Raw genomic sequence first — 142,461 nt, 5'->3', positions numbered from 1 at the left:
CTCAAAGCCTGATTGGTTGCTATGGGCAACTTCTACACTAGTCCCTCTTCCCCACTCTTCTCTGTGCTTAATAAAAATCAATTGGGGGCATTTCCATTGGGTTCTGGCTGCAGTTTCTGAAAGATGGTAAACCTGGCAACATCGCATCCACCACTGAAACCCATGGGGTTGAGGCTGCTGATGGGAATGAAGGGAACCTCAACAATACTTTTGTTTCTACTAATACCCCTTTCACACCAGAAGCAAATTACCGGTATAAAGCTTTTCAACCTGGGTTTTTCTTTGGTGTGAAATGGTCAACATGGGTCTTAAATTCCGGCACTCCGACCCTGCTCTTGACCAGTGTCGGAGTGTCAGGATTTAAGACCTGTTATGAACCTTTAACACCACAGAAAAACACGTTTTTTTCAGGAAATTCCTGGGTTGAAATGCTTTAACCCGGTAATTTGCTGGTAGTGTGAATTGGGGTTAGACTGCAACCTGCAAAATGATCCGGCACTCAAGAATGCTGGGTAATTACCAGGTGACCGGTGTGAATATCTGCTAAAAAAGAAAAGTTTTTTTTTCCAGAAAATTTGCTGCATATATTTAGTGATAAATGGGCCCCAGTGTATCCTAATTCCCCATAACCCTAATTATGCATACCAACAGTGACTTTAATAAGGTGGTCTCCATTTCTGTCCACACTTCTTCCCACCCTCTGACATAGAAGGTTATTCTGATTCACTCGGAAAGGCACAATTACTCTCTAATGGACAAAACCATATGCACTGCAGGTGGGGCTGATGTAACATGTGCAGAGATAGTTAGATTTGGGTGCGGTTTGTACTTCAAACTGATATCTATATTGCGGTGTAAAAATAAGCAGCCAATATTTACCCTGCACAGAAACAAAATAACTCACCCAAATCTAATTCTCTCTGCACATTTTACATCTGCCCCCTGCAGTGCACATGGTTTTGTCTATCTAAAGGCCCATACACACTTGACGATTTTCACCTAAAAATCGGTCAAAACAGGCGTTTTGACCGATTTTCAGCTGAAAATCGATTAGTGTGTATGGGACAGCGACCCCCGACTAGCGATGATGCGCGCTCCCGCATCATCGCTAGGAAGGTCTTTCATCTGCTGGTTTTACCAGCAGATCCAGCGATGATGGATGGTTTTCCATCCATCATCGCTGTGTGTGTACGCTGCAGGGCTGAAAGTGATTAACCACTTTCAGCCCGGCGGTACGCCCCGCCGCCCTCCCCCCGCCCCCTCGCCTGTCATACTCACCCTCCTGGACTTGTCCTCGCTGCCCCGCTCACTCGTCCGGCTGGCTGCTGCGGCGGCTGGCTGGTGAAGAGCCCTGCTCCCCCGCCTGTCTCACCCTGCCTGCTGCCGCGCTGGTCCGCCCCGCCCCGCTCCACTCCACTGTTCACCCGTGCTATGTCCACACGGGTCTGTCTATGCTCTGCCGCCCGGTCCCGGCCGCCCACAGGTGCATGCAGCTGATGCACCCCCCCACCCCCCTGCATCCTGCTCCACATGGAGCAGCACTGGCCACCAATGTTTTCTCTTTTAAGCCAATAATATATACATTGCTGGCATGTGCCAGCAATGTATATGTTAGGCACCACTGGGCACCAATGACATTTATAAGCCAGTAATATATAGATTGCTGGCACATGCCAGCAATCTATATATTACTGGCACCACTGGGCACCAATGACAATTGTAAGCCAGTAATATATAGATTGCTGGCACATGCCAGCAATCTATATATTACTGGCACCACTGGGCACCAATGACAATTGTAAGCCAGTAATATATAGATTGCTGGCACATGCCAGCAATCTATATATTACTGGCACCACTGGGCTCCAATGACATCTGCAAGCCAGTAATATATAGATTGCAGGCACATGCCAGCAATCTATATTACTGGCACCACTGGGCACCAATGACAATTGTAAGCCAGTAATATATAGATTGCTGGCACTTGCCAGCAATCTATATATTACTGGCACCACTGGGCACCAATGACAATGGTAAGCCAGTAATATATACATTGGAGGCACATGCCAGCAATGTATATATTACTGCCCACTATGAGTTAAATTAAGCCAGAACTAGGCAGAACTGCGTTCTGTCAGTCCATTTTGGAGGCGGAACGTCCGCTCACTTTGCCCCACTGTCTGTCCCTGCCTGCATCGTTAAAAGAGACAGCTGGCAGAGTGGTGGTAAACCCGGCTGTCTCAGAGCAGGTCCAACCATCCGCTGTGCGGCTATTTGGAGTGACACGCCTGCTTGCAACTCGCGAGCCACCGTCGCCTGATTGGCTGCGAGTCGCAGACAGATGGACCTGCTCTGAGACAGTCGGATTTCCCCACCGCTCTGCCCGGCAGTCTCCTTTACTGATGCAGGCAGGGACAGACCACGGGGCAAGGTGAGCGTAAGGATGCAGTGCACATAGCATGTTACCCCTGGCACCGTGCATGAAAACCCTAGCAATGAGCATGTAGGTAAACGACACTTATGTGGCATTATATGTAATGGGCATTATGGTGTGTGGCATATGCGTAATGGGCATTACGGTGTGTGTCATAATGTGTAATGGGCATTACGGTATGTGGTATATGTGTAAAGGGCATTATGGAGTGCATAGTCCCCTGTCCCACAAAGCCGTGCCTTACATTTTTTGCAGGCCAGCAATGTATATTTTACCGCCGCCACTGCACCCCCAATGTATATTTTGAATGGATTTCTCCCTACGTGCACAGCTGCAAATTAAATTTTGCCATGCACATGGGTGGCATTTTGCCCGGTCAGGGTGGAGCAGGTGTAGTTTACCTGAACGCTGGGCTCCGAATATATGCAGCCCAGCAATCAGTTCTAAATCATGCACCAATAACAGGAATGCACTGAATAAAATGGCCGCTGCTCCCATCCTTGTAATTCAAACCCCGCCCATTATGTAAATCACCTTTTATATGAAAGATGTTCAGCAAAGACTTTCACCTCCTGAAAATCTCTTGCTCTTTGGGGAAACTAGCTCAGTGTGTACGCACTATTTTGGTAAAAGATATATCTTTCAGAGATTTTGGCAAAGTCTTTTGAAATGAAAATCTTCTAGTGTGTATGGGCCTTAAGAAGGATTTTTTCAGAAAGAGTGAACTAGAATAACCCCCTAGGCGACAACCTATTAAAAAATAAGGGCATGGCCTTGTGGAAGCTAGACCATGTTATACAAAGGGAAAGGGGGAAGATGGGAAGTTACTGCTGCACAGGTAGCTATTCAATAGTGTAGATATGTGATAAAGATATCGAGTATCCACTGTAAGAATAATTATGTACAGGTGTGTACAGGTCAGGATAGTGTAGATGCTCACCAGAGAGTATGGAATAACTGAAGAACAAAAGAAGAAGAAAAAGTACTCTCTCTTTTTGGGGGCACACTTAATTAGTTTATAATAAAACTTAACTTTTATTTTAGTTATTAAGTATAAAACTGTGAAGGTTCAAACCAAAGAAAAGAACACAAACAAACATACATAAATAAATACAGAAAATTCCTCTTTTTTTATTGGCTTAGTGTTAAATATGTCACTAAGAAAATATACAATATCAGCTCGTGGAAATATTTAAGATACCTATTATGTACAGATTGTAGCGGTTGCACAAATAGGAAAAAATATATATCCATGCGTATGTGGTATTCCCTCTTAAGAGGAGAACAGAGGGGAGTGTTGTATCAGAAACCACTGGAGGGTAAAAAGTAACAATCATATATGTAACTATCTGCTTGGTTACAATTGTATTAGAAATAACTTTGAATGAGATATTATGCAGTTAATCTGATATTTCTTCACATGAATCTTTAAAGTTATCAATAATTTGTACAATAAATATGGTATCAAGAATTAATGACTTGCAATTGTATCAATCTGATGATTTTCAGAGGGAGGGAATCAATAGAGGGTGGCAGAATATGCTCAAAAATGTTTGATACAAAATGCTAGTAGTGAACACTTTTGAGAGTTTTGGGTGTAAATCAGTCGAGTGAAAGGTGCAAGTTGGACTGCTGTTGCTGATGTTTAAACCTTGTAGCAATGGCAGCTTGCACCCTTCTGAGATTTTCCCCATACCTCATACCCCATACCTCATATGTGTTATGTTTCTAGTGGGTTTTTAATTGAACATCAATAGAAACTAGACCGTTAATGGACAAAGAGACAGAAAAGTTTTGTTTCATTTTTTATTGCAGGAATTAGTGAAAGTTACACTTCAAATTGATGCAAGCGACATTAATAACCCAAGTAACAAAGAATAATAAAGAACCAACAAAAATACAACTAAAATAAAGAATGTGGAAAGTAAAAGACAGATTGATCCAGTAGGCAAAATGGCATGATGGCAATGTAAGTGTCTAGAAGCTGTCAGTGGCAATCACTGACAGTTTTGGCTCAGGAAGTACTATTGAGAAGGGGTGATATTAGTGAGGTCAGGAACCTGTGTAGTGCACAATGTTCAGCTATGTAATACATCAAAAAAACAAAGACAGTTATCCATTTTAGATTACAAAATGGATACCTACAAAAAGGTACCACTGATCATTGGATTCCTACATACAGTCCTCAGGCAGTGACACTATTACAGCAGCAACAATGAGAACTTCTAGTGTACCAGTCTAATACTTATCTGCTGACATTGGAATCCGGAGGTAGGAGCCATAAAGCAAAAAAACTGAAAAAGTTTAATGGGAATGTCACATGAATGGTTAGATTGGTTAGTGTGGAATACAGTTATTGGTTAATCCCTGTTCGCTAGCGCAGTTTATTAACTATTTGGTATTAACAACTCGGGCCAAATGTAATGTTACAGGTGGGGAAGTGAGCCAGTGAAGAAGTTGCCAATGGCAACCAATCAACTGCTGTCTATATTTTATAGAATACACTTGACAAATGGTACCACAGATGAGTGGTTGCCATGGGCAACTTCTCTACTGGCCCACTTCTCTCCACTGCTTTATGTATCTCCCCCTTGAGCCTGTGGAAAAAGTGCATACAAAATCACTACTTTAGCAAAACCAGGCGCTATTTAATTTGTCCTATTCCATTTGACATTAGCGGTACATTTATCAATCAGTGAAAAGAATAAAGACCTGAACCAGCGGAGAAGTTGCCCATGGCAACCAATCGGCTCCAGGTAGCAATGATTAAGAACATTCCAAAAAATTATAGGTAGAAGTAGATTGATTGCTATGGGCAACTTAATCACTGGTTCACCTCTCCACTTCACTGCTTGATACATCAGCTCCTAAACCTCTTACAGGAATAGCTAACAACAAAGAGAAAAGCAGGTCATTTGGCAGTATTCCAGTCATCCCTTGTTGTTATAAGTCGTGACTAATGTACTTTACAACATACAATATATGACAGTGTGTATTCATTTTAGAAATACAACATGCTTTTAGCAGGTCAACTTAGCATGTGTTAAATGCTTTTGAGGTCCTGAACTGGAATATTTGTTCCCCCTACTAAAATAGATGTATCTCTTTTATTACAGTATTTCAACATTACATCCTGCAAGTACATTTTCTATATATTGTACACTGCTTTGGCTACTCCTGGGCTAACAAACTTACAAGCAACTTCTTACTAAGTAGACAGATACATATTAAAGAGAGCTCAAGGGAAGCCAATATCTACATTCACGGCTCAGATGAAGCGAATCTGTTTCCCATGGGTTTGTACTGATAGAAGGCTTCGCAGCAGCGTTTTGCTATTTGGGCTCTGAATAAACCTAACAAAGAAGTCAGTATGTAGGGAGGGAGCATTGCTGCATAATATAACGATATCAATAAATAAAAACTTGAAACATTTAGAATTTTCCCAACTAGCAAGAATGAGAATGTTTTCAGTTTGTACTTAAGGTCCATATACATTGGGTGATTTTAAGCTGAAAGCAGCTCACTTTTACCATGATCATTGCCGGCCGCTGTCGTTCATCTGCTGGTATTACCAGCCGAGTAGTGGACAGATTTCCATAGGGTCCTGCTATGGAAAGCCGTCTGCCCTGCGAAAAATGCTTGGATGGGTGAAAATCGCTCAGTTTGTTGCACGGAGCGATTTTTAGCCCAACGATTTTCGGCATCATCGTTTTTTCTTATGCAGGAAAAGAGGTAGGGATGGAAGGTTCAGGCATAGAAAGGGGCAGGCATGTAACTTAAGTCTCATCAGTCTTCTATATTATAGATGGAAACATGAAGAAATCAAATCATTAAATTTTGATGTCTACAGTTGAAAAGCAAGTATAAATCCTTCCATAGGCTATGGTTGCACCCATTGATGTTTTTCTAAGCGGTGTGGTTGGGAAACAGGTTTACAATTGAAAATAGTACAAGAAACAGAATAGATCATACTTGTATATATTAAAAACACCTGATACACAGAACCTCTTCAGAGAAAAACACTCACTCACACACAGATCTTAATAGGTTAACAAGAAACAACACAAGATGAGCTAACAAGGTTGAGCTTATTTCCCGTTCACAGAAAGGACCTATACGTTACGCTTAGAGGGTAGAATGCATTAAAGCGCTGTTAATTTGTCCCAAATTAATTTGTCAGGTTGCTATCTCTAATAGATGATGACATTGCCCAGCGCTTGATGTGTCAAGGTCTGTTCGGCGAAGGAGATCTAGTGGCTGCCAAGCTAACAGCAGGATAATGAAATGGCACAGTTCTACTACCGGACACAAACAGAAAGCCAGATCCTGCTGACCCCATTATAAATACAATGCTGCCGTGTCCATGGTAAGGGTTCCTAGAAATGATTGTGAATTTGTATGTACAGCCAATGAAGGGTGCCACAAAGAAAGCAGTAGAAATGCTAGTGGATGTCATTTGAATAGCCATACATAAAACCTTTGCCATAAAATAAAAATTGACATATAAGGCATTGGCTATAACTGTTTTACATTTTAACCAAAATGCACTGCACTTGGCCATCTAGCTGCATGCTAATGTATCCGTTCACAGAGTATTGGCTGAGTGTGACCATATACTGTAGGCCACCATACATACAGCAGTGCAGCTTGGTACATTCTATAAAAGAGCTCCTGATGTTTGTGTCACCATGGCCGGAATTGTGCTTTATAAGTATCAGCTGCTCAGATAAGTATTATCTGCAAGGCCATAAATATGTGCACCCAGTAAGACCTCTAGAAATACTTAATAAATTCCAGATTAAACCTTTTTGGTGGGTGGTATGTAATGTATCCATGTTAATGTACACTAACTAATGCCATTTATGGCATTTTTGTAATTTAGAGATGCTACTGTATATGTTGCTTACAGTACTATATATTGTTTTCTGTTGTAAGTGTAGATATCTAGTTATGTTTATTAACACACACTAACTCCAGCCAGCCTTCCACCGGGTTTTAGTAGATAGAGGACAACCATGATGTGTGCACATACTTCACATGAGAAAACTCAAAAGGTTAAACCCTGCTGGGCATATGTTTGCTCATCTACTCTGCTTCAAGGCTCATGATTATGTAAATATGTTTTATAGTGCACTGACTAATATTAGTTTAATACCGACATTTGTATCAGATCTATTGGTTTGGAATTCATCAAGTGCACTGTGCTGCTAAAGCAGTAACTCGGTAACTAGGTCTATGAGATCTGTCTTAGGTTACTTAGGCCATAGTGATGCGATCAGTACCTATTGTTTGTAGCATAATGACAATTACTGTTACAGATCATGTAAACTGACTAAAAACAACAGTGAAAACAGCTGCAAATACAACAATAAAACTTTTTTTGTCTTCAAAGTACTGGAAGAGAAAGTAGCCATTTTGTTTTCTTGACAGAAATACTGATGCTACTATAAGCAGATGACTAATATTCAGAAACTTTTTTCTTTCTCTTCTCCCGATAATTTTTTTGGTATTACCTGTATTATCAATCTTACTGTACATTCAGTTTTTATTTTTTCATGTTAATTGCTTAAGTTCTAACTTTAATCAGCCATTCAGCCTTCCAATTTTCTTTCAGATTCTCCTTTACCTGTAATACTGGTCACTGGATTAACATAGATCTATTAGCTTTATAGGTATTTATGTGAATACTTTTTGGGTATCGCTTTACTGTACCTGTGGTGTAGCTCCTGGATTCATCATTTGTAGTGGCTTTATTTATACTGTAACTGGAATTTTGGTTGACTGGATTCCATAAATTTCCAAGTAATGTCCATCAGGCTTGGTACCACTGGCATTTGTTTTTAAATACTAGTGAAACTAAATGAATTTTTATGAATTATTATTTTTATTTATCTGTAACATGGGGGGAAACCGATCCTATTAGATACGGATGATTTACGAGTGCGAATCATCACGACACTATGTGCACTTTACGGTGGATGGAATTCGACTGAAAGCGCTCGCACCTCTGCATGTTGGAACGGCACCTTGCACACTTCGCAGCTAATAGGATCGTCCCATAGGTTTATTTATTGAGCTAATAAATGATAACATTATTATAACAAAATGAAAGAGCTTGCTCACTTTCTAAAAACCTCTATATTTGCAAATGATGCAGCTACTTGCACTGGGAGATGCTCTTTTACATGGATAACATTGTGAGTAGGTAGGTCAGTCCTGATCCATTTTTTCAATATCAAGATTCGGATTGATACACTGTCAATCCCAGGATTGGCCTCCTGATGCCGCAAACTGCTTAAAAGCAGCCCTTCAGCCGGATGTGATGAAGCGGGTAAACTGAGGCAGCAGACAAAGGCAGGAGGCAGCAGAGGGGGCACATGGTGGAAAGACGGCCCAGCTTAGAAGGCCCAGCTTAGTGTGTATGCTTACCTGAACTGGTCACATTGTGGGTGCACCAGAAGTTCTGCTGTTCATTTATACCATGTATACCCCAGCTTTACCATGTGCACAGACATAAATAGGAGTGATGGTACACTGGATATGATACGCAATAAGCAGGAAGATTGCATCAACATTGTTACATTGCTTTATTATTTTCTGGGAATGATTATAAACAGTGCTGGATAACATTCTTAAATTCAGGCTTCACATTTTGCCATTGGCTTCTTAAGAGGGCTGCACTTGAACTTTTTATATAATTTGTATATTGTCACATAGCTGAAACCACTGGTTAATACTTGACAGATTGGTAAAAAAAACCACCATGAATGTATTGACAGTTCTGGAGCTTTGGTGTCAGAATTACAACACAGACCAATGGTATACCTTCCAACCTGAGGGTTCAGTCCTAATAGTCGGAAATTACCCCAATCAGTGCAGCGCTGCTTTACGCACATTGGGGGAAATGCATCAAAAAATCTAGAGGACAAATGAAGAAGTTATCCAGAGCAACCCAACAGCTTTTAGCTCATTCTTTAGAACATCTACTAGATTCTTGATAGTTAGAAGCCGATTGGCTGCTATAGGTAACTTTTCCACCTGTCCTTTTTAGAAGGTTTGACACGTCCCCCTTTTGTCCCAAGTCATTCAGTACAAAAGATGAGAGGTATGCCAATAAAGAGAGACTACTAATGCTGCTGCTACTTACAAAGGCCATTGGGTAACCTCATCATAAAATACAATTATTATTACCCACCACTGGTATAACACCACACTTCCAGTAAACATGCTGGTGCAAATAGAACCCTGTGGTCCTCACTCAGAGCTGAAGGTAAAATGCAATACGTGGCTTCCCCCCGCAGCATGCTCTGCTTTTTTGCACATATATATATTTTGGGACGTGGCTCTTGCCAGATTTTATGCTTACGGCTCCCGACAACAAAAGGACCTGGGACAAGAGTTGGAGGAAATATGTAGACAGTGTCAAAATTCAATATGGGCAAGTCAATATATAAAATCCTTCCAAGAAGGCCATGACTGGTGGTTCCTCATACTTTGGTGTTGTGAGCCAGGGATGGCAGCCACTTCTGATTTGCCAAACGTGTCTAATGGTGTGTACACACAGTGCGATTTGGGCAATTGATCTGGACTATATAGTTAAAATCAAAAGCAAGTAAGTGCAAATCGCACCATGTTTTCCCGCACCCAATCCTGATTCAATCGTGATGTGTGGTCCTGCCGCATCGGAATCAAAAGTAGAAATAGACTGTGCTGTACAGTCTATTTCTACTATGTCCGAACGAGTGCCATGCTGCTCAATGCAGCATGGCCCCCATTCCCCCTCCCCCGTTCCTCCCTCCCAGCAGATGCCAGCACCCCACCCCACAAGAACCAGGCGGCTGCTGATATCAATCAAAATCGTCAGGCACCAGATTGCACCATGTGTACACACCTTAAGACACCCCTAATTGTGCAAATGTAGTGTAACTGCTGAGATCTAAGGGTATGTTCATTTTGAATTTGCTATTTGTGTCTTGTTTGATTTGCATTTAACATGTACCATCTTTCCTGCCATTTACTGAAATGTGTATGAATTGTGTGCAGCTTTTGTACTCGTGGTGCAGCCACACCACCTGACCTAATCCTGTAACATCCGTTTCAGTTATGTGTAGGGTGGTGGGAGACACATAGCGAGCAAAATTCTTATGTTTCCCAGGGCGCAGTTTAAATTTAGAGGTAAATTGCCTTCAGCTCTGAATAAGTTCCCGTGGTAGTCATTGTGTATCAGATAATGGCGTTTTCAAGGGTTGAAACATTATACCAGTGATAATTAATTGCCAAAAGATAAGCAAAACAACTGTATTCTGGTACAAGGCTATATAACACTAATAATATCGAACATATCATAACTTTCCATAGTGATCTGTTACATGAACACAACAGTAAGAGGAACAGGGAAAAAAATATATATTTTAGAAGACTGATTTCAGCAAAATGATAGCATTACATCTTCATTGAGTTACAAGATAATGTACATTTCAGGCAAAGTGCTTTTCTACAACTGAATGACAATAAATTCTAGAAACAAACCTACATTTGTAACAAATAATGATGTTCCATAAACATAATGATAATATATGCATGCTGACATAATATAAATGGCCATTAGCAAACAGAGGTGGCATCCCCTTGTGACACAGGGCAGCTCCTCAGAGAATTCGGTTAGCAGTTAATGTAGCAGCATTAGAAGGCCAAACAAACAGCATGCTATAAATCTGCTGAATGCACTTCTAATAGGTATTAAATGTACGTATCTATTTTAAAATAAGGCAGGCTTCTCATTAAAAAGAAATGTGAGCACCTTTCTACTCTGGGCGGATGCTCCCACGCACACTGCTAGCACCATGGTTACAGTAAACATTACAAGAGTGCTTTGTTGCAAAGATTCATGGGAGACACCATCAGCAGCATTGGATCTAATACTAATTTAGTAAACACTCATTATTAATTAAGGTACAATGTTCAGAGAATAAAGATACAAACATTTTTCAGCTAACCCCCCAACTCTTTGTCAATGGATTACCAAGTCCCTTTGGAGCACTGTATATCAAAACCACATGGTAAAAGCCATTTAGGGCAGTATATCTAAATGGATCTTAAGTACATCATAACAGCTCACCCCATATATAAATCAGACAAAATCGGTTTTACACAAATGTAGGATTTAAAAATGTAACAAAAATAGTAAAAAGTTATGTATATACTTCGGTTCAGACCAGTGTGTGCCTGCTAACAGGGATCTGTGTGTAAACATTCCACTGTGAGATCAGGGTAACTGGCTACTGGCATCATTACTCCCAATAAGGCTGCATTTCTGAAAGCAACCCTACACTATAGACATTCACTCTGGTGATGGGTTGCTACAGTGCTTTCCCCCCATAAGGAGCAGCAGCTAGTGGCTGTGCTGGTTGCACTAACACACAATTACACATCAAGGAATATTTGCGGTCAGTGACATTATATAGCGATAACGCAAATTATCAGTCAAGAGGACTCCTATCTTGGTTTGTTTCTACAACTATAGTAAAGCGTGGAGTATTTCATTATCTTCTGCAATCCGTATAGTATTTCTATGGTCTGCAAGGTTGTCATCTTTTTTGTTGTAAGCAAAAAAACGACAACAACGTAACCAATATGGTGTATTTAATTTGAAAAGCAACTAAAAGGACAAATTGTAAATGACAAGGGTACACCATATAAAAACACAAATCTGTTGGCAGTGCGCTGTTATACAGGTAACAAAGATATGGGGTTGGAAAATTGAGAGTAGGGGACCCATTTTGCCTTACAATACTCATTTCCTAATGGCCGCCCAATTGATGGTTTCAGAACTCACTGTTTATAAACATAATAGTTACAGAACTTCATACATACGACATTACTCCTATATTATAATAACTAAACTTAAATGACGTCATAATATTCTGCTTTTTTTTGTAGGAAAATATAGTAACTTTTAGGACATCACTTTTATGTGCAGTTCCATTTTAGGTATGGAGAAATTAAGACAGTGATACATGTGTCCAGTTAACCAATAAACAAGAAATCCACTTGTGGCTTTACTAGCAGCTAAATGAATAAATAATATGAGACTCACACATACAATTGCCATTATTAAAATATTCTTGGATTATTTTTTTTTAGAAAGCGAATATAATGTAAATCTAAAAAGCAGCTACGTGTAAATGAAATACTGTGAAAAATACACATATGAACAATTGGATTACATATAAATATTAATGCCCACTCTGTCCAATCAATGGCTCCTTGTGTCATATGTATAATGTGTTACCACTATATTACTATATTTTTCCCTGGCTAATCCTCTCCATGCTTGGTAATAAGCCAGTGACCTCTACAATCTACATAAAGTACCCTAATCAAAGAAAGTATATTATAACAAAACAATAAATATAATACAAATATTATTTTTAATTAAATATATTGCAAGGTTATTTAGATTTGTTGTTAAAAAGCAGATTTCAAACTATATTTTCATTGGAGTTTTTATTTGAGTGGCTTGATGAAATTATGGCTTACACTGTGCAGTCTGTTATAAATGACTGGCTGCTTTTATGAAGACTGTGCCCTTTACATACAGACATATCTTTGTAATGTACAAAGCTATGAAGGAGCTTACGGGAACAAAGGATGTTTTAGCAAAAGATGTAACCATGGGATAAGAATCAAGAAGTATGGGGACCATTACATATGTATTTGTATGTGTTACTAGTTACCAGCCCATCCAAATGACAGAACAACCGTAACATCAGTGCCGGTGGCTCTGCACTCTAGAACGGAGCAATACTTGAATTGCTCCATTGGGCTCCATCTACATTATGTAAATTCCCCCCATAGAGGGGAGGATCAGTGCTAGCCTTTAATTATATAGGATTAGTAGCTCTTTTATATAAAATATCAATTATTTTAAAGCTCATTCATATGTATGCACTGAGAAAATGGATAAATAAAGCTAGTGTGCACTTCAAACATGTTTTAGTGATGCATGCATTGTGCTTTCACCAATACAATCTATTGTACTGGTAACGTGATCATTCTTCGAGAAATAGGGCTGGCTGTTTATATCATATTGAATAAGCATTTATATTTGAGAAGCAACAAACCCATAGGAGACCATTCATTTTAATGCACTTATCAAGTGATGATAAACTCATTAACTGCTGATGGGTACTAAATAGTCCTTAATTATGTGTGTGTTCTATGTCCGAATACCATGCTTTCACCATTAGGCCAGTAACAAGATCTAGCTCCAAACAATAAAATAATGTAACAAAATCATATATAGTTCCATGTTTTAAGAATTTGGATTGCATTTGTAGGTATACTGTAAGTGTGAATTTAAAATAAAAAAAATTTGTAGGAAAATGTTGCTGGTTAGAAACCAGATGGGCCCCTGCTATAACTATATTACACAATGTTCTTAGCTTTTTTTTACTAAAGTGTTTGGCTCACCTCACTTGGCGCAAGTAAACCTCCGCTAGTCTAAGCAGTTGCAATGAACAAGGCTAAAATACTTTCTCACAGAAGGTAATATTTAAGCAAGCCTCTGAACTACTGTAGTTCAATTACAGAATGTACATTAGCGTTCTTGTGTGTCCGGTAATGGATGGTCTACTAAGAGAAATACACACAGAGAGATCCATTACTTGTTTAGAAAATAGTGACAAAATAAATCATTCATACCACTTTTTAACATAGGCACTTTGTAAGTATTGTTTTCCTTCATATACCACATTGGGTCATCTGATGTTTTAGAGGAGCGTAGAACTATTTTAACAAATTAAATTCATGAATATTGGACTTTATTTATTTTTTAGCAGTTCATAATTATACATGGTAAATATACCAATAATGGGCAAATAGTCAAAGCAGAATAATTAGACTATGTGTCAAAATCTAGGGCTCATCCCTCCCAATATTAGTGTGGCATTAGCAATAAAAGTAATAAACTTAACTGGGCTTAAGTGCGCTCTGTGCAAGCCACACCCTCTAAGCCCAAAGTCCCTTCCATGGGTCCTATGGTTATTGCCTGGGGCATGTAGAGCTACAGATGTAGCACCTCTCAGCCAGCCCAGGGAATCACCAGATTCCCTGAGCTGACGATCGCTGGCGGAGAGGCGCTGCATCTGACGGGGACACGCACGCGCGTTCCCTTCACTCGGCGGCAGAATCCCTGCCCGTCTCGGCTTCAGAGGTTAATACTGTTGAGATAAGTACATTGTGTGGTAGAGAATTTAGAATACATTACATCTTCCATTTGGACAGTGCCTGAAGTGAATAATTAAACTTAATTGTGCTAAAAAGACTAAAAATCTTACTACTACAAATAATATTAATAATAATAATTATAATAATAACGTATTAAGTACTTTAAAACAATAGTGATATTTTTTCTTTTTTTTGACGTAGTTAGTGCTCAAATTGCTTCTGGCAGACTTGGTCATGTACAACTCAGTCAGTTGTAAGTTTCATCAAGCAAGCAGGGCTAATTTAACACTTGTCTCAATGCAGCGGATCATCTCTTGGCTACTGAAAAAGTTGCCCTGCTGATTCCCACAATGCCCGGCAACCCTAGGGAAACCTGTTGGCTCTCACATATGAAAAAGGTATATTACAAACTGTGTCTTGCCATTCTTCAGACTTAAACATATATACTGTAGAATAACACACTTTTGTCATGTTTTGTGATGATTTTTTTATACAAACCAAATGAACCTATGTTATCAATTTGTTTTATGCAGCTTTACGCAGGTAATAAAATGAAAAATATAATTTGGGTCTAGATTTATAAAGTAGAGTGCAATAAGCTGTGTGCTGAAACATGCGGAAAGGCTGCGTTGGAACTATAGCCCTTGCTGCTCATATTATCAGTAATTCATATGGAATGACATTGTAAGCGTGAGGTGGAACAGACCATATAGTACGTATGTGTATATAAGGTTTCTGCTTGTGTAGAACCTTTCCTTAAAATCTGTGGGACATAGCCACACTGCACAGGGATAATCCCTTGCCGAGAAAGGGAACGGATCATTGTTTGCAGTCTGCAACTCTGGAATATACAAACATTAAAAGGGAAGTATTCTATATAGGAAATGTTGTGTAGTTCTGCAACAGCACTCCATAAATCACATGATGTCACTAATGCCTAGTTATGTGAATGTATACATTATAACCTACCTATATCATGATAAACACATAGCAGCAAAGGTTAATATTAAAATATACACACTTATTTTATTACAGCCTAAAATAGTATGATGCGTTACTGAAATATATCTGTAAACAGTGCTCTGTCACCAAAAAAGCCATTAATACATCTCTTATAAAAATAAAGCTTTTACTGTTATTCTTTAATAGTAAAAAATAAATGTACCATTACTCCTGGAGTAAGAGGGGGGGATTGACTAAGATGTAAATTCTACTTCACATGTGATGTTGCTATGGGCAACCAATCAGAATCTACTTCTTTTTTATTTAGCACCCTCTAGAAGATAGTAGACATGATCTGATTGGTTGCCATAGCAACATCACATGTGAAGTAGAATTCCCACAGAGTCTTTATCACCAGTCATATGTGAGGCACCCTAGTAGTAACGTACCGATCATGAAGACATTCTTGCATATGTGGAGGAAATGACATAACAGCTTACCGATAAGATCAGATTTATTTTATTATCATGCTTGTTACCCTCTTGTATTATGTAGACTGTGGAGGCTTTTTTAATTGGATGGGGTAATTTACTAATATAAAAGTCAAGTACACAGTAGACCATCACACACATCCATTATCTTCATATGAGAAAGTGTTATAATTGAAGCAGATGACTAATGAATATAAATATACAAAAATATTATTGGTTACTGAACTTTTGTATGTTTTAGAAAATAAAACCCACTTAGTAATCACAATGCAGGTATTTCTTACCATACACTGCTGATCGCATGACTTTGTTTGAGGTGTATTTAGCTGAGCATCCATGAGGCTAAATGCTCTGTGAGCCAATGAGGCTGGATTTAACTTTTACCTTGGTATCCTATTTCTGCCATTAGGATCACAGATGCCACGCAAGAGTCTAGGAATGTAGACTAGAAATTGCAAATATTAAATGCTTCTATATAAATCATGAATTTCTGAAGTACCATCTAAATCAGGGGTGTCCAAACTTTTTGCGACGAGGGCCAGATTTGGTTAAGTGTAAATGTGTGGGGGCCGGCCATTCAGCCTGACATTCTTTGAATCATTAATCACATCAGAATGGTCCCCCACTCTGTCCCCCAGCCTGCCCCTTCAACGTATTTCCCCCAGCCTGCCCCCATTTACTGTATGTCCCCCAGCCTGCCCCTCCTTCACTGTATGTATGTTCCCCACTCTGCACCCATTCACTATGTCCCCCAGCCTGCCCCCCTTCTCTTAATGTCCATCAGTGCCTCCATTCATTGAAAATCCCCAAGCCTGACCCTCCTTCACTGTATGACTCCCATTCACTATGTACCCCACTCTGCTCCCATTCACTGTATGTCCCCCAGCCTGCCCCTGCTCCCCCTTCTCTGAATGGCCATCACTGCCTCCATTCACTGTATGTCCCCCAGCCTGACCCTCCTTCACTGTATGTCCCCCACTCTGCCCCCTCCCTTCTCTGTATGTTTCCCAGCCCCTTGTGTGAGCCAGAGGAAGGAGAGGCAAAGCAGGCACTGCAAGGACAGGAGATGCTTAGGCTCCCGCTGCTGCCCTCCTCCGCTCTGCATGTTATGGGAGCAAGCTTCCCCCTTGCTGCCCCCCTCCCCAAACACTGCTGTCACTGTGATTGTGGAGTAGGGTGATATACGATTGCAGCAGCAGCAGGGGTAGGACGCCAAACACATCTGACTGTGGCGGCCGGCACCTCCTCACTGCAGCAGACAGCAAGGTAAAGGCACGCTTGCTGGGCCCCCACCTTTAGTGTCCTGTGCTTCCGACATCTGATGCTCTGCCCGCTTCCAGCTGGAGGCTGCAGGTCGCTTGAAATGACAGCACGGGCCGCAATTGGCCCCCGGGCCTGGCTTTGGACATGCCAGATCTAAATACAAATAAAACAAAATAGTTCCCACTGCTGGCTATACAAAGCTCCATGGGAAACAGTTTGCCACTACCAGGCAGCCCATCGACAAAATACTCATTCTATGAATACAGCCACATATGATCAGTTAGTGTGGTCATATTCCCAAAAGCAAACAGCTTGTCTTCAGCCACCTTCTGACACCTGGTAATAAGTCTTGAGTTTGGACAGAACAGAACAAATATTGAGAGTCTGCAAATAAAGCAAAAAGCTGTGCAAATGTACTCCGTAATTGTGGCCTATAATATATTTGAATATTATGTGAAAAAATAGTGTCTGAAATGTACTGTACTGGATGGAGTGTAGCAGGCATACAGCATATGCAGAATATAATGCACTGCCTTTGACTGGGTGACCAAGGTTAGAATACAGGTGATAGATTTGAACAAAAAAATAAGAGGTTGTCACTATGTACTACAGTAACATTCAGCCATACATAGGCGTTTGTTTTCCACAACCCAAAGCAAGGGTGGGGTTTTCCATGACATAAATAGATCACAGGGAGGTATAAGGCTTTCCCTTAGATGACCTACATTTTGAACTCTTTCTATAGATACATAAGAACAGACTTCCAACTGGATGTGACCCAAAACTGTTATAATACATACCACAAATTTGAAATTGCTATATAAGAATGACCACTGCAATTAAAATATGTGGCCCTCTTCAGGAACTTAACAGAAATGGTTAGAAAACTATAAATATTGGAATCATCATCAGTGTCGGCTGCATTCCATAAAAGTGATTGTGTGAGATTTCATAGTCCACAATGATGCCTTGGGAAGCTTTTCGGTCTGAAATGGCTGAATACTGGTAAAATAGCTTGCACTCCACTGCATAGCAAATACAAACAAGCACTGGGATGATAATGAGATTTGTATATAAAATGGAACAGAAAGGTAGATTATATAAACAAGCTTTCAGTTCTGCTGCAGGAGTAAGAAAACCAAAGCAAATGTGGGATCAGGTGCTATGGATTTAAGCACCCGTGTTCATTAGATCCTCAATAGTCATATATATTACAATATTTTTTTTTTTTATATTGTTTAGTGGTTTCAACAATCTGGTATAAAAAAAGGTTAATCTGCTTCATCTGCTGATTGTAGGCCTCATGTAATACTGTATGGGCCAATCCTGAATAGTCAGATTTGCAACATTAGTAGAGAGTATTGACATTTTGTAATTAGCTAATTCTGGTATTTATAGACATACTCTCGCCAGGATCAATTTCATACTTGTGTAACCCAGCTCTTCTTACATATCACCCAACACTCTGATGGCACCCATCAGTCCCAGAGTGAGCCATCAGCAAACCATAACCAGAACTGAGGCCATATGACCAATACAGAGCTCAATCAATACTGCTCCAATGCTAGCCTATCAATGGGGTGCTATTGGCTGAGCTTTGTGCCTGTCACATAATTACAGCAGTGGTTCCAGGGGAATTAGGGGTCAGCCTCTTAATAGGTTTCCACCTACACATTATTTGCTTTTTTTTATAAGTTTGAATATTTTCTATCCACTGATCATTCACTGGTTTCCGTATTCCACTAAAAAATTTATAAATTAATGAGTGTATGGCTAAAATTACTCATTATGCAGCTTGAGGTCTATGTTTTTAACAGGGATTTCTTTTCTGCATGTGCGTTCTTCATTTTTGTGCTATTAAACTACTATAAAGTGCTACAAACAAGCAAATATTTGCTTCAATTTTCTAAACAGCATTTGAAAAATATAGAATTCCTGAACTATTTTCTATGTGCACATTTCCATTCCATTATATTTTAGGCAGAGTAAGGCGCTATAGATAATTTACAGTTTTTCGTGCAGCACTAACCACATGATCATCATTTGTAATCCAATTTTAGCGTTGGTGCCATATGCAATGCCTCCTTATCTACAGCTATGACAATGAACATGTTCTACCGTAATTGTTATTGTGTCAACTGTACTAAGGAATATAAACTACTGTTAAATACTGTAGTATTTGATTTTGTTTTCTATATATGTTCCATGATGCACATATTATGATCACAGAGATTGAATGCCCCCCATTGTCTCTAAAAAATTATTCTCTGAAATGATCTCCAGACTTGGAGGAGTATGATAAAACTACATGAAATTATTGGGGCAGAGGCCAATTAACAATGCTCTGTCTTCATAAAAATGCATAAGTATAGGGAAATGCAAAACAAATATGTTTATATACTGTGCGCACGTTTAAAGGACACTATAAAACAGCCAAAGCACATCTACTTAAACATGTGGGCAGAAATAGAATGACACAACAAAAACACCAACATCCTTGGAGATTAAATCCAAATATACAACCTTATTGAAGATCTAGGTCAGTACAGCAAAGGTTTTGATAGGATATAAGGATTAAGGAGTGCACAAGCTATTAATGCCCAAAGTTTGCAAAAACTGCAACCTTTATAAGGAGAACCAAGACACAAAGAGGAACGCTCTGGCAGTCCAACACTACTCATACTTAGTTACTGTGTATAAAATAGTGCAGTAGCATAAATTACAGGGGCATATTGCACTAATATGTTAGAACATAAAAATACCTAACATTCTAAATCCATGTCTCTATTGTTATGTTTGTGTATAGAGGCTTTCAGAATGTATGGCATAAGGCAATCATCTAACCCTGGGACACGTTCCACCGCAATCAACAATCTGCTGCTGAATTTTTGGTCTACTGCCATAAATACTGTTCTGTGTAATACAGAAAATAGTGCATGTGTGATACTGCTCATGTCTGATATTAGCCAAGATGTTTTGCATCATCCTTGCTATCTAGCAAACTGCAGGCTTGTCATCATTCGCCTAACACATGAGGCAGGAGTTTCAGTTGAGAGTGGGGCTCTGATTATTATCAGAAATGATGGCACTGCCAATGGGTGCCAGATGACTGCCCAACAATGGGGATCCCAACAGTCAGTATTACAAACATCAACATCCCGACTTTCAGTGCTCCAACAGGGGGGATCCCGACGGACAGGGGCTATTCTCCGTTGTGGAGGTCCAAGACCCCCATTGAGGGAGCATAGAACCTGTGGCGAGTGAAGCGAGCCACCGAGCCTGCAGTGTGCCGAGCACGGCGAACCCACAAGGGGCTTCTTTGCGCTAGCCCCCCTGTCGGAGCACTGGCAGTCAGGATTCCGATGTTGGTATATGGACTGTCAGGATCCCCATTGTCGGGCCGTCATACCACACCCACTGCCAATAATAACATATGTTTGTTCTAATCACATAGCATACTATGGGAATATGTTGCATGAGACTCCTTGGGGTCTACTGCATAACAGAATCTCCCCCAAAAAATATAGGACACATAAAATAAATAATGCCCTATAACAGTGTTTTTCAACCACTGTGCCGTGGCACACTAGTGTGCCTTGAGCTGTTCTCAAGTGTGCCCCCAGATCTAGAGATGTCCAAACCAGTTTACAGTCACCACCAGTTCAACTGTTATTTACTGGTCTCTCCTTTAATGTAAAGGGCCAATGAATTTTATTTGTGTTACCTGTGGGGACCAGTGTGATTGTTTTTTTTATATGGGGGCCAATAGGTTTGGTTTTTTTTCCTGTGGGGGCTAATGTGTTTTGCCCTGTGGGGATCTCATGGTGTGCCTTGGCAATTTTAAAATCTTATTTAGTGTGCCGCAAGGTAAAAAGGTTGAAAATCACTGCCCTATAAAGTAAACTTATCTGAAACAGCTAGTTTGCATTACTATACGAACATTACCAGTAATACTCAGCTGTAGTGTTGTACTGTATCTAGTATAAATCTGAACTGGTACCACAGACAGACTAAAGGGATACTATATTTTTTTTTACCTTAACTCAAAGAAACATTATTATATTAGTAAAGACATAAAAAAATAGTCTACATATGTAAGTACTTGTTACAAATGTACAAATATACTCCAAGGTGGTAGCATTTAAAGATTTATAGACATAGGTATACTTCTTCCTTTCAGATTCCTAAAGCTGGACAGAGAACCGATTCACAACATTAACTTAACATTTAACTTCACGTACCAAAGGCAACAGTTTGGGGCAGAGCTTCTGCCAATAGCCCATTACAGCAGCTGGTTCCTGCTCACACCTCCGAAGCTGCCAGCAGAAGATAGCTACTGAGAAGTGAGAGGCTGGAAGCCATACTGACATTATATTATGAGATAAGGTTATCCTATTTGACAGAAACTAACTGCGCATGTTATTAAAAGCATGCTTTGGAAACAACTCGGAAGGTAAGTGGGAAAAGCAGGTATTAACCCTGGTAACATTTGTACTTCCAATCTGTAAAGCATAAAGCTCAAAACATATATAAAAGTACCAGTTTGCCACATCGCTTCTTGGCATTACTACTGTTATATGCACAGGCTGCAGTAACAAGGACAAGAGAAATAGATAGGAACATTGCAAAAACAGGATTATATGTTCCAATGAAAGAGAGGAACATAAATATCTGTGAATGCATTAGCTTCTATAGGTGTCTACAATCCATCACAACAAAACTGCCAATCTAGTGGGTCTCTAGGCTCAAGAAGAAAGGCAATAACAGGTTATTGACAAAAGAAAAAGACCAGCACAGCAATGCTTGTTCTCATTTATGAAGTCTGAGTTTGATTTGTACAATAGGAAAATAGACAAATTGTAGTCAATGGTTTGGTGTAAAGACTCCACAGCTCTGGGATAAATGATCACTTGCACAAAAAAAATAAATAAAAATCAATAGATCTAATATGAAGAAGGCATTGTGTAAAATGTACAAATATGTATGTAATGTTCCCACATAAGGTTCAATGTAAAGATATTACATTAGATGTTTAACTCACTAACCAGCCATTGTAAACAGCCATTGTAAACAGCCATTACAGTATCAGATATGCTGCTAAAACATATGGATCATATTAGTGGCACTTCTGTACAAAACAAATTGCATATCAAGTTTAGTGGTCCTTTCACTGTGAGGAATTTCTGATCTATCACACTTTATTATACCTGCATATTTAGGAGATTTTCAATATGTATTTCCCGTGAGATCATGAATGCTTATGGAACTTATTAATGAAGAAAATATACCATATATACTCGAGTATAAGCCTACTTTTTCAGAACATTTTTTATGCTGAAAATGCCCCCCTCGGCTTATACTCGAGTGAGGGTCCCACTTGAGTCAATACGTTTTCCCAGTTTTTTATTGTAAAATTAGGTGCCTCGGCTTATATTCGGGTCGACTTATACTCGAGTATATACGGGTAGTTTCATTTACTGAACGGCAGAAATGTAAATGCACAATGTTATTGATAGCAAAACATGGGGTGCATTATTATTAAGACATTGCCCTTTTAAATCTCAAGCTTAAACATAGCGGGAAGCATGAGCTTGCTTAGTAAATAAACCCTTTATTCCAGGGATCCTCAAACTATTTTGCTTCGGGACCCCATCAGACAATAAAAATAATGACAGGACCCCAGCAAGTTATTGCAGAAGGTCATCACATCACATGTGTAGTCAGCAGACAGCACATACATGGCAGCATTGTGGAGGCACAACATGATGGGAGGAGTCTAAAATAACAACAGATTTTTCAGACTCCTTGAATCCATGACTGAGATTAGAAAAGTCACCAGTCCGATGGCCAGCAACATGGGGTCGCGACCCCATGATGAGAAGGTCGGGACCCACAGTTTGAGAACCACTGCTTTATTCTGTCTACATATCTGTCCTCTCGCTTAGGGCAATTAATCTAATCTATACATTTTCTGATATCATCCTTTACACTGAAAAACAAGTTGATATTGCAGTGTAAATGATTGCCGCTTTAAAAAATGGGAAAACTCGCCCAACATCTCTCACTTTCTGATTCTCACACCCAATAATCTGAAAGGGCTGCTACAAGAAACCTCTGTTGTAAGCAGAGCTGTAAGATTTAAAGATTGCCATCTCTATAATACTATAAATGGCACAATAGGCTTTATAGTAAGGGTTTGCCATATCTATAATAGAGATACACTAGGCACAACCATTATATTGGGTACCAGTGCCAGTTTGGAGAAAAGGAGTCTTCCACTTTAAATACAGAAAGTGATACAATGTCAAAGAATTTATTTTATTTTTGGTCTCCTCAGCGATTTCAAATAAATATGTATTGCTTGGGTTTTATTTTGTACCCATAACTCTATTAAGAAAACAATTTTGGGACAAAAAAGCTGCCAACAGAGTGGGAGATTTATCAAAGCTAGGAGAGAGGTAAAGTACCAGCCAAACTGCTTTTATCATGGCTGTGTTTGAGAAATGACAGGAGTTTATTGGTTGCCACTTTCTCTCTCTCCAAGAGTTGATAAATCTCACACTGGATGTCCAGTGCCACAGCGTTTCCATTTAAAGATGCCTATCACTTCAGAAATGAAGAAAATACCATAACAAAAGTGGTAAATGTTGTCACTAAGGGGGGGGGGGGGGTATTCAATCTGGGGGTCACGGCTGTCGAGCCGTGATCCAGTCTCGTTCTTGGTCAGCTTGACTGAGAACAAGCAGGCGGGATTCAATGTCCCGCCTGCCGGGGAGTGAGAAGAGGGTGTGGCTGCGAGAAGTGGCCGGGAATCGGTGCGCTCCGGCCGGGAGCGCGTCAATTCCCGGCAGAACGAGCCTGACTGCTTGTAAAGTGGGGCTCGTTCTGCGAGATCCCCTGCTCAATGCTGTCGAGGAAGACAGCATTGAATAGGGCCCGGCTGACATCTTCCCCGACGGGAGATGCTCAACGGTGATAGAATATCCCCCTTAAACTATGAAGTAAAACCAAATAATTGTTTTTAGGGTTTTGGCTTAAATTGACCAGTACAAAGTATTTCAGCAACAGAATCATGATTGACTGTGTGTTTCCATTTGCACCAAACTAGGAGAGGCTACCCTTGCCTAGCATTGGCTAGATTTGTCAGTGCTTTTGGAATCAATGTTACGTAGAATGATTTCTAGCTGTTGCTTATGCCCAGACACTAAAGTAACTTGAATAATTTTGACAAAGTGTAATAAAGAAATCGTATTGGTCCATACAGGAGAATGAAACCTTTGATGTAGGCATGTAAAGCCTAAGTACCAACCATTGCACAAATCACTGATGAGAACCCATTTCTGGGGAGAAACAACAAGTTTCAGCATTCTAAAGTTTACCATTTGGACACTTTGCTTTCATAATTAAGGCTTTTTTTCTAGGTTACACACCAAAGTTGACAGAGGGACCAGCAATGTCCAGCAGGCCCCTTCAAAGTTTTGCTTCTAGCATTAAAATGAAAATAAAAACCTAAAACGGTCAGTCACAAAGACCACAAAAAATGGTTGCAGAGAAAATTTTCAGAAATAATTAAATTAGTGTCATTATTCTAATAAATATAAAAAAATAAAGTACTAGAAAAGCTTAACATTCCCACAAACAACCATGAAAATGTATATATTACATAGATCAAAAAAAGAAGCCAATTCCCCCATTCCTACTTTGTATGAAGGGTGCAATGTTGTATTAGGAGCTCTGCCTAAAGCAGAGAGGGGAACCCTTGGCACTCCAGCTGTTGTTGAACTAAATATCCTAGCATGCCCTGCTGCAGGTTTGTTATTGAGCCATGCTAAAACCATTGCAGGGCATGCTGGGATATGTAGTTCAACAACAGCTGGATGCCAAAGGTTATCCATCCCTAGCCTAGAGTATTGCAATGGAGACACATTTGCTAGCATACAGAATAAGGTGATTAAATCTAGTACAGAACTGCCTGTAAAGAAGCCTTAATGTGAGGACATTACCATGGATATGTCTTCATTTTCAAATACAGAGCAAGGTAGGCAGACTGATCATTATAACATAGACTTTCCATCAAGACTCCAGAACAAAACATTCGTTAGCATTACCTACTCCAATGCCAACAAGGGTGTTACTGCAGTGCAAGGAATAGGCACCTGATTCCCTATGTAAGAGGACTGGATTTAAGTATCTAGTCATCACTGGGCATGTGCATTACTCGCTTGGGTTTTGCTAACAAGGGGAATGAAGGGGAAGCACTGAGTGATGTGATTTGTGCACATGGATATGACAGAAATGAAAGAAAAAAAAAAAGATGAAAGAGAACAGACCATGAACAGCTGTGCCAAAGATCTAAATCCTCTTCCTTTGAACATCCATCAGCTTCATATCCAATATTCACATACACACGCACATAAATATACATATACACATGTATGTATTCCAAAGTTACACACATATGTGTGTATACATATATACATATCAGGACACACACACGAGATAGGCTGTTTATGAACTTCGACCCCTGTGCAGCTGGAGTTTGACAAATCACTCCAATTTCACCACAAGGGCTTAAGAGGTGAAAGGTAAAATAGATCAGTTTAGTCTTTCTCATGTTCATTTGTTGCTACAAGAATAAGCATTACATTAACTACATTTTAAAAATAGCTACAGCAGGTTTGGTCATACTGCTGTATCACAAGTATATGATAGATTATGTCCTTTGCCAGCCAAGCCCCAGTGTGTACAGATATGCTAACATTCTCACATACATCCCTATATTTTGCTTTTCTTGTTTTTTAGTTTTTTTTTGCAAAGACAGCTTATGCTGCAGAGCAATTTGAGGTAAAGGCATAAAAGGGTTAAAATATTGGAAAGTAAAAGAAAGACAAAAAACATAAGCAGTGCTTCCAAGTGGAGGCTCCATTACAACGATCTAGCAGTTGGCTGGTTTCATATTGCATAATAGTGCTGTATTCCTTAATCATCTTCTATTCCCAGGACTAGCTCTACCCTCAATCACTGCGCCTGGGCTTCAGTGCAAGCCAGGAGAGAAGGCTAGGGAGAGATGGGAAGTCAGGAGAAAGTGAATCACCCTACTGGGCCCTGAAACCCACATGAGATCCTCCAGGTTCCTTGTAGTAAGTCAAACCTGTGCATGTATGTGGGCAACAGTTGCTCTCATGCGAAGTACATGGTACGTAAGGTATCCTGGTGAATTTGCACAGCCTTGGCAAGGGCTTGTGGGTCCCGACCATTGCTCTGACCAGATACGTGGCTTCCTTCAGCACTATAAAAAGAAATGTAAAGAAAGTTTGGTTAATACACTTTTGCATGGGTCTCCTGCAGAACATGTCACTGACACAGCCTCAGGTAGCCTTCAATCATATTCATACATGTAACACAAGTTAGTGCATGGCAGGTTGACACTCCCCTGTGGTCTACCAAGTCTGCTGTCTATGTGTGATCCCTGACTCCACCCTCTCATTCACCACCACACTCAATCCCTCTATCTTGCAACTTCAACCTTCATAATATGTCTAGTGTTAGGCTCTTTATCGCTAAAACTACCATCACTACATCTTGCCTTGATGATTATAACATACTCATCTTCTGGCCTACCATACTCTCACTTCCTACCGGTTCACTTAATCCCCAATACTGCTGCCTGCTTCAATATTGTCTCTCAACACTTCAGCTCTACTGCCCTCTCCTCTGCCAGTCTCTCTACTGGCTCTCTGCCCTATAAATGCAGTCAAGTTCTACTTCCCTACACTCTTGTTCCCCTATTGCTATGTATGTCCACCATCATTCTTGTTGGATTTAAAACCAAACCAAATTATTTAATCTGCTGACATAGATGTGTGTCACTGCATCTGGCATATGCATACAGGTATGTGCCTGCATACATCTCACCTAGATAAGCCACACAGTATGAGATGCTTGGTGTAGTGAGCTGACAGGTCTGTGAAACTCTGTTAGTGTCAGACAATCTTGCTTTGACGAAAATACATCTTATTCACATTACTATGCACAAGCGTACTCTGCTGATTAAAATGATATGTGGCATGCCTATATTTTGTGGACAACTGTGCCTATATCTGCATACACATTACAGCAGTGATTTTCAACCTTTTTACCTTGCGGCACACTAAATAATATTTAAAAATTACCAAGGCAGCGGATGTCAGACGCCCACTTCCCATACAGGGACCCGTAGATCTAAGACACCAAAGAGGTGTCTTAGATCTGCGAGCGCTGTACAAATCATTCAAAGGTCAGCGGACCATCAAATGATTTCACCCCCCCCCCCCACCCCCCCGCGCACAAGGCTGTAAATGGATGTTTAAGCTAAACATCCATTCGCACGTGCAGGGAAATCAGCGTGCGGGGGGGATGCTCGTGCGGGCGGCATTTAGATGATCAGCAAAGCTGCAAATTTTGCAGCTTTGCGGGTCAACTAGAATAACCTCCAATGTGTGTACCCAGCAAACCCATTAGCATCAGGGAACTAGTCAAAGACGGAGTAGACTGTGGGGGGAGCGTGGCCATGCGGTGTTCTGCCAATTGAGCTGCATGTACAGATGACATTGGATGTCACTAACGACCAGCGCATTTATCATTGGGTATTATCGGTAAATTTGTTTTAAAAAAACAGTCTAATATGTACCTCACATTAACTTTGATGGAAAAAATAGGATTTATGGTCTTACCTTGATAAATCCCTTTCTTTGAGTCCATAGGGGGCACAGGAGTTCACGCTGGGTATGAGAGGTGAGGTAGCAGAGCGTGCACCAAAGGGTTACAAAAATGTACCCAGCATGCTCCCTGCCTCCCTTCTCCCTCATAACCCGCCCCCTGACCCTGGGTCACCAGTTTCGTTAGCAAGCCCAAGGTAGGAGCAGAGCCAGAGAAGAAGGAAGAGCAAACGCACACCCACATAGCATACAGGCCCTAAAGCCATGGAACTTTCCTACATAGGAAGCCCCGCTACCAGGTGCGTCTGGGAGGGCGTCCTGTGCCCCCTATGGACTCAAAGAAAGGGATTTATCAAGGTAAGACCATAAATCCTATTTTCTTTATCGTCCACTAGGGGGCACAGGAGTTCACGCTGGGACGTCCTAAAGCTGTCCCCTCACGGGTGGGGGACGCTCCTGGACTGCGGAAAGCACATGTCTACCAAACTGTGCATTAGCCGATGCAAAGGTATCAAATGCATAAAACTTGATAAAGGTCTGGGAAGAGGACCAAGTAGCCGCCTTACAGAGCCTGTTCAGCTGAGGCGCCTCGATTAGCGGCCCAGGATGTACCCACAGACCTGGTAGAATGTGCAGTAATCCCCTCCGGGGGAGTAATCAGTGTGGAAAGATACGCTTGGCGAACCACTGATCTGAGCCATCTCGCCAAGGACTGTTTGGAAGCGGGCTAGCCCCTCTTATTGGCCCCATAAAGCACAAACAGTGAACCCGACTTACAAGTTGACTTAGTCCTGCGAAGATAAATCTGCAACGCACGGACTACATCAAGAGAAGCTTCAGCTTCAGAAGAACCTGGAAAAGAAGGCACCACTATTTCCTGGTTAAGGTGAAACTCAGACACCACCTTTGGATGAAAATCCAGTTTGGTACAAAGAACCGCCCTGTCCGGGTGAAATACCAGAAAAAACGGTTTCCATGATAATGCACTCATGTCAGACCCCCTTCGTGCTGAGGAAATAGCCAACAAGAAGCCACCTTCCAGGATAGCCATTTCAGATCCACCTCCTCCAGAGGCTCGAAAGGAGATGATTAAAGTGCCCGGAAAACCTCTAAAGAGGGACACCTCAACAGCCAGCCCGTCAAAGCCAGGCCACTAAAGTCCGGGTGTCGGAATGGCCCCTGTGAAATCAGGTCTGGACGCAGAGATAGACTCAGAGGAGAGGCTACCAACAGGTTCCATAGATCCGCGTACCAACCTCACGGGGCCAATCTGGGGCCACTAGGATCATCATTCCTCCCTCCTTCCTGAACTTCCACAGAAGGCGAAGTAGGAGTTGAAACAGGGGGAATGCGTACACTATCTTGCCGACTTAAAAAGTCTGCCTCAAAATTGAGAACCCCTGGGATGAAGACTGCAGAGATTGCAGAAATCTGCTTCTCCGCCCACCTGAATATCTAGGAGACTTCTTTTATCGCTCCTTTGCTGCATGTCCCGCCCTGCCTGTTGATAAAGGCCACAGGCGTGGTGCTGTCGGACCGGATCTTTACAGGGCACCCTCGGATGAGGGACCCCAACCTCTGAAGAGCCAGAAGGATTGCTCTCAATTCCAGGAGATTGATCGGAAGGCAACACTCCTGAGCCGTCCAGCGACCATGAAAAGATTGAGAATTGCAAACCGCTCCCCAGCCCCGTAGGCTGGCATCCGTGGTAAGCAAGACTCAGGTTGGAATCCAAAACGGGCGGCCCTGAGACAAGTTGTCTGTCTTTAACCACCATGTGAGAGACAGGCGAACCTTCGGGGGCAGTGTGATCAATTGACTCCTTAGACGAGTATGATCTCCTGTCCACTGGCTGAGAGTGTAAAGCCGAAGTGGGCGCGAGTGAAACTGTGTATACTCTACCATGTCGAAGACACCACCATACACTTGTGTACTGAGACCCTTCTGTGACCTATAAGGGAATGAATCTTCCTCTGAAGGGAGTGGATCTTATCCTCTGGAAGATATACTCTCTACAACCGAGTGCCCAGCCGAGCTCCCAAGTGAAGTGTCCTTTGGGAAGGAGTAAGAAACGATTTCTTCCAGGTTATCCTCCAACCGTGAGATAACAGAAGTGTAATCACGACCTGCAAATGACTCCGTAGTAGGTCTGGGGACTTTCCAAAATCAGTGGGCCGTCCAGGTATGGAATCATCCGAACCCCCAGCCGGTGCAGGTGTGCAGCCCTGACCGCCATCACCTTGGTGAACACCCTGGGAGCCGTAGATAGACCAAAAGGTAGCGCCCTGAACTGGAAGTGTTCGACCCGAAGGGCGAACCTCAAAGTGCTGATGTTCCTGTCGGATGGGGATGTGAAGTATATCTAGTGAGGCCATGAAGTCCCCTGGCTCCAGTGAGAGAATGATCGAACGCAGGGACTCCATGCGAAACTTCGGCACTCGCAGAAAAATAGTGAGCGACTTCAGATTCAGGGTAGGACGGTGAGAACCATCCAGTTTGTGAATCAAGAATAGGGTGGAGAAGAACCCCTGACCCCTCTGCTCCTGAGGAACTGGAACAATGACGTTCGAGTCCAAAAGAGAGCAGATGGAAAGCTGTAGCACTTGTCGTTTCGCTGGGTCCTTTGGAAGACCCGTGCAAAAATAACACTGAGGAGGGGGGAACCGGAATGTCAGGGCATAGCCCCTGGAGACCACCTCCCTGACCTGTTTAGCCACTGGACGTCTGGTAGCCCAGGGCTGCTTGGTGCAGGGCTTGGCTCCCTTAGTGGATGAGGAAAATCTAGAGGAAGGACTAGTGCCGTCGGACAAACCTCTCTCCACCTTGCCCGCCCACTCAGACACTGCCTTGGCCACCCATGACGCGGCAAGCGTGGTACACCTAATGGCCCCTGCCTGTGAAAAGCAGTCCTGAGGAAATTCTCAGAAGGGTCCTTCAAAGATAAAGAATCCGAAATGGGCAGTACTGAAGCGCGAGCTAATCGCGCAACATGATCATCCGCCAGGGGAGGATTTTCCCACTTAGCCCTCTCTGTGGGAGGAACAGGTTAAAAAGTAGTAAGTTGCTTGGAAAGCTGGAACCTTCTAAACGGTTGAGACCACGCAGTCTCCAATAAATCCTCCATGAGGGCCGAAGGCGGGAGCTGGGCCAATACTTTCTTAAGACGCTTAAAAAGCAGGTCTTTACTTTTAGGGGCAGGAGCCTCATCCTCCCTCTGGAGGACTGCCTTAACCTCATGCATCAGAGACTCTACCTCCACTGAGGACAAAGTGTCATCGGCCCCTGCGGATTCCGCCACTGAGCTGGAATCCGAATCGGAACGCGGAGAACCCGCATCGGGACTCTGCTGCCTACCCTGCCTCCTGGAATCCCTGCCCGCCCGAGTAGCCGTCAACCCCTGCACAGATTGTGCAAAGGATTGCCACCAAGGGGGCTCTACATAAGCAGGAGCTGCCCCAACACTGGTGCTGGCCACTGCCACAGGGGGCATGGGCACAGGGGGCAGGGGCGCAGGAGGTAAGGAGTTGACAAGCGGTCAATATGTCAATACCTGAGTCAAGGTCGAAGCCCAGGCCGGTTCCTGCTGTGAAGGCAGCAGAAGATCTGCTTCAAGGGCCAAACACCTGGAACAGATATCCTCCTCCTGCTGAGAGAGTATGTCCACACATACCCTACAGGTACGCTGCATCGGAGATGGAGTCTCCTTGCCAGGTTTCGCCTTAGGCATACTGTCCATGATAAAAGACAAAAAACACCAGCAGTTACAACACTGACACCCAAGCAACACACTTGTAGCCTTACCCACAAAGCTTTAGCAAAGCCATTTGGTATGGGCAGATAAACTCAACAATTCAGCAAGCTGAAAAGGAGACACCGTATATGCAAAGCCAATACTATGAATGGTGACAGTGTTTCAAACTTTCATCTCTTCCAATGATATTGGAAGGAAGACAGCATCAGAGTACCAGCCGCAGGAGAGGATAAATACCACAAACACCAGGCTCCAGAAGCAGGGTGTGGGGGAGAATCCCAGCAGCCTCCATCTCTAAACCCAGCAAGTGCCAGAATGGCTGCTGATTAGGACCTTAATGAGGAGCTGGGACACCTGGGGCAAAAATGTTTTTTTTTTTTTTTTGGATTGTGGGAGGAAACCGGAGTACCCGGAGGAAACCCACTCAAGTACGGGGAGAATATACAAACTCCGCACAGTTAGGACCATGGTGGGAATCGAACCCAGGACCTCAGTGCTGTGAGGCAGTAATGCTAACCATTACACCCTCCGTACTCCTACAGCACCTGGCGTTCCTATGTGGTCACCCACTCAAGTACTAACCAGGCCCAATATATAGCATTAGCTGTAGATCCCAGGCTGTCTTCAAGCTTCCAATGATATTGGAAAGAAGACATCAGCAAAGCTCAACAATCCAGCCAGCAGCAGGAGAGGAGAAATACCACACACACACCAGGCTCCAGGAGCAGGGTGTGGGGGAGAATCCCAGCAGCCTCCGTCTCTAAACCCAGCAAGTGCCAGAATGGCTGCTGATTAGGACCTTAATGAGGAGCTGGGACACCTGGGGCAATCCTACATCACCTGGTGTTCCTATGTGGTCACCCACTCAAGTACTAACCAGGCCCAATTATACAGCATTAGCTGTAGATCCCAGGCTGTCTTCAAGCTTCCAATGATATTGGAAAGAAGACATCAGCAGAGCTCAACAATCCAGCCAGCAGCAGGAGAGGAGAAATACTACACACACACCAGGCTTCCAGGAGCAGGGTGTGGGGGAGAATCCCAGCAGCCTCTGTCTCTAAACCCAGCAAGTGCCAGAATGGCTGCTGATTAGGACCTTAACGAGGAGCTGGGACACCTGGGGCAATCAGAGAGCAAGCCTCAGCACTTCCTCAGGGGTGGGGGAGGGACTAACCTACAGCACCTGGTGTTCCTATGTGGTCTCCCACTCAAGTACTAACCAGGCCCAATATACAACATTTCCAATGTGTATGGCTGTAGGTTCCCAGGCTGTCTAACCTCCCCCTCAGGCATCAACCCCCGGGACATAGCCTGACTAATTGTCCCTGGTGATCTAGTGGAAAGGTGGAGCAGTCCAGACCCCCACTGCCTGCCCCCCCGCTGACTCCCATACAAATGGGGGGGGGGGATCGCTGCTAGACGCGGCTCCCTGCAAGCAGGGAACCGCCGCTTACCTGCCCGGGGACGGAGTGCAGCATGCGGGAGCCTCCGAGAGAGGGTCCCGCGACGGAAGTCCCCAGCCCAGTCGCCAGCGCTGCCTTCGCCGCCGCCGAGTGATGGAGCTGCGCTGCCGGTGATTCACTAAAAGAGCACCCGCCGCAGCAGCTCTAACCCATGGCTGTTCTAACAGCCGCGATAATGGTGCTGCTCTCTCCTTGGCACCAAAGAAAAAACTGGTGACCCAGGGTCAGGGGGCGGGTTATGAGGGAGAAGGGAGGCAGGGAGCATGCTGGGTACATTTTTGTAACCCTTTGGTGCACGCTCTGCTACCTCACCTCTCATACCCAGCGTGAACTCCTGTGCCCCCTAGTGGACGATAAAGAAACACAGATCAATAATTGACTTATATTTATCCAGCGTTTTTGCTTATAAACAAATGTAATTTTTTTTGCAGTTTTACTAAATTCTGTTAACGTTTTTCTTATTTAATGATCAAGGTCACTGTTGGCAGTCCAGACAACTACGGAAAAATACATGTGGTGTTCCCATAGTTACCAGCTATTGTTTAAGAACAATACCTCTAAAATGACAGTGGTATTTTGTTACTGAGAATGACCAGTAATTGCAACATAGTATGTCCTTGTCCGAGAACAGAAAAACTGTAAATGCTTGACTGTGTTAAGCTCTCCCCTGTAAAGAGCATAGAAGGGGAAATAATCGGAAGGTGAAAATATGGGGAGAGAAGAAATGAGTTATAAATTAGATGATATAACTAAAAGTTTAACCCCATCAGGTAAAAGGTTAGTTTGCATGACAGATCAACAGTTTACCTGTCATGCTCCTTGTCCACGAGATGGTACCTAGCCCTGAATGCCACAAGGTGGGCATAATAGGCAGGTGCTGGGATGGAGACTGATCTCGTGCATCGCACGTATGTGTGGCACAGCTGGTAGGTCAGCAGCTGGAGTTCATCAGCAGTGAAACAGTTATCATCCCACAAGACATGATAGTGAGAAGGCCTGCTAGTACCCTGTGGGAGAAAAATGGGTCAGATCACATGTTACACTTCATGAAGAACAATTTTTCAAATCAGTTGCAATTAAAACTACAGGTAAATGAAATGCTAAAACATGATCACATACCACTACATACAATTGTAATAATTTGTAATAATTTTTCAAATCAGTTGCAATTAAAACTACAGGTAAATGAAATGCTAAAACATGATCACATACCACTACATACAATTGTAATAATTTGTAATAATTTATATTTTTAAAACAGGTCCACATACAGAAGAAATGCCAGGTCCATCAAGACCTTTTTTTGTGGCCGAAAATGCATTTTAGCCTAAATATGATGCAGCTAGAATGCACTAGGAGACTGTGCTGATTAATCTGATATAGGAAATGTCTATATCTTTGTGTGACTGAGTCTCTGAATATGCATATGATTTGCTACGATGTAGAGCAGGGCTGGGCAACACCGGCCCTCCAGATGTTAATGGACTACACATCCCAGGATGCTTTGCATTAGTTTTGCTATGTGGCCATGCTGAAACTGATGCAAGGCATGCTGGGATTTGTAGTTTATCAACATCTGGAGGGCCGGTGTTGCCCAGCCCTGATGTAGAGGATGCTACTAAATTATTTAGGTACTTATATGTTAGTTGGGCGCCCGTTAGCTTAGTGGTGTAAGTATTTTGAGCTACGTTAATGCATAATGCCCCCACTATCCACGTGGGCGTGGAGTTAATTTAATTAATAAAGTGTGGGTGGCGCAGTGAGACACCGAGCCCGAAGCCTGGTGAGCGCAGTGAGCCTCGCGAGGGAACGCTTATCCCCTCGCGGACGTATCCGCGTCCACTCGCCACGCTTCGAGCTCGGTAGCTCGCAGCGCACGCCACACTTTATTAAATTAACTCCACGCCCAGGTGGATAGTGGGGGTATGACGTGGATAGTGGGGGTATGACGTGGATAGTGGGGATATGTTCTCCGTGGGTCCGCCATGACAGTCCCAGCGCCATGGACCATCGATGTTTAAAAAAAAAATAATCCCTGGATGACCATCAATGTGTGAAAACATCGATGGTCATCCATTGCATACTTATACACCATCGATGGTCAGTTGCACTTTTACCATCGATGGCAAAAGCAATGATGGCCATCCCTGGATGACCATCGATGGTTTAAAAACATCTAAGGTCATCCATTGCATACTTATAACCGATCAATGGTCAGTTGCACTTTTGCCATCGATGGCAAAGGTGGCTGGGGGACAATCGATGGCAAAGGTGGCTGGCTAGTGCCGCTGGGGGAGCCGGGAAAAGATGTGATGCTCCCCCAGCGGCCGCATCGCGTCACCGCCGCCCGCCTACCCTCCCGCGTCACTGCCGCCTGCCCACCCTCCCGCTGCTTAGCCGGCCGCCGCGGCCCTCCCGCCCACTGCCCGCTGTTAGCCGGCTGCCCGGCAATGTCTACGCTGACAACGTAGCCGCAGCTACGTTGTCAGCGTAGCATAGCCGGGCGCCCGGCTAACATAGAAGTACCATTATTTACAACACAAGTTCTGTTTTGCTCCTTGTACCGTTTCATGAACTCCGTTGCACACAGATATACAAGTGTTGCATATCCAATTAATCAGCAAAGCCTCCTGGTGCATCCCAGTTGCATCATTTTGTGACTAAAGCATACATCAGCAATCTGCAATCCATGATTTGAAGATTTTTACATTTCTTCCTTAATTGCACAATTTCCAATATTTACAGGATGTGTTTATACACTACAGATATTTACCAGATTTTTGATCTTCAGTTGAATCACTATAGCAGTGATTGTCAGCAGTGTAAGGCACCCATACACCAGAACGCGATTGTACCCAAGCCTACAATCTTGTGTGCACATCATCGTACGAGTGGTTAGTCCTCTAATCAGAAGTCTGATCAGTTGTGATTGGGAGCAGATCGTGAGTGATTTTAAGCACATGCCACCGGTCATTCGACAGTTCACATGACCAGAGTTTTCAGGCAGTTTAGGTGCACACAATGGATCGGTCGTACGTACGCAGCAGCTGTACAGGTGTATGTTTGGGAAATTACACTGATAACAATAATTACTTCGTTAAATATTATGTCAGTGGTAGTTATTTACAAACAGTGTGCAACCAGGTTTCTCAGTAGTTTCTTAAAACGGCTGACAGATTAGTTTGATAAAGTAACCAGCGTCACTGTTACAAGGTAGCTACAGCATTGAATGCTAGAGGAGATGGAGAAATACATGTGACTATAATGATGCATGCGGGTGATGACTAGGACAAACCTTGTAGTACAGCTAAGCTAATAATGTGAATGCTTTTTTAATTCATGTTAATTTGGAAAAGACATATGTACGAATGAAAAGATACTGATACTGTAAATTATATATATATATATATAATATTTATTAATATTGTATTGCATTGTATTGATGTGGTTTTCTTTTTTTTATATAATTTAATGAATTTATTTGTTTATTTTTAATTATTTATTTATCTATTTATTTATTATTTTTTCTACTTCATCTTCTCAAAATTTCAGTCGATAAATTTGGTTGTCTGCTATGTTAATCTGTGTATCAGAAAATTTAATAAAAATCACTCAATTTAAAAAAAGAATTCTATAGACTACTTGTGTATATATATATATATATATATATATATATATATATATATATATATATATATATATATATATATATATATATATATATATATATATATATAGTGCTGCTGGAAATGCCACCAAAGATAATAAGATAAATGGTTACAGGTGCATGTAAGTTGGGTGCAAAGGTAGAAGAAGCATCTAGCCTTTGCAAGGTTATGTCTAGCTAGATCAGCCCAAAAAGGTATACAGTAAATCACTATCATACTAAGATACTAAGGCCTGGAGCAAGTTACTAGGCCCTTGATGGCTAACCTTGACACTCCAGCTGTTGTTGAACTACACATCCCAGCATGCTCTGCATCAGATTTAGCATGGCCAAAATAGCAAAACTGAAGCAGAGCATGCTGGGATGTGTAGTTTAAAAACATCTGGAGTGTCAAGGTTAGCCATCAAGGTACTAGGGCAGTGGTTCCCAAACTGTGTGCCGTGGCTCCCTGGGGTGCCTCAGGACACTTGCAGGGGTGCCCTGGGTTGGTGATCCAGGACCAATTCAAATTATTAATGGCTAATTATTTATGAGCAAAACAAATGCTGGTGGCTGCCAATTATAAAATGTGTTTAAACAGAAGCAAATCCTGGCCTTTAACAAATAACTGACCCTAAGAATCACATATAAACCCAATCTAATAAATAAAAATTTGGCCTGGGGGTGCCGTGAAAATGTTTTTGATACTCTAGGGTGCCGTGAATCAAAAAAGATTGGGAACCCCTGTACTAGGGAGTACATGCTGTGGGGAAAATAGGTTCACACTCAGTTTCGTCTACCTTTGGCAAAGGAAAAAAAGTTAAACAAATATCTAATTATTAGGGCAACAGATTATGAAATAGTACATCATTTAGTACTGGCTTTGAGCAACTAAATTACTAAACTAAGAAACCTATGATGAATTCCCAGACAGATCATCTGGATGTAATGCTATAGGTCAATCCTATTAAAAAACACAAAAAACTAACAGAAATTTTTATTAGACCTAAAAGACTAAACCTGCTAAATGTAATCAGCGGTGCAAGCAAAGCATGATGGCCTGCTGAAAACAATTTTAATCTGAGAAATGTGATTGAAAAATACCCCTTGTGGCCTGGACTTGCACCCCTGTGATCAAAACTCTGCGAGTCCAGAGTGATGGTAAGTGCAGCATATACAGTAGATGCGCTTACATCTGGGAGTGAGAGGATCTCGCTTAATTGAATCAACCCATAAACTTGTGTTTGTCTATATTCTATACAACAAGGGAGGAGTACTGCAAAATCTAAGATTTATTGTACACAAACATTGTGATCAAGACATAATGTAAACTAGCAAACTTTAATGAGTCAGGTGCCTTTTAAACACTTCCAAATCATACATTTAAAACCCAAACAAAAAACATGAGGCTTTAGAAATGTGTACTGAATTATTATTAAATGATTTTTGGATTTGGAGAAACAAACAATAGTTGGCACATCACAAAAACAACTATAAAATTGTACTATTGTAACCACTAGCTGTGCAGTAATAGGCAGACTGCTCTACTAACCATGATTAGTTAGGTACATAGATTGATAAGCTAAAAAAGGTAACATCCAACTTACCTGTATTCCAGCATGGCTGCAGAGGTAAAAATCAAACTCGTATGGATGTGTTATGTCTGTATCCACAGTCGTTCCAGCTGGGATGTTTCCACTCCTTCCAACCTGATGCCAAGAAAGAACAGAAGCAGTATAAATGGCAGCAGCAATTGATTTTCAAACTTGCAGTATGGATAATATATTCGCTTATAATACACAAATTGACCAACTACTATATTATATTATGTGCATACAAATATGTATATACAGTTCACACAATGGGGCTGATTCAGACCTGATTATGGGTCCGCCTGAGACAGTTGCAAATGGCTTGCAGCCGCGAAAAGATGGAGGAATTCAGTGCTACAATGGCAGTGGGAGTTTGGGGCAGTTGATGCCATCAGCGTCCCTCCCTCCCAACAGCCAGGCCTGCTTGCATTTTTGTGCGGCACTTCCAGAAAACGCTGGGGTGCTGGCCACAAACACCGGCTGTTTGTCAGTCAGCCAGCGTATGGCCTGCGATATTCGCCAGGGCTGCATTGGGACCAATATACATTTACATACACACACACATACGCATCAGTGCGGCACTCCCAAATAAAAAAAGACAATGTAGCCGTTGGTAGAATACATCATTTCAGTTATATAAAATATATATATATATATATATATATATATATATATATATATATATATATATATATATAAAAATCTATAAATAATAGAGGTGCTGGTAAGTGTCTGTTTGTTCGTTAGATGTGGCATTCAGCATTTTATACCGCATTTGGAAAGTGTAGACCTACATAAGAAAGTGTAGATGTTAGCAGTGACTATTTTAGTAAAAGTGACAATTTCAGTAAGGGAATGACAGTGCTCTGCACTGGCCACAATGGGCAAAAGTGGTATTGCAATAGCCATGTTCTCATAGGTGACTTCAGGAAACATCACCGCTCCTTCTTCACTTATGTCTCTGCCCCATCTCTCATTAATGCTGTCCTCCCCTTATGTACTACTGTTCCCTCTTCACCAATCATGCCTCTGACCCCCCATGCATTCTGCCCCTTTGCCTCCCCATGTGCACCCTTCATCTCCCCTATTCATTGTACCACTGCCTCATAACTGACCAAGAATGCCTCTGCCCCTCCCCTTGAATATCTCTACCTCCCTAAAAACACCTATCATATCCGCTTCCATATGTACTTCTGCCCCTATACCAAAAGAATACCCGTGACCACTGACCCATGTATATTTTGTTCCTCATGTGTTCCTCTGACCCCAATCTCCCTACAGCTATATACCTACTGTCCGTCCCCAAGGCTGGTGGCTGTAGATCAGTCTATGACAAAAGGTAATTGAGCAGTGATGATTTTAGTGAAGCAAGTAAAAGGCAATAGGGCAGGGAGGTGCGAGCGTATACATGGGTCTTGCCCATAGTAAATGTATTTTTTTGTTGAATCAACAAGTCTCTTTTTGAGGAGTTATTTAATTAAAATGTAAATATTGTATTATCATTATGCAGAGATGGAAAGCAAATAGTAAATGTAAATTCAAAACTGTTCCCATAAACTCTAAGCATTATGAACAGATAAAAGTGGGTGACGTTATACATGATCTGGAACTATAAATGACTAGCTATCCTTAAAATCTATGGGATTTAAAGGAACAGTGATGGCCTTACTGCTAGTAATGCTACTTAATAATTGTCCTATATACATGTATGGTGCTTAAAGATGTATATTTAAGTACCTGTAAATGACATCAAATACCACACTGCTGTCCATTAGACTATGATAACCATGGAGGTCACTTAGGAGACCCAAAGTCTGTAGAAAAGCAGGTACACAGCAATGCAAAAGATTTCTAAGCCACTAACATTACAACTCAGCTGGCATATCTAATAACATTAACCCCTTGGGTGGTATGCCCGGTGGCTGCCGCAGTGGGCTGTCCCGGAAAATTTCCGGGCATACCACTAATGTGAAATAGGTGTGTACCAATGGTGTCCAGGTGTGCACCACTGGCGCAGCACCTCTAGAGCCCCTCACCGTCACTACCCCCAAACCCCCCCCCCCCCCCATTACCTTTGCTCCGGCGATCGTACACCAGAGCACCCCTGACCCCCTCTTTCCCAGCCGCCATGCAGTTTCCTGCAGTGACGTAGGCGGCAGGCTCGAGATGTTCGGGGTGGCTTGGGGGGGGGGGGGCTCGGGAGAGTTCAGATGCCCGAGTCCTCCCGAGACGCAGCAAAACATCCCCAAGCCTGCCGCCTGTGTGGTCAGTGATGACTGACAGGCGGCAGGGAAACTCAGGCGTACTAACACCAGAGCAGAGGTGAGGGGGGAGGCTCCTGTGATCTGTGGTGGGTTTTGCTGGGGCAGGATAAACCTTCCCTGGTAGGTTTGTCCTGCCCCAGCAAAACCCACCACTCAAGGGGTTAATAGAGCTGGTATATCCACAGGCAAATATAACCCTTTATCTTTATTAATACTATGGATTGGAATCGGCAAGGTATGATAATTCCTTCAACATGACAAATTTTCAATAAATCAATTCCATATACAGTATACCTAACCTTCAACAGAATAATACATATAAAGTAAGGGTGTGTTTTACAGTTTGTTCTGCAACATACTGTATACTTTATATTGTGTGTTCTTTGGTTCTCAACCTTTAAGTCCTTGTATATGACATTACAAACTTTTGAAATTGTATAAATATATGTCCTATGTACCCTTTCAGTTCGATCTGCACAGAACAGCCTTGTGTGATGTCTTTTCTGTACTACGATGTAGGTGATTCCAGGCTGGTAGTCTTTCTCCAGACTAATACAGGCTTCTCTGATTGCTAGCAGCTCGTAATATAACACCTGCTTAAACACACAAAACAATCAAGTTTATAATTAATGTTTCACAAAGGAATGAACCAGCAAATAAACTGAGTGAGCAGTACAGATGGTTTAATAGTCAGCATTACTACCCCACAACACTGTGGTCATAGGTTTGATTCCCACCATGGACTTAACCGTGTGGAGTGTGTATATACTACCTGGCCATGTGTGGGTTTCCTCCAGGTACTCTGGTTTCCTTCCACACCTACTGGTAAGTTAACTGTCTCCCAACAAAAAAAATTAACCCAAATATGTTATTGTGTGCACTTGTCAAATGCGACAGGATGAGCCAAATAGTTCTCATCTGTCATCAATTTCAAAGTCTGCATGAAGAGAGAGAAGCCAGAAAGCACAATGTTTGGTGGAACCAATTCTTGAGAAAACTGAAGCCTTTATTCAGCATGCAATTACTGTAAAACCGCTGCCCTCAATATTTGGGTGGATCCTCATAACGGTGAAAAAGTATGTATAATCTGTCTTGAAAAATCAAGGAAACAGAGTCTGTGTTTATATGGGTGTAGGTGCATTAGATGTATATATAGAAGTTTCCCACCCTAATCAAAAATAAAAAAATAGTGCTTGCAAACAGGTGCTGCATTGCAAAGAATTGTGCTGCCATCAATACCAACAGAGGAAACAAAAAGTTCACTAGACCAACCTGTCTAAACTGTCCTTCTGAGACTCCATCTCGATAAAAGATGATTCGAGTGGGTTTGAAGCGCGTTGATTTGTAGAACTGGATGAGAAGCTCCCGAACCATGGAAGCTAGGTCATGAATAATCTCCTGCCGAGGACGCTGCACCCTTACTGTTGCACAGTACCGGCTAGGGTGGGCATCCATACTGCCTACAACCTAATGAACATACCAAGAGTCAAATATCTAACAAAAAGGTTATACATTTACAAATCAAGTCAACAGATCCAGCCTATGGAGTGTGTGAGATCTGTGCTGGTGAACAGGATGTCTTCCAGTCGTCACAGGGACACCAGATTCCATATCCTCCAATGTGAACAGTACTCGCTCACACCTGGCAAGATTTTAATACACATATACAATTCAATGAATCACACAGATATTTCACGTTGTTATAGAACCTTGGTTTGTATGAGAGCAGTTAATGTAGAAGAAAAATCACTTTTCTCTGCAGTATCTGCAAACATCTGATGATGTCAGTGGATAATATTTAAGATGTCATAAAAAGAACCAGTATGGGCACTGCCATTAGGTGTACTAACCAGTGGTGGCTTCTGTGGGTGTGTGGGCTGTGCTTGAGATCTTGCAAGGTTTTGTTATCTCGTGCATACACAGTGTGGCTGGCCAGGGGCTTAGGACACCGCACTTGCACAGTGGGGCTGGCCAGGGGCTTAGGACACTGCACTTGAACAGTTGGGCTGGCCAGGGGCTTAGGACACCGCGCTTGAACAGTGGGGCTAGCCAGGGGCTTAGGACACCTCACATGCACAATGCGGCTGGCCAGGGGATTAGGACACCATGCATGCAGAGTGGGGCTGGTCAGGGGTTTAGGACACCACGCATGCACAGTGGGGCTGGCCAGGGGGTTAGGGTAACACGCATGCACAGTGAGGCTGGCCAGGGGGTTAGGACACCGCACTTACACAGTGGGGCTGGCCAGGGGCTTAGGACACCGTGCTTGCACAGTGGGGCTGGCGAGGGGCTTAGGACACCGCACTTGCACAGTGGGGCTGGCCAAGGGCTTAGGACACCGCACATGCACAGTGGGGCTGGCCAAGGGCTTAGGACACCGCACATGCACAGTGGGGCTGGCCAAGGGCTTAGGACACCGCACATGCACAGTGGGGCTGGCCAGGGGGTTAGGGTACAGCGCATGCACAATGGGGCTGGCCGTGGGGGTTAGGACACTGCACATAAGCACTAGCCTGATGCACGGATCACAGTAGGGTGTTCTTTTCTCTCCCTCACTCTAGCGGCTGCTATGCCTTCATATCAAGTGAAGCAAGAAAAACTATAGTGGCTAAATAATTGCTCATATAGTAAGTACATCTCTACCACTTATCAGTACTGTGAATATGACATATGAACTCAGTACAGTAACAAATTAAGCCTAATTTGATAAATCAGAGAATTTTGCACAAATTTGTACTAAAGCTCTAAAAATATAGCCACTTACAGCAGCAATTGAAGGCTTTTTGCCATCTCCAGCAGGAGGGTGAGTAACATCTGCTCCCAAGAAGATAACAGGCTGTTGGAACACAGACGGTCTACAAAAAAATATACATATTAAAGAATTGAAAAACAATCAATTTCACATAAATTGGCAACTGAAAAAAGAAATCGTAAATTGTGTTAGGTTACATTATTAGAGAATTGTGTATGTACAAAGTGGCTGATGCAAAGTTGATAGGAAAAATGGGTGGAAATAACTTAAAAGCACTAGCAAAACCAGCATTTGTACACACATGCATTTAGAGAAGCCAATCATGTGCAAGAGAGATGGGGGGTTGATGTATCAAGCAATGAAATGAATGGAGATAGAAGACTGGGTGACATTCCATGTTTTAGTGTGAACTAAACTTATTATTAATCAGCAAGTGTATTTCTCATGTGTCCTGGGGTATACATGACAAATATACTTGCTTATTAATTCAAATATACCATCAACTACCTCATGCAACCTTGCGTCTCCGAAATGTCTTCTATGGTTTCAGACTTTTACGCTGGGTACACAATAGATGACTTCCACAGCCGCCAATATAGTTAACTATAACGGCTGTGCCATCAGAGAATGCTATTGATCATACGCACTGTTCATCTCTGTCAGTGACATCATCAGCCCCCCACTCCGTACGTGCAGTCCCAGACGATATTGCCAGACTAGCTGCATGTACAATGGGGGGGCGTTAATGACCCACTGGTGTGCGCATCTAGACAGATATTGATAGTACTAGACCAGTGGGTACCAAACATTTTTGAATCACGGCACCCTAGAGTATCAGAATTTTTTTTCACAGCACCCCTAGGTCAAAAGATTCTTCTTGAGAAATGTATAAAAAAAATATTAAATTGGGTAAATTGTGTTTGTATGCCTTTCTAATGGGCGATACATACGGGGCGATTACAGCGCCATTTCTATGCAATCTGTCTAGATCGCTTAGAAATGAAGCATGGATCGCTCTGTGTGTATCATCCTGAGCGTTGCTATTGCCTCACTAGAATTACACTGCATACAGTATAAATATAGTCATAGCCAGTGTTCTCTCAATTGAGAACAGTGGCCCTGACAGATCACTCAGCACACAGCGCTGGGGCATTAGGTTCAGTTATGTGGTAAGGGACAGGACTTGCTTATTTTTGTCCACATATTTAATGACTGTTTTTTGCCTGTTACATTGACAATAGATCCTTTGAATTTGTCCTGGACAGCCAGTTTGTAAAGAGATGAAAAATAGCATCATTGGACCACTCACTGACACACACACACACACACACACACACCTGTAAGTAAGGGGGAAATTTGTAAAAAAATAGGTGTATTTGTATTTAGAAATATACTTATTTTTGACATTTACAATTCCGAAAATACGGCAATTCGTATTCGTATTGATAGCACATCAATACGAATACGAATTGCCGTATTTTCAGGATTGTAAATGTCAAAAATAAGTGTATTTCTAAATACAAATACACCTATTTTTTACAAATTTCCTTTAGTAAATTTCCCCCTAAATTTCCATTTTTATTTCAAACAACAGTTTAATATACTGTTTATATAGAATACTAGAGAGACCTTTAGATTATGCAGTAAAAGTAATCATATGGACACTTATCTCTCCAGCAATGTAAAGGAACAATGAAATATGAACAAGTGAATTTATCAAAGCAGACATTTTTATCCATCTTAATGACCTGTGATGTTTACTTTATATGGAAAATATAATATTTTTTTACTTGCATTTATATAACAAATGTGAGTGACGTTGACATTTTTAGTGGATATTTTCAACATCGCTCAAAGGTATTTTGTGTGCGGTTTGTAAACAATGTCGTTTTAGTGAACACAAAACTGCTATCATATCATATAAAACAAAACAGCTACTGTAGGTCTCAGACCGCTTTATAGATTTTTGTATCAAGTGTTGGCTTGTCAAAAAAAAAAAAAAAGGCATTGTTCTGATAGGTAAGATAGCTAAAACAGCATGCTCTCAGAGTTCTCACTTGTCACAAAAATACAGAAATACTAATACAGGTTGAGTAGCTCTTATCTGAAATGCTTGGGACCATGAGAGTTTTGGATAAGGGATTTTTGCTGATTTTGGAATAGTTTTTTTCTTCATACTTACCTGGTCTCGCGGCGGTGCCTTGATGGTCCCCCGATGTCCCCTGCCGACCATTCGGCCTTCAGAATCCTCTTCAGTGGCATCTCTGATCTCAGGGGTGGATCACGCTAGTGTGACGGTGATGTCACCGGCACACCCGTGCAATGCATCCTTGGGACCGAGGATGCTGCTGAAGAGGATTTTGATGGCCACCGTGGGAAGAGGTAAGTATGCTAGTCAGCACTGTGCTATTAAGCTCTTGGTGCAGTTAATCCAGAGGGCCAGACCAATACTGAGTATGTTGGGCTGTTAGACAATAAAATGGAGGTTTCACATTTTCTTATTTTAGTTTTAACTATAATTAATAAGTGAACCTGTTGTAAAAGTAAATTAATAAGTGAACCTGTTGGTGTTGCACCAGCCCAGAGAACAACATGCCAGGTCCTCCACACCGAAAAAGTAAAAGCAGATGTTCTGCAGGGGTTTTACCTATTGCCATACATAAGCTGCACACTAAACTGAATTTATACTAAATTCAAAACTTTTTTGTGGTTTACAAAAATAATTTAAGTGAAATAAAGCATTTAAATGAACTCCTCTGCCGTCCCATTCCCAGAAGAAGAAAGGAGTACAAATATTTTCTTACCGTTGATGTGGGACTAGGATATTGTTAATCCCTCCCAGTTTGACATTAATTTTTAGGCACAGATTTGAGAGAGTTTGAGGAGATGTTTTTATTACATTCTTCACTTGGACGCACTGTGTAGCCATCCCTAGCAACGTGTCTCCAACTCGTTTGACCTCCGCTGAGAAAACCAAAAATAACAGAGAGCAGTGAGCAACTATATGGAACACAATGTAATGGCCACTGCTAGCATAAGTACCGGGGTGGTATCCTATCAGCAGCGGTAATTTACTGCTGCTAAAAGGTTCTCTGGGGGCTATCCAATCAGCGAATAATAACGCTATCCAATAACGAACACTTCTCGGGGGGTTCATCATTGTGCTGCAACCCTTGGAGCTGTGATAACATACATCAAACTATGGCCCTCCAGCTGTTGTGAAACTACAAGTCCCATCATGTCTTGCCACAGTTTTACTATTAGGGAATACTAAAACTATGGCAAGGCATTTTCATGGCCACGCCCCCTTTGTGCCGAGCGGCAGGCGGGACACTGAATCCCGCCTGTCATTCTGCGGTCGATCAGACCGCAAACGGGCCAGGATAATGGCTGTCGGTGGGGATCGACAGCCGTGGTCCCGGATTGCATGCCCCCCTAAATTGGATATCCCCAGCCCCTAGCTCTCTCCCCAGTGGTCCTTATGTCTAACATGTACACACTGGGCGATATTTAAGGAGTTGAGCTCTTTATAGGTTGAGCATGTGCCACAACTGCCTAGATATATTTACAAAAGTATTTATGGTGAATGTGGAGTCAGACACAATTTGGGGGCGGCAACTAGGAGTGGCATGAAAAACGTAGACATGTCACAACCGGAATTTCTGGGTTCTCCTCAGCCTAAAGCTGTAATTCCAAATGCAAAAAACATGGGTCCAGCGCATCAGTTTTAGTTCCCATGCCAATTCTACACGGCCAAAGGTTTAATCAGGGAGTCTATTATCAAAGGATATGCAACTATTTCTTCATATTTGTGCAGTTCCTTGGATCTGAGAAGCTGCTAGTGGGAGTCTTAATACATTACCAAGTGGCTGCAGCGTTAGCACATTTTCACACATTGGGATCACATATGCCTTAGCTATAAATCTTTAAATCAGACCCTGGGGAGGATGTACCAAGCTTTAAAAAGTGATAAAATGGAGATTGATAAACCACCAACCATCAGCTACTACCTGTCATTTTCCAAACTCAAATGGAAACATGACAGTTAGGAGCTGATCCGGTTTTAGTTTTTCACTCTCCATTTTATTTTATTATTTTCAAGCTTAGTACATCTGTCCCCTTATGTTGAATAAAACTCACTCTATAGTTAAAATAAAAATGTATGTTAAAAAAAATCACCGTAGACTGGCGTTTTTCCTGGCAATATGACGATAATGAGCTGCAGTCCAGAATATGTATTTTTGAGGTGTCTGAACATTGGCTCCACACTGTCCGCGCCCTGCGCGTATTTACAGAAGCATGGCTGACCCTGGATGGGCATCCCGGCATCCTTAGAGATCTTCCTCAGCTGGTCAGTGAATCCTCTGTAAAGTATACCAGAAAAGTCACTAAAACATATTTTTAGTTAGATTAACTTGTACTAAAATAAGCAAGAAAGAGGGAGGATCTAAAATAGTTTTGGGAATATTTTTGAAACTATTGGAATAGTTTCTCTAAAGATAAGAGATTCTAAATGGTAAATGTACTAAAGCTTCTAAAATGAAAAGAGGTGATGTTACCCATAGCAACATATCAAATGCTATCATTTCTCATTTGCATCCTAGAAAATAAGACAGGATCATAGTAATATACATAGAGTAACATGCATATTAACAAAGTAAGGCTGAAAATAGAGGTTGGTCCATAGAGTTCAACCTATTTGACTTGCATCTGCGATTTTGAATAAGTCATATCTATATGATTCCCTTAGTGGCCAAAAATGAGTTACTATGGGCAACATAACCTTATAATTTTTAGAAGCTTTAGTAAATTTACCCCAAAACATCTATAGTCTTATTAATTCTTAATGATACTTTTTTCAGTAATGAAAATGTAAAATGCATGTCAGTCATGAAGGAGACACTCTTTTGCAAAATCCTTAACTTTTTAGGTGAAGTACCGCCAGTGACCACTAAAGGCCACTTGATAGACCAAATTACTCCGTAACAGAAAATGAAACTAAAAAGGATATGTTTCAAATTTCTTGGATATGGTAAGGATGGCCAGCGTTGCCTTTGCCATCATGGCAAAAAGGGCAACTGGCCGTTGCAATATGCAATGGATGACCATAAATGTTTTTACCTATTGCCGGTCATCCATTTTCTTTGACTAAAGGGCCAATCAAAACATGGGGACTGGGCTTCACGAGTGTCGAGTGTGGAGCTATGCTCCATGTCCCAGCCCCTTGGGGAAAAAAGAAAAACTAAAAGTTTATGCTTGACATTGATGATGGGAAACCATCTGGTTCTTCCCCATCAATGGCAAAACTTTTCTACATCGGCCATAAACCATTGATGATTTTCAATATCTGTAGGATATGGACAGAGAGCTGTGAAGGAAGAGATTGGAGTTCGGAGCAGATAGGCACTAAGCCATCATTTTGAAGGGCTTTTAACTAGTTATAACTAATATAACAGACCCAAAATACTGCATGGGGTAACTGCACTCTTTGTTATACCTAAATGTCTCTATTTTGGAGGAAAAATGAATATGTACAGCTCATGTAATTCCAGCCAATGAAATGCCTTACTTTAAAATTTCTTCTCTGCACTGCCTCTGCGTTGCAAAGCATGCAATGGCCCACATTTTTATCTCCACACCAGTGTGGAACTGTTTCCCCCGCATGTCCCAAACCCCATGGCTGGGAGTTGCTACTGTGCGGTTCTTCAGAAGAAAGGAAGACGTTCATGTGGAACAGAGAAAAAAGAAAATAAAAATCAGATGCATACTGTATTAAAATCATTTATTTACCAGGACATCAATCGTTATGAAGCCACAGTAACTGCTCTGTAATTGGGACCACGCACTTTCAGTACATTCTATTTTTCTCAATATGTAAACCAGATACACAAATACAGAATATATTACAATAAATTAATATTTAAACTATTAAAATAGAAATATATAATTAAATGTATGGCAAATAATGAAAAAAATTATACAATCTGATTTTACAGAATTTATGGAGGATCAAATCTCCAAAATCTAAATTTTTGTGCGAAAACAGGGCAGTGGCCATTTATAAACAGGTCTCACTGAAACTGCATGGAACAAAAATGTATATCATTTGTGTGCATCTTAATAGGATTGGCCATAAAAAAGGAAGATCATCCTTAATTGGATACCCTTTGTGTTCTGTATTACTACTATTGTTCACTATATAGAACCAATGTCTGAGAAATCGCCATTGCTCATTTCTTTGATGCTCAGTCATTCATTTTGTTTAGGCTATACCATGTTTTTAAACTTAACTTCCAATAACTTAAACAGTCTACACCAGGGGTCTTCAACCCATGGCCCGCGGAGCTGATCTCAGTGGCCCCCTGCCCGCCATGCACAGGATTTTTTTTTAAAGTAAAAGAAAATGCTGCTGAGGGAGGCAGCGTAATGGAGTCCCCCCGGGTGCCGCCTACCCGATTTTCATTGGCTGCAGGCAGGGCAGAGGAGTGGATCCAGCGTGGCTGAGGGAGGAGGAGGCACGTCTGGTGGGAGCTGGGACCCGGCAAAGCTGCGGGAGGAGGCAACGCAGCTGGCGGGAGCAGGGGACCTGGCGCAGGAACTGCAGGAGGAGGAGGCACAGCTGGCGGAGGGGACCCGGCGAAACTGCAGGAGGAGGCATGGATGGTGGAAGCAGGTGACCCGGCAAAGCTGCAGGTTGAGAAGGTACAGCTGGCGGGAGCAGGGGACCTGGCAAAGCTGCAGGCCTTACTGGGGGCATTGTGTGTGGGGCATTACTGGGGGCATTGTGTGTGAGGGGCACTGCTGGGGCATTGTGTGTGAGGGGCACTGCTGGGGCATTGTGTGAGGGGCACTTCTGGGGCATTGTGTGGGGGCACTGCTGGGGCATTGGGTGAGGGGCACTGCTGGGGCATCATATGTATAAGCAGGAGTACTGCTGGCATTATGGTCTGTGGCATAATGGGCATTAGTGTGGGGCATAATGTGCAATGGGCATAATTTATAGAATAATAGAAAACAGTATAAAAGCTTTAAATCTGAGCTTGAATATGCTGGTTTACTAGTGTTTATGGTGGGCTCACATGGGCATTCATTCAGTGCTCTTCCTGAATTTAAAGATCACAGTTCTTTCAAAAGTATCCATTGTCATGACAACTATGGCAACCTTTATGAAACGTGCCATGACAACATACTGAGCTGGTGATGGCATACAGAGCAGTATTAGAGATCAAAGAAGAAGCTTCATACCCAACATTAAACAAAACAAGAAAACCATTAATAAACAAATGTTAACTATACATGGACAGTAAACACGTAAAAAAATAAAAAAAGACACCTTACTCAAACCATCATTTAAAAAAATAATACAAAAACAATATTACACTATACATTACATACAATACTGTAAAATATTGACAGTGCAGGTGCGGGTGTCACATACTCTCCCTCCATATTGTAACATTGGTGCCGGAAGTACTCTCCCCGTCACATGAGCCATTTCGTCCCGCACCTTAAATTGGAATTCTTGAACAAATGGGTCTGCATCATAATTTGCACTTCTAACCTGAGTAATGAAAAGTCATTATTACACACTAGTTAACAAATAACTGCAGCTTCATAGAACAGAGATGCGTACACAATGATCACTTTTACAAATAAGAAAAGAGTGTTTCTTTAATTATGCTGTCTTTGTGAACAAGTCTGCACCAGTATTAAAGTGTTTAGAGTAGACTATCCATGGCTGCTCTCACTAGTCTAATGCCCCCCATACACGGTCCGTTTTTTCGGTCCGTTCTGTACTTTTAAAGTACACATCGGATCGCGTCCCTAGTGCATGCAGTGTGCATGCACTGCGATCCATTCCGATGTGTACCTAGTACAAAAAGTATGTGCAGCACATACTTTTTGTACCGTACTATGTGATGCGCGGGAGCGCGCATCGCATAGTACAGAACGGAGCCCTACACAATGGACCATGTATGGGCTCCTTATGGATGTCCACCATAAAGGTAAGTATGTTTACAAAACGTTTAGGGCAGGCATGTCCACACTGCAGCCCTCCAGCTGTCAAACTATACCTTGCAGCATGCATTGCCATAGATTTGCTATTAGGGAATGCTAAAACTATTGCAAGGCATGCTGGGATGTGTAGTTTCACAACAGCTGGACGGCTGCAGGTTGGACATGTCTGGTTTAGGGCAAAGTGGAGTCCACCTTTATATCTTCTGGCTCATTCCAGTTTTGACATTTTACAAAGCCTAAAGGAATTGTAATTTGCCAAACTAAAGATCATCATTGGGCAACCATCTTTACAATACAACGCAAGCATCATGCTCTACCCTATGTACAGTATTACAGAAACTAATATTCACTGCCATTGGAAGAAGGGATGCAGTGATCACTAAGGTCAACAAAATTGCCAGTGACCTGGAAAGCATAAATAAGAGTAATTACAGTATTCAGGGAAGAGCAATTACTTTTCAATACCGCACAAAAGGAACAACTCACCAGCCTGCTGATCTCCTCCTGCCTGTCTGGAGCAGACCGGGCTGTTGCTTTGATCATAGTGGAGGTCTGATTGTCAGTCAGTTTCTTGATGCATCGCTGGCCAGCTACAATATTACAGACCTTTCCACAAAGAACAGAAAACACAATAGAACAGACAGATAATCTTTATATTGTAATGTCACTGACAAACAGGATGATCAGCTACTAGAAGCCTGCAACCCGACAGTCTTAACAAATTAAAAATATATCTTAAACACTGGTGAGTGTAATGAATATATAAATACCTTAAGTTCCCAATATAACTAATGCTGCTCATACTCTAGGGCGATATTGCATACAATCCTTCGATTTCAACCCCATCTGTGCGATAAATCGAAGGATTGTATACATGTTGAATGGGTCCCAGACGCAATGCACAGTCCCACCGGTCACATGCCGCGTCAAAAATTATGTGCTGCACATATTTCTCAAACTGTAAGAGCGATCGCAAGGGGTTTTTAACCACATGCGATTGCTAACAATGCGATCGGCAACAATGCAATCGCATAGAGTTCGGGATGCGGGGGCCAGAGCGCTGGCAGCAGGTTCAGGGAGCGGGGGCCGGAGTGCTGTTGTAGGTTCGGGAAATGGAGGGCCAGAGCACTGGCGGAGGCGGAGCAAAGCTCTCTGTAGGAGGGCCAGTGGAGGTGGAGCACAGCGCAGTTAAGGGGCACTAGCGGCGGCGGGGCACAGCAGCAGCAGAATTTGAAAAAAGTATTTAAAACACTGGGCGGCCCTCTAATTGGCTGAGAAAAAGCTCTCAGCCAATCAGAGGCTGCCTGAATGTGAGGCCTCTCGCATCTGATCTCATATGTGTAAGAGCCCACAAGGATAGATTTAATGTACAATCCAATCTCTTATACAATTCCCTTGTATATACAGAACACTCCTTGCCAAACAATATCATGGATGGGTCGTTTAACGACTGCAAATTACATACCACATCATTTCTCATGCCTAAACACTGAACGGTGTGTGCCAAATCGTGTAAGATACTGTAGGTCAATGAAAAATCGGTGGGTGCGCGCATTTGATCGCGATAATGCCCACATGAAAGTTTTTGAAAAATTGGTTGCTCTGATTGGTCGAACACTGCCATATCAATTTAAAAAAAAAAATCTTACTGTGTGTGTGGGCAGCTTAAGAGCATTTAAAAAAGCAGGTATTCCTTACTTCTAGAGGCAGGTATGTGTGTTTCTGTTCCTGTCCAACTTGCAGACAGGGCAAATGAGGATATTTCAGCTGGAGACTATACTTTTCCCTAAAGTACTGAGCGACTGTTCTTTCTACGGTCTGCCCATTCTCCAGCTGTAAAGGGAAGCTAGGAAAGGAAAAAAGAAAGGAAATGATTATTTCATGTACAGCAAGATAATAAAGGTTTTATACAATCTATAGAAAAAAGGAGGATTGTAGTTCCCGCACCAAACCTCTCTGAAGTCAATTATTTAATTAATGTTATGAGTGGTTATAGGGGTTCCCCAAAAATCTATCTAGTCTAAAGACCCAGAACTAGTATTTCTAACTAATGTATAGAGTGACACTAATGACTCCATATTTGTATATTACTTAATTATACAAAAATAATAATAATTGGATATTGTATGTTGCTAACCTCTCCGTCCCCCCTCCACCACTACAAAGTATTATACAGCCCAAGCTTTGTTAACATAATTCCGAATATCTGTATATTTTTATAATTCTATAAGGTATATTTATGACGGGACCCATGTGTGAACACATCAAACACATGAAATACACACAAATCAGTGGTGGAACAATAGCCCCGCAGAGCCCACAGTGGGTGACGGGGGCCTGCGGGGCTATCGCTGCGCTGACCTGCTTTACCCCTCCACTTGCCGTTGCCGCTGGGTCTGTGGCGGGGACCTGCATTTCTACTTGTTTGTGGTCCCGGCACTCCTCTAGCATCCTTAAAAATGGTAAGGTGTAAGGTGCAGCCATTTTGTGAGAGTCATTTTCATTAGCAGCAGGAGTCAGGAGGAGCATGGGACCGGCCACTGACACAAATATATTTTATTTTTGCATGAATCAAGGTTTCAAAGTATGAAACAAATATTGTATACTATCTCAGGCACTAAATTTGAAAGCTAAGGGTGGTATTCGATGCTGAACGATATTTCTAATACTTTGAAATATCTTTGAAATGCTGAATTTGCATTTGCAGCAATGGCCACTAAATATAAGAATTAGCAGCCGTTGCCGCAGAAAAAATTAGTGAATAGATCGAATGTGAATTTGATCTATTCTACGTAAAAAAAAATGGTAGCTATTTCCGAGGATCGGAAACATCTGCCAGGATTGAATATCCCACTAAGCCAGGGTTCAGGGAACTTTTTAACCTTTTACCCCAAAATATATTTAGGTACGTTGACGTTACGCCCTTGTTTTGAAAGGAAGGAAATCATATAATTGTAATACACACTGTACCCCCAGAAATTGATAATATATCCTGCTAGTATGGTACACAGCCTGACAGCAATTGCTGTGTGTAGTACAAAATTTGTACCACACACAGCCATTCTTGGTAATCATCATCATCAATGGCTGCCAAGCTGAGTGTGGTGTAGCCATTGGTAAAGTGACGTCCAGGCAACTATTAGTGTCAGTATTTCATGATATACAGTCTGTGCAATTTTTTTTGCCTAGACTAGAGATGGGTATACCTTGACAGGAGCCTATAACCAGGAAAAGAAACAGATTGTGTGCTGCTGAGATGGTGCAGCAACTAGTCAACTCTACTAAAGAAGTGGGCGGACTTGGAGGTGATGCACAGGGCATCACACAGGGAAGCGTGTTATACACAAGGGCCTGAAGCCTGCATCCGGTCCTTGTACACTACAGTACTCTAACACACACAGCCGGGCATGCATATAGAATATATATATATATAGATTCTACATGCAATGAATGGACGATCACGCTGCATAGACACAGCCGGCATGCATATAGATTTACATGCATGAACAGCTGTGTCTCGGCAGCGCGACTGTCCATTACCCCCCCAGGAATTTTATTTTTACCCCATTTGGGGTAATTTACCCCTGTTCCCTGACCAATGCCCTAAGCAATCATTTTCTTGCACATATTTAGATCCAGTTACTGTACATATCATGCCCTTAGTAGTGCAAGTTACACCAGTTACAGTTGTCTCCAAAAGTACATTTCGGAAACTATGGTTTTCGGAATAATTTGGATAACCAATACCCAAATAAGGGTATTGGTTATGTACTACCTGTACTTTAAAAAAGTACAGAATAGTCAAACCATATACGTTTTAATGTGACTTTTTTTTTTTTAGTACAAAACAAATCAACATCAGCAAATGTGACTTTTTTTTTATAACTAGGTAACTAAAATACAAATGTGTCCATGTAAATTAAACAAAATTTAGGGGTTTGCCCATTACTGCTACATTAATCAAGTTACACTGGGTTTCTGACTGCTATTCACTACCGCCAAGATATTCTTCAACAAAAAAAAAGGTGTTTTTTTTATAAAAGAAAAAAAATCTCTCAAACAAGAATATTCTTAAACAGAGGGTCAACATTATAATGTTGTTTTAAAATGGAATAGTCTTTTGCATCCAAAGATTGTGTAATTCACTACAAAATTGCCCTCTGCTGGAGAAGAACACATTATCATCATTTTATATAAATGAATACAAACACAAAAGCCTATTTTAGGCTTACGTTTGATGGCTGGCAGGCCTTCTTGTCACATTGCAAACACGGTATTTCCGTCTCATTGTTCCACAATGAGTCACTTCAACCTTCAGACCTGTACCAAGCAGATATTTTGATAAGCACATTAATGAGTTATTTCTGCAAATAGCTGCATAAAGTATGTGCATACCCAATACTATTAGTTTTCCCCTTTGCCATGGTGACTGACTACTCAGTGCACATTGCTAAAAATTATGGGAAAACTAGATTTCACCACTGTGGGTTATGGAGGAAAATATTTGTCTTTGTGAGTTGCCAGAAATATGGTCCTAATGTTGGTAAATCCGGTGAGTTCTTTTATTTCAGAAGCCCCTTAAGCATGGGATTTAGTAAAACCTTCCTTCCCTATAATGGGTTCCCCGCCAAATGCATTTAGCAGAGTCTCCGATTCTATCAGGACTGCTGGTAGGCCCACTCTAGCCAGGACATTGGGGCAGATGTATTAAGCCTTAACAAGAGATAAATGCAAGGGTGATAAGGAGAGATAAACATCCAGCCAATCACCTGCTAACTGCCATGTTACAGGCTGTGTTTGAAAAAAATCAGTTTGGTGGTGATTGGCTGGACGTTTACCTCTCCTTATCACCCTTGAATTTATCTCTTGTTAAGGCTTAATACATCTGCCCCAATCTCTGCTAGCCACATTGCCAGCCTCATATCTTCTTACATACCCCTTCCTGCCCTCTCCGCTCAGTCAAAGACTGTCGCTTCTCCTCTACCCTGGTTACTGCGTCTCACACTGAAATCCATTGGAACATACTCATTTGTTCTGTTGGACTCCCCCCGACAGAGCTTCTAACACGCACTGAAAACTCACCCTGTTAATCATAGCATACCCTTCCAAGGTACTTGTTTCCTAGCACGGCGCCTATCGCATCGCAGACCATAAGGCATACGATGGTGTGCGATGCGATGTTACCCGATGTTACACAATTTTAAATTGTATACCATCGCATTGTATGCCATTGTATGCCATATACAATGGTATAAGATTTAAAATTGTATAAGCACCCTAATGGGTGTTTTCAATGTTAAATGTGCCCCCTTATAAGATAATTAACATTAATGGGTGCTTAGTATGTTAAAAGCACCCCCAACGCCACCCCCACTATCAACGCCAACCCGAAGCGTGGCAAGGGAACCGAGCCCGCGAGGGGCGGCTGTACGCGTCCTCCGACCTTTTCATACCCTCACTATCCACGTCGGTGTGGAGTTGATTTTATATAGTGTGGCGAGCACAGTGAGCCACCAAGCCCGAAGCATGGCGAGCCCCGCGAGGGGACGCAGTATACATGTAAAGTAATATGCGGCAGCTCGCCACGATTCGGGCTCGGTGGCTCGCCACACTATATAACAACAACTCCACGCAGACGTGGATAGTGGAGGTATCAAAAGGTCGGAGGACACGTACCGCCGCCCCTCGCGGGCTCGCTGTGCTTGACAAGCTTCGGGTTTGGTGTTGATAGTGGGGGTGGCATGAGGGTGCATTTAACATTGTAAGCACCCATTAGGGTGCTTATACAATTAAAAATCGTATAGGGGCTTATACAATTTAAAATCGCATCGGGTACATGGCATGCGATGCGATTCGATGTTGTACGACTTAATATCGTGGGCGTCGTGCTAGGAAACAAGTACCCCTTCCAACACATCAGGTCAGTCAACCCACCGCTTGCACCTCAATGACAGCCTTCACCTACTTAGTGGCCACTTAGCCCAGAATTCCTCTCTCCCACAAATTTTTGTCCCTCCTGCTATCGCTATTGGAGACAGGTTCTACCCTTCGCTAATTACTGATTCTACCCTTCGCTAATTACTGAGAAATGCGGTGCTAGTTACCTGTGCTTGGTTTATGTCTTGCTTACTGTAATGTTATGCAGTGTTCTGTGGACCGAGTACTGTCTTACTGTTGCTGTATGTATAGCTCTGCAGACCACTTGTGGCGCCTTATAAATAAAACATAACAATAATAATAGGATCTCTTTTACTCCAGAGGCATGCAGTGTCGCAGCTAAGCGGGGGAGGTTCCAGCTATAAGGACGTTTTGGGACCCTGATAAACGGGGGAGGTAATCAAAATGAAATTTAAAAAGTAAAACTCGTAATAATAAAATAACTATGTAGGTGTTTAGTGTCCATTCTAGCACCCTTCAAAATCTGAGCAGTTCCCTTTTCTAGCCTAGGGTGTCGTTGTCTGATTGGCACTTATTAAGTATTAAGATACAGACTACAATGTGATATAGACACCACAGCAGAGAGCTACAGCCCAGGCAGGAAATGGGAACTGTACAGATTTTGAAAAGTGCAGGGTGTTCAACTAGTGTGTAGCATCTGTCCCAAAACAAACCAAACAAATACAAAATAATCCCTAACATACAGTATATGTATAGCCTATGTGTATGGCGGAATCACTCATAGCACAAAGCATGGAATTCTACTGTTAGGATGGATATAATCCAGGTGCCTTATCCCAAAACAATTTCCATCTAGTTTTTCCTGTAGAGGACGATAGAGTACGTCTATGCAATGCACCTAAGCTACTGGCACTTACCCTTTATCTCTTTGGTGAATTTTACCCGGTGAGAATCAGTCAGAGGTCGCGGTTGTTCATCAATGTTATGAATATCTAAAACTTCACACATGAACTGGATAACGGGTTGTGCTTTGTAGAAGGCAGTGGCAGAGACTGTATGGAAGGAAACAATGCACATGAAAATTTATTTAGTTAAAACAGATTATTCTTTAAATATGTAAAGTATCTCCATACAGTGAATATCTCGAGTATAATAATCTTAGTGATTAATAAATAGAACAGGAAATCTAAAATGTCAGCCATGCAAATACAAGTTCTGCTGCTTGCCCACCACATTTTAGCTATACAATGTGGCACTCCGGGGGAGCAGACAGATCCAATTCACACTTCCCTGTAGTGTGGTTGGATCCTAGAACTCACCACCTAAACTCTAAATCTGCCACTCTAAGGGCCCCCAGACACTTTGAGGGGAGACATTGCATCAATTTCCCCCCCTGAGCTGGCCGGGAGGCTCAAATGTGATTTGGCACTTGATGCGATTTCTTTCCACTACATGACGCCTCATTCTCCTTCAAACTCCCCTCTGCTAAAGACCGCCCATACTTCCTGTTCTCCTCTTCAGAATTTCTCCCATGTCTTATCTTTCCAATGCGTCCCTCCCCCCCATATCTAATCAGATTTACTTTCAAATGGGTCAAATGGATAGACAGTGGCTAGGTCAACTGTCAAAACCAAAAGGTTGACATGAACAAGGTCAACATTGGCAAAACGTCAACATGGAAAAAGGTCAACACGCTTTTTTCCTTTTTTGTGTGAAATGTCAACACCTGAGCATGTGGGCCCCCAATAAGTGTAGTGTGTACCCTCGTATGATTAGCTTCACTCGCCATGTTTCGGGCCAGGAGCTACGCTGCGCATGGCACACTTTACCATTCCCAATCGGAGTCCACATGGATGTTAAAGTAGGAGAAAGTTGAAAAAAAAAAAAAAATAACTGAAAAACTCATGTTGACCCTTTTGTCAATTTCGACCTGTCTCAAACTTTTGTTGTCGAACTATTGACTGTTGACCTATACATTGTCGACCTATAATCCAGATAGTTTTACAATCTCCCTGCCTTTAAACGCACCCCGAAGTTATCTTTTTACTTAAGTCTATACTATAGCCATCTCTACTCACCATCCTTTGTACTATCGAAGCAGTTATAGAAACAATGTAAAATGTGTTATGTAAAGTACTAGTAACTATTGTACCTATGCAATTGCTGTAGGATTTAGAACTATATACAATGCCCTTGTTGCAATATATGGTACTTGTGAGTTATCCGGGCGTCCGATTTTGAAATCGGGTCGGATCGGGACATCGCATCGCATCGCATGCGACCATCGGATGCGATGCGATGCGATGACCCGATTTTTCCATAGGAATCAATGTTAAAATGGACTGAGTCCATTTTAACATGGAATTCAATAGGAAAAAGGGTCCTTTTCATACCCCTACTATCCAAGTGGGCATGGAGTTGGATATAAACCTGTGGCGAGCGTAGCGAGCCACCGAGCCCGAAGCGTGGCGAGCGTAGCGAGCCCCGCGAGGGGACACGGAATACCGTCCCCTCGCGGGGCTCGCTTCGCTCGCCACGCTTCGGGCTCGGTGGCTCGCTACGCTCGCCACAGGTTTATATCCAACTCCATGCCCACTTGGATAGTAGGGGTATGAAAAGGACCCCTTTTTCCATAGGAATCATTTTAACATTGATTCCTATGGAAAAATCGGGTCATCGCATCCGATGATCGCATGCGATGCGATGCGATGCGATATCGCATCGCATCGCATCTGATTGTATGCCTTAACTTAAGGCATACAATCAAAAAATCGGACGCCCGGATAACTCACAAGTACCCAATATATTAATAGAACTTATTATATGTGAAAGACCCAAAAGTTACACAACACAACTATCTGGTCCAATTGTAAAATGAATGACTGATTCTATAGAAATTAGAACATTTTGTAGCATTTAATAGGTTTATTTAATCATTCATCATGGATAAGAGACAAGATATTTGTCAAAAGACACAGGGGGTTATTCTAGTTCACTCTTTCTGATAAATTCCTTCTTAGATGGACAAAACCATGTTCACTGCAGGTGGGGTAGAAGTAAGATGTTCAGAGAGAATTAGATTTGGGTGGGGTTTTACTTTAAAGTCAGATCTTTATTGCAGTGTAAAAATAAAGCAGTCAGTATTTACCCTGCACAGAAAAAAAATAACTCCCCCAAATCTAATTCTCTCTGCACATTTTACATCTGCCCCCCTGCAGTGCACATGGTTTTGTCCATCTAAGAAGGAATTTGTCAGAAAGAGTGAACTAGAATAAGGCCACAGTTACAGTAAGTAGGCTTCGCTACTTCCTCTCCTGCTTTCCTTGCCCCCTCTTACCCTTCCTCACACCTAGGTCTATGGCATAATCGTTTTTGTCTTAATCAGATATTTTTGCACATTCCACGACTACCTTATGTATATTTCCAGTTTGTCTACCACTGCATTGTTTTTTACCTATTTTGTACTACTCTGCAAAATGACAAAGATTATAAAGACAATTATATTGTTTTGCAAAGCTGTAGTTCCTGATACAGTGGATGATTGTAATTCGTATCTAGAAAAAGCACATATGACTGCTGGTAGTTGATACAGAGGGAGGCATCTTAAAAGACAACGGGGGATATCCCAATTAATTGTAATCTGTTTTCTGACGATAAAATTGTCCTGATATCATGATTTATGACAGGGGTCATTTTTCTTTTACCTTGTAAGCTTCAATTTCAATATTAGAAAAACAAAGGAAAAAATAGGGAGAATGTACACCCTTGTACCTTACACACTGGCTATTGATTTGAGTTAGTCATACTGGGTTACCCCTGTTGATTATGTATTTATGTGATGTAAAAGCCTATTGGTAACCTTCAAACATTCAATGTTGAATCACGACTGTCAGGCTGGCCCCACAGCCGTGACCCTGTCCAGTTCTCGGTCTGCTCGACCGAGATTTTGTAGGAGGGATTCAATGCCCCACCTGCCGCAGGCCGAGAAGGGGGCGTGGCCTCGAGAAGCGGCCCGGGAATCGGTGAGCTGCGGCCAGGAGCTTGTCAATTCCAGGCCGTTCTTGGCAGAATGAGCCCGACTGCTTGTGAAGTCGGAATCATTCTGCCCAGATTAGGGATGCCAATCCCGGGGCATTTTTTTCAATCCCGGGATTCCGGGATTGAAAAATGCTCAATTCCGGGATTGAAAAATGCTCAATCCCGGGATTCCCAGGATTGGCATCCTTAGTTCACAGGCATGTGCCTCATGGTCGGCCGGTGCCGACCCGCACATTTATTTACATTGGCAGGCGGGCGGCCGGGAGTTGGTTCCGAGGTGCACGGTGCCTCCGGGCTCGTGCACCTCCTCATCAGCACTGCAGCTGGATAAGAAGCAGGGAGGAAGGCGCAGGTGAAGGCGTGGGCGGGCCGGCGTCGGTGAAGGGGCGGGCAGGCAGGAGAAGAGGTGGGGGGTTGGCCGTACGCTGCGCAGGCCGCACGCAGGGGTCAGGAACAGCCGGGCAGCGTCTGAGCGAGTGCTCAGACGCTGCCCGGCATTAGACTGTGCATGCGCAGTCTAATCCCGGGATTGGATACTCCAATCCCGGGATTGAAATCCCGGACTTTATAGGGCCAAATCCCAGGATCCCGCCGATCCCGGGATTGGCCACCCTAGCCCAGATCCCGTTAAATGCTGTCGAGGTAGACAGCATTGAATAGGGCCACGCAGCCATCTCCGCTGGCAGAAATGGCTCTGGGAGATTGAATACCCCCTTTAATAGTATACACCTTACTCATCAATGGATAAATATGATTTATAATAATAAAATCCATTTTATGGTCAGCACCTCTCCATTGCACAAAACTACTGGTGTCTGGAAAATCCAACAGACGATCTTAAATCCCCGATCCTCAACCCAGGTAAAAAGAAGGGTCGGAGACCTGGGTTTTAACACCCGGGCTGACCCTTTCAGACATACCAAAATCCTGGGTTGATGCGCGTTCATGTGTAAAAACCTGGGATTTTGCCGTATGTCTGAAACACAGCTCAGAACTGGGATATGCCTGTAAGCCATAGATTTCTTATACAGTGCTGGAATCTATGGGTTTTCCGTGGGTGTAGCAACAGCAATTATTTCCCTGTAGCACCTGAGGCTGCAAGCAAAAATTCTAAATTGAGATAAGACCAAGCAAAACATTGCATACCCTTGGTTTTTATTTAACTGTTCTTTTGTCGTAAGTGCATTACTGCACATTAAAATAGACATTTTTTTCTCTAAATGCATAAAAGACCAAAGGCTGGTATTGTACATACAATTTATAAGCAGATATCTGCAGTTAATTAATATCATCAAAGTCTGGGGGTAAGTGCTTTGCTGCAAACCATCTGCTTCTTAAAATTTGTATTGTGCTGAAAATGTACATGTCGGACAAGTTTTAGTAAACAGTCGCTTTGCCATTTGGGATCCGCCACTGATTGAAGGGAAGTTTCAGCTGACTGTAAAGCTGCCCACACACAAATAGATTTTTTAAACGATATGCCCGTTTTTCACCAATTGGAACAACCTATCTTTTAAAAACCAGTCCATGTGTGAGCATGATAACAATGCAATGAGTGTACCTGCTGGCTATTCATCTTGCTTGCTGATTCCTTCAGCATGCAGAAGGATAACCACCTGTCTTGCAAGATTTGGCACACATTGTTCCGTAAATGATGTAGCAATGATGTGTTAATGATTTGCAGTCATTAAACGACTCATCAAATCCTCTGATTGTTTACATCGCTAGTTCACAAAGTCGGTCATCAAAACCAGACACAGTGCAGGTATTCCAGGTCTCCTCACAGAATCAAGTGAAATAATTAGCTTCACCTGTGGATCTTTTGTGTCAGTGAGTAATGTCCGGTGACCTGGAAAACGTGGGGTCCTGAGAACAGAGTTTGAGAACCACTGGTTTATATAATCGTTGTGTGTGTTTGCATGACATTGTAAGGCCAGGTGTGTTTTGAATTTCAAGGGAAATAGGGTGACAGATTGCATTGTTCATAAAATCGTGCCGTGTGTGGGCAGTTATTTTGATCTAAGCTAAGCCATTTGCCACAACTAGGAGTTTGTGGACTCAGTCGTGACCTTGGTGGTCTGGTGGCTGGTGCAAACTGTCACACCGGATGGTCGCAGGCTGCGGTCCCAGGACAAGCTGTGCTTGGGGAGCTAGAAGCGTGGTGGCTCGGATATAGGACCTGCGCATAAACCCCTTGGATGTGAGACTTGGCTGAACTCCTTGACGAGGGTGCGGAGTATAACTGCCCAGCTGTCCCCCGCAAAGAGGTTTGGGTTTTGCTGCGTCTGGACAGCAGGTCGAGGCCCTTTGCTAGAAGTGCTCACTGATGGTGAGAGGCTGTGCAGTTGAGGACTTGACAACTAGGACAACTGAAAGACGGACCGGCTGCAACAGACTGGAGTATAGCTGAAATGACCGGGTAGGCCTCAGAGGGATAAACTGAACTTGCCGACTTGGTGTTGACACTCCAATTGTATAATAGAGACTAAAGGCTGACTTGGCTTTAACACGGGAACAGGTGACAGAGATAACAGAACTGAAATGGCCGACTTCGCGTTGACACAGGAACGGGTGACGGGGATAACAGGACTGAAGTGGCCGACTTGGCGTATAACAGATAACTGAAGAAAACCGCAACTCAGGATGGGCCACTTGGCATATAGCGGGTAACTGAAGAATACTGAGGATAAACACAGGAGCAGGAATAGGACTATTTGTAGACTGGACCGGGAACGCTGGACCAGACGGACAAGCAGAGCCTCTGGGAGCTGAATGATGAAGACTCACGCAGGGACTCCAGGAAGCAAGCTTGAACAGTGAAGAGCATCTGGAACATGCAGCAGGAAGACAAGTTGCTGAAGGCAGTTTCTGGGTCTGTGAGCAGGATATTTAATCCCCCTTACTTGCATTGATTGATGGAAAGGCAGGGTTGCCTACCCTCCTGGAATGGCTGAGAGGGTCCCGGAAATCGGTTCCCCCTCCCGGCCCCCCCGGAAAGGGGGGCAACCCTCCCGCATAAACCCCAATCTCCTGCGAACCACCCCTCGGCGGGGTGGTCTGTGGGTAAAATGATGCGATTGCGTCATTTTAACCCCGCCTCCGCAGTGCAAAGCCTGAAATACCGGCATTGCGCGGGAGGCGGGGCTAAAATGACGCGATCACTGTAGGCACGGCCCTCAACAAGAAAGCCCGTCTGTGGCTCCACCCCCAATCCGCCTCTTTTTAACTCCTGGCAATGGCCCCGCCCCCCTGCATAACAGAGCTGGCTGCCATCTCCCGGAAGGCAGCCAGCAAAAGTCGGCAAGTATGAGGAAAGGACAGAGGGGAATCTGCAATCTGAAGGTGCCCATACACGTTCAGATATGGGGCTGTGCGTTTTGTACTTTATAATGTGCCGTGCGATTTTGGCACTTGTAGGGGGATGCGATCCCCCTACATGTGTGGGTGCGGTGCGATGCAATGCGATGCGATTTTAGTCATTTTATTTTAAGTTGATAGCTACTAATAAACATTGCATCACATCGCATGTACTCCTGTACTGATGCGATGCGATGCAATGAAGCACAAAAAGTACTGCATGCAGATACTTTTTGTGCTTTACAATATTGTACCTGCAGGGACGCGCAACGCACATGAGATGCGTTTTGTACTTTAAAAGTACAAAACGCATGTGATAATCGGAACGTGTATGGGCACCTTGAGGCCTGAATCCAGAAGATCTCAGTCTGGATTTCCAACAGGTGCACAATCAATGAGCAAGCAATGCACAGACTGACTGGCAACATGAATGGAGATAGAACTGAGTCAGACTGAGACACAGAGCAGAATCACCAGTCAGGTAAGCTTGAATAAGCAGATCTGTGACACCCTTCTTCGATCTGCATCATTTTTGAAAACCACTGCAATGAATTTATGTTTAACATGGTTCTAAAATGTATAATTAAGCTGGTATGGGTCCAAAGAGTGTGGGATCCCCCTTAAATTTCTGCAAACCAAGTATTCTACCCCCACACTATCCACCAGGCCTGCTGGCTACACATTTGTCAGGCAAGTCACAGGTTTGCAAAAAAAATAAAAAATTTACAAAGAACAGTGCTTAATTATCCATGCAGCTTTTTAGACAAAACACACCTAACAGAGTTTTGGGAGTTTCCAGCGGTTTTCCAATCAGTCCCTTTTTAAAATGTGCTTATAATAAAAAAAAAAAATTGGGATGGCAGGTACTTGCTACTAAACTGTGGTTTAGTGACTTATTACATCTTAACCCCTTCCCGACAATTGACGTACATTTACGTCATGGTCGGGAAGTACTTCCCGACACATGGCGTAAATGTACGTCATGGCATTTAACTGTCACCGCGTCTATAGACGCGGTGACAGTTTCAACATGTCTGCTGTCCCTGACAGCAGACATGTCCGTGCATGCCCAGGGGGGGCTGCGATGCCGCCCCCCCGTCGGCGATCGCTGTGATTGGCTGTTCAGTGTGAACAGCCAATTACAGCGTTTTCTGTGTCACCGGCGAATAACGTTCGCCGGTGACACGCGATCGGAGGTGATTGGTGCTGTAAAGTACAGCACCAATCACCGCGGGGTGTAAGGGTGACACTGGTGTCACCCCACCTCACCCCGCCCGCCCCCAAAGGCCGTGATTGGTCCGTCGGACCGACGGACCAATCACAGCCATGGAGGGGGGTTTAAACTAACGGTGACTGCACTGCAGACGCCATTCCGGTCTGGAATTGCGTGCAGTGCGGTCACCGTGCCTAGCTGCCGCGATATACTGACCAGAACCTTGCAAAATACTTACCTGATCCTTGCAAATATCTTGCCTGCTTCATCACTGCTTGTAGTGTGCTGGATGCTTCCTGGATCCTGTTACTTGTGACTTCCTGTGTTGTGAACTTGTGCTGCTGCAGTGTAATAGCGTTAGTTAGATAGAGAGAGATAGAGAGAGATAGTGTCAGAGAGTGCTATATTTTGTGCTGCTGCAGTGTGATATAGTTATAGAGAGAGAGAGAGAGAGAGATAGAGAGAGATAGAGAGATATAGAGAGAGAGATATAGAGAGAGAGAGAGAGAGAGAGAGATAGAGAGGCCTAGTGACAGAGAGTGCTATATTTTGTGCTGCTGCAGTGTGATAGTTATAGATAGAGAGATAGAGAGAGATAGAGAGAGATAGAGAGAGAGAGAGATAGAGATAGTGACAGATTGTGCTATATATTTTTTATATAACTGACTGCTGCCCCCCCTTTTGTGCTGATCAGTATAAATTAACTGATCAGCAACTTTTTGGGGGCGCAGGTTTTTTTTATATATATATATATATACCTGTCACTGCTGCTGCTGCAGTGTCATAGAGTGTTAGATAGTGAGAGATAGAGAGATAGTGACAGAGAGTGATAGAGAGTGCTAAATTTTGTGTCTGCTGCCCCCGCCTTTTGTGCTGATCACTATATCTGAGGTGATCAGCAACTTTTTGGGGGTGCAGAGGTTTTTTTTTTTTATATATACCTGCCAGTTGCACTGTCAGTTGCACCAAAGGTTGTGCACCTGCTGCCCCTCACTGGTAATCAGTGTCGCATCACTGATCACCTTTTTTTTTTTTTGTGTGTGCTGTGGGGTCTTTTTTTAATTTTTTTTTTACACACACTGTGATTTTGTGGGTGTCCTGTGGCCGCTGTGCGCTGATCAGTGACGTACATCACTGATCATCTTTTTCGGCACAGGGTTGATCTATTTTTTTTTTTTTTTTTTTATCAAATTCCTGTTGCCTTTGAGCGCTGTTCAGTGACGGACGTTACTGACCAACATCTGTGCTCAATTTTTGGCGCAGGACCTTTTTTTTTTTTTTTTTAACCCCTTCAATTTTTTTTTTTTTGTATAAAGTATTTTTTTTTTCTGCACTACATACACACTACACACTACATACCCCCCGGGTTGAAATAAAGTTTGTACCCTCCCCTACACTATACACGTGTTGAAACATTTCACTACCAGTAACACAAAAATAAAAATGGCATCCCAAATGTCATCCCAAATGTCATCCCAGTCATCCAGAAGAATGTATTCAGCGGAGGAGGCATATGCCATGATTGCTTCTGACTCTGACACAGCCAGTGATGCAAGCGGGGAATTTGAAGGATTCGCCTTAAGCTCCTCTTCCTCCTCTGGTGATAAGGGACCCCCTCAAAGACGCCCCCGTAGAGCAGCTGAGACCCCCCCCCCCAATAATTGATCTCGTATGGACCCCACCACCAGACAATTTTGAGCCCCAGGTTCCTGAGTTTTTGGCCATGCCAGGAATCCAATTTGATTCCACAGGTCTCAGAGAAATTGACTTTTTCAAATTATTTTTCTCTGATGATTTTATAAATTTAATGGTGGACCAAACTAATTTATATGCCCAGCAGTTTATTGCTCAAAACCCCACGTCATCATTTGCTAGGTGGACCCTTGTAGATGCAGTAGAGATGATGACGTTTTGGGGTCTGGTGTTTCATATGGGCATAGTAAAAAAGCCAGAAATTAGGCAATATTGGAGTACAGATGTTCTGTACAGCACCCCATTTTACCGTATGGCCATGCCCCGGGCTCGATTTGAGACGATCCTTAAATTTTTGCATTACAATGATAATGCACAGTGCCCACCCAGAGATGATCCCACCTTTGACCGGCTATTCAAAGTCAGGCCGGTCATTGATCATTTCAGTGCCAAATTTGAAGACATGTACATCCCAGATAAATTCATTTGCATAGACGAGTCCCTTATACATTTTAAAGGAAGGGTTAAATTCCGCCAGTACCTTCCCAGTAAGAGGGCAAGGTATGGCATAAAAATGTATAAGCTGTGTGAAAGCACCTCAGGGTACACTCACAGGTTTAGGGTATATGAAGGGAAGGATTCAAGAATTGAACCGCCAGAATGCCCCCCCTCCCTCGTAGGTGTTAGTGGAAAAATTGTCTGGGATTTAGTGCACCCCTTCCTGGATAAAGGTTATCACCTCTATGTGGATAACTTTTACACCAGCATCCCCCTGTTTAAGGCCCTTGGTTCAAAAGGGTACAGCAGCTTGCGGTACTGTGCGCAAGAACCAAAGAGGCCTCCCAAAAACGCACATTGCCCAAGTAATGAGAAGGGGTGAAAGCAGGGGAATATGCACCGAAAATATGTTGTTGGTCAAATATAAGGACAAGAGGGATGTCCTTATACTGACAACAATTCACGGAGACAGTACCACCTCCGTCCCTGTACGAGGTACCAGTACCCACACCTCAAAACCTAATTGTATCCTGGATTACAATAGGTACATGGGCGGAGTGGATCTTTCAGATCAGGTACTGAAGCCGTACAGTGCCCTGCGGAAAACAAAAATCTGGTACAAGAAGCTGGCCGTGTATATCATCCAGATGGCACTGTATAACGCTTACGTGCTATTCCGTTCTACCGGCCAGAGGGGGACATTTATGCACTTTCAAGAGGAAGTCATAAAGGGCCTAATATTTGGGAACCAGCAGGCAGAGGGCCCCAGTACTTCTAGTACTGGCCCCCGTATTGTACCAGGGCAGCATTTTCCTGATGAAATCCCCTCCACTGGAAAAAAGGGCAGGACACAAAAAAGGTGCAAAGTTTGCTATAAAAAGGGAATAAGAAAGCAAACTATTTTCCAGTGTGACACTTGCCCCGACAAACCCGGCCTATGTATAAAGGAGTGTTTTAAAATATACCACACATCTATGGATTATTAGGTTCATAATTTCACCGTGCTTCGGGGGTCTTGCTAATGCCACATAGCACCCACCATTCATTCCACCAGAATCTGAGCCGCAAAATCCAAAAATCACTCCTTCCCTTCTGAGTCCTGCCATGCACCCAACTGGTATTTTTTGGTCACATGTGAGGCATTGCCGTACTCGGGAGAAATTGGGGCACAGATTTTGGGGTGCTTTTTCTCCTTCATACCTTCTGAAAATGAAAAATTGAGCCAGAACTGCATTTTTGTGTAAAAAAATGTAATTTTTCATTTTCACTGCCCACTTGTATCAAAATTGGTGAAACCCCTGGGGGTTTGAAATGTACACTATACCCCTAGATGAATTCCCTGAGGGGTGTAGTTTGCAAAATGGGGTCACTTGTGGGGGGGTTCCACTGTATTGGTGCTTTGGGGGTCTTGCTAATGCGACATAGCACCCACCATCATTCCACCAGAATTTGTGCTGCAAAATCCAAATATCACTCCTTCCCTTCTGAGTCCTGCCACTTTTTGGTCACACATGAGGCATTGCCGTACTCGGGAGAAATTGGGGCACAGATTTTGGGGTGCTTTTTCTCCTTCATACCTTCTGAAAATGAAAAATTTTGAGCCAGAACTGCATTTTTGTGTAAAAAAATGTAATTTTTCATTTTCACTGCCCACTTGTATCAAAATTGGTGAAACCCCTGGGGGTTTGAAATGTACACTATACCCCTAGATGAATTCCCTGAGGGGTGTAGTTTGCAAAATGGGGTCACTTGTGGGGGGGTTCCACTGTATTGGTGCTTTGGGGGTCTTGCTAATGCGACATAGCACCCACCATCATTCCACCAGAATTTGTGCTGCAAAATCCAAATATCACTCCTTCCCTTCTGAGTCCTGCCACTTTTTGGTCACACATGAGGCATTGCCGTACTCGGGAGAAATTGGGGCACAGATTTTGGGGTGCTTTGTCTCCTTCATTCCTTCTGAAAATGAAAAATTTTGAGCCAGAACTGCATTTTTGTGTAAAAAAATGTAATTTTTCATTTTCACTGCCCACTTGTATCAAAATTGGTGAAACCCCTGGGGGTTTGAAATGTACACTATACCCCTAGATGAATTCCCTGAGGGGTGTACTTTGCAAAATGGGGTGACTTGTGGGGGGGTTCCACTGTATTGGTGCAACATAGCACCCACCATTCATTCCACCAAAATCTGTGCTGCAAAATCCAAAAATCACTCCTTCCCTTCTGAGTCCTGCCATGCACCCAACTGGTATTTGTTGGTCACATGTGAGGCATTGCCGTACTCGGGAGAAATTGGGGCACAGATTTTGGGGTGCTTTTTCTCCTTCATACCTTCTGAAAATGAAAAATTTTGAGCCAGAACTGCATTTTTGTGTAAAAAAATGTAATTTTTCATTTTCACTGCCCAGTTGTATCAAAATTGGTGAAACCCCTGGGGGTTTGAAATGTACACTATACCCCTAGATGAATTCCCTGAGGGGTGTAGTTTGCAAAATGGGGTCACTTGTGGGGGGGTTCCACTGTATTGGTGCTTGGGGGGTCTTGCTAATGCGACATAGCACCCACCAAAATTCCACCAGAATCTGAGCTGCAAAATCCAAAAATCACTCCTTCCCTTCTGAGTCCTGCCATGCACCCAAATGGTATTTTTTGGTCACATGTGAGGCATTGCCGTACTCGGGAGAAATTGGGGCACAGATTTTGGGGTGCTTTTTCTCCTTCATACCTTCTGAAAATGAAAAATTTTGAGCCAGAACTGCATTTTTGTGTAAAAAATGTAATTTTTCATTTTCACTGCCCACTTGTATCAAAATTGGTGAAACCCCTGGGGGTTTGAAATGTACACTATACCCCTAGATGAATTCCCTGAGGGGTGTAGTTTGCAAAATGGGGTCACTTGTGGGGGGGTTCCACTGTATTGGTGCTTGGGGGGTCTTGCTAATGCGACATAGCACCCACCAAAATTCCACCAGAATCTGAGCTGCAAAATCCAAAAATCACTCCTTCCCTTCTGAGTCCTGCCATGCACCCAACTGGTATTTTTTGGTCACATGTGAGGCATTGCCGTACTCAGGAGAAATTGGGGCACATATTTTGGGGTGCTTTTTCTCCTTCATACCTTCTGAAAATGAAAAATTTTGAGCCAGAACTGCATTTTTGTGTAAAAAAATGTAATTTTTCATTTTCACTGCCCACTTGTATCAAAATTGGTGAAACCCCTGGGGGTTTGAAATGTACACTATACCCCTAGATGAATTCCCTGAGGGGTGTACTTTGCAAAATGGGGTGACTTGTGGGGGGGTTCCACTGTATTGGTGCAACATAGCACCCACCATTCATTCCACCAAAATCTGTGCTGCAAAATCCAAAAATCACTCCTTCCCTTCTGAGTCCTGCCATGCACCCAACTGGTATTTTTTGGTCACATGTGAGGCATTGCCGTACTCGGGAGAAATTGGGGCACAGATTTTGGGGTGCTTTTTCTCCTTCATACCTTCTGAAAATGAAAAATTTTGAGCCAGAACTGCATTTTTGTGTAAAAAAATGTAATTTTTCATTTTCACTGCCCAGTTGTATCAAAATTGGTGAAACCCCTGGGGGTTTGAAATGTACACTATACCCCTAGATGAATTCCCTGAGGGGTGTAGTTTGCAAAATGGGGTCACTTGTGGGGGGGTTCCACTGTATTGGTGCTTGGGGGGTCTTGCTAATGCGACATAGCACCCACCAAAATTCCACCAGAATCTGAGCTGCAAAATCCAAAAATCACTCCTTCCCTTCTGAGTCCTGCCATGCACCCAAATGGTATTTTTTGGTCACATGTGAGGCATTGCCGTACTCGGGAGAAATTGGGGCACAGATTTTGGGGTGCTTTTTCTCCTTCATACCTTCTGAAAATGAAAAATTTTGAGCCAGAACTGCATTTTTGTGTAAAAAATGTAATTTTTCATTTTCACTGCCCACTTGTATCAAAATTGGTGAAACCCCTGGGGGTTTGAAATGTACACTATACCCCTAGATGAATTCCCTGAGGGGTGTAGTTTGCAAAATGGGGTCACTTGTGGGGGGGTTCCACTGTATTGGTGCTTGGGGGGTCTTGCTAATGCGACATAGCACCCACCAAAATTCCACCAGAATCTGAGCTGCAAAATCCAAAAATCACTCCTTCCCTTCTGAGTCCTGCCATGCACCCAACTGGTATTTTTTGGTCACATGTGAGGCATTGCCGTACTCGGGAGAAATTGGGGCACATATTTTGGGGTGCTTTTTCTCCTTCATACCTTCTGAAAATGAAAAATTTTGAGCCAGAACTGCATTTTTGTGTAAAAAAATGTAATTTTTCATTTTCACTGCCCACTTGTATCAAAATTGGTGAAACCCCTGGGGGTTTGAAATGTACACTATACCCCTAGATGAATTCCCTGAGGGGTGTACTTTGCAAAATGGGGTGACTTGTGGGGGGGTTCCACTGTATTGGTGCAACATAGCACCCACCATTCATTCCACCAAAATCTGTGCTGCAAAATCCAAAAATCACTCCTTCCCTTCTGAGTCCTGCCATGCACCCAACTGGTATTTTTTGGTCACATGTGAGGCATTGCCGTACTCGGGAGAAATTGGGGCACAGATTTTGGGGTGCTTTGTCTCCTTCATACCTTCTGAAAATGACAAATTTGGAGCCAGAACTGCATTTTTGTGTAAAAAAATGTAATTTTTCATTTTCACTGCCCACTTGTATCAAAATTGGTGAAACCCCTGGGGGTTTGAAATGTACACTATACCCCTAGATGAATTCCCTGAGGGGTGTAGTTTGCAAAATGGGGTCACTTGTGGGGGGGTTCCTAACTTTTAGCATCTTATGGTGCCTAGAAACCTACATGGTGCCTAAAAAATAATCTCATAAAAAGGAGGCTCCAAAATCAAGTAGGTGCTCCTTCTATTATGAAGCCTGTGGTTTGGTCAACGTGCACACTAGGGCCACATATAGGATATTTATGAAAACAAAAGAATTGGGGGAATCAATTTTTAGTCACATTTCTCTAGTAAAATGTACTGTGTTCCTTAGAAAAATGTATAAAAATTGCAAATCTGCAAAAAAAATGAAATTTTGAAATTTCACCTACACTTTGTTTTAATTCCTGTGAAACACCTAAAGGGTTAACAAACTTCCAAAATGCTGTTTTGAATACTGTGAGGGGTGCAGTTTTTGAAATGGTATCATTTATGGGGGTGTCTCACATACAAGTCCCTCAAAGTCACATCAGAACTGAACTGGTCCCTAAAAAAATCAGTGTTTGAAATTTTCTTGAAAATTTGAGAATTTGCTATTCATATTTTAAGCCTCCTAGTGTCCAAAAAAATGAAAATGAGGTTGAAATAATGATGGCAACATAAAGTATACATATGGTCTATGTTAGTTATTAACTATTTTGAGTGGTAAGATTATTTGTCTCACAAGCAGAAAATTTAACATTTTGCAAATCGCAAAATTTTCCATTTTTTTCCGACATTTTGGTATTTTTCACAAAAAAACACAGACTGTATCGACGAAAATTTACCACTAACTTGAAGTACAATGTGTCACGAAAAAACAATCTCAAAATCACTGGGATAAGTAAAAGCAAAAAAAAGTTATCCCCACTTAAGTGAGACATGTCAGATTTGAAAAAAAGGGCTCTGTCAGGAACGCAAAAACTGGCTCTGTCAGGAAGGGGTTAATAAGTCATATTGAAACCACTAAAATCTCTGTGGCTTTAGAATCCTATGACTTAATAGAAATAATTGCTGAAATCTAGCAAAATAAATGTAAAACACTGTCAAATAAAAAGCTATTTCCTTATTTTATTTACTACCAGTTATTTATACAGTGCACACATACAGTATCCCACAGTACTTTACAGAGAATATCTGAACATTCACATCAATCCAGTGAAGCTTACAATCTATATTTCCTACAACATTCAAGGGATAATTTTAAGGGTGATTCACATTTGATCAGACGGGGTCAAATTTGGCCCTGTTATGATGGTGGGGGGTTTGCACATGTGTGTATTTGCACATGTGCAGACCCTAGGAGCAAACAGCTTCGGCAAGTTTCACACTCACAGAGCCGTTCGCTCCGCAGGGGCGGGCGGGGACACGCCGGAGTAGGAGAATGCCCAGCGTTTTGTGGGCATCCCAATTAAAATCCAAGGTGTTCCCCTGGAACCAATGCATGCTCAGGGGAGGCGGCTGCCGTCACCCGCCCCCTTTTCGACAACAGCGGAAATAAAAGTAAATTTTCACTGACTTTTCTTAAAGCGGAGAGATTTGTCTCGAGGCACAAATCTTAGGAAGGGTACAGAAAAATATCTGCTGCTTTGAAGGTCCCAATGAACGCAGTGGCCTCCATCATCCGTAAATGGAAGAAGTTCGGAACCACCAGGACTCTTCCATGAGCTGGCCGGTCGTCTAAACTATCCCACAAGCTCGTTGCCTAGGGGTCATCCTCGACTCTGAACTGTCCTTTGTTCCCCACAGCCTATCTGTCTCCAAATCATGTTACATGCATTAAAAAACATATCCAAAATACAACCCTATCTTACAAACCACATTACTAAATCTCTTATCTATGCAATCATTATATCCCGCATTGACAATTGCAATAGTCTTCTAATGGATCTTCCCAAGAACAGACTCTCGCAATTGCAATCAATTTTAAATGCTGCTGCTATGCTGATCTTCCTAGCAAGATGCTCATCGTCTGCCAGTCACTCCATTGGTTGCCTGTATTTTACCTTATTCATTATAATAATTATAACAATTTTTCTTCTTGCATACAAAAGCTATTAACCATACTGCACCAGCATACATCTCTTTACTTTTCACAAAATATCTCCCATCTCGGCCACTCCGCTCTGCAAATTCTAATAAAACAATTGCTTCAGCGAAGTATGTGAAAATAAGTAAGAATGATGTAAAAAAGGAAATCACTTTTGTTTCGTTTCTGTGCTCACGCCTCTTTGTTTTGGTATGCACTTAACCCAGCCCATTATGATAATTTTTGTTAATATATATTGTGTCAATAGCCCAAATCGAGAGAGTGTGTACGGTGGTACAATCTTTTTCTTGCGACTATTTGAACGGGAGTACATCGAACGTCACAAGTAAAATTGTACAGGTGTGTACGCGCGTATCGGCTGGTGTTTCTGGACGGTCGGTCGCGTCTATGGTCGGTCGGACGCAAGAAAGCAAGGATTATACTCACGATAATACCTTTTTTTCGGAATACTTCATGGCAGCCATTACATTGGGTTCATCCCTCTCTCCTCTCCAATTAGACAGGTAGTTTTTTCCCCAGGATCCAGCCCCTCCTCTATATAATCTGGCACCTCCCCATTGACCATAGTCTTTGACTGTCTCCGCCCTGATCCTAGGGAAAAAACACAAACAGGGAGGGCAACAAATTTTTGGGCTGCCATGAAGTATTCCGAAGAAAAGGTATTATCGTGAGTATAATCCTTGCTTTCTCCTTCATACTTCATGGCAGCCATTACATTGGGATGTACCAAAGCAGTAGGGTGGGTTTTCATACTATACCTCAAGCCAAGACTTGCTTAAGAATCTCACTCCCGAAATTAGGGCTTGCGACATCCAACGCATAATGCCTGGAGAAGGTATGCAAGGAAGACCAGGTGGCTGCTTGACAAATTTCCTTAGCCGAAACTTTGGCCTCTCTCGCCCACGAAACCGCCATTGCCCTTGTTGAGTGAGCCTTAATACTTCCTGGAACTTCACGACCAACTTTCTTGTAAGTAAATGCAATTACTTCTCTCAGCCACCTTGACATTGATTGCTTTGATGGAGCCAAACCTTTCTTCGCCCCCTGGGGAATCACGAATAACGCCTCTGACTTTCTGAACCCAGCCGTTCTGTGCAGATATGTCTTGATAGCCCTCAAAACATCTAACGTATGCAATTTTTCCTCTTTCTTAGTCAGAGGATTTTGGAAAAAACAAGGCAAAATAATTTCTTGACTTAAATCAAATGAGGAAACCACCTTGGGTAAGTAGGACGGTCTGGTCCTCAGTACCACCCGATCCGGAAAAATCTTCAAATACTGTTCTTTAATACACAGTGCATGAATCTCTCCCACTCTCTTTGCTGACGTTATTGCTACTAAAAATAACATTTTTCACGTCAGGAATTTTAACTTAGCTCTGTCCAATGGCTCAAACGGAGCCTCCATAAGCCCATTTAGGACTAAATTAAGATCCCACTGGGGGACTATTGACCTAACCCTAGGTCGAATTTTCTTAATAGCTTGACAAAATCTTTTGATCAAGCTATGTTCTGCCAGTTTCTTGTCCAGTAGAACACTTAGCGCCGAGATCTGAACCTTGAGTGTAGACCCCGAAAGCCCCTTGTTAAGACCATCACAAAGAAACTGTAAAACTTGGGGTATACTTGCTTTAGGGAAATCGAATTTGCCTCCTTACCATGTTGCGAACACCCGCCATATTCTATAGTAAACCTCTGATGATACCTTCTTCCTTGCTTGGAGAAGTACCTCGATAACCTCTGGAGATAAATTTTTGCTTCTCAACTGTCGCCTCTCAATTTCCAGGCCGCTAAATTCAATTTGTGAGGTTCCTGACAATTGACTGGGCCCTGCTTGAGCAAATCCTGAGTCACCGGAAGAAAAACTGGGCCTGCAATCGCCATGCTCTCCAACATGGGGAACCAAGCCCTCCTTGGCCAGTAGGGTAGCACGGTTATGACTTGGACCCCCTCTGTTCTGATCTTCCATAATGTCCTGTGAATGAGAGAAATTGGGGGAAATACATACCCCAGGTGAAACTCCCATCTCTGAGACAGGGCGTCCACTCCACTTGACCCCCAAGTCGGGTACCGAGAGTAAAATCGTGGAAGCTTCTTGTTGACTGCTGAAGCCATGAGATCCACCTCTGGCTGGCCGAACTGCTCCACTATCTTCCGGAAAACTGATTCCTTCAGTTCCCACTCGCCTGGAACTATGCTTGTGCGGCTCAGATAATCCGCAAGTTGATTGTTCTCCCCCAGCACATGCAACGCTGACACTGACTGCAGGTTTTCCTCGGCCCAACACATGATATTTTGCACTTCTTCTAAGAGCACATGACTCCGTGTACCTCCTTGTCTGTTGATGTAAGAGACGGTTGTAGCGTTGTCCGAAAAAATGCGCAGGTGCGCACCCTTGATATCTTCGCTGAAGAATCTCATTGCTTTCCACACGGCTCTTAGTTCCTTGTGATTGGAGGAAAACTCTGACTCGCGAGGAGACCATAGACCTTGACACGTTTTGCCCAGACCGTGAGCCCCCCAACCCACGGCACTGGCGTCTGTGGTGATCACCCTGTATTGGGGACTTGCTAGTGAAGATTTTCTTGGCGTTAGTGGATTGGCTTCCCACCATACCAGAGAATCTTTCACTGAATCTGAAATTCTTATTCTTCTTTCCAGAGGCACTAGCCTTTTTGTGTAACTCAGAAGAAACCACTGCAGAGGCCTCATCCTCCATCTGGCCCATGGGACTATGTCCACCGTAGAGGCCATCATACCCAAAAGGCTCATTGCTGACCTTAACGGTATGCGATCTCCCTCGTATATCATAGAGATTAATTGTTGGATCTTTTCGCACCTCTTTACGGAAAGGGACATTTGAAACTGAACGGTGTCCACTAGTACACCCAAAAACTGAAGATTTTGTGTTGGTTTCAGACAGCTTTTCTCCCAATTCACTAGCCACCCGTGTTCCTGTAGAAACTGAATGGTGTAATCTCTTGCTGTTATGACTTCTCCCTCTGATTGTGCCACAATCAATAGATCGTCGAGATATGCCCATATCATGATCTTCTTCTTTCTCAGCTCCTCTATCAATACCACTAACACCTTGGTAAAGACTCGCGGTGATGAGGTGAGGCCGAAGGGCAGACAAGTGAACTGGTAATGCTCGTGACCTATGCAGAATCTCAGATATTTTCTGTCGTCTGGAAAAATGGGAATATGGAAGTAGGCGTCTCTTAAGTCGATGGAGACCATATAATCGTTCTTTCTTATTCCCATCAGAATAGACCTTGTGGTCTCCATATGAAATTTTCTCTTTTTTATGCGCAAATTTAATTTTCTTAAATCTAATATAGTTCTGTAACCTCCAGAACTTTTGCTGACGATGAAGAGACGGGAATAAAAACCGGACCCTCTCTCTCCGTCTGGGACTTTCACCACTGCTCCTGATGTGATGAGTCCTTTTAAATTAAAGTCAGAGCCTCCCTTTCTATCTTCGAAACTGGGAGCTCTGAAACACAAAATTTTGCTACTCTTGGCTTTGACATGAATTCTAGATGATAGCCAGTCTTGACCACCTCCAGAACCCATCTGTCTCGGACGGTCTGTTCCCAGATGTGAGCAAATCCCAATAGCCTTCCTGCTACCGGGACTTGCTCCACCACGGGACCACCATCACTGCTTCTGTGCGGCTCCAGAATTTTCACCTTTTTTCTTAATGTATTGTCGAAAAAATGCTCTGGATGTCCCTTGAGCGTATCTATCCGGGACCGACCTGCCTGGTCTATATGACCTAGCTTGTCTATAAGCTTGTCTCGTAGAAAAAGAGGAAAACCTCCCCCTTCTATCCTGTGGTAATCTTACCGATTTACCACCTGACATTCTTTGAATCATCTGATCCAAGCGACTGCCGAAAAGGAAAGCACCCTCATAAGGCAACGTTGCCAGTTTGTTCTTTGAATGGGAATCTGCCGCCCATGATTTAAGCCATAAGGCCCTACGGGCCACCACCCCTGAAGATAAAGATTTTGCCGCAAAATCTAAACCATCTAAAGAGGCTTCGCACATATAGTCCACCGCAAGCTGAATCTGGGCAAGACTCTTGCAGATTTGATCACGGGAAACCTTTTCTTGTAGGTCTTCCTGTAAGGCGGAACACCAGATCCTGAGTGCCCGGGAGAGTGAAGCCATGGCCACTCCTGATTTCAGCGAGACTTAGGAGGAAATATGCAATCTCTTTAAAGCACTTTCCATCTTTTTATCCATTGCGTCCTTCAGCGACGCTCCATCCTCAAGGGGAATCGTAGTACGGGTCGTCACTTCCGACACTGCCGCATCAACTTTAGGGATGTTACACCATTTAATAAATTCTTCGTCCTCAATAGGAAACATTTTCTGAATTCTCTTTGTTGAACCTACTCTCTTATCCACACCCAGCCATTCTTTAGTTAGGATGTCCTTCACCACCTTATGCACCGGAAACGACCTTCCCTTTCTCGACCGATCTTCAAATAATGCATCAAATTCAGACTTTACGGGTTGTTTATAATTAAGTGTTCTATAAAGATTTTTCAGAACTGACTCTACTAGTTCCACATTAAACAGGCGTTCGTCCTCCAACACCTCGCCTGACTCTGCTGATGATCCACCGGACGCCTCCTTGTCCACATAATCATGCACAGATACATCCCCGTCATCTTTATCAAGGCTAGTCTGTGACCTGGACCTCTTATTCCCCGTATATTCCTCTTTAGAAATAAAATTCTTTTTCATCCAGTCTCTCATTTCTGCTAACTGTGCTGATATATTCATTCCAACATCTTTCTTTGTCAGACATTCCAAGCAAAGAACTGTCTCTCCAACAAAAGCTCTATCACATCCTGGACAGACTTTGGTATTCTTAGTTTTAGCCACTTTTTTCCTGGGCACTGGAGGCACACTACAAAGAAAAGAGAGAATACTAACTATCTGACTAGAAAAGTAAAATAACCTGTCCTCAAAAAGAGGACTTACCTGGGCAGCGGTGTAAAATTTTTTGGAGAGGCATCCTCCATGTTCAACTCCTGGCAAGTAAGCAACCAGCGCCTGTAACACCGACCAGGCGCTTTTTAAATGATGCCGCACGAGCAGCCGGCGTTCCCTCCTCCCTGCCGGAAGTAACAATACCCGGCGCGTACTTCCGGCTATCTGGAACGCACGCGGTCGTGACCCGCACGCCACGTGCATCCGCCGGAAGTGACGCCCGCCAACATGCGCGACCTGAGTACCGGAGCCGCCGGGAAGCCTGAAGCAGCGTGACGCTAAAGGTACACGCCAACGCCACCTGCGACCAACACCGGACCGCCGGCCTGCAGTAACATGACGCTCAGGTAGACATACCCAACGCCACCCGCGAGCCGAGTACCGGATGCGATACCATAGCGGGAGGGGAGGGGGAAAAAACACCGTGGGCTACCAGGTCCCGAGTCCTTGTAACCGGCCCTGGACACACATAGGCTTGAGGCACCGCCAGCCTTACCACCCAGGTCCCCCGGCAGCATAACCAGCCTACCGGGCCTTGTTTAAAAATAAAGATAAAAACTGACTAACTACCTGTCACAGACAGAAGGAGACAGGAAAAAGACTATGGTCAATGGGGAGGTGCCAGATTATATAGAGGAGGGGCTGGATCCTGGGGAAAAAACTACCTGTCTAATTGGAGAGGAGAGAAGGATGAACCCAATGTAATGGCTGCCATGAAGTATGAAGGATTGTATAGATGTGTATCTAGCTTTAGTCATTTGCAGCACAGTGAGCAGATCTACATGCTTGTAGCTTTAGTTGTGAAACATAATTAAAATGTGTTAATTTAACACTGTGCAAACAAATGTACACTGAACAGGCCCTATCCATTGTCTCAAGGCATACATGTAATTTAATCATGTTTCCTATACATATGTGTGGGAAATCAAACTCTGTTTAGTGGATTAAAATGTCACATCAGTATTTCTCAGATCCAGTCCTCACTGTACAACAACGCATGTCCCAGTATTATATAATATATTCAGAAGCCTGGATTACCACAAGACAATAATAGTTTTGATACTAGATATGCTTACTTTAAAAAAAAAAAATGATAATGCTACATGTAGGTAGTTGCTTGATTACAGTTTTGTTGGGGAATTAAACAGCTATTTTAGCCTACCCTTCCCCCACAACAAAAAAAAAACGGTTAGCAACACAAAGATTTGGTGATTTGTGAACACGTATGGTAACATAACATGGCAGGATAGCCAGCATACTGACCCATCACTCAGACACAGTGCCAGCTGGTGTATTATAATGCAGTGTCATTGTGCACCTTCCTGACAATTCCGGTTAGAGTTTCCCTGCCACTTGCAATGTACTGTATACTGTATTTTGGAAAAGACTACATATCCTCAGGGCCGGTGCCACCACTAGGCAAGTCTAGGCATTTGCCTAGGGTGCCGGCCACTGGAGGGCGGTAGTGAGCCACAGGAGGAAGAAGCAGCAGCAGGAAGCTATGCTACCGCAGAGGAGAGCCCGGGGTAACTTTGAACTAGAAGCTGCAGCAACAACAAGCAACTATTAGGTGAGTTATATTCGGATCCCCCCCTCCTCCCCCCCCCCCCCCACGCCGGAGCCAGCGCATGTACCTTGCTGCCGCTGACAGACTGTCAGTCTGAGTCCCCATCCCTGGCTGCCACCCGCCGCCCGGTCATCAGCTACAGCAGCCTGTAGCTGATGACCGGGCTACAGGCTGCTGTAGCGGCCGCCGCCCCAGCCCCCGCTGGCCAGTCAGCCTCAATCCAATCCCCCCCCCCCCCCCCCGGTGCGCTGGACTGACACAATGCTTCCTTGTAAATCCCCCCACCCGCCCACCCAGCTACTCAGTCAGTGACAGTCTGTGCTGGCTGTACTTAATTCATAATAAATTAAATAATCACTGTCTGTAGTAGGCAGCTGCTGATGTGGGGACTAGCTGTGTGCCCACTGCCCAGTACAGTATAATCATGCACCCACCCTGCACATAGAAATGAATGGACAGCCAGTGACTGGCTGAGAGCTCTCTGACTGAGAGAGCTCTCAGCCAATCACTGACTGTCCATACATTTGTATGTGTGCCCGCTGCTAATCGGATTCCCTTGCACCAGTGGCGTAACTCCCAATGGGGGGGGGGGGGGGGGCGTATCCTGTAGGTTTGCCTAGGGCGCCTAGATGCCTTGCACCGGCCCTGCATACCCTCCAACATGACCCATTCCATTAGGTACAAATGCGCTGTTCCTGGACTTCCCTGCCAGTGGCAGTTACAGACGCTGGATTCCAGCACAGTCCATAATTCACATCAACTGCCAGTGAGTCCAGGACAGTGTCTGGAGTGGCTCCCCTATTTGAATATTGGTCTGTGCTGCAGCCCCGCCTCTGCAAGTCCAGGAACAGAGCATTTTGTACCAAATGGAATTGGTCATGTTGGAGGGTATGGGACTGGTACTGGTACCAGGTACTACCTCCTTCTGGGAGCAGTACTATAACACCACTATCTGCTATTGCAACCAAAGCCTCACTGTAGTGAAAGCACACTTGCGAGGATTTCAGTGAATGCAGGAATACACTTCCGGCAACAGTAACAGCACGTCACAACATTGTGCCTTGGAGCTGGAAACCTTTTCTAATGGTTCTCATTAAAACGCACTTGAGAAGAGGCTATAAGAGCTAGTTTCTAGTGCAGAGGGGAAGAAGGACATGCTTTGGTTGCCAGGGAGCACTGCTATGTCACCATGGCAACCAAGATTTGTCTAGCCTTACGCTACAGACATATTTTTTGGATACTGCACAAAAACATGAAAAAATGCATTAGTATTTAGCATTAATTGCAAAAATTGCCTCCCATAGTTTATAATGCACTGTTCAACAGCAATATTGCTACTTCTTACCGTCTATATTAAGCATCATTTTCCACATGGCAGGTCGGACAGACTGGTGAAATCCAAACCAGACTTCTCTCCCCCCTCCAAGAGGGTGGTCATACCCTTCTGGAGCAGAGAAGAAGGAACGTCCCACAGGGGTGTACCTTTAAAATATTAAAGAAAATAAACAAGCAATTATAAAAATAATAATACAAAAAAATGATTACCAAAAAACTACATTTCAAACAAATGGCAAAAATCTACGTTTCTAAATAATCTCTGCTCATTGGCTATCTGGTATTACGCCAATATGAAAATTTAAATTGATCCCTAGTTCTTCTCCCAATCTACTGATTCTTTACAACCCCAACTTCCATCTGGGTAAGATAAGTATCATATTTTCACAGTGAAAATAGGGATACCTTCTCTACTTGAAAGCCAGGGAAGCTAATTTTCCTCAAGTCTCCCAGATTGAGACAGACACAGCTCTTCCATATAGAAATTTCAGTAAATTTCTACAACTCCGACATGATCATTTTAAAGCGAAACACCTCATTAGTAGACCTCTTTGCACCTTCAGAGCTAATGCTTAAGCTCTCTCATATTGCTTGTTGAGTAGTCTTCTCCTCTACACCATAACCCATAAAACCACTTGGAAGGTTGATCGGTTTACTGCTTTAGATGAGGTAGAATGGGCCGAGGTCTGGGATAATCGGGTGTCCGAATAAAGGAGAATACTTATAAGTTATTATAACTTATAAATCCTTCTGATGAAATCACCACACATACAGAGCGGAGAAACGCGTCAAGGGTTTCTTTGGGGTCCATACCCCTTACTATATTGACCACCCGGAACGTCTGCCACTTTTAAAACTCGTGGAACACAGCCTTCCCCTCCGTTATCAACTTCTCAGTGTCCCACAGCAGTTTGTCTGCTTATTTTTGCAGCTCGCACAACGTGCCTTCACTCAAGCACAGGATAGTGCGGCTCAATCCCTGCCAAATCTACAACAGGGGTCTGCTGGCACAAGCTGACCATTGAGCGGGTGTAGCTGGAGCCACACCAGACGCTTTCTTCAATTGCTGCGGCAGGATCTCTCTGCTACCTTACATCATCAGGAGAGGTATCGCTGTTTGCTCATAGCCACTGAGGCTTTTTCAGATTATCTAAATAAGCCGGCTGTTTTCCACTAAGTATTGGATAATAACTATACCCACATTCCTCCATTGTTGGGACCTAATGGAACTATTGCGATAACATCAATTTCTCATAAGTCCAGATCTATTTGAGACTATTTATACCTTTTTAAAAGGTGGGGATCTTAGTTACCACTCCGGAGATCACAAGATCACAAGACCATTATATTCCCCATATGAAGTCTCTATGAGATGAAACGCGTTGGGTCTCTACAAGCGTTTTTTTTACCTTGACAATCCTATGAAGATTAATAAACAATTATTGGAAATACATCTCCTGTTTACTTCACTGGATTTTGGATCTTGCAAGAGTGCATTGTGGACTTTATTTTAGGCGCCATACCACTATTGGGTAAAAATATTGGGCTTTGTTAGTTCCCTATCCCTCAGGGAACACAGTGGGGAGGCTGCCGAGTTTATAACTGTGAAATCTTATTGTAATCTTATTGTAAACATATTTTGTGTAATAGGCTTTAGCGCGAATTGGAATATTGGGGATAAATATATATATATATATATATATATATATATATATATATATATGTATTTATATTTATTCTCTTCCTCATATGAGCTGTTATATTTGTCAAATGTTTTTAATTTATGAATTATTTTATGTATAGTTTTTAAGAATTAAATCATATATAATTAAAATACATTTTGATATTCTTAATTCTCCAGTTGTGTGGGGCTCTCTCCTATATATACACAATTAAATAAATAAATGTATTTAGAGAATATAATTGTATAGATCTATTTTATTATATAGATGGTACTGCGTGCCTTTCGATTGAGCAGTATATGTCCGGCATACCGCATACATGCTAGAGAGGATGTGCTATGGAAGGTACCTTTCTATATAAATGGTAATCTTGCCTAAACATAGATCTTTGGAATGAAATAATAGATTGCATTAGATGCATGCTAAATATTTCTATGTCATATGACCTTAAATCAGCCATGGCCAAACTATGTCCCTCCAGTTGTTGTGAAACTACAAGTCCCATCATGCCTTGCCACAGTTTTGCTATTAGGGAATGCTAAAACTATGGCAAGGCATGCTGGGATGTGTAGTTTCACAACAGCTGCAGAGCCACAGTTTGGGCATGCCTGCCCTAAGTATATTCTCCTCCCTCTCGGCAAATGTTTCCCATTTTCTTAGGAACTTTGTGATGCATATCAAGGATCTTGCAAGGATGCCTTGGGTTGGCAGTCCAGCACCAAATCAAATTATTTAAGGTCAAAATGAAAGGCAACACCAATGCTAGTGGCTGCCAATCATAAAATATGTAGATAACTAAAAGCACAACTAGACCACCACAAAACTGACCCTAAGGATCACAGGAAGTTACAATTTACTTAATTTTATATTTTTTTCCAAATGAATCAATAAAAAACATTTACCCTTGGGGTGCCCTGAAAAAAATGCTGATGCAATATATACATATAGATTTACTCATTTTCCTATCCAAAAGGACCCACCCCAAGGTTTCTCTTTTTCTTCTCTTGTTCTTCTTTTCTTCCCTCCTCTTTCTCTTTTCGTCTTTCTTTCTCCTCTACGACCTACTGTACCTCACTATCATGCATGCTGGTGCTTTCTTTTCTTATTAACTGTGTTTCAAAAATGGATAACAAGGTTTTTTGTAGGGACCGGAGATGTATTTTGTTGATCATTTCTGTTACTAAGATTTTGATAGTCTTGGTCCCTGTTGTTCATTGCGATCTACTTAATCAAAATGTGTAAAAAATATCTTTACTTAAGAACTTAATGATTGCCCCAGTACAGTGCAATAGTAGTCCCTGGAAAACTCCTTGCACCAACAATAGTTTGAACATTTCTGTCTAATAAAACATCCAAATACAGGCCCTGATTTGGTTGATTTGGTAAGCTGTGCCCGCATGCAGGAGAAATCATTTGATCACTGGCGACCATCAAATGATTTCCCTTGCCTTCTCAAATATAAGTCAGTGGATACTGAGTTATATTTTTGGGCAGCGGGATGAGACAGGGCGGACGTCATGTTACGTAAGCCACCTGTCCCTGGCACACCTCGTTCCACCCGACATCCCATGGGAACACCAAGCGTTTTCATGGGGATGCCCATGAAACACTGCCATTCCCATGTCCGTGTGCCACCACCTCCTCCGTCCTGCCCTCAGTCCCCCCTCCCTCTGCGAATGGCCCGGCGTCATTGTAAACCACTGAGGTCGTTTGCATTCGGGGTTTGGGCCTGTGCAGAAGTGCGTATACATAAACTTTGACCATCGGGACATACGTATATGCGACCTTACAAACTAGTACACACCATAGCGTGTGTGAATTCCCATAGCAGCCCCCCCCTCTCAAAAAAATAAAATAAAAATGATTACACATGAGCCTTTGCCTCGGTTGAATATCTTCATCCAAAGGCATCTGGCTGAGAAGAGGTCGTTTTACTCTTTCATTCAAATCCAACATTTATTGTTACAATATTTAGTGGGAGTAGCATTTTCTCCTGCAGGAAACCCATGGTGTAAGAACCCCAGAGATACTTGCTTGAATAGCATTAAGCACTGTAAGCCAATTTAAAGTTAGGAGAACATCCAACTACATATTGTAAACAAGATTGCAAATAGAAAATACTGTACATTTTGTGCTCTTTGGAATCAGTGTAAAATACACAAACTAGTGTAAAGGTGGTGTGATTATTCTGAAACACAGTATAAAAAGGTGGTATGTCTTTGCAGCAGGTAACCCTGTTTACCCCGATTGTAAAAACAGGTCTCCAATTTGCCCCTCTGGCAGGACAATATGCTAAGCTGAAAATCTACCCAACCATTACAAAGATCACACTTAATTTAGAAATATATTTGATATGTATGTAAATGTAACAAATAGAGGCTTCTCCGACAGGCCACCTACTTCATGGAGGGCAGATGTCGTAACACTACATCAACTGCATGGACAGGGTTCGTGCTTATTGGCTTGTCCAGTTCCAATGGTTCAGGAAGAGACCTCCCAGTGAGTACCTCATGCAGCAGGTGCCAGCTTATCCGAGACACAAATTTTATGGAGACCTTGAAGGGACGATCTTTCCCCCCTTCTCCTGGTAATGTCACATCCAAATCCACCTGGCAAATAAAAAATAAGTACAACACATAGAAGCAGAAGGAACTCAATGAAGCTGCTGTAGCCTCTCAATTCCTGCTGTCTGTGCATACCCAGAGGAGCAAGGAGGACTGATGAGACATAGGTATACATACAAACTCACAGCTGCAGCAGCACTGTCAGAGCGGAGGTTCAGCAGCAAGGGATGCTTCCTGCAATATTGTCTCACTTTACCCTTTGTAACTGAACACCCCAGATTCTCACTGGTGGATTGTGTGTAATATATAGGAGTAAGCACTGCACTAGATGATACTATGCCAGTACACTCCCCTGTACTTACAACACCATAAGCATGTATATATTGGGTACAAGGTATGCTCCTGCACCCCATGTACACTAACCTTGTGCCACCAAGAAGGACCCGCCTTCATGCAATATCATCAGGGGCATTCCTGTAAAGTTGGTATTGTGCAATGAAAGCAAAGACTCAGGAAATGTTCTAGACTGGAATCTTTGCATACCCTACCTTACCAAATATTACTGGCAAAGTGGAGCAGCAGAGGAGACCAGCTTGCCGATACACAGTGTGCAGTCTTAAAAGCACAGATCTTGAGGGCCAATCAACTTGAGTTATACAATTTTTTTTTAACTCGTTCCATGTTGCATAACACATGCATTTTTAGGACCCAATTAACTGTGTAAATCAAGTTTATGACCTGGGATACAAATATACATATAACCAGTTATATAATTCTTCACTACAACTTTTTTCTAATGCACTTCAGATAGTGCTTATACTGTATGCAGTGCCATCCACTCTTTAAACATTAAATCAGTTTTACCTATAATTTTAGTGCATTAGAAAAAAGGTTGAAGTAAACAACCAGTACTGTAGCTAAACTTTTTTTAAAGGAACAAAGAATTGGTAGCAGTGCTCAAATGATAGAGTGGGTGAATCAATTGCAATTTAAAAATACATTTTTAATAAAACATGATTAACAATCTACACCTAATGGCAATAGCAGCAAGGGTTTCCTGATCCTGTAAATAATAAATAGTAATGAACCAATGGTAACCTGCACTGTCCACGTTAGACAAAAGTCCCAGTCATGGATGGGGTCCACACGGCAATTATCCTGAGTACTGTACAAGGGAGTGGCTGATGTATGGCTGCAGCCCACCTTCAACCAATGGTTTGTGGGATCCAAGTGGTCCAAGTGGTCGGCAAGCTGGTCTCCTCTGCAGCAATACATCAGCCACTCCCTCGTACAGTACTCAGGATAATTGCCGTGTGGACCTCATCCATGACTGGGACTTTTGTCTAACGTGGACAGTGCAGGTTACCATTGGTTCATTACTATTTATTATTTACAGGATCAGGAAACTCTTGCTGCTATTGCCATTAGGTGTTTATTGTTAATCATGTTTTATTAAAAATGTATTTTTAAATTGCAATTGATTCAGCCACTCTATCATTTGAGCGCTGCTACCAATTCTTTGTTCCTTTTGTGTATTTTCATGGGACTGACCATCCCCTTTCTTTAGCAGCTGCTTTTTAGGGAAACCACTCGTGAAACGAGCGCTCTGGTTATTTTAACTTTTGTCAAACTTTTTTTAAAGGCCATGGAAATTTATCATCTATGCTATTTAGAATAATTGACTGCGTCATTCTATCTATTCAAGAAGGAAATCATTCTGGTCAATGTATTACAGCTCAACACTAGCTGGATTGTCAGACTTCAGCACCTAAAGGCTTGAATAAAGTATTACATTTATGGTGCGGTCATGGTGCATGTTGGCACAAATGACCGAGATAAAGAGAGGTGGGTTGTCCTTAAAAATGATTTCAGGAATCTAGGCCATAAGGCAAGGACATCCAAGGTAATTTTCTCAGAAATATTAGCTGTACCACGCGCTAGGCCAGGTCGGGGAAGACAGCATTGAATACGGCCCCGCAGCCATCTCCCCCGTCAGGAGATGGTTGCGGGAGCACGCCAAACATTGAATACCCCACTAAAGGGACATACACACTGGGCGACTATGCCCAGCGTGTATGGACAGCGATGATAGCATTCATCGCTGGGGAGGGAAAGCCGCTCAGTGCATACACACTGAGCGGCTTTTCCCCTGCCCGAGGCGGTCAGTAGGGAGAAGACAGCTTTGCATATCCGTCCTCAAAGCCACTCATCCTATGGTTATACCAGCAGATGAACGGCTTTCCCGGTGATGATGCGGGAGCGTGCAGCAGCATTCACCGCTCATCGCCAGGGCATACACACTGGATGGCTTTGAGCTAAAAGCCGCTCAAACATTCTGTTATGAGCGACTTTCAGCTCAAAGTCGCCCAGTGTGTATGGGCCTTTAGTGTTAACAAATAATATGGATTTGGTATCAAATACCAATGTAATAGAACATCTGGGAAACAGGGACCACAACATGGTTTCACTGGAAAATAGATTCGGCAAACAACAATACAAGGGACCATCTAAAATATATTTAAAAAAAAAAATCTCAAAATACGTTTTATTGATCCTCATAAATCACAAAGTATACAGATGAAAAGGACATAAAACAGTAATATTAAGTGAGGAGCAATCCACCATTTTCAAAATTTCCAAACAAACATCACCATCTAAAATATTTAACTTCAGGAAAGCAAAATTTGTATTACTTTTTAAGGAATATTTAAAATAAATATAATGGAATGCTCTATTTGAGAGGAAGTACGTAGAGGAATATTGTTAGATTAATAAATACATTTATCCCAAATGGAAACAAGGGTAATATCAGCAGGACAAATCCTTTGTGGCTTCCCGTAAGGGAAGCAATAAACAATAAGAAGAGAGTGTTTAAGTATACATATACACTCATAAATTACAAAGCAGTGAATAAAATTTGTAAAAGGGAAATCAAAGCAGCTAAAACTGAAAAGCTAATCGCCACGGAAAGAAAAACAAATTACAAAGATTTTTAAATACAACAATAATGGAAATAGTATTACTAAGAATAATGAAAAGGCAGAATTGTTAAAACACATTTTTCTCATATTTGTTTACTAGGGAGTAGAAACTACAAGCACAGAAGAGATCCTCAAAAGGCTTTGCAAAGTTAAAACAAGTAAATCACCAGGTCCGAATTCAGATTCACCCTAGGGTCCACATTGGCAATGTGTTCCCTCCCTCCGGGTCACCTCTCTATGGGCTGCCGAGCCGGTTATCTCTATTATACAAGCGCAGAGACCGTGATTTCCCTTCTATGGGCTGTTGCCGAAGCAGCCCATAGAAGCTGTCCGCATGTGCAGTCCAGGAGGATTGAACTGCACATGTGCCAGTCCTGGAGCCTGTCATCATAGTACAGGTGCCAGGAACACCTGTGTGTGGTGGGGACCAGGAGAAGCAGCTACGGGGGTGCTTACATCGCGGCCAGCGGCAGCCCCCTTCCTTCCCAAAGGTTTAGGTTGACAATAGTTCAGACTAGAGGAGAGAAGATTCTATACCCTTAAAAGGAAAGGCTTTTTTACGGTTAAGGCAGTAAAGCTATGGAACTCTCTTCCAGAAGAGGTATTGACATTGAACACATTTAAAATAAGGTTGGACAAACATTTATTGGGGAAAAATCAAAACATTCAGGGGTACAATCGATAACCACTATTTAACCAATGCTAAATGAAAGAATATATTTCGAATAGGGGAAGACAAATCTAGGTTAATGGTTGAACTTGATGGACACAAGTATTTTTTTTAACTACTATGTTAAGCTTTTTTTTAATGACAGAATGAGCCTTCTGATTACTTACAAATAATCCTTTTGATATGAATGACACATTGGGTCTATTTGTTCAGATATGATGGGGTAAATTTACTAAAACTTCTAAAAGTGAAAATGGAGATGCTGCCCATAGCAACCAATCAGATTCGGTCGATCATTTTCCAGGATGCAAAATCATTTACCAAACTTGTGCACTTGGTATAGAATACAGATTTACTAGCGCCTATTGCAAATTAAATGGAAATACTTATGTTGGTAAAAGACATTTATAACGAATATTTACGCACAGCCATAATTTGGATACATTGTATTAGCCATGTATGTAACAGTTCACTTAAACTTTGGGGGTGATTCAGCTTGGCTCAGCCAAGAGCAAATTCGGTCTGGGGACTGATGGTGCAGATCTGCGCATGCGCATCGGCGAAAATACGCATGTGCAGGGCCGCTGTGCGAATGCCTTTGGCAACTATCATGGTCACTTATGAACAGGTGTGGTTATCACGCACATTCGCAGGTACACTAGGTGTGATCGAGGGTACATATACATACACAGCTTGGCATACCTAGTCTTTGCCGCGATGCGTGTGCACATCCATACGCATCTCATCAGTGATGAGCTACTACATCTGTACATAAACATATTTACACAAATGTATCACAATATAAAATAGTGAGCTTGTTAAAATATTGTAACGCCATCACATTCACTTACCCCAGTAGATGCTACAGGCAGTGGATTGGCGGTGTATAGGCTCCTTTTCCCATCATAAACTGGTCGACGATCACCAAATATGGTGACTTTGAAATGCTGGACCATGGAATCGACAACCTCCCTAGTGAAAAGGATAAGGGAAATAAATGGACCTCTATTTTACATCTCAATTTAGGTCACAACCAAAAAGTAAAATGTCCAACAGTTGCCAGCAAAAGAGCAAGGGTCTGACTCATAGTGAAATGAACACAGGCCAGCAGAGCATATTTTGTTTTTGTTTTTTCACAGTGTGTGCTCTGGAACCAAGCCTACTACAGTACAATTTCATTCACATCTCCACTTGGGACTGGTAGGGCATAAATGGGCTGTAAAGGGATTGTTCTAACAAGGTCAAAATTCAGTAAGGGCCTGTCTCCAGAACATTAGGCTATGCAGGGTCAAACCTTTCTAGTGTTATCTTGTGCACCCTTGTGTACTGATAATTAATAGTATCAAGTTCAGTGTACGGATATGGGGAAAGTGCCGCGTGACAGCAATTACGGTTGACTGTGTTTAACGCCATCTCCAGAGCTAATCTGCTAGAACTAGGACAGTTCTCAGATTTCATCATAGGAACTGATGTGATTATGGGTGTTAGCAGACGTATAACTGGGAGCGATTTATCGGCACCTTTACTGCTTGCAGCAATGGAAACACTCTTAAAACTAAGAGTTGTAAAATATCTCAAAACCAGCTATTTACAAGATCCGAAACAGCATGGGTTTACTGGGGAAAGATCATGTCAAACAAATCTTATTGACTTTTTTGACTGGGTGACTAAAGTAATAAATCAAGGTGGGGCTGTAGATGTAGCTTATCTAGACTTTAGTAAGGCTTTTGATACTGTCCCACATCACGGACTGTTAAATAAACTTGAAAGCTTGGGATTGGATTCTAAGATAATTGAATGGATAAGAGCGTGGTTGCAGGACAGAAAACAGAGAGTTGTAGTAAACGGAGTACAGTCAAAGGAGGGAAAGGTTACAAGTGGGGTACCCCAGGGATCTGTACTTGGACCAGTGCTTTTTAATATCTTTATTGGTGATATTGCAAATGGAATTGAGGGTAAAATATGCCTTTTTGCAGATGACACAAAGGTATGCAACAGGGTAGACATACCAGGAGGGGTAAAACAAATCATTGATGATCTAGGTAGATTAGAGGAATGTTCAAGAGCATGGCAACTACAGTTTAATGCCAAAAAATGCAAAATCATGCACTTGGGTCTCAAAAATCCAAAGACTAACTATAGTATAAATGGCACTATAATGGAAACTACTGAGGAAGAGAGGGATCTAGGTGTCACTATTTCAGGGGACTTTAAGGCAGGTAGGCAATGTAAAAAAAGCAATGAAGAAGGCAAGTCAGATGCTTGGTTACATAGGAAGCGGTATCAGCAGTAGAAAGAAAGAAGTAATAATGCCACTGTATAGGTCATTGGTACGACCTCATCTAGAATACTGTGTTCAGTTCTGGTGGCCATATCTCCAGAAGGATATAAATACATTAGAGACTGTACAAAGAAGGGCAACTAAAATGGTGCATGGCCTGTTTTGGTCTTGTCCTAGAATTACCCTTTATTGGGAAGTGGTATTTGAACTAATAAATAAGGTCTTAGCTCTATCCCTCTTACCTTCACCCCTCATAGCCCTGCTAAACTATCTCCCTAATTCAGTACCTCCCCATCTCCTCTATGTACTAGGCCACATTTGCATCGCAGCACGCGCCTCGCTAGCACAGTGTTGGAAGCAAGCGGCCCCTCCCTCTTATCTTAGAGTCGTGCAGAAAACCCACATGCACTTTCTGATGGAAACGGACAATCCCCCATGGCTCCCATCCCCACCTACCTCTATGGCTCAGTGGAACCCCTGGAGAGAATTCTCGAACACGAAAGAAGGTGCTGAGTTAATCAAACATAGTATGAATGATTCCCCTCCCCCCAGCACTCCTACTCCACAGTAGGCAAAAGTGTATGTTTTTCCTCGACTTACGATCCTGGACTACGACTCTATTATACATCTCCCTGTCATACCGTACTGTATTGCATCACCGCTATATTGCTTGACCTGTTATATCATGTACGAAATCAATGGCTATTATTGGTGACCACCTATTGAACGTTTGAATGCTTGATTACTATTGGAATGTTCCCTCTCCCCCCCTCCCCCTTTTTTCCTTTCTGTCCCCCCCCCCCCCCCCTCCCCCTGTTCAATTTTTTTTTTTGTTTCATTTGTAAAAGCTGAAAAGTTTTCAATAAAAATTTATTGAAGTTAAAATGGTGCATGGCCTACATCACAAAACGTACCAGGAAAGACTAAAAGATCTTAATATGTATACTTTAGAGAAGAGAAGGGAAAGTGGGGACATGGTAGAAACTTTCAAATATATCAAGGGCTTTAACAAGGTACAGGTGGGAGACATTCTTTACAGGAAGAGGAGCAGCAGAACAAGAGCACATGCACTGAAACTAGAGGGAGGAAGATTCAGGGGAAATTTAAGGAAGAATTACTTCACAGAAAGAGTAGTAGATAAGTGAAATAGCCTCCCATTAGAGGTGGTAAACGCAAATACAGTAGTACAATTTAAACATGCTTGGGATAGGCATATTGATATCCTTACAAAAAAAATAAGGATCAAATATGGTTTGAGGTAACTTTTTAAAAAAAAAGGGGCACACTAGATGGGCCAAGTGGTTCTTATCTGTTGTCAAATTCTATGTTTCAATGTTTCCAACTATCCATACATACATCTGCTAGACCGGTTCCATGGTTTTGTTTCATTTATAGAACTGGCTAAAACAGATACAGTATAACCTGTCTGTGCAGCCACTCCCAACAGAAATCTATTCTGTATGGTTATTTTATATTCATGTTCCAATAGAGCCACTTCTATATTAACAATTATATAAACATATTGCATCAATAAGGCCAACCCACATTTATTAACACATGATGAACTAGATGGACTAATGTCTTTTTTTCAACCTCACAAATTATGGCCCTTATTCTGGTTCACTCTCAGAGGCAAATTCCTTCTCAAATGGACAAAACCATGTGCACTGCAGGGGGGGTCTGATGTAACATGTGCAGATAGAACAAAATTTGTGAGAGTTATTTTGTGTCTGTGCAGGGAAAATAAGGACCGCTTTATTTTTACACTGCAATATAGCTCTAACTTTCATGTAAAACCCCACCCAAATCGAATTCTTTCTGCACAAGTTACATCTGCCCCCCCTGCAGCGGACATGGTTTTTCCATTTGAGAAGGAATTTGCCTTTGCGAATGAACCAGAATAAGGGTCAATGTTACTTTGTTGAATAATTTTACTCTACTTTAGGTTTAGTACTGGGGCAGAGACCTGGCATTAAGAGGTGTCCTTCGTGAGTGCTCTGCATTTGGTTGGTTTACTCAAAATAGGTGTCAGTTCTTTTGAGGAGCAGTGTTCTTTGCTAGTGCTAGACAGCATATACTTAAGATGGGATGAAAATGTGCTGGTTTTGTACAAAAAGTTCACATTTATATAAACTATATATATATATATTTATTACTTTGTACCATACATATCAGCAGCACTATAGCCTAATAGAGTGCACATGTGTGAAGGAATGGTCTACTTCCTACTTGTGGTTGCCAAATAATTAATTCCAAAAGGATTTGATTAATGAACAGTCAGGTAGAGATTTTGGACAATATAATAGTTAAAGCGTAGGTCACATATGCTAATCTGGTGCATAAAAATAACAAAGTATTTGGGCTAGGGTTGAATAGAGGATGGGACATTTATGAAGTTTCATGTGACTTACAAGAATGGAGGTATTTGACACTTTTGTTTTAAAAAGCTTGCCCACAAATGTTTAAATTGATTACTCAAATAAATATCCCCCATTCAGTAAAAAGGTAAATCATCGGACATAAAATGTTGGTACTCTTTACCTAGAACGGCGCCCATCACATGTACATCGCATGCCATTATAATGGCATGCGATGCGACCGATGCGATGCCCGCGATTTCACATAAAAATACATGTTAAAATGTAAATCGCGTCGGTCGCATCACATGCGACCAAAAAAATCGCATGCGATGCGACCGACGCGATTACCGCGATTTCACATAGGGAACAATGTTAAATGGCCCAATTGACCCGATTTTACATAGGGAACAATGTTAAATGGGCCACAGAGCCCAAATAGGCACCCTCAAGTGTGAAATGGCCCCCTCAATTGTTAACGCCACCCCACGATCAACGTCAACCCGAAGCGTGGCGAGCGCAGCGAGCCCGCGAGGGGCGGCGGTACGCGTCCTCCGACCTTTTCATACCCCCACTATCCACGTCGGCGAGCGTACGCGGATACCTGTGGAGCCCGCAAGGGGACGCGGATACCTGTGAAGGTATCCGCGTCCGCTCGCCACACTTTCTATTCTCAACTCCACGCCGCGTGGATAGTGGGGGTATGAAAAGGTCAGAGGACGCATACCGCCGCCCCTCGCGGGCTCGCTGCGCTCGCCACGCTTCGGGTTGACGTTGATCGTGGGGTGGCGTTAATAATTGGGGGGGCCATTTCACACTTGAGGGTGCCTATTTGGGCTCTGTGGGCCATTTAACATTGTTCCCTATGTGAAATCGCGGTAATCACGTCGGTCGCATCGCATGCGATTTTTTGGTCGCATGCGATGCGACCGACGCGATTTTTTACCTTGCGATGCCCAAGATCCAAATCTTGGGCGCCGTTCTAGGTAAAGAGTACCAAAATGTTTTATCTTTGCATGGAGACATTGCCAAAACACATTATACTATAGACCCCTACACATTATAGCAGGGATGGCCAGCCAATCAGAGGCATGGAGCCAAAAAATAGTTAGAAATCGCGTCGTGCGTCCACCGCTTACCCGCTAGTCTTGGTTCATTCTCCATGGCATGATGTGCATGGAGTTTCCCTGAGTCCTAGTCTGCTTCCCACACTTATCTGAAGCCGCTCCCATGCTGCATGATGCCGCCATAACACTTGCAGTCACATGACTAGATTCCTTAAATAATTAACCTGTAACCTTGATACTCTGACCTGTGCACTTGATCATGTGATCAAGGTGTGCACAGGTACTTCCTGGGGTTAACTGATGCTGCGACTTGCAGCCAATCACAGACAGGCAGGGGGGATATAGGTCAGGCCTCTGGACCTTCATCCTTGCCTTTAACAACGTGTCTGATCCCTGTGTACTCCCCAGAAGTCAGCGTTCTAGGCTACAGGTTCCCTGTTCCAGAGTCACCTAATATATATATATATATATATATATATATATATATATATATATATATATATATATATATATATATATATATATATATATATATATATATATATATATATATATATATATATATATATATACATACATACACATACTGTACACCTGCGATCTGCTGCTGTTGCTGCTATTCAAGCTCCCTAGTTAGCCTTTCACCTGCCAGGTTACCTCCCAGCTAATAACATTTATAGCTTTCAGGAGAAGAGGTCTGAGCTTCCCAGCTTCCACCAGCAGAGATTACTATTGGCTCCCAAACCAGTACCATCATCGACTCCTTAGACACAGGTCTCTACTCTCAAGTCTACACAGTCGGTCCATGGCTCCCAGGCCGTCGACACCCATCTCTGCTCCCAAGCAGTTGACATCCATCTTGGTTCCCAGGCCGACGCAGACCCTCTCGGCTCCCGGGCCGACACAGACCCTCACGGCTCCCAGGCCATCAACAAGTATCTCTGGCTCCCAGGCCGACACAGTCAACAGTTCCCAAGACTACTCAGTCCATGGCTTCCAAGGAAAGAGTAAACCAAAGACTCTAGTTCCCCAGCACACGGCCATCACTATCCATCCCTCAGTTAGGTGTGGGAACTCTGTCAGGTGGCTGCGACCTGTCCACCAAACGCAGGGAAGTCAAAACCTCCTTGCAGGGGTCCCTGGTGAACAGTTGGTGGGGTTAGACTCAACGCCTCTGTTCAGAGTGTCATCAACTCCCCCACCTAGCTGTGTCCTCAGTGCCCAGTGTTCTATGAATTGTCCTGATCTTAAGCCTCCAGTGTTCCAGTTCCCTGACCCTTCTACTGGCTCACTGCTGCCACAGCCGGGACACCAAATACCATTGTCCTGACAAATATGGTAAGACAAAGAGCAGATACCAAGCAACAAAAAATGGGCATGGCCTAGTACCCACAAGGACATACATCATTTTAAAACGGGTTGTGGTCTAGCTGGCACAAAGCCATGCCCCATTTTTGGGCTTATGCCTTTAGAATAATGCACCTAGCACTCACTACAGCAGCACTTTAACTGGTATGCTATTAGCTCTTGCAAATGGCGCATTACTGAGGCTGTATATATAAAGATTTCAGACCCTTGAGTAGTGTTCACGCTAAGCTCTTTTAGCAGGCTGCTGCACCTTGCCCGATTTTTAAAGGGCAAAATGTGCCCTGCTCCTTTAGCAGCATCCTGCTAGAATAGCCTGCCTGTCCTTACTGCAGCACTGCACTGCTATCTAATATGATCCTCGTGGACAAGTACAGTAATATACCACTGACAGAGGAAAGTTTTGATTACTGAGTGGCCAACCTGTTCCTCCCTCCGTAGAGCGTCCAGTGCATGTGCCGACCACCAGGTCATGCTAGAAGAATGAGCCGGCTGTGGAGGAACATGTGAATGCGGAAGAATACCTCTCGGCAAGGACTTACTCCATATACTCCTGCGACCACGTCCCAGCAGTGCCAAAGCTGAGAAATAACTGGTTGAGTGCTGGAGCTGCATCATATTAAGAAAAGAGCCACATGCAGCTTGATTGGCCACCCCTGCACTAGAGGATATTTTAAAAGATATTGCCCAGAAAGGGCCTTCTAAAAGATCATGTTTAAGCATTGTCTAGCGTGTACACTCAATATCATTAATGATGTGCATTTCTACGCATCATTAATTGACCCCTCCTTTCTACTGAACATGTAGGTCGATTTTGGCTATATAAACAATGACCTGTATGTTCAGCGGGTCCTGGTTACATCACTGAACGATATTGTTTACAGATATTGTTCAGTTTGTACTCTCAATTCGACCACCTGTGGCCGCAGCAGATATCGTCGACTATCTGCTGCAGCCAGGATCGCCTCGCGTGTGTGGGGTTTTGGTTGCCAGATTGAGTTAACATTAGCAGTTGTCCCAGGTGTTGCCTTGATTTGGCTTCTTTCTCCGGTGTCTGTACTACTTTGTTCAGCCTGCCCTCTCGGGTTCTTTATCTTCTGCCCTCACTACCCCTCTGTGTCTTTATCTCCTGCCCTGACTTATGGGGCTTACACATGTAGCGATCCCCGGGCATTTGTAAGCGATCACACTAGATCATTTAGAAAATCACCCTACATCGCTCTGTGTGTAGGGGCATAGCGATATCAGGGTCACTGGGGTCAGGGCCAGTGTTCTCAAAGCAAACACTGGCCCCAACAGATCGCTCAGCTGTGCAGCGCTGTGTGCTGAACGTTCTAGCATCTCTCATCTCAATGTACGTAAGCCCCTTTACTTTCTACTCTCTCTGTGGGCTCCGAATGGTAAGGCAATTTAGATGTTCAGTGAGTGAGCAGCACCAGTACTTGGGAACATAAGAAGTGGTCCGACAGGCACGAAGGGTTTGTGGTGAGCATTTTAATGCAAGGGGGCATCTTAATAAGACATAAGTGGGTTTGATTTTGCTATGATTTACTTATTTGCCAATTTATTGCAATTTCGCAGGAAAAAGTAGTTGGAAACTCACAAGGTGTTTGACAAGCACCACTACCCAAGGACGTACACTTGGCTAAGCGGCTTGCAGATTATAAAACAATAAAGGAGTGAAAGTTTTGGCATGCCATACTCTATTACAGTTAGTTCTTACCGGTTAACTCTGCGCGGGCATTTGTCTGGTTTAATATCCACCTCATAGAGGTAGACGTCAATCTTTGGGATTTCCACTTGAAAGCAGTTGGCCAGCAGTTTGATGGGTTTCCCCATGGTGCCATAGCCAGGCCGTCTGGGCACCACGAAAAAGGGCTGCGCCCCCACGGGTCCTACAGGGCAAGAAAAAAAAAGGAACAATTAACCATTGTTATGTATTAGGAATAACATTTAAAAATTCTATTTATATAAAATAGAACTTAATCCAGGTTTACAGGGTATATTGTAACTTTACCAATAGACAAATGTTCATAGGAAATTTGTTGTGGAAAGAGAAATGTAAAAAAAACTGTTCACTTATTCAAATTCAGGCTATTTTCGCATATTTGCATGTGGTGACTATTTGTGTAATATATGGGTTAACTTTTGGGAATCACAAAGAAAAACAGAATACTGGATTAAGTTTAAGATTGTAAACTCTATAGATGGTGAGATTTGTACGATTTCAAAGGATTGGGCAAAATCACATGTTTTTGACATCCACTTCAACACAATGCTCTTGCTTGTGCACATCAGATCGGAGGTCAGGCGTGCTGCACATAGGATAAATCTTATGTGCAGCCAACAGAGGCACATCGTGTGTGCGATGTATCGCATCCACAGCTCCCCAGGAGACCTTTTACATTAAATAAATGGCATGCGATGTGAGCCCTTCCCCATGGAGCTCAAGGTAAATGGGGTCCAACTTGCCCTTAAGATAATTTGGACTAATGTAGCCTGAAGACCTACTTCCCTTCTGCCCATAATGGCACCAAAAGATCACTTCAGCTGTAGGCGCAACATCTGTAGATATTATGATAGCATATTTAACTGTAAACTCCACTACAGTAGGGCAGGGACTGCTGTAAATGATCAAGCATGCTCTATAAAGAACTGCAAAATACGTGTGATATAAAAATCAAATAAAAAAAAAACATACAAATAAATAAAATTGCTCTTTCACTGTAATCATTACACACATGCTGTGCTACTCTGCCCAGCAGTTCCTGCTAGAATCCAACCCATAATACTTTCCATCACCTCAACACTTTCTACCCATACATCTTCAATCCTTTAAGCCAACTTCCTACATTTCAAGCACATCTCACTCCTGCCTAGAAGTCAAGTCCTGTCCTGTGCTGTTGTTCACTTATGAAACACCTTACCTCCTCCCAACATTCAAACACTCTCAAATTTAACTATACTTCTTAGTATTCAATTAGTGCACATTTTTCGTCTAGTCGAAAAATAGACACCTTTCTACATTTTTTTTTGCAGATTCACATGTTTGACACATTCTGGGCAAATTGTGGCAGTTTTCACCAAACCTTTTAGGCCAAAATAATAAAAAGTGAAAAGGCAATGGAAAATGCCATCAACAGCAGTGACCACGTCCGCAATTGAATAGTCGGGCATCAATCCAGTTCCATTTTTTTGGCTATACAAATTGCTTAACTTTTTGTCGACATAGACACCATATATGTGTACCACTCGGCACACCAATATATTCCTCCTCCACTGAGGGGGCGCAAAATCTCATGTCAACCTTTTCGTGTCGACCTACTGCCTCTCGTGTAGTGATCGACCGTATGACTGTCGAGCTAACGACCACATACTCTCATGGGCTCAGTGTAACCTGATGAGACACACTGGATGTATAGTGGTGGTCACGGTGTAGTTTCTCTTTATGGCTATAGAATAAACTTAAAAGGAATAACCATGGGCCTTATTCTAATTCACTCTTTCTGACAAAATCCTTCTTAGATGGACAAAACCATGTGCACTGCAGGGGGGGCAGATGTAACTTGTGCAGAGAGAGTTAGATTTGGGGGAGTTATTTTGTTTCTGTGCAGGGTAAATACTGGCTGCTTTATTTTTACACTGCAATATAGATCTCACTTTGAAGAAAAACCCCACCCAAATCTAATTCTCTCTGCACAAGTTACATCTAGCCCACCTGCAGTGCACATGGTTTTGTCCATCTAAGAAGGATCTTGTCAGAAAGAGTGAAAAAGAATAAGGCCCCATGTTATGAAGGTTTCATGCAAAAGTTAAAAGTAATGTTAGGTCCCATAGTCATTAACTGCACGCTTTGTTTCTTGAACTCGCAAGAATATTTTGCAATCATTATGGGGCCAGACAGAGCAAAACATAAAAATACAAGTCATCTAGTTCAATCGATGGAGTTTATACGAGTAACTCAACACTATTTCCACAGAACAAAGAATGAAACCAAAAATGGTAGGCAGCTCAGAATGTAACCTAGTAATGGCTTCACTGAATAGTGACAATTACCAGCTGGGGAAATGTAAATTGGTAGGTGCTGCACTGCTGCTGTCCTGGACTGATTGATGAGGGCTATTACTATAGCTGAAATCCAGTCTAAATAACCAAACATTTAATTAGACACACTGTCCCATGCAACCATAAACCTATTAGTTATAGACAACCAGCTAATTCACATATCCATCTGTCATCTTTTTTGCTCCATAGGACACAAGACCCTCCACCACATACAAAGTACCAAGCACACTAGATAAATACTTTTATCAAAATAATTGGAATAAAGATGTAGATTAAACATATGGATACATTGCATGTTACTCAGTATCATTAGCACACAGAAGCCAACCTCATTATTCAGTGTACACTTACATTATACTTTTGCTGCATTAATAAGGGAACATTAAGGCAATTTTTTTTTATTAAAGCTTTGACTGACAGGAAGCATGACATGGCTACTTTATACCCCATTTGTAGAAAGGTCAGGGGGGGTTTATGAGATGAGCGGGTACTCAAATTAAAAGCCTAATCAAGGGGAACGAGAGAGAAAAAAGGTTGGGAACTGCTGCCCTGGAACCTCATTCATATGTGGCACAGACCAAAAATATATATTTTTTTCAATATTGAGGTGCGGTTTTTTTAAATCCTATACATGAACCAGGTTTTTTTAAGTTACAATAATGTCCAACAAAATATAGGATTGAAGACATGTGAACGTCTCTACCAATCTAGTTAGTGAAATGGGTGTAGTGGACTCAGGGCTAATTTAGCAGGAATCGTTCATACACTAGTTTGCAGGAATCTATGATCTGCAAACTCTCTTTGTTCTAGGGAATAGGATTGCCACCTAGCAACAGCTGGTGGGTTATGGTGTAAGCCTCCCGACATACGCTGGAATGGTATAGTGAAATAAAATTTTCACTTACCTTACCACAGCCAGGGGAGTAGGGAGCTTAGCTGCTGATGCATGACATGTGCACAGGCAGTGCACATATACTGCAGGTCATGCAGGTGCACTCTAGTCACATGCACCTGCTGTATATAAGGCTAAGCTCCGCCCCTTGAGGTCAGATTTTACAGAAGCTTACAGATGGCAATCCTAAAGTGGAACAAGAGAGAAATACCATTGTATGCAAAGACCATTGTATGCAAAAATAAATGTTAACTAGAACATTCATAACGAACATAGATCAGATCTGAGAAACTCTACTGGAAGGAGTAAGAATGAAACTGGGTTGGACTAGGAACCAACAACTGAAATAACTGCCATGCTGTATTGTAGCCAGGCATGTTATAAACTGAGGCAAACTTGTGAGTATAGCAGAGAAGAGGAAATAATTAATTTCTGATCTTTAGGTGACTGCACTTGTTGCTTCTTCTAGGCCTTTGGAGTGCCTTGAATCAAAGGATAAGTTAGGTATCTAACCGAACCTTAGAGAGAACAAGCAGCAGACCTAGCAAGGTACTGGGTGGGAAGGGTGGGAGCTGTTGCTAGGTGGCAATCCTATTCCCTAGAACAAAGAGAGTTTGCAGATCATAGATTCCTGCAAACTAGTGTTTGTTCGTCGGGAGGCTTGCCACCTAGCAACAGCTGGTGGGTAGACTACCACACACCTGGTGGTTGCTCTAAGGAACGCAATTCTTTGAGAACCAGAAGGCCTCCAGCAATGTCTAAAGAAAGTCCAAGCGGATGAACAATGTGCAGCTTGCAATACAGGCTGAAATGGTATGCCTCTAGCAGCCATTGAATTAACTGCGTCACAGTGAAGGGGATGGCCTCTGAAGTGGAGTGTCTATTCCAGAACTCTGTATGGTGGAAACTATACACTCCCTGGTCATAAAAAGGTCTGGCAGGATGAAAAATATTCTGGCATGTGAGAGAGAAGTTTGTTTGATGTCTCTCCTTACAGGTACTGTGAGGGGTAAGTAAGTGGATTGGCAATCAACTATACAAAGATCTGGATCTGACTGGTCTCTGACCAGATCACATTCCACCAGAGGTGTGTGCATGGAACTTGTTTTTGTGTGTCCCCGTAGAATAATAAGGAAACCCATTGGCGTAGGGGTCATCCAGGTTCAGATATGTGGTTTGACGAAAACTCAGCCCCTCTGGCTGCAAAGGCAGGGGCTAACAGTGAAGCTAACTTCTTTGAAAGGCCAAAGATATCTGCAGATGGTGGTATAGTGGCCAAGAAGTACAAAAAGGGATTAATGTCCCACCAGGTAGAATGCCATAGCATGGTGGGCTAGCTAGAAAGAATCCTTTAAGTATTCTTATTCTCTGAGGCCTGGGATAAGGAGAGCTAGAGTCAAGCCATATGAGCATATCTTGGCATAAGCCAAACCTGTTTCGAATGTGGTGGCAAGGAAGTCCAGAGTTATGCTAGGCTCGGAAAAGGGGGCCTGAAGAAGGAAGGTTAGAGGACTGTAATGCTAGAAATTCAATTATGGATTGATATCTGGACCTTATTCTAGGCCTAAAACAGGCAAGACGTGGAAAAGGCAGAGAGGTTGGGAATGGTCTGCAACCTAGTAATGTTGCAATCCACATACAATGTGGAAGATGTTTCAGTAGGTCTGTGCTGCCCTGGAAGCAGTCTGTAGATGAACCTAGAGGAAGCCCGGAACCTTGTGAAAAAGGTTGATAAAGGGAACAAAACTCTGGAGGGTCAGACAGAGTATGCCAGAAATATTTGGGTATTTTGGACACGTCTGTTTTGATTTTGTGGATGACCCACAACCGCAGAGCCAGAGGGAAAAAGGCATATGAAAGTGGAATGTCAGCCCGCGAAAAAGGACATAGCATCCATGTGGAGAGTCCCTTGATATTTGGATATGAATGTCAGAACTTGTACGTTTGATGGTGTTGCAAACGTATCCACTTGTGGGTGACCCAAGGTCTTTGCAATTCTGAGAAAGATCTCTGGTGTGTTATGGCAGCAGTGGGATCTAAATCTACACCTCCGAAGGAACTGGAGAGTCGCTCAATACACAGTATGACTGGTTATGTATAAGGAAATGGCTATCTTGTTTAACTCTTCTTGTATGCATGTAGCAAACAGGAGAATGGACCGCTGTACTGCCCACTTCCAGGCATTTATTGCCTGCTGACAGAGAATGCAAGATCAAGTGCCTCTTATTCTTTTGAGGTAGATAAACAGTGGTTTTGTTGTCCAGACAAAGCTGAACTGAATTATCCCGTGGGTCTGAGGGAAATACAGAGGATATAGCCAATCTGGCAGCTCTTAGCTCTGAGATTGATATGAGCTTTAGAATCTCAAGCGGTCCACTTCCCTCCTACTGTATTGCACTGGGTGAATGCCCCCCAGCCCATGAGGGATGCATCTGATGTGATGACTATGTCTGGAGTAGGAGGTAGGGGAGATCTGGAATAGGAAATGTTTTCCAACTGTGAATCTCCCTGTGGACTATGGGAGATAGTATCATTTTGTCTGTCCTAATCCTGTCAAATAAGGGATGATAGGAGGTTCTGGAATTGTCTGCATATGAGAGGTACGTGGAGAAAACCCAGGATCTGAGGCTCTCATTTTCCTTATCAGCCTAGCCAAGTCTCTCAGTGAAAACTGAGCACCTAAGAAACAGACTTGTATGGCGTTCCACTTGTCTGAGGGAACCGCTATTGATACAGAAGAGGAATCTATCAAAGACCCCAGAAAGACAACAGATTGGGAAGGTATTAATACAAATTTCTCAAGGTTCTTATGAAAACCTAGATGCCAGAGGAGCGACAGGATAAGATACCTGGGAGAAAAGGGGGACAATTGTTCTGCATGCACTACCAGGAGATTACCTAGGTAGATAATAACAGTGAACCCTTTACTGTCTGAGGTGTGTAATTGCTGCCTTCATGATGCATATGAGTATGTAAGGGGCATTGGACAGTCCGAAATCCATTACAGTCCAGTTGCATGGAACGTCTCTCCACAGGGAACTTAGCAGCCTCCTATGATTTGGATGTTCCAGTATCATGTTCAATGCCTCCTTCGGGTCTTTTTAGCTACAATGTTTAGCTTGGACCAGCCTAAAGGGTATATCTGCTAAACCCTCCATATGGAAAGACCAAGGTTTCATATATATTCAGTACTGGCCTATATGAAAGGTCCTGTTTCCTTACAGGGAAATGGTAGCTGACCCAACCTATTTGCAATTGTCTGCCGACTCGATCTAGCCCTGTTAAAGGGCCAGGGACATTATTTATCCAGCATCCAGAACTAGTGTTCCCTGGATGGGAGCATATCTGGTTAGGAAAAGGAACAAGGGGAATATGCCCTTCCTCCCACCTGTACATGGTAGTTCGCCTACAGGAGGCCAATGCTCTGGAAAGACAGGGAGGAATCCTCTGTCTTTATTAGGATGATATTCACTTCACCTCTCGTGACCTGTGTCTGGGAGAAGCCTCCTCTGAGCACTCTGTGGCTGTCACATTGCTCTAGGTTCAAACTGCTGGCTCTAACAGAATGACCCTCCTAGCAAACAGGCCCCTTGAAGGGCTGGGGACTTTAGCAGAACTTAACCTTGTGTATGAAGTCAGGACTGAAAGATCAGACTTAGGTTTGGGACATCCACTGATGCAGGAGCTACATTACTGAGATATGCACTTGCTTGCTGGCAGTTCTGCAGGCATTTGAAATAGAATTAAAGGCCTGGCCAATCATCAGGGTAGCTCTATTAACAGCTTTCAATAGGGCCATTTGGAAGCAGGGAATCTAGGGAGTTCGCTGGAACCCTTTTTTACTCTGCCTTATCCAGGGCAAATAATACTGGCCCACAGTGTCAGTTACTATGAACTTTTATTTATTTTTATTTATTTATTTTTTTCAGCACTTTTCCCCCCACTTGTGCTGAGAAAGCAGAGTCAATCTCTAGGGTAAAAAGGGCAGGGATTTCAGGAATGCCCAGGTGTTACAGAGAACAATCTGTCCTCCTTAATGAGGGGCTGCAAAAGCCTGCTGGGTGAATTACTACACCTCAAGCACTTGTTCAGGGCAGAGTGTGCTGTGTATAGCATAAATGGGGCATTTCACTTGCCAATGCCACTCAGGTCATTTGCAAATCACTATATTCACCCCTGTGAGAGGATTCACTGGATCTTGTTACATCCTCCAACTCCCAAGCCACTCCCTGTGAGTTAGCTGGGGACTGTGTACTGTGGTGACTAGTCCCTTTTCTGAGCACTAGTCCCTGTTATGAGCTTGTTGTTGAGCATACTGCCAGTGACAGATAGGAAAATGTGCTGGCCATGGGCAAGAGAGGGTGGTCTGTTACAGACCTCTCAGGTATTCCTACTGCAGGCAATACCTGGTAAAGAGATGTTATTGCCTGAACAGGCATCTCTTGAAGAAACATGAACTATTTGTTTCTTTTTGTGCCTTTCCACAACACTGTGAGAATAGGCAAGGGGAGGAGGAGACTCTGCCTGTCTGGGCTCTCCTTTCTCCTTTTACAGACCTCTCAGGTATTCCTACTGCAGGCAATACCTGGTAAAGAGATGTTATTGCCTGAACAGGCATCTCTTGAAGAAACTCTGCCTGACTGGGCTCTCCTTTCTCCACAGAAACTTCCCTGCTGTCTTCCGACCTGACAGGGTTAAATAACTTTCTCCTCTTAAATAATACCTCATTCTGTGAGGAAGAGGAGGTATAAGCAGCCACAGCCATGTAATGTTTGGAGGGCCGTTTGTTTTGCTGAAGGATGGGGATTTTATAAGTCTGTCTGTAGCAGACACAGACACAGCTTCCTCCTTCCTTCAGCGCTGAGGTAAAATCTGACCTCAGGGGGCGGAGCTTAGCCTTATATACAGCAGGTGCATGTGACTAGAGTGCACCTGCATGACCTGCAGTATATGTGCACTGCCTGTGCACATGTCATGCATCAGCAGCTAAGCTCCCTACTCCCCTGGCTGTGGTAAGGTAAGTGAAAATTTTATTTCACTATACCATTCCAGCGTATGTCGGGAGGCTTACACCATAACCCACCAGCTGTTGCTAGGTGGCAAGCCTCCCGACGAACAAATGAGAATTTGCAGTGGACTGCAAGGAGAAAGGCACTGCCCATACAGCAAGAGAAGACACCCCTTGCTAACTTGCAAGAGAATTGGGAATGTATTGTTAGTGTTATCCATTCACAAATCCATACGCAACTCCCAAACGATCAAACAGTTTTTGCCTTCTTTGCAATTGTGAGTAGGTCTGATGCTTCCACTAAACTGCGACTGAGACAGGCTGGAAGTTCTTATCGCTGAAGTCATACATAGACCCTCCTCAAAAATACCTGGGCAGGCCTCAGTTTCTTCTGGCACACCCAGAAAATGTCAGGAAACCACTCCCAAATGCCTTCTTCCTTTCAGTCATTCAATAATCCCCCAATATGCGAATTATCTACTTAGTAATCCATGCCGAATAAGCCCCATAGCCACAAATGAGTGATAAATGTATCAAGCCGTTTAGAGAGATAAAGTGGAGTAGTTGCCCAAAGCAACCACTCTGCCTCTAGCTTATTTCAAAGACTGCTCTAGATACATCTCTCCCATGTTGAGAAAAGTATGTTTTAATGCAGTGGTTCTCAAACTTTGGGTCCCGACCCCAAAGTGGGTCCCGACCATCTCCGCATGGGCTTCACAACATGGAACTGCCCGTGAAGGCTTAAACACTTAAGCAGGGTTCCTACTGGAAGGAAAAGGATTTGTTCATACATCGAAACAAATCTCCATCAGCCCACTCACTTGACGTAATGAACCTAGTAACGTAGCTAGTGATACACGCATGTTAATGAAGGATGGATGTTAAGCACATCAAACCTAGCATCCTCTCAAACAACTGCGGGATTGCACATACACAGTGAGCGACATGTCAGTCCGATCTGTCTGAATATACGCATATCGCTTAGTGTGTACCCAGCTTTAGGGGAAATTCAAGTAATAGTGAAAGTTTTATATTTGAGTGTTAATGTCATGTATTGCCTGTTAACGGGTGCTATACAGCCAGAAAATGGGTGGTAAATGTCTCAACTGATAACGGTCAATGGTTTTTCACATGTTAAGTATAGGTGAAAATGGAGAAATCTGCCCTTACCCCCCAAAAATAAACCAATTTCGGATAACAGTATAATAGTTGCTATAGTAATGTAAAGTCAAATGGTTGTTACATGCATTTGTCTATAACAGTGAAAACATCATAGAAGACAAGTGTTTTTCAGCAAAATAAATGCTATACCTATACTTTAAATTTGAGGTGCATAAAATGTATGTTAGTATATATTCGTGTAATTTTTAAGCCTAACCTAACGCCCACCTGCAATCTTAAGAACACCTGACCCATTCATACTGCATTTTGCCCATTTTCATCCCAAGAATGACTTAAAAAAAAATATATATATAAGTGGATAATTACTCATAATGGAGGGTATACCCGTGGTTCTGAACCAGTCCTGACATTTTTATCTTAAAGTATTTATTACAATTCTCAAGAAGTGATGGAAAAATAATTGTGTTAAATACGGTTGTGAATAATCGCATGTTAAATTCACATGCAATTAAATTGGGGGATGACCATTTTTCATGAAAAGTGAAAACTTTCCACATGAAAGCGGATTAACAGCTTTGATTGAATTAAAGAGTTCCCAGTTCACCCCATTAAAGAGAACGGGGTGAACTGGGAAGAAAGAAGCTGGTCAGCTAGTGGGTATCAAGAAGCAGATGTATGAAGCAGTGATAAGTGAGGAGAAGGGAGCCAGAGCAGAAGTGGCCCATGGCAACCAATAAGCGCTGAAGTAACATCTATAATTTGCAAAATAAAAAGTTATACAGAGCAGCTGATTGGTTGCCATGGGCCACTTCTCCTCTGGCTCACTTATCCTGCCTTATCATTGATTCACACATCTACCCTATAATGAGATAATAGGATAGGTTATACATCTCCAATTTAGAGTGGAGATTTCTGGGTGGAGTGATTATTTATTTATTTATTAGCAGTTTCTTATATAGGGCACACAGATTCTGCAGCGCTTTACAGAGAATATTTGGCCATTCACATCAGTCCCTGCCCCAGTGGAGCCTACAATCTATATTCCCTACCACATGTACATGCACACACAGACATTCAAGGGTTAATTTTTTTGGGGGGGGAGCCAAGTAACCTACCAGTATATTTTTGGATTGTGGGAGGAAACCGGAGTATCCAGAGGAAACCCACGCAAGTACGGGGAGAACATCAAACAGTTAGGGCCATGGTGGGTATTGAACCCATGACCCCAGTGCTGTGAGGCAGTAATGCTAACCATTACACCATCCGTACTGCCCAATTAAAGGCTTTATATGTGAGGGTGAGAAGTTTAACTGTTTTACTCACATAAAGGAGGGGAGTGGGTTCTGAAAGTGGAAGGGAGAACGTGTTCGAAATGACACGCTGACGATCAGGATCCCAAAGGGCAGTATAACATCTGTCGGTATTCCGACAGAGTGGTGGAGGGGGGCAAAGAAGACCCTTGCATGCTCCGTGGCTCCACAGGTTCTATTCTACCTATTGGTCTGGATCGCGATTGTCGAGCAGTTGGGATTTCGGCGTCGGTATACTGATCGTCCGGATCCCAACTGTCGAGTCATACAGCACCTGGAGATCGAGTACTTCAACAATTACTAAACAAAAACATTTATGCTCAATGTACAACTGGAAAACATTTGCAAGTCTTTAGGTTAAATATTTAAATTTTCAATTTATTTAAGATACAGCTAAATAGCCACTAAACCCCAAAACCAGTATTTTTAGATTTGAACCATGAAGGTCAAATTGTTCACCACATAATCCCCTACAGCTCTCTTTGTTCTAAAGTATTAGCACTCACTCCATTATACTGAAGACGGCTAAATCTCCTCTTAGACCTTTAGGACCCTGTGCCTTTCCCAGTCTATTCGGAAACCAACTCGTACAGTATTTCTGTAACGCAAGAACTACAAACAATTAATCACGGTTTGTGTGTTAGAAATGCCTTCCAGTCTGATATAGTGTCTGCTGCTGAGAAGTCAGCTTGGTGGACATATTTATTGAAGTATAAATCCTTCACCTATTTCTTGCATTTATAATATTTTTCTACATAAAATCACAAAGTCATCGAAATTACACAGTTCTATTAATTTATACATTTTTCTACCACCAACAAACAAAAGCTCTGCCACGTTGGACTGAAAAAAAAAAGAAGTAGAAAAAAAAGTCTATAAACAAGCAGCTGCTATAGTGCTAGGTTTAATTCAAAACAAGAACCAAATGATATTTCAACAGATTCCTCTGCTACATGGACTGCCCCCTTTGGAAAGAGATTTTCTTAAATGGGGCCCCAGATTTTCTTGTACATATTTAAAGAACCAGCGTGAGCTAGGACACATTTCTGAAAAATGAGCTCATCTATTGGGGAGGAGGGAATTTGGGCAGACTGGAATTTCCTCTGGAAAGACCTGAGCTTACAACCTACAGTAATAAATGTAAAGGGTTGTTCCACTCCCACTTATTTGAGGAAAAGTACCTTACAAGCTACAACACAAAATAGTCTTCATTTTAAGATCAACAGAAACTCCTCAGACTTTCATGATGACTGGCAGCAGCCAGTCATCACGAACCGTTATTTAGATCACACTAAACTCTGCTGTAGTCTTATGGGTTTCTAAAACAATTGGAGGAAAAAAGTGTCTTTTAAAACATTTCTAAAAAAAATAATAATTATTTTTTATGTATAGTACTTGTCAACAGTCTGAGCCACCCCAGTATATTTTAAGGAATTTTCCATTTTAAAAGTCTGAGCACACCCCCTGAAATTGAAAAGAAGCTTGTTTACCGTACATTCTGCTACTTATATATGAATGGAGTATGATTAAGAAAAAAAAAATGTAACAAAAATTAATTATTTCCTTACCTATGCCATCCGGAAAACCAATTGAAATGGGTAAACAAAATTAGTTTTAGGATTAGAAACATACTATGGGGGAAATTTACTAAAGGAAATTTGTAAAAAAATAGGTGTATTTGTATCCAGAAATACACTTATTTTTGACATTAACTATCCCGGAAATACGGAAATTCGTATTCGTATTGATGTGCTATCAATGCGAATATGAATTGCCGTATTTTCTGGATAGTAAATGTCAAAAATAAGTGTATTTCTGGATACAAATACACCTATTTTTTACAAATTTCCTTTAGTAAATTTCCCCCATAAGTTCAGTATTGTACTTAGCGTGCTTTGCCTGAAGCTGCATCTGTACATCGCCCTCTAGTGGGAATTTCATCTACTATTTTGCATTAGTTGTTTACTATAAGAAAAGTCGTGAGCGTAATATACACACACGCACGCACGCACATACACACACACACACAGATTCCAGAAGCACAGCCTATACAGGAATGAGTTACATAGGACATTTTTCTCAAAGCTCTATATTCACAGAGCCTTGAGAAAAACGTCCTATGCGGCGTTGAAACGTTGACAGCACTATGTTTGTATGCATTAAATATAACCATTCATTTGATCTCAGTCCGCCATACATACATACAGCCTCGCTCCTGTATGTATGGTCTGTGCGTCTGGAACCTGCACACTTCACACACAGGAATCACTGTATTTATACTACCCTTCAGGAGGGCACCACTGCAGTTGTTCACAAATAATAATTCTAACTTTGTCTATATATATATATATACACACACACACACACACACACACACACACACACACATATATATATAGGATTTAGGAGTTGAGCTGAGCATTCTTCCCTCACTGGATCACTATATGATTGCCGACTGCTGTTAAACCGCATAGCGCCTTGTTTTCACCAATTTGAAAGAAGTATAAGAACTCTTCCAAAACTTTGAAGAACAACTGATGGTGCATATCTTTCAAATCCACAATACCTAAGGGATTTACATTGGACCAATACACACTTTTGAGGAATCCCATCCTACCAATAAGATTGTGTGGTCATCTCAACAAATTGATGTATCCTTTGCCCCTGATGAAGTCAAGACCATGACGAAACGCTTTGGGGTAACCATTGTGTCTGATTGATTATTATGTGTATTTGATAAGAGGATCATGTTTTATCTTTTTTTGATTCACTGAACTGTACTGTAAAAACCTGTATGCACACTGTTACGCCCTGAGGGAATTTTTATTAAATATTACTTGAATATATTCAATGCTCTAAGGTTTAGCAGCACACTCTGAATCCATTGTTGAGATTTTCATTATATATATATATATATATACACACACACACACACACACACATACATACACACACAAACATAGTTAGATATATGAACAAATAACTCAAGGAGGTGATAAGGAAACAGGGGAAAAAAACTGCACTACTATATATCCTCCCTGTTAGTGGAGCAAGAGATAAGGAATAAAGTGAAAGATATAGAGGTGCGCTAGTAAACAACAATTTCTAACTTATAACATTGAACCTTTACTTGGCTCATAACAGTACAAAAAATATTATTATTGTTTTTAAAGAATCACAATGTATATTTTTCTTATTAAACACTTAAAACATGTTGTCAAGAGGATTATCCACAGAATGGTTCACAATGGTATAACACTATAATTCTTCCATAATTGGAATAACAGCGACTGAAGAAACCAACACATTTTGTCCGAGGTCAATAATCAGTAGAAGGTAATCCTAAGGTGTAAAATACTATGGAAATGGTGTTCCACCATGGGCCATAAAAGATCAATTAACAATTGATAGCGGTGAAGTATGGGGCACTTCAATTCATGAAGTTCCTTTTTTAGGTTCCCCGAAAACCCGGGAATTATGGCTGGTATTCTAGCTGTAGTCTAGACATAGGCAGAAAACAGACACTGAAAAATCATGACAGACATCTTGGATTTGTATATGTAGTATAATTTATGACACAAAGATTATGGGACATATTCAATTAGTCACTGCAATTTACTACAGCTACTTGATCCAGAGGGCTATATAAAATTAACCCTGACAGCTGGCATTACTGTGAATTTTTTTCCGACCTGCCTGAGGCTGGAGAAATTTTTTGCGATAACGGACTTTTTTCATGGCCACGATCGCAAAAACACATGAATTCTGGAACACAAAGCAGGTATTTTTTTCAAGTAGATAAAATTGCCAGATAATTATTATTATTATTATTATAATTTTATTTATAAGGCGCCACAAGTGTTTCGCAGCGCCGTACAAAGGAACAATACAGGGAGACAAAACTTGGCATAACATTGAATAAATAACAAAAATACAGTACAAATAAAGAGCACCACAGTTCAATACACATTACAGCTTAAATGTAAGTAGTGAGGACCCAATCAACATACAACTAGAGGCTTGAGGCCAATGATGGAGATGAGTATGAAGATGGTCACTGAGTGTTGGAGTAAAGGAGAGCTGTGAGTGAAATGTGAAGAGAAGTGGGCTTTGACAACAGGAGGGAAGAGGGCCCTACTCGGAGGAGCTTACAATCTAGTAGGAAGGGGAGACAGACAGATTACAAGAGGTGCAAGCGAGGGGGTGGTGGTTAGATAGCAGGATGTAAACAGGCAAGGGGTCGGAGAATCAGCTGGTTTATGCAGTGGAAGGGTATAAGGCAAAAATCCATGGTTTCCCATGATCAATTGAATATCCCCCTAGAAGAATATATTTTAGGTACTGTATGTGCAAAATAAAACAATCCTGCAAATAATATACTATATTATGATATTTGTAATCATAAAGCATCACTTATCTTATATATCTTATAGTGTTGTATTAGATAGATAGGTTTCTAAAAACAAAAAAAAATAAAAGTAAAAATAAAAAAAACTCACTTTTCAGATCTCTGGCCCCGTGATAGTATATTTTTGTTAGTCCTGGCTTAGACCCATCTCACATATCTAGAAATATTTTCGTCAATATGGTACAATGTTAAATATTTTCATACATGCTGTTATTATTCTCCTGTTTTTATCTTGCATACTTTCTATTCTACCTATATGCTTGTATATTTGTATTTGTTTATATGTAATAAACTACAAATAAAGTTGTTTTTTTTTAAAAGCCAGTCTTCAATGTAGCGCCAGTGGCTGCAATAATGCAGACGCAATATGCAGTAGATTTGCATATTTCCATTGTTAAAACTAAACAAAGTCACAGATAAGGTATTCCAGCGTAATGCAGGAGCATATTCAAGGTTAAATAAGAACACAAAAAGAAAATATGCCCTAGGAAAAAGTACAGTTTGTTGTTATATCCCACAGTTCCTGCTGACTACATATATCTAATAACAGGTAGAGGGCATGTGTTATTAAATAGTACACTTCAACCAGTAAAAAATCTGAAAGTATAATCGGTACTTATTTCCTAGCACGGCGCCACCGATTTTGATTGTATCCATCGGGTCGGAAAATCGCGTCGATCGTATCGCGTGCCAACCAAATCGCATGCGATGCGATCGACCCAATTTTTACATTGGAATCAATGTAAAATGGTCCCTGAGACCCGATTTTACATTGATTTCAATGTAAAAAGCCCCCAAACCCCCCATTTTAATACCAAACCCCCATCATGTTTTAAATGCCCCCCCCCCCCCATTGTTAACGCCACCCCACTATTGACGCCAACCCGAGGCGTGGCAAGCACAGTAAGCCCGCGAGGGGCGGTGGTACGCGTCCTCCGACCTTTTCATACCCCTACTATCCACGTTGAGTTGATTTTATAAAGAGTGGCGAGCGCAGCGAGCCACCGAGCCCGAAGCGTGGCGAGGGGACGCGGATACCTTCACAGGTATCCGCGTCCCCTCGCGGGCTTCACAGGTATATGTGTCCGCTCGCCACGCTTTATAAAATCAACTCCACGCCGACGTGGATAGTAGGGGTATGAAAAGGTCGGAGGACGCGTACCGCTGCGCTCGCCACGCTTCGGGTTGGCGTCAATAGTGGGGTGGCGTTAACAATGGGGGGGCATTAAACATACTTTTTAACCATATTCAATGTGAAATTGGCCATATTGGCCCATTTCACATTGTCACCTATGTAAAATCGGGTTGATCGCGTAGATTTTCACTTTAAAAATATTTTTTTTTTTAAATTATTCTTTATTAAAGTTTTGTTACTTTTTCTCACAACAATAAAAAACGAGACTAACAATTCACATACATAACATACAAACGTGTACAGTTTTTATGCTTAATATCTCAGTAGACACAGTAATAAGTACAGTGCATACATAAGGTGCCTAATGACAGTTGCGTAGTCAAACGGGAAAAGAAAAAAAAAAGAAGCAGACAAAACAGAAAACAAACATTATGCGTGGTGGCAAACAGCGACGAAGCGCTCTAGCATGTCTATGCTCCAGGAAATCAGACTAATAGTTCTAGTCCCTGATTGTGAGCCCCCAGAAAAAAAAAAAAAAAAAAAAGAGAAAAAAAAAAAATTTGCCCAACCAAGGTTGGCACAGGATAATATATTATCATCTAAATAATCTCAGGTACCTACTTATACTAGTGAATGAACTGTGAAGCGCCGCAGCTAAAGTACCTAGTGAACCACTTAATTTTTAAATTTATACTCCACTTCTTCTCAACCATTGTTAGTGCTCTACAATTCGCCCTTGTTGAGACTTATTGTTTTTATAACCATTACCCCAATTCCCACCCATCCCTCCCTCCCTCCAGTACTAATCCCTAACTACCCAACCAAGTGCACTTACTTTGCAGTTTCTATTAAATTGTGACGTTACAGGCTGCCTCAGTGAGTAGTGGCAATAGAAGAGGACTACGTGTGTTATTTTAAGTGTAGGTATATACTATGTGTCCATGTGAGGGGTTAAGGATTCCAAATATTAACGCGCAAACAAAGAGAGAAAAAAAAAAAAAAAAAAGGGAGGCTCACTCGTGGTTGATATCGCTATGTTCTGAATAATACCACGTCGCCCATATGTGAAAGAATTTATCAATTGAGTTCCTGGAGAGATACACATACTTCTCATGCGCCATAGTATAATTAACTGCCACGATCCAATCTTGCACAGTAGGTCCGCTTTTTGCCATCCAGCACCGGGCGATAACAACTTTCGCGATTGCACATAGATTTATCAAAAGCGATTTAAATCCCGACTGGGTACCACTAGGCCATACCCCGAGGAGTGCCGATAGGGGAGATAGATTTGGACCCACAAGCCCTATAGCCACTAACACATCGCCTACTCCTTCCCAATATGTCTGCAGCACTTTACATGACCATATAAGGTGCCAGAAGTCGCAATCAGGCGATAAACACTTTGGACACTGGTAATTACCACTACGTGAGAATTTTTTCATCCTGTTCGGTGTTAAATATGCATGATGTAATATATTGAGTTGAATCTGCTGAATTCTTAGAGAGCTAGTCGCCAAGGTTGGAGCAGCAAGCGCCACTTTCCAGCTGTCGTTAGTCAATTCCGGCACCTTTGCTAGCCAATTCTGTGCATACATGTCAAAGTCGTCTTTCTGGGTAATGGCCATGAGATATTTATAACACTTTGACAATTTATTATTTTTGCCCACTGTGCTCAGAAACTTCTTCACGGGAGATTCTACCACAGTAATAGAATGCTGCCTATGGAATTGTAAAACTACGTTTCTCAACTGCAGATACCTGTAGAACATGTTCTTTGCTAAGGCGTATTCAACCTGCAGTTGAGAATATTGTCTCAATTCCCCGTCATTAAAGACCTGACCAATAGAGTTAATTCCGTATTGTCCCCAACCTCTCCCCCCCTGGCTAAGATTTAAACTAGCGAGCCCGGGCATAGAGAAGAGGTATGTATCCGGGTCAAACCCGCAATGTTCCAGCTTGCTATGAACCCATTTCCATATAAACCTCATTTGCTTTATATATGGAGGCAAGCCGCGGTAGCCCTCTTGCTTCAGTAGCACCTGCAGGGGGGAGTGGCGGGGGTAAACAGCACCAACAAAGTCCTCTAGCTCCAGATAATATTCATTATCATTAAGCCAGTTTGAGAGCTGGGCTAGTTGGGCTGCATAGTAATACATTTTTATATTGGGCATGGCGTAGCCACCACGTTTCCTTTCTTTACACAGTACAGACTGCTTCACTCGCGGTACCTTGTTCTTCCACACAAAGGAGAATAATATTTGGTTAATTTTACAAATAACGTTTTCATTAATAAGAATAGGGGAATTCATAAGAACATACAATAATTTAGGCAGGAGTATCATTTTTACCAAATTGATACGTCCCAACATGGTTAACGGGAGCCTCTGCCAGTTTTTACACCTCTGTCTAGTGGACTCAATAATTGGATCTAAGTTGTAGGTAACAAATTCCGCTGGGTTCGCGGTTACCATTATGCCCAAGTACTTAAATTGTTTAACCACTGGAAGACAGGAATTGTCATTCAAACTAACGTTACAATTATCTGCGGTGTTAGAAAATAGGAGATGTGACTTGTTGTAATTAATTGTCAAACCAGAAATTTCCCCAAACTCCTTCATGTTATTGATTACCATAGGTAGATGGCTAGCTTGATCCGTCATACCCACCAATAGATCATCGGCATAGAGTGAGACAATGTTTTTAAGCGTCCCCTGTCGTCTGGCATCTGTCGCCAGAGTCAATCGGAGTTTACAAGCGATTGGCTCCATGGCAAGTGCAAATAGTAAAGGCGACAGGGGACACCCCTGCCGAGTACCACGGAACAGTGGGATTGGGTCTGATAGATAGTTGTTAACTAAAACCCTTGCTGATGGAATCTGGTATAGTAGAAAGACCCAGTTGGCAAACCTTGGACCTATCCCGAAGGCCTTGAGCACTTGTCTTAAATACGGCCACTCCACTGAATCAAATGCCTTATTGGCATCGAATGAAGCTACCGCAGCACTCGTATGTCTTAGGTCCGCAGTCTGCAAAAACATATAGAGCCTCCGTAGATTGATACTAGTGGATTTCCCGCTCATAAATCCCGCTTGATCTGGGTGTATGAGCTTGTCGATCACCGTATTCAATCTATTAACCAATATTTTCGCAAAGATTTTTGCATCAGTTGTAATCAGAGAAATCGGCCGGTAAGAATCCGCACTGCATGGGTCTTTCCCCTCTTTCAATATAACTGTTATAATGGCCTCAGTCATTGAACTGGAGAAACAGCCCTCCTTGTCCATCGCTTGATAGAATTGCAACAGCTGTGGGGCCAGAACATCAGCAAATTTTGTATACAGCTCGCTAGGGAGACCATCTACCCCGGGGGCTTTCCCAGTAGGGAGGGATTTTATTGCCGTGGTCACCTCTTCAAGCGTAATGGATGCCTCCGTGACTTCCCTGTCCTCATCAGTCAGAGTAGGAAGATCAATGCTACTTAAGTACTCCTCGATGTGCCTGTCACCAAGAGTGGTTTTTGTACTGTACACTTGAATAAAGTGCTCCCGAAACCCAGCCGCGATATCAGAGGCGGATATCGCCATATCGCCTGAACTTAGACGTAGTTTCGGAACAATAGTTGCAGGTTTGTCTAATTTGGACAAGAAGGCCAAATACTTGCCCGCCTTGTCGATGTTCATATAGAATCTGTGTGAATCAGTTAAGACTTTATGGGCCATCATTTTCTGCAAGTGTTCAACCCAAACCCGCTGGGCGTCCAACCAGGCTTTTTTAGTGCTTTCTGTACAATCAGTCAGGAATTCCTGCTCCTTAAGTGTCATATGATTTTCTAACCCCACAGCTGTTTCACGGAGTTTCCGTTTGGCGTATGCAATCTTTTTAACGCAAAATCCATGAATATAAGCCTTTGAGGCCTCCCAAACTATAGATGGTTTGGCAGACTCAATATTCACACTGAAGAAACCGTCAACGAGTGATCTCATCTCCTCTCCATCACCTAGCTGGGGGAGCCATGATGGATGAAGCCTCCATAATTTTATGCCGATGTTGCCAACTGGGTCTATCTGCATCCAGACTGGTGAGTGGTCTGATATAACCCCGGGGCATATATTCTACCGTTAACACTTTGGGGAGCAAGTTTTGAGAGACAAATATATTATCAATTCGGGAGAATGAGTTGTGTGGGGGCGAGTAGAATGAGAATTGTTTTATATTCGGGTTTCGCTCGCGCCAAACATCCCACCAGCCATAATCAGAAACAAACTGAGCCAGCTTTGTTTTTTTGTCCGAGCAAGCCCCTCTGCTACTCCACCTATCTATGGCGGCATTCATTACAGCATTAAAGTCGCCTAGGCAGACTGTATGGCAATCCGGACGAGCTGCAGCAAAGTTGGCTGCCTTCCTTAATATCTCTAAGGTAAATGGAGGAGGGATATAGACAGCCAAGATACAATAGCGACTAGATTCTATCAGCCCGTCCAGAAAGACATACCTTCCGCCCCGGTCGACTTCAGACGCTAATAGCTCAAAATGGGTGTTTTTCTTAATTATAATGGTGACTCCACGGGCTGAAGATGAAAACTGTGAATGAACAACCCTCCCAACCCAAGGTCGTTGTAGGGATGACACTTTGTCACCGAAAAGATGCGTCTCTAAGAGACAAATAACATCGGCAGGTACTGACCGACAGTGTTTAAGTACTAACGAGCGTTTTATCTTTTCGTTAAGGCCTCGCACATTCCAAGTCATGAACACTACCATAACCTCGTTACTCTAGATCTGGACAAATGAATTTGGTGATCATAAAGTTTATGCCTCCCCCTAACCAGTGACAGAGAAGTCAGGATCCACCGCTGGTTTACTATGTCATCAAGCACACTAGAGTGTATACCAACCGAGGCTACTGTGCATTGTCTATAATTTTGTTTCCATACACATTGACATACAACAATTAACACACACCCATCCCTCCCCCACCCTGTATCACCTACCCCATTAGGCATACCTCTAGTAACCCCACCCACCCATCTAAGAAGAAAATAACAAAAAAGGAGAGAGCAGGAAAGATCCTGCGAATACCCCAGCACCATCACTCAGGGGCTAAACAATTAGAGACCACTCAAAGCATGGGTGGCTCTCCAGCACCTTTTCATCATCTTATCTCAAAATATATTTGCCATGTAACCCACCTCCCCTCTCTTCCCACCCGTTATCCTGCACATTTAAACAGAGAAAAAAAAAAAAAAAAGACCCCTGTCAATAATCCAATACTCCACGTAGTACTGAACCCTTATACTAGGAAATATACAAGTCAATATAATATACAATCAAACGCGATATAAGAAGGTTTATGTCCCACAGGTGATGTCTCCAGAGGAGAAAAAGAGAAAAAAAAAAAAAGGAAAAAAAATTAAACAGCAACAGGTATACAATCGGAATAATCAACAATAATTCAAACTTCAATTTAGTCCTGTGCCAGTTGCCTTCTGGCAGGATAGGCTTTGTCCAGCCAGGCCGCCACTTCATTTGGGGCAGAGAAAAATTTAGCCTCATCCTCAATTATGACACGGAATTTGGCAGGATAAATCATCGAATATTTAAAGTTCAATTCACGCAGTCTAGCTTTAACCTCGCGAAAACGGGCTCGGTCCTTCTGAACCTCGTATGGTAAATCGGGAAATACAGAGACTTTCTTGCCTTCATATTTTAGATCCCCCATGGCTCTAGCAAGCCTCAAAACAGTATCGCGATCCTTAGAAAGTAATATTCTTGCTATTAAAGTACGGGGGGGAGCACCCGGGACTGGGGCTCTAGCTGGGACCCGGTGGGCCCTTTCAATGGAGAAATGAGGAGAAAAGGCCTTACTACCAAGTGTTTGCCTAAGCCAATCCTCAATAAATTTCTCAGGCATGCTGCCCTCGGCACGCTCCTCAAGGCCTACAAATCGCACATTGTTCCGGCGCGATCTGCCTTCCATGTCCGTAATTTTATTGCGCAGATCTTGCATCTTATCTGTGAGTGACTTAATCTGGGCCTGCATAGGGGTAATGCAATCTTCAATTCCAGAGATCCTCGACTCAGTCTCAGTCACTCTATCACGCACTTTCTGCATATCGTCTCGGATTAATGTGATATCGGATTGGATCTTATTGATCTGGACCATCAAACGGGTCTCTGATGCATTAATTGCCTCAAGTAGCTGTACCAGGGTGACCTCATTTTGTTGGGGGGAATTACTACTCTTGGTAGGGGTACACTGTGGAGTAGAATCCCGTGAGGCTGGCGGGCCTTGTGGCTGCGTACGGGCATATTTCTCCAGCCGTGAGGCTGCAGCACTCTGTGTAGATTTGCCCATTCCTCAAAGAGTGCTCAAAAATGGCAAGTTTGCAAGATGGAGACTCTGGGCAGAAAAAAAATCCTATTTTTAAATCTGCTGGGTACACAATCTTCACCACACACACCTACAATCAATGCTTTGCAAACTTGTGTAAGTCCACCTATAGTGTTTTAAGCTCTGAGGCATCCACAAGTCAATCCACACCCGCTTGCCCCGCACAACTCTGTCCCGGAGTAATAAACAGAATTACAATTCCAGCCAGGTACCAGTCCGGTAATAAGTGTGTGTGGACTTACCCAGTTATAAGGCAAGGAAGGCACCGCGTGTAGGGTGAACCAGGATTTTTCATACGCAGGGCGGTGTGTGCAGCGTTCCACCGCAGGAGGATATTGTAGCGGGTTCAGCAGGCTCTGTAAGGGGGAATCCGTGAAGACAGACGGCTTCACAGCCTATTGCAGCAGCAGTGCACCGTCCGCGCACTGTCTGGGCTTACAGGACCCCAATTCACTACTCGCGGCTTCCCAGTCTCCCCCACACGCTGGCGGGAGTATGGCGTCCCAGAAGTCGCAGCACGCGGCCGCCGGATGGATGTCGTCACCAGGCGCCGGGGTCACTCCACAGGGCAGCCGCTCAGCGGCACGGACAATACAAAGGGACGGCGCGTCCCGGACTCCGTGCTCCAGCAACAGACTGTACACCGCCGAGAGACAAAGCGGCGTCTGGCCGGACAGGCAGGCTGCACACTGCCAATGAAGCAGCGTCTGAAGCGGTGAAACAAAGCGGCGTCTGCCGAGAGAAGAAGCGGCGTCTGGTCGGGCAGGTAACAGGCTCGGTGGGGAAAATTCAGGGAGAGCGAGCTAGCAGGACATTCTGGCGCTGGAGAGCACACTACCTCCCCTCACTCACACGCCGCCGTGGCTCCGCCCCACCATCACTTTAAAAATAATTTAACATTGTTCCCTATGGGAAAATCGCATAGATCGCCTCGGTCGCATCGCGGCCTCTTATTAGGGTCCATCGCGTTGATTGTATGCCTTAAGTGCCTTAAAGTTAAGGCATACAATCAACGAGATGGGCGCCGTACTAGGAAATAAGTACCGTATAATCAACATAATACAATAGGAGTTCACATAAATGCCAGCTGTCTGCTAGATTCACTAATACAGTATGTAATGTTAAAAGTGGAAAATTGATGGAGCTGGAGTATGAAAGAAATGTGTATTTGTGCTGTGTACATAACCTATTCATTGTTGCAGGGCTTCTGAAGCACACATAGTAGAAAGCTTTCCATCACATTTTCCCCTTCCCTCAATGCCGCACACACAGTTCATTTCCCTATGCCTTTCATAAGCACACTGAACTTTCCCTGATCCTGGCCTCAAATGCCTTCTGTACAGGGAGGCAAGTCAGTGAACCAGAGTGAACTGCATGCAGTGAAAGCAATACTTTGCAGGAGCAGGATGGAGCCACTAGCTGCAGAGGAAGAACAATGTAGCCCCGGGATCACCAGGGTGACACTGGAGGGCACTTTTCATCAACAACTGAACCAACACATTTAGTATAGTTAATACTATAATAGAGCAGGGCCCTCACCCCTCATGTGCTTTTCATTCTCTTACTTACACTGTCTTCTACTGGATACAAAGGTACCTTACCCTCAGATTAGAGTCTGCCACCCTTTCAAATCCCCTAATACAGCATTTTTTTATTTTACATTTATTTTTTATATATATTTATTAAAGGATGGTATACAAAACAGGCATAGCTGACAGCATGGCATACATTAGGAAAACATAAAATCAAAACAGTAATATATAGATTTAATATATACTGTAGCACACAGATAGGTAGGGGAAGATCACATCAGTTAAATAAAATGCACCTGTATATATAGTTGGATATCTTGACCTGTTGAGAATACTATTAGTCAGAAGGGGGTCTGTTTTTTAATATTTGCATATTATACCAGGTGGTCAGCTGCATTAGTTCACGTAAATGATCCTTAGTAAGGGAGATGGCTTCTGAGCAATATTTTTTTTTAAATATGCTATAATGTGTATGCTCCTGCACATCGTTAACACCTCCCCCCCCTCCCCCCCCCTATCGCCTGAACAAGCAGGTCAACTTAGTTATAGAGCCAACGAACTGCATGTTTAGCTGGTTCCGGTGATGTCACTGAGCTGTATTTTTTACGATATCTTTGTCTGTACATCAATTCCCTGGCCACGACCGATATTGTACTGTAAAGATGTGACCGCTCCATTCTTTGAAACCTCTCATTTATTACAACTAAGTGACCGGATAAGCCTCTGATAAATACTCGTCACAGTGGATGCATCGCACACCCTACAGGCTTTATACAGTAGGAGGAAAGCCTTCCCCATCAAACCTCAGCAAAGAACTTCACGTATTAAAGCTGAGCCCTATTTTGGGAACCTTATCTGGTGAGGTGTAATAGTAATGGACACGAAAAACCGCACAGCCCAATTGGACATTACATGAGGTACTCTTTACCTAGCACGGCGCCCATCGCGGCCATCGCATGCACTAAAGTAACGGGTGCGACGCGACCGACGCGATGCCCGCGATTTCCCATAGGGATCAATGTTAAATTTTTCAATGGACGCGATTTTTCAGTTCAATGCCTCAATGCCCGCGATTTTGCCATAGGAAACAATGTTAAATGGGCCACAGAGTCCAAATAGGCACCCTTAGCAGTGAAATGTCCCCCACAATTGTTAACGACACCCCACGATCCACGCGAACCCGAAGCGTGGCGAGCGCAGCGAGCCCGCGAGGGGCGGCGGTTCGCGTCCTCCGACCTTTTCATACCCCCACTATCCACGTCGGCGTGGAGTTGAGAATAGAATAGTGTGGCGAAAAATTTAACATTGATCCCTATGGGAAATCGCGTGTCATTTTTACACCCGATGACCGCGATGGACATCGTGGGCGCCGAGCTAGGTAAAGAGTACCTTACATGAATATAGGGTACCGTATGGACTGTAGTCTTCATGTCACCTCTTTTTAATATTATCAGTATTACCAGCCCTGTTTTTAATCTGATGAATTTATTATTATAATTAAAATTGTGAGTTCTATTTTACTATTTGTTGTAGCACCTGAATTCTAGCGGTTATTATTCACATTTGTGTATACCTTGTTTGGGAGTGAGCTTGTTACCTAATCTTTTTATTGCTGCAGCTCACTGATTAGGTGCAGGGTTCTAGAATGATCATCACACAAATAAAGCCCTATAGGAGGCAGCACATGCCAGATCAGCAAAAGAGCAAAAGTGAAAATGCCATAAATAAATCTACCCTATACCTAACATACTTTTTTCAAAAACAATATATAAACACATGTACGTGAGGGAGGCTCTATATATTAAGGGAATGCACAAGACCATTTCCTCAGTAGTACCCTGAGGAAATGTAGCTTTTACACTGAAACGTTGGTAAAGAAAATGCTGTTGTTTACGTTAAAATCCCAGAGAGCCACCAACCTTGCTTCTATAATAGATAAAACACCTGTTAAAACAGTATTCCCAAAAGCCTATGGGGAGAAGTTTATTAAATGTGCAGTGAATATACAAACAGACATTATGCATATCACTACATGAATAAAAATGATATATATCTAAAAAAAAAAAAAATCATGTGGAAAAAATACAGATGATTTAAAAAAAAAAGTGTACTGCAAAAATTGTAATCATTTATATGGCATAAAAGTTTTTTTTATACAGGCTAATAACACTAACATGCATGACGTGAAAGCGCTCAAAGCCATTAAAGTCCTGAACAGTTAGAACAATACACCCATTACAAGTTAGGTCACCCATCTTGGTCCTCGATGAGTAATCGTAATGAAGCGACTTCTGACTCATTGAATCATATTCCTTTTGTGTAATGATGGCTGGTGAAACCACAGTGCAAGGCACTTCTGCAGATTTCTCATATACAAACCTTTCTACAGAAGTAGACTTATTGAGGGGAATTATCAGTTTGGGATTTCATCTGAGTGAAACGGTCTATTAGTTTCATCCTTATAGAAACTAATTTACTATGTTATGGGTTGCTATATAGACATCTTTTGTTACTTCATCGTACATCAGTTCACTATCTAAAAGAGAGATGCTTGTTTCCAAGGTTGGGGAACCAACAGCACTAGATAATAATAATTATTAGAATAATACTCAGAGGCGTAACTAGAACTCTGTGGGCCCCATAGCAAAATGTTGAACGTGGCCCCCCTTACTCTGTTTCAGCGATGTCGGCTGAGCCCCGGGAAATGGCTAACTACATCTTGCCAGCCCCAGGAGCCGCAGCCATATACAAAGTATAGCAAAATGTCCTTGCCTGTACTGTCTATTTGGCAGGGCAATAGCGATGCTGCTGGGCTGCGTATCACTATCGCCCACTGTGTACACATGGGGTGATTCAGGGAAACCTTTCAAGCAATTTCAACAATGTAGTTATAATCGCTTGAAAGAATCACCCCATGTGTACACCCCTTTAGGGTGGGGGCATTGTATTGAGGAGCAAGATAGAGAAAGGGAGGCGTGAGAGAATGGCAGGGAGAGAGGGGAGCAAGAGAGTGAGAGGATGTAAGGGGGGAAACAAGGGGCAGAATGTAATGTCTCCCAAGTTCAGTGACTGTTCGAGATGTCGTCCAAACTCTGACTCTTTATTGAGGCAATCACAGGGCATGGGTTTTACATTGTAAGTAATTGCTGGTATCCTGCTCGCTGCCGAATTCGTGTGGCATTACATTCTGCCCAGGGAGAGAGAGAAGGTGTCAGGAAGAGAAAGGGGGTAGATAGTGCCAGGTTGAGGGGGGAATAGAGAGAGGGAAAGGTGGGGAGGAGAGACATAAGGAAAAATAGACTAGGGGCAGAGAGAAGGAGGAGTGAGAAAGAGAAAAAGAGTGCATGGGACTGAGAAAAAGAGAGAAGAAAGGGGGAGGGTAAAGACACAGGTGAGCGTGAGAGAAGGAGACGTTGAGAGGGAGAAGGGGAGACGTTAAGAGACGGAGAAAGAGAAGGGGAGATGGAGAGAGAGAGAGAAGGGGAGATGGAGAGAGAGATGGAAGGGGAGAGGGGGAGACAAAGAGATGGAGAGAGAGGGAAAGAGAGGGAGGGAGAGACGGGGAGTGAAAGGGAGAGGGAGGGGGAGAGAAAGGGAAAGAGAGAGGGAGAGGGGGAGATAGGGAGGGGAGACGGAGAGAGGGAAAGAGAGAGGGAGGGGGGAGACAGAGAGAGGGAAAGAGAGAGGGAGGGGGGAGACAGAGAGAGGGGGAGACAGAGAGAGGGGGAAAGAGAGAGGGAAGGGGAGAGGGAGAGAGGGAAAGAGAGAGGGAAGGGGAGAGGGAGAGAGGGAAAGAGAGAGGGAAGGGGAGAGGGAGAGAGGGAAAGAGAGGGAAGGGGAGAGGGAGAGAGGGAAAGAGAGAGGGAGAGAGGGAAAGAGAGAGGGAAGGGGAGAGGGAGAGAGGGAAAGAGAGAGGGAAGGGGAGAGGGAGAGAGGGAAATAGAGAGGGAAGGGGAGAGGGAGAGAGGGAAAGAGAAAGGGAAGGGGAGAGGGAGAGAGGGAAAGAGAGACGGAGAGAGGGAAAGAGAGAGGGAGGGGGAGACGGAGAGAGGGAAAGAGAGAGGGAGGGGGAGACGGAGAGAGGGAAAGAGAGAGAGAGGGAGGGGGAGACGGAGAGAGGGAAAGAGACGAAGGGGGAGGGGGGATACGGAGACAGGGAAAGAGAGAGGGAGGGGGAGACAGAGAGAGGGAAGGAGAGAGAGGGAAAGAGGGAGGGGGGAGATGAAGAGAGGGAAAGAGAGAGGGAGGGGAGAAGGAGAGAGAGGGAAAGAGGGAGGGGGAGATGGAGAGAGGGAAAGAGGGAGGGGGAGATGGAAAGAGAGGGAAAGAGAGAGGGAGACGGAGAGAGGGAAAGAGAGCGGAGGGGGGAGATGGAGAGAGAGGGAAAGAGAGGGAGGGGGAGATGGAGAGAGAGGGAAAGAGAGGGAGGGGGAGACGGAGAGAGAGGGAAAGAGAGGGAGGGGGAGACGGAGAGAGAGGGAAAGAGAGGGAGGGGGAGACGGAGAGAGAGGGAAAGAGAGGGAGGGGGAGACGGAGAGAGAGGGAAAGAGAGGGAGGGGGAGTTGGAGAGAGAGGGGGAAAGAGAGAGGGAGGGGGAGACGGAGAGTGGAAAAGAGAGAGGGGGAGATGGGGAGAGGGAAAGAGAAAGAGGGGGAAAGAGGGAAGGGGAGACAAAAAGAGAGGGAAAGAGAGAAGGGGAGACGGAGAGGGAAAGAGAGATAAAAAAGGGGAGACAGAGAGTGAGTGAAGTCAGCCAGAACTTGGAAAGGATTGTGACAGTGGCAACAATTTATACCTCATTATCCCATACCATAATCCAATCCCTGTTCCAGTAAATTAAAGGAGGGAGAGGGGGGAAGAGAGGGAGAGGGGGGTCACTTATACCTTGCTCTGCTCCCTCCCCTCCCACTTTCCCTTTAGTATATTTCAGTTACTGTACCTCCAGCAGTGTTGGGTCTCCAGGGACAGGTCTCCCGTCGGATCTCCAGGGCCTCCCCTCCCACCAGGTATCCAGGGTGAGGCCTCCCCTTCCACAGGATCTCCGGGGACGGGCCTCCCATCAGGTGTACAGGTGCCAGGCCTCATGCCCGCCGTGCCAGGCCTCCTGTCCGCCGTGCCCGGGCTCCAGGCGAGTTAGCTTCGCGCGGATGTAGTGACGCACGTCGACCGACGCGCATCACTGTCATCACAGTGCTAATGCGGGGGCAGCAGTTTAGTTTACACGCCGGGGCTGGTCACTAGGTTGTGACGTGAAGCCCCGGCACCAGGACTACCAGAGAGGGAGTAGGGAAGGGGAGAGGTGAGCCTGGATCAACTGGCCCTCCTCCCCTTCATTGTAACGTGCACTGTGCAGCCCGCCACCGCCTCTGTCAGCACTCAGCACTGCAGTAGTGTACAAATTCAAGAGGGTGCAGGGGGCTTGCTGCGTCCTCGGGCCCCCCCAACCCGCCGGGCCCCGTAGCACCTGCACCCTCTATAGTTACGCTACTGATAATACTCACAAATAATAAAAACCAGTAAGAGAAAAATAAACCAGTCAGCATTCATTGTAGCAATGCATTATGGTTCTATGCCAAAGTCTATTCACTTTGAGAAGGCGTACACACAGAAATAAAAGTCACATATAAAGATGCATGACATGAAAGTAAGCCACCTTCTCAGTAATGATTGCACCCAACACATACCAGGAGATTTTGCCTTACAGCATTATGGGACCAACAGAACACTATACTGTGGAAACCAGCATTAGGGGCTGCAAAGTTCTTTAGGATGATGCCATACTGCGCTTAACAAGAACATTGTGAAAGGATCATAAATGCCATTTGATCACATCACCTTAGATTGTTGGATAATCGCCTGTGCTCTTTGTATCACTCAACTCACGATTGTACATGGTCAGGTGTGATGAGCAGTTTGCTCATTGCAATTAGCCTATGAAAACGTACCATAAAAATAAGCATTGTTTAAAAAAATAAATAAGTAATAAAAAAATATATATTTTTATTATACCCTTTTTACACCAAAATCCCTGGCCGGACCCTGGTCTTTGAACACGGGAGTTTTCAGGGTTGGACCCAGCTTCATACCCAGCACTTTGACCCAGGTCTGTGCCGTTTACACTGAACCTGGGTCAGCCCTGCTTTTCCTTGTGGATGTCATTAAAAATGACCATTTAAGCGATTTGTGTCCAGTCCCCCAGCCTCCTGTACTCACCCCTCAAACAAAATGTCAGTGGGGTGGGAGGCACAGGCATCACTTACCATGCAATGTGGCCCGGGGACTGCCTGTAGATATATTGAAATGGAGAAATAATTATATAGGACACATTGGTGATAAAAAAAAAATGGAGCACTGTAATATGCTGTAGATATCTTAAAAAGATCAATAGTAAAACTTGAAAACTAATGTCTGGTACGGCTCTGCCAGCGAGAGAGACAAATGCAGACTAAAAAGGTAGTCAGAACTGCGGAGAAGATCATCAGGATGTACCTTCCCTCTGTCCAGGACCTGTACCTGTCCAGAGCAAAAAAGCGGGCAACGAAGATAGTCAAGGACCAATTACATCCTGGCCATGGCTTCTTTAACCTGCTGCCATCAGGCAGATGCTACAGGGCTATTCCCACCAGGTCCAACAGAAGCCTAAAAAGTTTCTTCCCTCAAGCGGTTCACCTGTTGACACGTGAAATCATGAACACCTCACTGTCTAGTCGCGGCATAACTCTTTGCACATAATCTAACATGGTCCCCTTGGAATAACTTTCTGTATGACTGTACGTGTTCCCCCACCTGTTTATATTGTTTATTGTTTATACTGTATGCTGTTTACTTGTTACCCACCTGACAGCTGCACAGCAAACCAAAAACAAATTCCTAATATACGCAAGTGTATTAAATCCAATAAAGTGAATTCTGATTCTGAAAAAAACTATATGTGACGAAAAAGGAGAGAGAGCTGTCAGCGCAACCAGTATACACAGTGGCTGTTAGTACATTACAGCCGTGGCTAAACACCTCTGCGTGTGCACTCTCTGCTCCCTGCTCTCCACTCTAGTCCCCGCAGAAAGCGCATCCCAGTATCGGCAGCGCTGCCGCTACACGGATGTCCCAAACCGTGCTGGGACCATTTACACCGGCCACTACCCAGGTCCTGCTCATGTTCCACCCTGGTCAGGACCTGGGTTGGAGTCCCGTGTAAATGGACATGGGTTGACCCCTCTTACACCACCACTGACCCAGATCCACAAGGCAAAAACCCAAGTTTTTGCGTCAGTGTAAAATGGATATTAATGAGCATGCTGCTTGTACTACAGGGTGATATTTACAGTTGTGTACCAGTTTAGCTCTGTAATTGATATACATCAGGCATGTCCAAACTATGGCCCTCCAGAGGTTGTGAAACTACACATCCCAGCATGCCTTGCCATAGTTTTAGCATTCCCTAGTAGCAAAACTGTGGCAAGGCATGCTGAGACATGTAGTATCACAAGGCTGGAGGGCCATAGTTTGGACACGCCTGATATACATGGACAGACAGTCCCCAGGGCCCATAGGAGTATGGAAAACTAGGTAGGAAATAAGGAAAATATGAATTGTTGTGTGTCCTTGAGGACTGTCCTTGATTATGCACTTCCATGCAGTGGTGCCATTTGCTGACTAATCTTCCCCCTGCAGTTCAAAGTCACCACCTTTGCTCATGAAATATTAACAGGTTGTGCTGTCTTGGTAATTGGTATAGCTTAGAAATGAAGTACAGAACGCTCCACGTGTATAGCCCCGAGAGCCGACGATGCGTGGCCCCACCCCTCACCATCGTCTGCAAACAATAGGCAAAGCCTCGCTGTGCACATATAGCTCAGCACACATCGCGGTGTGCATCATGAGTGTACCACAATGTGTGCTGAGCGATCGTGCTTAAACATGTCGTTCAGCCTCCCTGCACCCGTCGCCCCGTGTGTGTAGGGCTTTTATACTTCTCGTGGCTTCCTCTCCTATATGGCTATACAAGGTGCTGCTATTAAAAACTATTCATTAATGTTTAAGTACATTTTAACTCTGTACCCCTTTTTTATTTATTTTCCATTGGTCAAAGATGTGCTATACTGTAGCTCATGATCTTTCAGCTTTCTCAATATCTCTGCCATGTTCTTCTGTACTTTACTAACTGATGCAAGATGGGTTCCCTAGGGTGCTAGGTCTGGTGATTATTAAGGGTGTCCTAACACTGACACCTGTCTCTCTGACAAAAACAGCTTCCCTGATGGAGGATGAAATAATTTTTCCTCAACTCTTTCTACTGATTCTCTCCCACAAAGTAATGTGGTTTCTCTGTTGCACCTTCTGGTACCCAGTCAAAATAACAACCGTATCAGAAAAGAAAAATAATTAACATGGCTCTAAATTTGGATTTTCTTAGACATGCTTTCTTCATTCTTGGTGAATATGGGTTTTCCGGCATATTGACTAGCATTTTGTCTCAAAATCACAGAATAGCTTTATCTAAAAAATGTGACTACACCTGAATTTGTTCCATAAGGTCTATACAAATTTCCTGTCTATACTCTTTCTGCTTGCCAGTGAGAAACCTTGAAACCATCTTAACACAAACCTTTGTCATGTTAAGATGCAAAACTTGCCTAACGGTTTATTTGTTTATAATTCCTGCTTTTATCGGAAGCTGAGTTCTTGGTCAATTTGAACAATTTTCTAAATTTTTCCACATTTTTGTTTATTTTTTGTTGTACAAGGCCTTCCGGGACATTCATCATCTTCAACATATTCACGACAGTCACTAGATCTTTTGTGCCACTGTAAAACACATGTACATGTGACATATAATTTGCCCAGTAAGCATCGGTTAGCATACAAAAAGATTGAGTGGACGTTTAATTAAATTTTACTAATAATTTTAAGATAATTCGTTACTCTACTTTGAAATAAGCATTTTTACAAAGTATGGGAAAAACACAGCTTCTTCAAACACTTAGTGGGATCAAACTATCTGCGAAGATTGAAATCATTTTGGGATAGTCCAAGGCCCCCCAGTTTCTTTTAACTCACAGAGGGGGAGATTATTAAAATACCGTTTATATTTTTAAAATAGCAAGTCCTGCTTCTCCTGCAATAACGTGGAGAAGAGGGCACCCGTATCACCCAAAAGTACTATGCTGCCCAATACCTGCCAATGTGATAGTGCCTCTTTTCAAGGCATTGATGAAGACCACACTTGGAATACTGTGTTCAGTTCTGGGCACCGCACCTTTAGGACATAAATGAATTGGAACAGGTACAGAGAAGGGTGACTAAGCTAGTAACAGGTCTCGAATCACTAGAATACAAAGATAGGTTAACCAGGCTGAATATGTTTTCACTGGAGAAACGGAGGTTGAGAGGTGATATGATTAGTATGTTCAAATACAGGATTGGGAATCATAGGGAACTGGGACATTATTTCTACACTAACAGGCCTATACTTAGGACACGCGGGCATGTCCTGAGGCTCAAGGAAAAGAAATTCCATACTGAATTAAGAAGAGGATTCTTCACCATTAGAGCAGTACAATTCTGGAACTCATTGCCGGTGGGGTAATTACAGCAACTACTGTTAAATTAATTTAAATAAAAACTGGATACATTTTTTGGCCACTAAGGGAATCCTATAGATATGACTTACTCAAGTCAGTAGTTACAAGTCAAATAGGTTGAACTTGATGCACTATCATCTTTTTCAACCTTAATCACTATGTTACCTATAAGGAGAGAAGTTATGTCCTCAGTCCGTGGATCTTCTCATAGGCACCCTTATCAGGACTGCACCCTCACCCTATGCCAACCAGCTGGCTCAGTGGGTATGCTTGAGACCTTGCTATTATCGCAAGTTCTTTTGTGCAACCCAGAGCCAGCAGGAAGGGGACAACGCCAGCCACGGGCCGTTGAAGAGGAACACAGTGGCTTTTTACGAGTGATAGGCAATAATACATTGCCTGAGCTGCTAACAAGGGTGTGGCTTCCTGGGGGCAGCAGCCCAGAGCGGTAAGCTGTTATTACATTTTAAAAAATGTTCCAGTATGCAGTAAAAGGAGCGCTATGTGCAGAAAGCACAAGCCCCACAAAATGGTGTATTATTAACAAGTACAGTCTCAGTATTTAATAGCTACTTAAGATATGCATACCAAAATGCTCTACACACTGCCTAAAGGCCCCATCCACTAGTAATTTTCATGCGATTTCAAGCTCCTGGAATAAATGTGTGTGTGTTTTTTACTTTAAACATACTGTATGTGGAACATTTCATACATACTGTACAACAGTATTGTTTGCAAATATATGTTGACAGTTGTAGGCACATCCACAATAAGATGGGTGTTCAATGCTAAATTTGAAATGAATTGAAACAGGTCAGGGCATATAACCCTGTTCATGTTTGAGATCCGTTCATGTCTATTCCATTGTACAGCCAGTGTGGCTGTAATAACCAACACAGAACATGGTAACTTATTTATTAGGCTGCAAAGAGGAGTACACATTAGCTGACCATGCAAAAGATATCATATCGCTAACAATTTCCCTTAAACTGTCTGAAACTCCTGGTCAAACAATATAGTACATACACATCAACCAATACAGTGGGCACATCCAGAAGCATGCCGTCATTGACAATATAGGCAGGAGTATACTGCGTATACAGAAGGGGGGGGGGGGGGCGATAACGAACCACGGGAGCATGCATAGTAAAAGATATAGTGCATACACACTAGTCGATATGCACGAAAATATCATCCATATGGCCAACAATAATTGTTAAGAACCCAGCATTACCTTTAATTTATTACTACATTAATGGGTGTATGACAATAAATTAAAACCAAGCTTTGTCTCTCTCTCTCTCTCTCTCTCGGAGCGGAGCTCCTGGGTTATCACATACTACTCAACTGGTCACAAATCATGATGGTCAGATACATGAATATGGTTTTCATGGTCATATCTACACTAAGGATTTATGGTACTTATGTAGTAACTGGGCTGCCGATTTTGAAATCGGGTCCATCGCATCGCATCGCACCCGACCATATCGCATGCGATGCGATGCGATGCGATGCGATGCGATGGACCCGATTTTTCCATAGGATTCAATGTTAAAATGGACTGAGTCCATTTTAACATAGAATTCAATGGGAAAAGGGGTCCTTTTCATACCCCTACTATCCAAGTGGGCATGGAGTTGGATATAAACCTGTGGCGAGCGTAGCGAGCCACCGAGCCCGAAGCGTGGCGAGCGTAGCGAGCCCCGCGAGGGGACACAGAATACCGTCCCCTCGCGGGGCTCACCACGCTTCGGGCTCGGTGGCTCGCTACGCTCGCCACAGGTTTATATCCAACTCCATGCCCACTTGGATAGTAGGGGTATGAAAAGGACCCCTTTTTCCCATTGAATTCCATGTTAAAATGAAATCAGTCCATTTTAACATTGAATCCTATGGAAAAATCGGGTCATCGCATCGCATCGCATCGCATGGTCGTATGCGATGCGATGCGATATTGCATCGCATCGCATCTGATTGTATGCCTTAACTTAAGGCATACAATCAAAAAATCGGCAGCCCAGATACTACATAAGTACCGGATTTATTAATGTATACAATTTTGAACTAGACACACTAACAAAAAAAAGTCATGACATTTTTTTTGTCTTCCAGTCAATTACATTTATCGAGAATGTCTATCGGTCATCATATTTGATGATTACGGTTGTTAAATCTGGTCAAGTTGAATTGGGTGTCAGTTCTGTGTGGATCCCATCAGATAGACATATCACCAAAAAATTTTAATACCTGAACATAAAAAAAAACATAAATAAAAAAAAATCTTCTATAGCCTCTACATCCGTGCTTCTTGGACATAATATCGGGCAGGTACAATTAGCCATGGGATTTTCCATTTGGCAGTAGCTCTGCCCGATGCTAAGAAATAAGTGCCACTATCTACAAAGCTGCAAGGAAAAATAAACATCAAGCGCACCCTCTGGGGTTTACTGTATGGCTGGGGTAGCCAACCCTAGTCCTCGAGAGCTACCAACAGTGCATGTTTTGCAGGTCTCCTCACAGAATGACAAGAGAGCTAATTAGCTCCACCTGTGGATCTTTTAAAATGTGTCAGTGATTAATGAGTGCAGCAGCTAGGTTGCCTGGAAAATGTGAACTGTTGGTAGCTCCCGAGGGCTAGGGTTGGTTACCACTGCTGTATGGGGTACCTCCATAGCTCTGGGCATTTAACCCAGGAGCTAATGTGCCTCAGCTTGGGCAGCAATGAATACACCTGTGCAAGGAGATGAAAAGCTTATACTGTTCAGGTCCATACACACTTGGCAATTTTGCCCAGCGTGTATGGAGCCCGATGATGGGGAAAAGGCTGGGCTGAAAAACGTCTTTCGTCCGATTTAGCAAATTTCCCCAGGGTGGGTGGCTTTCCATAGCGGGACACTATGGAAAGCCATCCACTCTGTCGCTCCTGTTCTGTTTGTTTATATGAAGTAAAGTTTATAGAACACCTCAATAAAAAACATTTTGTATACAAATGTCAAGGAATAGCTGAAGTGAGGTCAGTAAGCCATTATGTCAGAGATTGCCGGTACTAGTAGGAGTTTAGTTGCAACTTAGCAGTGCAGACTAGAATAGCTATGGGATCTCCCTCATGGCATTATTCACAGTGCACTTTATTGAAACGAATGGCTATTGGTGGGGAAAGTTTGTGGCTGTTGTAAGGAATCAGCATTACCATTTGCTTGTACAGACCGAGTATCCCTTAGCCGGATATACCATAACCGAAATATTCTGAAAACCTAAGGATTTCAGAATATTTTGAGTTTTGTTTTGTTCCCCCACACATACCTTTTGTTCATACTCACCTGGGGGGGAAGGGATGAGGTGAGTATGAAAAAAGATTTGTCTTCAGCGGCATCCCCGGTCCCAAAGATGGCGCTGAAGATGAATCCAATGGTCGTAAGGGGACCAGGTGAGTATGTAGAAAAAAATATTCCAAAATCCGGAATGATCACTTATCCCAAATGCTGGTGGTCCTGAGCATTTCAGATAAGGGATACTCAACCTTTACTACTATTTCTGAGAAGCTACCTGCAGTGTGTACAGACCATGCCATTTGAGCTAACTTATTTTGGCTGTGCCCCTGGGCATTTAGTATGTATGGAAATCTTGGTCTTCGTACTTGAACAGTCCACGATTCAAGCAGGGTGTGATGCTGAGACCCGGCAAATTCCTGGGTCACATGTCTGAAAGTCACATAAGGGGTATACTTATATAATGCATGTTTATAGAAGAACAATCTCATCGCCCATAGCAACCAGATTCTAGCTACTTTAACTACATATTTTAAGAGATTGTTCAACAAAACAACAAGTATAGCTTATCTGTACAATAGGCCAAACTCTTATGCTCGATACACACTATCTATACAATTTATTGTTCAATATATCCTACCGAAGCACATCATAATGATATACAGTACACATGTACAGTGTGTTCCCCCAATCCGTCATTAAACACAAGTGTCTGGATACACAAAGCTCTAATGCCAATCATTACTTTATATCAAATAAAGATGGAAATAACTAGTGCAGCGCTCATCATACTGTATTACATGGCGTATATAAAATATTTGTTTTACAAGTTTTTTCAAAGAAAATGTTTAATGAAAGAAATTAGTGAGAAATATATAAAGTTTGATGCTGAACAGTTAAAGAAAATGAACTTGACCAAAAGTTTACGTCTAGTAATACAATTGTTAAGAAATTATACAAGAACCTTTTTTCTCTCTGCAGGATCCCTGTCATTGCTGCAATACTAGTAGAAACGACCATGGACGACTATGACAGGACAAGAATCTCCACTACCAGATACTCCAATGACCTAAGTGTGCTAGAAGCCCTTTTACCTGCGGTTCCGATTTCCATTCATGGAGGTCAGTGTCTGGCTGTCCCGAATCTGTGGATCCCAATCTGAGGGTGAAAGAATGACGGATCCTGTATCCACTTCCCTCCTCAGCTCTTTCCTCTGTTAATGGTCCTTGGGCAATTAGTGCAGCTGTCACTATGTGATAAATCCCTGCAACCCACTCCAAAAATGGCACTCCTGATCTAAAAGACAGGCACTGGAAAAGCTATTTGCTGATTGGCTACACTTGTATGGATTCCTAGTGTGGATCTTCCTCCCTTTGATTGGCTGGCTCTTGTCACACTTCACCCTGGAGCAGAGAGGCGTCACTTGATTGGCTGACTCTTTTCACACCTGTAAAATCAGCTGGAAGGTGAGAGCAGAGCAGCAGTTGGCTGAGATCAGGGTGTGGTGCTGGTGCCCAGGTCCAGCAGCTGACCGGCCGTTGCCGTGGTGATGGCTGAGTCACCTCTTGGTCCTCATCTCTCCCCGGCTGTATGTGTATTGGTTGCCAGGCGCTGATTGGCTGTCCTGCACTCTCTTACCCCTTATTGGTGGCTAGCGCTACCTGTTCTCTACTCCGAGCAAGCCATGGGCATGAGTCAGGAGGAGGCGCGCTATGATTGGCTGGATTGCCCCTCAACCACCTGAGCGGAGTGAGAGGATGCGAGTTGTGATTGGTCGGTGCTGGCTGCTGGTGGTCTGCTGGTGGGGACTGATAGGAGAGGCGATTGGCTAGTGATCTGCGCTGCTTCAACGTCAGCCCTTGTTATTACCTGCACGCACGGCGTTAGCGTAGTGGCCGCCGGCAGCTCTTGGTCCCCCAGCTTCTTTCACTACTAAGGCGGAGTTAGATTCTGACGGCTCCCTCCTCCAGCCCCCTCCCCCGGAGGCCGGACATAGCGTCAACACAAGCACTTCACTGCCAAGAAAACTCTCCTACCGGTAACACAGCGCACACCATGCGTCACATCCGGCTACAGGAAACATTGCATCTGCGGGTCATGTGAACATTCGTAGCGCAACAACATGGAGGCGCCTAGTATTGCGCATGCTTGCTGCCTACGCATCGCAGCCCCGGCGCCGTGTGACTCGGTGCCCGCGCCTGCGCCGCCGCTCACTGACCGCTCCTGGCCTCCACCGCTACCTCCGTTTGACGTGTGTGCGGTCAGTGCTGTGCTGTCCACCACCTGCTAGTGGGGTGGGGGGCATATACCTGCGTCCTGCTGCAGTGTTCTTGTCAGGAGCACATTACGGTTTGCGTCATTGGCTGATGCCAGCTAAAACCTGCAGGGCGTGCTGGAATGTATAGTTCCATAACTGGAGGGCTGCATAATACGCACCCGTAGGTTAGAGTGTGAAAGCTGCATATTCTACCCCTAGAAACACTAAATCCTCCTCTTCCAGATGCCTGCACTTGTTTTATGTCTCCAGTGCGCAGCACTGATAGCTGCTGATTCTGCTGGGTGTTGGGCTTTACTTCTCTTGTTATGCACCTGTCAGGTTAGAGAAGTGGAGAAAAGAGGATAAAAGTACAGTGTTGGAAGCGCACATAGTTTTTGCTTTATTTTTATGCCCATAACTATAAATCCATTTGAATAAAATCAATGTGTACAGCCATTTTTGGTTGGAGCAGGGGATGTAGTTATTAATCCAGTTTATATGTCCACTCAGACCGCTTGTTTACCCTATCTAGCCCTACCTTCTACGCCAGCTGTGCCTCGTATCATCGGTACCACTAAGGCTGATATCCAGTTATCTGCGGGGCGTAATCTTTTACCATTATGGGGCTTTTGTTTCACTTGCTTCATGGTGCCCATCCAATACACTGAGCGATGTGCTCTGTACTTTTTGTACTAGATCACAAGTCTAGTACAAAAATCATGCAATGTGCTACAGCAGCATGGGTCTTGTACTAGATGCGATGTGATCGCACGGGCAAAATGCACCTTGTACTATGTGCACTTTCAGGTATGCGAATCCAAATGTCTGAAAGTAGACCAATTTTCTGTGAAAATGGCTGCAGTGGCCAAAACACAGGATTTACTGAACCTATGTGGTTTTTGTGACAAAATTAATCTTTTAATTAGATTGTATGATTTAAAAAAAAAAAAAAGTGAAAACCTTTTATTGCTCCCAAAGTTTTATTGGGGGGTAAATGCAGGTATGCTCCCCTTGACCAGTAGATTTCTCATCTATGTCAAGGACATATGGGCTTTAAAAAAAATAGACTTATACACAGAACTGTGTTTTACTTTGTGTCCATTAAAACTTGTACTTTCTTATTTTATGTTTTATAAAACATATATACCATAAAATATTTGTATCTTGTGTAAAAAAAAAAAAAGTAAAGCTTGAGGTCAATAGGGCTCCCAAAGTTTGTAGCTGATAAATCCATTTTGTTTGTTTATTTATTTGCTGAGGTGACTAGTATTGCTTCAAACCTCCAATTGGGTGTCACTTTTTTGGATCCCAATGAATTTTAATAATTTTAGGTCTTTATTATGTTTCTCAAAAAAAAATTAGCTATAAGGGCGGTTTCACACACTCCGGCTCCTGCCAGACGGCGAAATCCCGCACGGCCAGGAAGTCATGCTGCACACATCAGTTTAGAATGGAGGGGATGGCCACAGCCCAGCAGCCGTCCCTTCCAGTGGCGGGATCCGGCTGCAACCGGACGGCCGGGCCATGGCCATCTCGTGTGAATGGACACAATAGTGTCCATTCACAACTACTGTGTGCGGCACGGCTTTTGGCCGTGCGGGATTTCGCCGCCCTGCAGGAGCCGGAGCGTGTGAAATAGCCCTGAGACTGCGGGTTTTTAATATTAGAGCGGTGTTCCGCACTCTTGTTTTGTTTTGTGTTCTATTGGAATGAAAAGTTTTAATCGGCTTTGTACTTGTTTAGGGGGTTTACCCAAGTTGTGTACCCAAAAAGCAACGAATTTAAAACAATACCTAAGTTACCTTCCAACATAAGAAAAGAACTGTGACAACAAAAGGCTTTTTTGCTGTATGACGTCTGGGCTGTAAGAATCAAGAAATGTGTACAAAACTTTCATTCCAAAGTAAATGTAAAATCAAGGATCAGATGTCGTGTGAACCAGAATGACTCGACTTGTATAAGTTCTATAACTGCACATTTTCCTTGCTCTTGTAACAAAAGAGATTAAAATGGATCCCTCAAACAGGCTTCTCTAGGACTTTGTTCCTGCGTGTCCACTTATATCCTATGCTATTGTGAGTTTAAGTGACCGTTATAAAGCAGGTTCTTGTGCAGGTATTACTGAAGCTGGGTACACACTAGGCAATATATCAGATGATCCAGCAACATATTGGGCACTTCATCTAGTGTGACCCGGATGGGTTGTTTGCTGGTTCGTCCAGTCTGACATGCTGCGCGTTTAATGGGACTACTGTGGCAAGGACCAGATGCAGGCAAATGCAGCCATGAACAATATATAGGCCCTCATACACTAGTCCGACTTGTTTTATGGACAGTTTGGACCCAATTCCCTTTGAGCTCCCCGGATGAGCTCACTTATGATTTGGCACTTGATGTGTCATATTTACATGCAATTTATGCAGGTAAGGGGCTGTAGAATTAAAAAAACATTCAAATGAATGGGAAGCTGCCTAATCGCTAAGAGAGAGAGCTCTCAGCCAATCAGCGGCTGCCCATTCTTTTGTATGTTGTTTTTTTTATTTTAATTCTCCTGCCCACCCAGGATACAGAGAGGGGAGAGCGCTTCTATTGCCCAGCAATTCCCTGCACTGCAGATAGTGCCACACACATATGGATCACATCTGATGCAATACACTGCGGATGCTAAAAAGCGCACACACAATGTGCTACTGATAGCTGCACGTACAACTTATCTAATGTACAGCCGTCCAACCTCCTATCCGTTGCACATGGGACTGCGCATCAGATGTCTTACACATGCGATTTGAGGTAATTTCACTGGATTTCTCGGCCCAATTTAGTGAAATCGGGCCCAAATCGCATATAACACGCAATATACAGTATTGTTCAGTGTGTATGGCAAGGCCGATACATTGTTAGGTACTTGTGTACTAGCACGGCGCCCATCGCATCGCAGACCATAAGGCATGTGATGGTATGCGATGCGATGGCAGCCGATGTTATACAATTTTAAATTGTATACCATGGCATTGTATGCCATTCTATCGCATATACAATGGTATGCGATTTAAAATTGTATAAGCACCCTAAAGGGTTTTCCCATGTTAAAAGTGGCCCCTATAAGTTAAACGTGTTGGGTGCTTACTATGTTAAAAGCACCCCCAACGGCACCCCCACTATCAACGCCAACCCGAAGCGTGGCGAGCGCAGCGGTACACGTCCTACGACCTTTTCATACCACCACTATCCACGTCGGCGTGGAGTTGATTCTATATAGTGTAGCGAGCGGACGCGGAATACATGTAAAGTAATACGCGTCCGCTCGCCACACTATATAAAATCAACTCCACGCCGATGTGGATAGTGGGGGGTAGAAAAAGGTTGTAGGACGCGTACCGCTGCCCTCGCCACGCTTCGGGTTGGCGTTCATAGTGGGGGTGCATTTAACATTGTAAGGCCCCATTAGGGGGCTTATACAATTTAAAATCGCATTGCAGTGCATCGGGCGTATGCCATGCGATTATATGTCGTGCGACCTAATATCGTGGGCGCTGTGCTAGTACACAAGTACCC

General features: G+C 43.0%; 1 protein-coding gene across 2 annotated transcripts; it reads right to left on the bottom strand.

Annotated features, from left to right (window-relative positions):
* Positions 1–24,030: 24,030 nt before the first annotated feature.
* On the bottom strand, positions 24,031–138,816 carry LOC146060369 (protein argonaute-3). Of its 2 annotated transcripts, none has more exons than XM_083173506.1 (19): positions 137,744–138,816; positions 99,657–99,828; positions 91,715–91,835; positions 87,049–87,257; positions 82,977–83,113; positions 58,358–58,492; positions 55,775–55,862; positions 53,241–53,388; positions 52,029–52,148; positions 50,962–51,084; positions 49,093–49,226; positions 47,703–47,887; positions 46,328–46,487; positions 43,536–43,626; positions 42,044–42,238; positions 41,230–41,367; positions 38,523–38,624; positions 34,077–34,276; positions 24,031–26,647 (listed from the first exon to the last, which is right to left on the bottom strand). In XM_083173506.1, the coding sequence occupies exons 1-19, from the start codon at positions 137,760–137,762 to the stop codon at positions 26,539–26,541; spliced, it is 2,586 nt and encodes an 861-aa protein (XP_083029632.1). In that variant the 5' UTR covers positions 137,763–138,816; the 3' UTR covers positions 24,031–26,538. The 2 variants fall into 2 exon arrangements, with proteins under 2 accessions (XP_083029632.1, XP_083029633.1); XM_083173507.1 differs by having other exon boundaries at positions 41,230–41,364; positions 137,744–138,815.
* Between the last annotated feature and the right edge of the window lie 3,645 nt (positions 138,817–142,461).

The sequence above is a fragment of the Crinia signifera genome, chromosome 2, assembly GCF_055691185.1.
Source record: "Crinia signifera chromosome 2, ASM5569118v1, whole genome shotgun sequence".
In the NCBI taxonomy this organism is placed as follows: domain Eukaryota; kingdom Metazoa; phylum Chordata; class Amphibia; order Anura; family Myobatrachidae; genus Crinia; species Crinia signifera.
Note: the sequence above shows the minus strand (reverse complement) of the source record. Positions and strands in the feature narration are given on the sequence as shown.

Bases quoted from the DNA above. Each gene is read 5' to 3' on its own strand.
- LOC146060369 (XM_083173506.1), bottom strand. The intron at 91,836-99,656 runs GTAAGAACTAAC...CCTTTTCACTAG, and splicing joins TGCCCGCGCAGAGTTAACCG to GGAGGTTGTCGATTCCATGG. The intron at 42,239-43,535 runs GTAAGTGGCTAT...TATGTTCATTAG, and splicing joins AAAAGCCTTCAATTGCTGCT to GTTGTAGGCAGTATGGATGC.